The sequence below is a fragment of the Amyelois transitella genome, chromosome W, assembly GCF_032362555.1.
Source record: "Amyelois transitella isolate CPQ chromosome W, ilAmyTran1.1, whole genome shotgun sequence".
In the NCBI taxonomy this organism is placed as follows: Eukaryota; Metazoa; Arthropoda; class Insecta; order Lepidoptera; family Pyralidae; genus Amyelois; species Amyelois transitella.
Genome location: NC_083536.1, coordinates 4,006,480 through 4,150,658, shown reverse-complemented (window position 1 = coordinate 4,150,658; position 144,179 = coordinate 4,006,480). Strand labels below are relative to the sequence as shown.

General features: G+C 38.4%; 1 protein-coding gene and 1 pseudogene across 1 annotated transcript; both read right to left on the bottom strand.

Moving 5' to 3' along the window:
* Positions 1 to 26,721: 26,721 nt before the first annotated feature.
* LOC106138883 (uncharacterized) lies at positions 26,722 to 92,676 on the bottom strand (annotated as a pseudogene).
* A 10,387-nt stretch (positions 92,677 to 103,063) lies between these two features.
* LOC132904302 (uncharacterized) lies at positions 103,064 to 104,215 on the bottom strand. The gene has a single exon (XM_060954232.1). It carries the CDS (start codon positions 104,036 to 104,038, stop codon positions 103,094 to 103,096), a length of 945 nt encoding a protein of 314 aa, XP_060810215.1. The 5' UTR covers positions 104,039 to 104,215; the 3' UTR covers positions 103,064 to 103,093.
* Positions 104,216 to 144,179: the final 39,964 nt, after the last annotated feature.

Genomic DNA, 144,179 nt, shown 5'->3' with positions numbered 1-144,179 from the left:
TGGGAATGATTGTCCTAATATTTTGTCTTTGCTCCAGTAATAACTTAGCTTTGGGAGTCTTAGAAGACCCATATATAAAATAAGTCCAAAGAAACGTTTAATTTCATGTTTGTCAGTTGGTTTCCAAGCATGAGATCTTGATGAAGGTTTTATATTTCTGGATTCGCAAGATTGTAAGGCAAATAAGTTGGTCTGTTCTGCAATCAAGTCGTAAATTTCATCATGCACTAAAAGACTATAAAAAGCTCCCGGGTCTGCGTCTTTTAATTTATTAGACATTTCTTTAGTCATACCAGTAGTTTCCGTAAAAGGCATAATAGACGGTTGTTGACGCCTAGGACGTGACCATTTCTTTGACATACGGTCTGAGGTGGTAATATTGCTTGTCACGTAATTTCTAATCGAATCAGAATCACTCTCACTGTCGCTACGGATAATTAATCGTCTCCGTTTTTTTGGAATGTGCAACTGTTCTTCGTTTGAATCCGACGACTGTGGATCTAATTGACTATCTTGTATAGACGGCTGAACAATACTAGTCTCAAGTAATGTTAATGCCCGCAAATCTTCCTGTGTAAATTCAAAATCTTCCATGTCCACCTGTATTTCTTGAAAATTTGAGCTTTCAAACATTTCCATTTTAAGTAGGTACCTATTTATTGTAATGTTTATCCATACATATAATAAAACTGTAACTGAACATTGTCTGTACATTGAAGATATTTAAGAAAAAATATTGTAAGGGGTCTTTTTAGGGTCAATAGAAGGCAAAACATTTTTTTCTTTAATTTTTGTCTGTCTGTCTGTCCGTCTGTCTGTCTGTATGTTTGTACGCGCATCACGCAAAATCTACCGAACGGATCTGAACGAAATTCGGCACAGATATAGTTAGTAACCTGGATTAGAATATAGCCTACTTTTTATCCTGAAATTCTATCCCAAGGGGATGAAATAGGGGGTGCAAGTTTGTATGGAACTTCGTCATTTTTGAATCGATATAAAAAGCTATAAATAATTAATTATCATATTTATTATGATTGAAAAAATAGCATTTTATTGATTAAATTAATTATGCTTTGTTTATTTATTTAGTTCCCGTGGTTTAGATATTTATTTTTTGCCCAACCGATACGAGATGGCGCCTCATGAGAATTTAAGACATAACACAATTGTAGCCGCTGGCAAAATTTTTAATTAATTATATAATTAAAACTTCTTTTATTCATTGATTCAGTTTCGCCAGCACTTACCGTTTCACCACATCTTTGAGAAGAATTTTTTTTTATGTAGGTAGTTTGACGCGCCCCGCATCGGCGACGGTTGCCATGCTCCTCAAGATTAGCAGGAATAACACACATGTAGTAACGCCAGTACTTACCATTTCACCATTGATTTAGTTCCCGTGGTTTAGATATTTATTTTTTGACCATCCGATACGAGATGGCGCCACGAGAATTTAAGAAATAACGCGATTGTAGCCGCTGGCAAAATTAGATAGTACCGATGCTTGCAGCATCGGTACTTATTTGGTAGAGTTCCTTAATTCACTTTCGGCATCTGGACTGCCCGCGCATACAATTGCTCTAAAAGTAGACATTCCATTTTGTAATGGGACTGCCTTAAAGTGGTGTCGCTTCATAACTTTATAATAGAAGCTAAAATTCTTACTGGTTGTGCAGCTGGTGAAATTGTTTTTATACCGCGCATTCCCCTCATTCCTAACAACTTTCCATTTCAAATTAAGCGTGTACAGTTTCCAATGGCTATATGTTTCGCGATGACAATTAACAAATCGCAAGGTCAAACACTTAGAGCAGCCGGAGTCGACCTCAGGACGATTTGCTTCTCACACGGACAGCTCTACGTCGCTTGCTCGCCGGTCACCAGCTGTGACAGTTAATTTGTGATGTCTCCAATGGGCAAGACAGCAAATGTTGTAAACAAAGAGATAGGTACTTTAACTTTCCATTATTATAATTTCCTTTTTTTGTCTTTAGAATTTATTCGTTTTTTAACAGCTGCGCTTCCGAGCTTTGCTTTTGTAAGAAAAATAAACTATGTTCTATTCCAGGCATTATTCTTCCCGTGTACGTAAGTTTCATCAAAATCCATCCAATAGAATTTGCGTGATTGAATAGCATCCTCAAACAAGCACTCACGTAGGTACATCAATTTTTTTGCATAATCTATACTAACATTATAAAGCTGAAGAGTTTGTTTGTTTGAACGCGCTAATCTTAGGAACTACTGATTCGAAATGAAAAATTATTTTTGCGTTGAATATACCATTTATCGAGGAAGGCTTTAGGCTATATAACATCACGCTGCAACTTTAACGAGAAAACAAAAAATGGACTATATGAAAAAAAAAACGGGGAAAATTATTCATCCTTGAGGGCTTCAATGATGCTCAAAATAACAATTCCACGCGGACGAAGTCGCGGGCACAGCTAGTTTTATAATATTAATTTTCACTATTGCACACACAATATTACACTAATAATGTATTTGAAGTGAATAATTACACCAACGAACATGTACTGTGCACATGCAACCTCGCTTCATGAGCGCTACCGCAGTACTGAGGGGGCGGGTGGGCGACGCGGTGACCGGCGTGGCGCCTTCGTAACGAAAAGTGATTTTATTACTTTAAAGCGCCACGGGGGGCACCGGTGACCTCAAAAGGTTTTTTCATCTTATTTACTGAACCCAACGGCAGATTCTTATAATAAACAGTATACATACATAATTTGATGAAATACATCCATTTGAAGAAAATTTTTTTTTTACAAAAATCCACATTTCCTTTTTGGCGTTTAACGTGTTAATTATTTATAGCTTTTTATATCGATTCAAAAATGACGAAGTTCCATACAAACTTGCACCCCCTATTTCATCCCCTTGGGATAGAATTTCAGGATAAAAAGTAGCCTATATTCTAATCCAGGTTACTAACTAATAAATAATAATAATAATAATAAACACATACACACAGTGACACTTTCCCCGCCTCTGGCTTGCCTTGGCCGGCCGGCCAGAGTGGAGTCGCAAGAGCAGATCCTATGCTCCAGGATGGAAGTGTATTGCACGTAATGGCGTAATAGCGGGGAAACCAGCACGGGGTCATGCCTCGTGCTCGTGAAACCGGGGCCGCACCTCTCGGCATCCTATAGCTGCTTTTAACGTGTTGCGCCCTGGCCGCCGCATGGTGGCTTATTTAGGGTGCCCACAGGCTGCTGTATAGCCAATGAGCAGCGAGTCACCATCTGCCTAATCAAAATTATGTGAGAGATTTTCGAGGCAGATGTCCGTATCTCACTCCATAGCCCAGAAATCCAATCCATTAGCATCCCATCCGCATGACCCAAATTAAGTAAATCCCTTCCTGGCAATAGTTTGGCAGCTATGGAGGGCTGTCCGTTGGTGCATCCCAATGGTTCATCAAGGGACAGATCTCCACAGCTGCAGCCATCTCACTTTAGAACAAAAGGTACCAAAGGGCCTCTTCATGTTGGCTTCGGCCCCATGAACGCCTCCCAAATGACCGGGTCCCTATGGGCCCGTGCACATTTTACATGTACCAACATAATAATAATAATAATAAATTTATTGAAACAAAGAATATGTAACAAAAGCATCTTATAAACAAATACATCTTATAAATAGGTAAGTAGAACAGCTTTGACTAATATTAACATTGGCCCCACACTAGGCAAAGAAATGCCTGTCCTGTGGCAGCCTAAAGAAATCAACTAATACTAAACAAAGAATAAAGCTAAATATGACCTAACCGGTTTTAAAATAAATTTTGTAAATCTAAATACATAAGCATTAAGTGCACAATTAATTTTGTAAAAACTATATTATTATTCATGCAAGTACCCTAAGAAATTCCTCGCAAAAGTCATGCGTCCAAGGAAGTAGAAGTAACGTAATAACAGATTTGAATTCCCCAAGTGAAGAATCTCTGACGTCTCGCATTCTGCATATCTTGTTGTAGATAAAAGGAGCAGCAAAAGGTTTAAAGCGTTTAGAAAATACGGTATTTACAATAGGTATTTGAACTTTAAAAACACGACTGAGGCGCATCATGGGATACTCGACAGACCTCAAAAGCGCTCTATGCATATCAGTGGCAAGTTTTGCAACGTAAAGCTTTCGGACACTGAGAACCTGAGCTTCATCGTATAGGGAAACAGTTGGGTACAAAAGGGGTCTGCGTAGCATCACTTTGAGTATCAATCGTTGGGTTCTTTCTAATTTTATTATATTGCATGCAGCTGAACCGCCCCATACAGAGATACAGTAGGTAAGAATGGTCTGGCAAAGTGAGACATACACATTCATAAGCAAACCTCTGTTTGCAGAATCCCTGAGGATTTTAAATATATGAATGAGTTTACGAAGGGCAAATTATAAACGTGGGTCACTCACACACTTCTTAATAAATGAAGCTATCACTTCGTTATTTACAGTTTTTAAGTAAGATAATTGCCACAGAGGAAACTTGATTATTGTAATGGAGAAAAGATTAGCCAAAATAGATGTAACTTCGCGCACTTAAAGATATTTTAAAGAAGAGATAAACAGTTAAATACGACCGTACGGATTGCCGGTTAGGCGCACACTCAACTATATCTGTGCCGAATTTCGTTCAGATCCGTTCGGTAGATTTTGCGTGATGCGCGTACAAACATACAGACAGACAGACGGACAGACAGACAGACAGACAGAAAAAAAATCTAAAAAAAATTGTTTCGGCTTCTACTGACCCTAAAAAGACCCCTTATAATTTTTTTTCTTAAATATCTTCAATGTACAGACAAAGTTCAGTTACAGTTTTATTATATGTATGGATGTTTCATTATACATCTCGTTGTATATTATTTCATTCAAGTTTATTGCTTTGAAGTTGATTCACCTGTTATTAGTAAACGTACTGTACTTGTGCGGAATGCTTACTTGTGCCGTACTTTAGTGTGTATATTTTTATCGGGCTACCTCATATTTGAAAAAATAATGTTGGGTATGACTGTGCACAATTCTTGGTATTTTGTGTTTTGTGATGCAACGAAATTTGTTGATAACTATCGAGTGCACTTAGCAATTGTTATAATTAATAGTTCCCTCGGATTATTCAATCTTATGAGGACAAATGAATATAAATACGATCAAGTAAATAATAAAATAACTGATAGTATTCTACGTAGATTTCTTAAACAAAGTGATTGTTGAGTCATTAAATGTTTTTTATCAAAATGTTCGTGGGTTACGTACTAAAACGGTGGAATTAAAAAATAATATTTTGTGTCACGAGTACGACATTATTATCATAACTGAGTCCTGGTTACACGAGGGGATATTCGATGGCGAGTTTTGTGATGAAAGATATGACGTGTTTCGATTTGACCGCGACTCAACTATAACTGATAAGGAAAAAGGCGGTGGAGTATTTATTTTAATACGGCGAACACTAGGTGCTACGCGCGAGGCATTTTCGTCCCCTGCCGCTACGGAGCTTCTATGGGTGACGGTGCCGGCTCGCGCGTGCTCCGCGGTGGTAGACTTACATATATGTGCTGTATATATTCCTCCCGGTCCGTATCGTTTACCTTCCGATATTAAAGTATTCTCTGATAGTGTAAAGTATACCATGGAGACTCATCCTAACGATAACTTTTTTTTGGTTGGCGATTTTAATTTGCCTTTTATTACATGGAATGACAGTAAACCGATATTTTTGAGAAAGGGCTCTATTGAAGTACAGAACGCTGGTATCGAGTTAATCGAGATGCTTCAATTCTTAGGCCTGACTGTTAGCTTATGTAATACGCCATGACATTTAGTCATTCATTCACATTCTCGTACATACAATCTCGGTCAGTGTCGTTCATTCTTCAATTCAATCACTTCGTCTGAACGAATGTCGGGTGGCTCGGCAGTCCGGCACGACAGTCTTGTTTGAGACGTGATACAGAGCACACAAAGTGGAATTTGTCAATAAGCTGATATTTTGTGATCTTGAATACTTAAAATATATTCCTGAATAATAAAATAATAATAATAATGTAAGTATATAGTTTTGTCCCTTTTTTTATTGTATTAAGAAATTAAGGAATGTTAAGATAATTTAATTATTTATTAAAATAGTTCCAAATTGATATTTGATTAAAGTTTTCAATGAATTATAAGAAGTCTTTCTATTTTTTCATGTCCTGATTCTGAAATCTGTCTTGCTAACATTTCAGAAGTGGGATCGTAAGAATATTTTTTTTTTTTTTAATTTTCTTTTCACGCCCTCTATATTAGACTCACTTCACTCTTCTCTAGTCTTTGTTGTGATATTTACAATATTCTATATACAGTAATTGTACTCAATTCTTTAATTTTTTCGGTGGAAGGCCTCAACTAAATTAATTTCGACAAAATTGTTTAATCAAATTTCAAGGGTACTATTAAGGTTTTATTTTTAATAAATCGAAATCAGTTTTATGGCATGTATACCTTTGTAAACAAGATAGAGATTAAAGAAAGACCTTAATATTCTTATTAAGCTAATTAATTCTAAGTTTCAGTATCTCGAGAATGAATCAGGAACAGCAGAATCAAATTGAGAGTCGTGAGACACCCAGGTTAGAGGGGTCGGATGAGCCCAGGTTAGAGGGCCGGAATATGCTCAGGTTAGAGAGCACGGGAACGCCCAGGTTAGAGGGCGTAAACATGCTCAGGTCGGAGAGCATGGGAACGCCCAGGTTAGAGGGCCGGAATATGCTCAGGTTAGAGAGCACGGGAACGCCCAGGTTAGAGGGCGTAAACATGCTCAGGTCGGAGAGCATGGGACGGCCCAGGTTTGAGGGCCGAGATTCGCTAATGTTAGAGAGCTCGCAGGTACCCAGGTCAGAGGGTTTACCACGACACCATCATAGAAGGAATGAGGCATTGTCTCCTATATTGCAAACATTTACCTCGGTTAATCAAAGGAAACGTAAGATTACAAGGGAAGGAAGCATAACAGGTCAACGGCGTTCATCAAGGAGACGAGAAAGGCAGGTTTCTTCTGACACGGAGACTCCAGACGGCGAGATCTATACCGAGAAGCGTGTATACAGAGAGAAACAGCGGAAGGATCAGAAAAACGGAAGATCTAAGCGAAGGAAATATCGCAGAAGGAGCACAAGCAGTGATGACTCAACCGAATCGTTAAGAAGAAATAGAGGTAGGAGAAATTCCTATACAAATAATATTTTAGATAAGTTTTTATCTTTAATAGGTGAAGTTAAGAGTTCAGATAGGCCTAAATTACCGTTCGAAAAAAATGTAATTCCTGAATTTGATCCGATGAGCAAGGAACAGACCATGTCAGTATGGCTCACTAAAGTAGAAGAGTGCGCTGACATATACGGGTGGGAAGAAAGGGAGATTATTCATTACGCTCTTCCAAAGTTAACGGGAGTGGCAAAAATGTGGTATCAAGGGCTTCCCTCTTTATTGTTTACTTGGGCGGAATGGAAAAAGAAACTGCTTGAGTCTTTTCCTTGCAGAGAAGACTATGCTGAACTCTTAACGGAAATGTTAGCTAAACGTGCGAAATATGGGGAGTCATTGGAGCATTTTTATTACGCAAAAGTAAATTTGTTGAACAGATGCAAAATTTATGGTAAACAAGCAGTTGATTGTATTTTATATGGAGTTGAGGATCGTGCTATCAAAGTTGGGGCTCAAGCCGCTCAATTTACTGAACCTGAACAAGTCCTTAAGTACTTCAAAACCGTAAAGGTAGGGCAAATTAGAGAGGGCAGTAGTAATAATAAGAATGCAGTGGACCATAGAATATCCACGACTACAACGCAAAGATCTTCGTTTACTAAACCAAATACTTCAAATACTAATATAAGGTGTTTTAATTGCAATGAATTAGGTCACCCTAGTTTTAAATGTACCAAACCTATTCTTAAGTGTACAACATGTAATAGGTTTGGACATCAGTCATCAAACTGTTACAGAAATAGAACTACTAGTGACATTAAAATGGATGTAGTAAGGGTTCTTATGAAAAATAATTCAAATGACAAATATGTTATCAATATTTTAATTAATGGTACGGTTTCAAAATGTCACATAGATTTGGGAAGTCAATGTTCGCTAATTAAATTAAGTAAAGCTAAAGAAATCGGTTTAGAAATTAAAAATACTTCTAACTTGCCTACATTACGAGGAATAGGTGGCAATTTAGTCATCCCATTAGGTGTAGTAACATCAAACGTTGTACAGAATATAGATAAGACTATAGATCTTTATGTTGTTGAAGATTTTGTGTTAAGCTACCCGATTTTGTTAGGGCATTCGTTTACCGAATCATCGGACCTCGTGATTACTAAAACACCATCTAAATTAATTTTTGATAAGATCGTAGATGACAAAATTCATTTAATATCTATTAATGATGTAGTTATGGCTAAAGGAGGGTTTAGCGTTATAAAATTTAAAACAAATACTGATTATAATGGTAGTATTTACATACAGGGTTCTTTAAGGGGCCAGGAAGGAAAGGAATATTTTATACTTCCTGGTGATTACAACGTTGAACAAAGTAATGGTGCGTTGTTGGCTTTTAATGCATCACAGAGTGAAATAACTATTTCAAGCGATACGTTATTAACTCGATCCGTTGTTTCAAAGTATTTTCAGTTTCCACAGATTTTAGACTGTTGTCAATTTTCATTTGACTCTTCGAATTGCGATGATTTAATAAACTGTGGGGAGAAATTAACCAGTAGTGAGCGTGATAAACTAAAAGGTTTGTTAAATGAATACCAGCATTGCTTTTCAAAAGGGCTTAAAGATCTTGGGTTTACTAATGTTACAGAAATGACTATTGAACTCGATGATGCTCAACCTATTGTATATAGGCCCTATCGCTTATCTCATACTGAGAGAGTCTTGGTTAGAGATATGGTACAAGAAATGGTAGACTGTGGTATAGCACGTGAATCAACATCTCCATATGCTAGCCCTATCGTTTTGGTTCAAAAAAAGACTGGTGAAAAACGCCTTTGCGTAGATTACCGAGCTTTGAACCGTAAAACTAAGAAAATTCATTATCCACTTCCACGCGTGGAGGATCAGCTCGACCAATTGGCAGGGAACAAGTTATTTACATGTTTAGATTTGGCATCCGGCTATTACCAAATACCTATAGCTGAAGAATCTAAACATCGAACTTCATTTGTAACCCCTGATGGACAGTTTGAATATAACCGCATGCCTTTTGGTCTAGTTAATGCTCCATCTGTATTTCAGAAAACTATTAATAAGATTCTTCACGATGCCAAAATTAAATATGCTTTGGTGTATATGGATGACATTCTTATCCCGTCAAAAGATTTCGCAGAGGGACTACAGAGGTTAGAAGAGGTTCTAAAATTATTAAAAGTAGGCGGACTGACATTAAGGCTCAGCAAATGTAACTTTTTTATGACTCATATCGATTTCTTAGGGTTTGAAGTTAGCGCTTTAGGTATTCGGCCAGGAAGTAGGAAAACTGACGCAGTTTCTAAATTTAGAACCCCCAGCAACCAACACGAATTGAGACAGTTTCTGGGCCTTTCCGGATTTTTCCGAAGATTTATAAAAGATTATGCCATTATATCCGCCCCTTTAACAAATCTTTTAAAGAAAAACGTACCTTGGGTTTGGAGTAGTCGCCAAAATGAATCTTTCGATCAAATAAAAAAATTATTAACTGAACGTCCAATATTGGCATTATATGATCCAAATGCCGTAACTCAACTGCATACGGATGCTTGCAAAGATGGATTAGGAGCTATTCTGTTGCAAAATAACTCATTAGGAGAAATTCACCCAGTATCTTACTTTAGTCGCAAAACAACTAATGATGAAAGTAAACTTCACTCCTATGAACTTGAAACTCTTGCAGTCGTAGCATCGCTGAATCGTTTCAGGGTGTACCTCTTAGGTATTCCATTTACAATTTACACTGATTGTAATGCACTTAGGTCCACATTTGTTAAACGCGACCTCATACCGCGCGTTGCTCGGTGGTGGGTCCAATTTCAAGAATTTGACTGCACAATTGAATATCGACAAGGTGTCCGAATGGCACATGTAGATGCGCTGAGTCGTTGTCCTGTCTCAGCTTCGTTTGATAATAATTTTATAGATATTTATACCGTAGAAAAATCTGATGAAGATTGGATCACCACTGTGCAAAACACGGATGAGGAAGTGCAACTAATAAAAAGTACCCTCAGTGATAAAAACTGTGATAAAATAATGGATGTTCATAGGAATTACAAATTAAAGAATGGACGCGTTTATCGTGTGGTCGGAGATGACTTAAGGTGGGTAGTCCCAAAAGGAGTTCGCTGGCAGATACTGAAAAGAAATCATGATGACATTGGTCATTATGGTTTCGATAAGACTCTTCAGCGGATTCGTCAGCATTATTGGTTCCCAAAAATGCGTCGGTTTGTAAAAAAATATGTTCAATCATGTTTAGAATGCGCACATCACAAAATACCTGGTGGAAAATGTGAATTCTTCTATATACAGTAATTGTACTCAATTCTTTAATTTTTTCGGTGGAAGGCCTCAACTAAATTAATTTCGACAAAATTGTTTAATCAAATTTCAAGGGTACAAAATTGTTTAATCAAATTTTAAGGTTTTATTTTTAATAAATCGAAATCAGTTTTATGGCATGTATACCTTTGTAAACAAGATAGAGATTAAAGAAAGACCTTAATATTCTTATTAAGCTAATTAATTCTAAGTTTCAGTATCTCGAGAATGAATCAGGAACAGCAGAATCAAATTGAGAGTCGTGAGACACCCAGGTTAGAGGGGTCGGATGAGCCCAGGTTAGAGGGCCGGAATATGCTCAGGTTAGAGAGCACGGGAACGCCCAGGTTAGAGGGCGTAAACATGCTCAGGTCGGAGAGCATGGGAACGCCCAGGTTAGAGGGCCGGAATATGCTCAGGTTAGAGAGCACGGGAACGCCCAGGTTAGAGGGCGTAAACATGCTCAGGTCGGAGAGCATGGGACGGCCCAGGTTTGAGGGCCGAGATTCGCTAATGTTAGAGAGCTCGCAGGTACCCAGGTCAGAGGGTTTACCACGACACCATCATAGAAGGAATGAGGCATTGTCTCCTATATTGCAAACATTTACCTCGGTTAATCAAAGGAAACGTAAGATTACAAGGGAAGGAAGCATAACAGGTCAACGGCGTTCATCAAGGAGACGAGAAAGGCAGGTTTCTTCTGACACGGAGACTCCAGACGGCGAGATCTATACCGAGAAGCGTGTATACAGAGAGAAACAGCGGAAGGATCAGAAAAACGGAAGATCTAAGCGAAGGAAATATCGCAGAAGGAGCACAAGCAGTGATGACTCAACCGAATCGTTAAGAAGAAATAGAGGTAGGAGAAATTCCTATACAAATAATATTTTAGATAAGTTTTTATCTTTAATAGGTGAAGTTAAGAGTTCAGATAGGCCTAAATTACCGTTCGAAAAAAATGTAATTCCTGAATTTGATCCGATGAGCAAGGAACAGACCATGTCAGTATGGCTCACTAAAGTAGAAGAGTGCGCTGACATATACGGGTGGGAAGAAAGGGAGATTATTCATTACGCTCTTCCAAAGTTAACGGGAGTGGCAAAAATGTGGTATCAAGGGCTTCCCTCTTTATTGTTTACTTGGGCGGAATGGAAAAAGAAACTGCTTGAGTCTTTTCCTTGCAGAGAAGACTATGCTGAACTCTTAACGGAAATGTTAGCTAAACGTGCGAAATATGGGGAGTCATTGGAGCATTTTTATTACGCAAAAGTAAATTTGTTGAACAGATGCAAAATTTATGGTAAACAAGCAGTTGATTGTATTTTATATGGAGTTGAGGATCGTGCTATCAAAGTTGGGGCTCAAGCCGCTCAATTTACTGAACCTGAACAAGTCCTTAAGTACTTCAAAACCGTAAAGGTAGGGCAAATTAGAGAGGGCAGTAGTAATAATAAGAATGCAGTGGACCATAGAATATCCACGACTACAACGCAAAGATCTTCGTTTACTAAACCAAATACTTCAAATACTAATATAAGGTGTTTTAATTGCAATGAATTAGGTCACCCTAGTTTTAAATGTACCAAACCTATTCTTAAGTGTACAACATGTAATAGGTTTGGACATCAGTCATCAAACTGTTACAGAAATAGAACTACTAGTGACATTAAAATGGATGTAGTAAGGGTTCTTATGAAAAATAATTCAAATGACAAATATGTTATCAATATTTTAATTAATGGTACGGTTTCAAAATGTCACATAGATTTGGGAAGTCAATGTTCGCTAATTAAATTAAGTAAAGCTAAAGAAATCGGTTTAGAAATTAAAAATACTTCTAACTTGCCTACATTACGAGGAATAGGTGGCAATTTAGTCATCCCATTAGGTGTAGTAACATCAAACGTTGTACAGAATATAGATAAGACTATAGATCTTTATGTTGTTGAAGATTTTGTGTTAAGCTACCCGATTTTGTTAGGGCATTCGTTTATTTGCTGAGCCTTAATGTCAGTCCGCCTACTTTTAATAATTTTAGAACCTCTTCTAACCTCTGTAGTCCCTCTGCGAAATCTTTTGACGGGATAAGAATGTCATCCATATACACCAAAGCATATTTAATTTTGGCATCGTGAAGAATCTTATTAATAGTTTTCTGAAATACAGATGGAGCATTAACTAGACCAAAAGGCATGCGGTTATATTCAAACTGTCCATCAGGGGTTACAAATGAAGTTCGATGTTTAGATTCTTCAGCTATAGGTATTTGGTAATAGCCGGATGCCAAATCTAAACATGTAAATAACTTGTTCCCTGCCAATTGGTCGAGCTGATCCTCCACGCGTGGAAGTGGATAATGAATTTTCTTAGTTTTACGGTTCAAAGCTCGGTAATCTACGCAAAGGCGTTTTTCACCAGTCTTTTTTTGAACCAAAACGATAGGGCTAGCATATGGAGATGTTGATTCACGTGCTATACCACAGTCTACCATTTCTTGTACCATATCTCTAACCAAGACTCTCTCAGTATGAGATAAGCGATAGGGCCTATATACAATAGGTTGAGCATCATCGAGTTCAATAGTCATTTCTGTAACATTAGTAAACCCAAGATCTTTAAGCCCTTTTGAAAAGCAATGCTGGTATTCATTTAACAAACCTTTTAGTTTATCACGCTCACTACTGGTTAATTTCTCCCCACAGTTTATTATATAGATAATATTATATAGATAATAGATCTTGAATTTTATCTACTCGAAGTTATAATTCCTTTACTTGACTAATAGATAATTTTCCAGGCCCAACTTGATTTAAAACATTTACATAGTCTTTAAACTTCGTCAATCTACCTTTAATTATGCTACGTTTCGTGTTTAATTCCTTTAAAACATCCTTTCCTTCCCCGGTCATAATTGTAATCAACAAAGTATGTAGTTAAAATATGCAATGAATAAAGTAGATAAAGAGATACCTTAGTTGAGAATTTAGTGTGTGCCGTGTAGTGCCGTGTGGTTCCCGGCACCAATACAAAAAAGAATAGGACCACTCCATCTCTTTCCCATGGATGTCGTAAAAGGCGACTATGGGATAGGCTTACAAACTTGGGATTCTTTTTTGGGCGATGGGCTAGCAACCTGTCACTATTTGAATCTCAATTCTATCATTAAGCCAAATAGCTGAACGTGGCCATTCAGTCTTTTCAAGACTGTTGGCTCTGTCTACCCCGCATGGGATATAGACGTGACCATATGTATGTATGTAGTTGAGAATCAAACCAGACAGTATGACGAAGCACAATCGAATGCACTTTGACCCAGCCGCTGCCGCTGCCTTTTATCCTCACTCGGTGCTGCACGCCCGCCGTGAGCGCAGTTACCAACACCAGGAATCGGACAACTCACACTTAGTGCAAGTGAATATGACCTGGAATAGTCAGCAGTAAAGTGTGAATACAAAATATTTATCACTCGTGGCGGGTAGGCAAATAAAAAAAATTAAAAAATTGCACAAAATCTAAACGTTAATTACTTTTATATACAGTAAAATCTCTTTATTCGCGGGGTATATGTTCCATAAATATGCCGCGAATACAGAAACCGTGAATACAGAATGGTAATTTATATGGGTTTATGGGGATACGTTCCTAGATACTCTCCAAGGCGTAAATGATCAAGCATTTCTATTTTCACTTTAAGCGGTAACACAGATTTTTTTCGTGTAGAAACGCGTTTCTTAATTTTTTTAGTTGACATTATTAATATTAATTACGAAGAACGAAGAGAGCAGTAGAGACGTGTTACTCGAGCACAATTTTTGTAACGAATGTGAAAGATAAAACAATAAATAGGCAAAGCGTCTTTTACCAAAGAACGGAATAGCAACATTTAAAAATATACTTTATTTTTTCAGAAATAAGGTTGCTTTCTTCTATTTGTTTACATTTTCAAAACTGGACAGTAAAAGCTCCCTATTCGCGCTTCCGTCATTCGCGTTTTCACTATTCGCGGTTTAAAAAAATGCAACCCAATTTCTTTATTCGCGGCTAAAAATTTCTTTATTCGCGGATTTGAAATTTCATACAAAATTCCAATAGGTTTTTAAGGCAATATCTTTTGCAAGTGCCGTCAAATGGTACCGCCGAGCACTTTGACCTAAGCCGCCTTTGTCGCATTTGCCGCAAACACCGCGGTTGGCGTTTTGAAAATGTAAACAAATAGAAGAAAGCAACCTTATTTCTGAAAAAAATAAAGTATATTTTTAAATGTTGCTATTCCGTTCTTTGGTAAAAGACGATTTGCCTATTTATTGTTTTATCTTTCACATTCGTTACAAAAATTGTGCTCGAGTAACACGTCTCTAATGCTCTCTTCGTTCTTCGTAATTAATAATGTCAACTAAAAAAATCAAGAAACGCGTTTCTACACGAAAAAAATCTGTGTTACCGCTTAAAGTGAAAATAGAAATGCTTGATCATTTACGCCTTGGAGAGTATCTAGGAACGTATCCCCATAAACCCATATAAATTACCATTCTGTATTCACGGTTTCTGTATTCGCGGCATATTTATGGAACACTAGCTTTTGCCCGCGGCTTCGCCTGCGTTAATTTCGCTTCCATAAAAAGATTGCTTAGATAAAGAGCCTTGCATTGACATAAACTAATATTATGCAAAAAAAAATAGATTTACCTACGTGAGTGCGTGTTTGAGGATGCTATTCAATCACGAAAATTCTACTGGATGGATTTTGATGAAACTTACGTACCCGGGAAGAATAATGCCTGGAATAGAACATAGTTTATTTTTCCTACAAAAGCAAAGTCCCAGGGCGGAGGTGTTAAAAAACTAATAAATTCTAAAGACAAAAAAAGGAAATTATAATAATAGAGAGTTACAGTATCTCTTTGTATACAAAATTTGCTGTCTTGCCCATTGGAGACATCACAAATAAACTGTCACAGCTAGTGACCCGCGAGCAAGCGACGTAGAACTGTCCGTGTGAGAAGCAATTCGTCCTGAGGTCGACTCCGGCTGCTCCAAGCGTTTGACCTTGCGATTTGTTAATTGTCATCGCGAAACATATAGCCACTGGAAACTGTACACGCTTAAATTGAAATGGAAAGTTGTTGGGAATGAGGGGAATGCGCAGTATAAAAACAATTTTACCAGCTGCACAACCAGTAAGTATTTCAGCTTCTATAATATTGTTCTGAAGCGACATCACTTTAAGACGAATCCCATTACAAAGTTTCGGCGGGGTTAAGTTGCGTAGCAACATAATTGGAATGCCTACTTTTAGTGCAATTGTATGCGCGGGCAGTCCAGATTCCGAAAGTGAATTAAGGAACTCTACCGGATAAGTTGTAGCATCGGTACTATATAAAACTGTATTTATGGATTGATATACCACCTCGCTCCCATCAATTTTTTCCAAAATACTTAAATTAATAGCAGCTGCTTGCTCATTTTTGGGTGTTAGGATTGCTCGCTCGCATATCCAAGAATCCTCGTGATGAATTATTTGAGATAGGTTTGAGATATAAACGAAATGAATAAGTTCCTCCACCGAAGTAACTACTTGACAGAGGTTCTCTGGCAGAGTCACCAATCCGTTCGATTCAGGCAACGTACCATAACCGATTTTTAATAACACATCTGAGAATTCTTGCGCTCGAGGATTACCACCCATATTCTCCCATATTACGTGTTAGACTTAATTTCCTAACCTGAGGCCAGAGTATGGAACGTTTGAGACATGCGCTTACTTCATCAGCTCTAGTACCTCGGCTTATGACGGGTAGAGTCTGGTGGAAATCACCACAAAATAATACAGTGGTACCTCCCATAATGTGATTGTTTCGCCGGATATTTTTAAGCGTACGGTCGACTGCTTCCACTGCTTTTTTATGAGCCATGGTGCATTCGTCCCAAACGATTAGGCTACATTCTGCTAGTATTTTTGCTTTGTCGCTGTTCCGCGACACTGTACTGCACAAACTGGAGTCTCATTTATATCCAGGTCCAAAGGGATCTTGAACATAGTGTGCGCTGTTTTCCCTCTAGGTAATAAGGTAGCAGCTATCCCCGAAGACGCAACAGCTAACGCTATCTTTCCTTGCCTTCTGACCTCAGCCAGTAATAAGCGAGTCAAAAAGGTTTTGCCTGTACCACCAGGCGCGTCAAGGAAAAATGTTTCACCCTGCTCTTCGTTAACACTTCTCAATACGTTGTCAAACACAGACTTTTGCTCATCGGAAACCATCCCAATACCATTATTTACGATCTCAGCCATTGCAACAGCGTCATAACTTGTATCTGCTGAATATTTGCGACTCACTTGTGGATCGTCAGAGGTTTCCTGTGGTTCCGAAAGACCATAGTGACTCAAAGAATGGCCATCAATTGATAAGACAACATCTTGAAGCGAACAAAGGCAATGATTGATAACTCTTTCATCAGATACAGTTACATTATCATTTGCTGTCTTGCCCATTGGAGACATCACAAATTAACTGTCACAGCTGGTAGCAGCAAGCGACGTAGAGCTGTCCGTGTGAGATCGTCCTGAGGTCGACTCCGGCTGCTCCAAGTGTTTGACCTTGCGATTTTTGTCCAGAATTGTCATCGCGAAACATATCGCCATTGGAAACTGTACACGCTTAATTTGAAATGGAAAGTTGTTGGGAATGAGGGGAATGCGCGGTATAAAAACAATTTCACCAGCTGCACAACCAGTAAGAATTTTAGCTTCTATTATAATGTTATGAAGCGACACCACTTTAAGGCAGTCCCATTACAAAATGGAATGTCTACTTTTAGAGCAATTGTATGCGCGGGCAGTCCAGATGCCGAAAGTGAATTAAGGAACTCTACCGAATAAGTACCGATGCCGCAAGTATCGGTACTATTTAATTTTGCCAGCGGCTACAATCGCGTTATTTCTTAAATTCTCGTGGCGCCATCTCGTATCGGATGGTCAAAAAATAAATATCTAAACCACGGGAACTAAATCAATGGTGAAATGGTAAGTACTGGCGTTACTATCAGTGTTGGGCATTAATCAATTAATTTGTTAATTGTCTTGTTAATTGATTAAAAAAGTAATTGCAATTAAATTAATTACAATTAAGTTAATCGCAATTGAACTTTTAATTGCACCTTGCAATTAAATTAATTTGATTAACGTATGTCAATTGCAACTCACAATTAAAATAATTGCAATTAACTTTTTTAATTGTTTTATGAAACAATTAAAATTAACAATTAACTTATATACCACACGCACGCATACACACACATACACACACACAAACATACACACGCACGCGCGCTAACACACACATTCTCATGTGCACTGAGGCACGTACACCACAAAAAAAATGTTGTCATGTAAACCTATTTAATTTAGTTCTCTACTCTTTGTTTTTGTTAAAGTCATACTTATTAGATATTGTAATAAAATCCTTATATAAACCTGTGGATGAAGGGATTCCCGGTGACTCAAAGGGGAGCCCCGTCAACAAATCTGTATAAGAAAAAATCTAAATCTTTCTTTCTACATGAAAAAATAACTGATGGTAGATAAAGGAAATATTCATGCGTGCGTGTGTATGTTTGTGTGTGTGTATGTGTGTGTATGCGTGCGTGTGGTATATAAGTTAATTGTTAATTTTAATTGTTTCATAAAACAATTAAAAAAGTTAATTGCAATTATTTTAATTGTGAGTTGCAATTGACATACGTTAATCAAATTAATTTAATTGCAAGGTGCAATTAAAAGTTCAATTGCGATTAACTTAATTGTAATTAATTTAATTGCAATTACTTTTTTAATCAATTAACAAGACAATTAACAAATTAATTGATTAATGCCCAACACTGATAGTAACGCCAGTACTTACCATTTCACCATTGATTTAGTTCCCGTGGTTTAGATATTTATTTTTTGACCATCCGATACGAGATGGCGCCACGAGAATTTAAGAAATAACGCGATTGTAGCCGCTGGCAAAATTAAATAGTACCGATACTTGCGGCATCGGTACTTATTCGGTAGAGTTCCTTAATTCACTTTCGGCATCTGGACTGCCCGCGCATACAATTGCTCTAAAAGTAGACATTCCATTTTGTAATGGGACTGCCTTAAAGTGGTGTCGCTTCATAACATTATAATAGAAGCTAAAATTCTTACTGGTTGTGCAGCTGGTGAAATTGTTTTTATACCGCGCATTCCCCTCATTCCCAACAACTTTCCATTTCAAATTAAGCGTGTACAGTTTCCAATGGCGATATGTTTCGCGATGACAATTCTGGACAAAAATCGCAAGGTCAAACACTTGGAGCAGCCGGAGTCGACCTCAGGACGATCTCACACGGACAGCTCTACGTCGCTTGCTGCTACCAGCTGTGACAGTTAATTTGTGATGTCTCCAATGGGCAAGACAGCAAATGATAATGTAACTGTATCTGATGAAAGAGTTATCAATCATTGCCTTTGTTCGCTTCAAGATGTTGTCTTATCAATTGATGGCCATTCTTTGAGTCACTATGGTCTTTCGGAACCACAGGAAACCTCTGACGATCCACAAGTGAGTCGCAAATATTCAGCAGATACAAGTTATGACGCTGTTGCAATGGCTGAGATCGTAAATAATGGTATTGGGATGGTTTCCGATGAGCAAAAGTCTGTGTTTGACAACGTATTGAGAAGTGTTAACGAAGAGCAGGGTGAAACATTTTTCCTTGACGCGCCTGGTGGTACAGGCAAAACCTTTTTGACTCGCTTATTACTGGCTGAGGTCAGAAGGCAAGGAAAGATAGCGTTAGCTGTTGCGTCTTCGGGGATAGCTGCTACCTTATTACCTAGAGGGAAAACAGCGCACACTATGTTCAAGATCCCTTTGGACCTGGATATAAATGAGACTCCAGTTTGTGCAGTACAGTGTCGCGGAACAGCGACAAAGCAAAAATACTAGCAGAATGTAGCCTAATCGTTTGGGACGAATGCACCATGGCTCATAAAAAAGCAGTGGAAGCAGTCGACCGTACGCTTAAAAATATCCGGCGAAACAATCACATTATGGGAGGTACCACTGTATTATTTTGTGGTGATTTCCACCAGACTCTACCCGTCATAAGCCGAGGTACTAGAGCTGATGAAGTAAGCGCATGTCTCAAACGTTCCATACTCTGGCCTCAGGTTAGGAAATTAAGTCTAACACGTAATATGGGAGAATATGGGTGGTAATCCTCGAGCGCAAGAATTCTCAGATGTGTTATTAAAAATCGGTTATGGTACGTTGCCTGAATCGAACGGATTGGTGACTCTGCCAGAGAACCTCTGTCAAGTAGTTACTTCGGTGGAGGAACTTATTCATTTCGTTTATATCTCAAACCTATCTCAAATAATTCATCACGAGGATTCTTGGATATGCGAGCGAGCAATCCTAACACCCAAAAATGAGCAAGCAGCTGCTATTAATTTAAGTATTTTGGAAAAAATTGATGGGAGCGAGGTGGTATATCAATCCATAAATACAGTTTTATATAGTACCGATGCTACAACTTATCCGGTAGAGTTCCTTAATTCACTTTCGGAATCTGGACTGCCCGCGCATACAATTGCACTAAAAGTAGGCATTCCAATTATGTTGCTACGCAACTTAACCCCGCCGAAACTTTGTAATGGGATTCGTCTTAAAGTGATGTCGCTTCAGAACAATATTATAGAAGCTGAAATACTTACTGGTTGTGCAGCTGGTAAAATTGTTTTTATACTGCGCATTCCCCTCATTCCCAACAACTTTCCATTTCAATTTAAGCGTGTACAGTTTCCAGTGGCTATATGTTTCGCGATGACAATTAACAAATCGCAAGGTCAAACGCTTGGAGCAGCCGGAGTCGACCTCAGGACGAATTGCTTCTCACACGGACAGTTCTACGTCGCTTGCTCGCGGGTCACTAGCTGTGACAGTTTATTTGTGATGTCTCCAATGGGCAAGACAGCAAATTTTGTATACAAAGAGATACTGTAACTCTCTATTATTATAATTTCCTTTTTTTGTCTTTAGAATTTATTAGTTTTTTAACACCTCCGCCCTGGGACTTTGCTTTTGTAGGAAAAATAAACTATGTTCTATTCCAGGCATTATTCTTCCCGGGTACGTAAGTTTCATCAAAATCCATCCAGTAGAATTTTCGTGATTGAATAGCATCCTCAAACACGCACTCACGTAGGTAAATCTATTTTTTTTTGCATAATATTAGTTTATGTCAATGCAAGGCTCTTTATCTAAGCAATCTTTTTATGGAAGCGAAATTAACGCAGGCGAAGCCGCGGGCAAAAGCTAGTGTTCCATAAATATGCCGCGAATACAGAAACCGTGAATACAGAATGGTAATTTATATGGGTTTATGGGGATACGTTCCTAGATACTCTCCAAGGCGTAAATGATCAAGCATTTCTATTTTCACTTTAAGCGGTAACACAGATTTTTTTCGTGTAGAAACGCGTTTCTTGATTTTTTTAGTTGACATTATTAATTACGAAGAACGAAGAGAGCATTAGAGACGTGTTACTCGAGCACAATTTTTGTAACGAATGTGAAAGATAAAACAATAAATAGGCAAATCGTCTTTTACCAAAGAACGGAATAGCAACATTTAAAAATATACTTTATTTTTTTCAGAAATAAGGTTGCTTTCTTCTATTTGTTTACATTTTCAAAACGCCAACCGCGGTGTTTGCGGCAAATGCGACAAAGGCGGCTTAGGTCAAAGTGCTCGGCGGTACCATTTGACGGCACTTGCAAAAGATATTGCCTTAAAAACCTATTGGAATTTTGTATGAAATTTCAAATCCGCGAATAAAGAAATTTTTAGCCGCGAATAAAGAAATTGGGTTGCATTTTTTTAAACCGCGAATAGTGAAAACGCGAATGACGGAAGCGCGAATAGGGAGCTTTTACTGTCCAGTTTTGAAAATGTAAACAAATAGAAGAAAGCAACCTTATTTCTGAAAAAATAAAGTATATTTTTAAATGTTGCTATTCCGTTCTTTGGTAAAAGACGCTTTGCCTATTTATTGTTTTATCTTTCACATTCGTTACAAAAATTGTGCTCGAGTAACACGTCTCTACTGCTCTCTTCGTTCTTCGTAATTAATATTAATAATGTCAACTAAAAAAATTAAGAAACGCGTTTCTACACGAAAAAAATCTGTGTTACCGCTTAAAGTGAAAATAGAAATGCTTGATCATTTACGCCTTGGAGAGTATCTAGGAACGTATCCCCATAAACCCATATAAATTACCATTCTGTATTCACGGTTTCTGTATTCGCGGCATATTTATGGAACATATACCCCGCGAATAAAGAGATTTTACTGTATATAAAAGTAATTAACGTTTAGATTTTGTGCAATTTTTTAATTTTTTTTATTTGCCTACCCGCCACGAGTGATAAATATTTTGTATTCACACTTTACTGCTGACTATTCCAGGTCATATTCACTTGCACTAAGTGTGAGTTGTCCGATTCCTGGTGTTGGTAACTGCGCTCACGGCGGGCGTGCAGCACCGAGTGAGGATAAAAGGCAGCGGCAGCGGCTGGGTCAAAGTGCATTCGATTGTGCTTCGTCATACTGTCTGGTTTGATTCTCAACTACATACATACATATGGTCACGTCTATATCCCATGCGGGGTAGACAGAGCCAACAGTCTTGAAAAGACTGAATGGCCACGTTCAGCTATTTGGCTTAATGATAGAATTGAGATTCAAATAGTGACAGGTTGCTAGCCCATCGCCCAAAAAAGAATCCCAAGTTTGTAAGCCTATCCCATAGTCGCCTTTTACGACATCCATGGGAAAGAGATGGAGTGGTCCTATTCTTTTTTGTATTGGTGCCGGGAACCACACGGCACTACACGGCACACACTAAATTCTCAACTAAGGTATCTCTTTATCTACTTTATTCATTGCATATTTTAACTACATACTTTGTTGATTACAATTATGACCGGGGAAGGAAAGGATGTTTTAAAGGAATTAAACACGAAACGTAGCATAATTAAAGGTAGATTGACGAAGTTTAAAGACTATGTAAATGTTTTAAATCAAGTTGGGCCTGGAAAATTATCTATTAGTCAAGTAAAGGAATTATAACTTCGAGTAGATAAAATTCAAGATCTATTATCTGGCCGACAACAAGAGAATGCGGGAGGAGTTGGCGCTGCTCAGGCAGGAGACCAAAGCCCTCCGTACCGCATTCTCGGAGAGGAAGGACTCCAATGCAGAGACCCTAGACCCGACGGCCGATATTATGGCCCAAGTTGACCGCTCCATGCGGTCGTTCGGAGAGCTCTCACCAGGGACCTATTCCTCTCTCTGGGGGGAATGATGATCGACCGCATAAAGGAACTGGAAAAGAGGGCTATTGTTGCCCCTCAGGAGGTGCTGCGTCCACCGCTTGCAGCTGACCGCCGCAACAAGGAGGCTGAAAAGGCCAAAAATGCGGAAAAAGCTGAGGCCTCTAAACAAGCTGAAAAAGTGGGGGCAGTTGCAGGTTCCACCCTGATGCCCCCGGCAAGACCTGGCCCGGCGCCTAAAGCGCCAAAAGCCACGACGGCAAAGGCTCCGCATGCTCCCTCACAGGGTGCTTCTGGCGCCCCTCCTCAGGAGGAACCCACCCCCTCCTTCTCTTGGACGGAAGTTGTTAAAAAAGGAAAAAATAAGGGAAGGGGAAAAAATCCTCCCCTCCTGAGGTGGATAATGCGGCTGCTCGCCCTACGGCCCCTGCGCCGGTCAAACGTCAGTATGCCCTTCCCAAGTCGACGGCTGTGGTGGTGACTCTCAAGTCGGGTGCCACAGTCGATTACAAAACAGTGATGGGAAGGGTTACTACGATTAAACTGGCAACCGTGGGTGTGGATCACGTGGCGGTGAGGAGTACGGCGACGGGCGCCAGAATTATTGAGATTCTCGGAAATGACAGCGGCGTTGTTGCTGACAACCTCGCTGACAAAATCCGGGAATTGATGGGGGATGTGGCCGAAGTCACGAGGCCGCACAAAACGGCCCAAATCAAAATCTCCGGGTTTGATGAATCCATCACACCGGAGACCTTGCGGAATGAGGTGTCCCTGGCCGGCAAATGTCCACCGGAACACGTAAAGGTGGGGCAGATCCGAATGACACCGGCCTTCACCGGGGCTGTCATCGTGACCTGCCCAGTAGCCGTGGCCAACGCCCTCGTGGCAGACGGCCGTATATTGATTGGTTGGTCGTCTGCCAATATCACTGGCCTGGAACCCCTGCCCATGCGCTGTTTCAGGTGCATGGGTTTGGGCCATACGAGGGCGCTGTGCCCATCACCGGTGGACAGATCGGAACTCTGCCACAGATGCGGGAAAACGGGGCACCTCACACAACAATGTGTAGAGAAGGAGCCCTGGTGTGCGGTGTGCCATCATGCCAAGCTCCCGGCAAAGCACACAATGGGAGGGAAAGCGTGTAACCCCCCGCGCACCAGGGGACGGCTGGAGCCCATTGGGCCGAAAAGAGTGGGCAACACGATGGAGCACTAATGCCAAGACACCAGCACCAAGCACTCGAGTTATTGCAGTGCAATATTAACCACTCCGCCCGCGCGCAGGACTTCTTGGTGCAGCACCTGGCGGAGTGGGGCATTAGTGCTGCCATTGTGTGCGAGCCGTATTTTGTTCCCCCACTCGCTACGTGGGTAGGGGACACGGAGGGAGAGGTCGCTATGACCATCCCCCGGATGGGAGACCGGCCTCCTCTGGTCAAGCAGAGTGCAGGCCGGGGCTACGTCACGGCTAGATGGGGTGACATGGTTCTTGTCGCCGTGTACTTCGCCCCATCTAGACCGCGTCGAGAATTTGAGCGTCTCCTTCTAGAGGTGGGGCGGATTGTTGCGGGAGCAGCGCCCACGCCTGTGGTGGTGGCGGGGGACTTTAATGCCAAGTCTCCGATATAGGGTTCCCCCGTCACTGACCTGCGCGGCTGGATCCTCTCCGACTGGGTGGTGGCATCGGGGCTGTGTGTCTTAAACCAGGGCACTGCCAACACTTGTGTACGGTGGAATGGGGGCTCTATAGTGGACGTTTCGTTCGCTACCCCTTCCGCCGCTGCACGTGTCACAGGTTGGCGTGTCCTGGAGGATGTGGAAACCCTCTCCGACCATTTATATGTGCTGATTTCGGTCTCCAGACCGGTTTCTGTGCGGCCGCCCAGTCAAGGTCGCAATCTCCTGAGGGACCAGTTCCGCAAGTGGAGCCTGGCCAGTCTCGACGCTGACTCAGCTGAAGAGGCGGCCATGATTGAGCGTTGGCGGACACCATCGCCAGACCGGTCCCTCGACGTGGAGGAGAGGGCCTGCCGCTTTCGGGCGTCGCTTGTCGCCGTCTGTGACGCCTCTATGAGAAGATCGGGTCCGCCGCCTAATAAAAAACGGGTGCACTGGTGATCGGAGGAGTTCGCCGTACTCCGACGCACCAGCAATAGTGCCCGCCGGGCATACACCCGGTGTAGGCGGCGACGGACGATTGTGGAGGGTGAGGAGGAGCTCCTGCGCGCGGCACTTAGAGAGGCTAAGGAGGCCCTGTCCAAGGCGATCGCCAAGGCCAAGGACGAATCCTACAAAGAGTTCTTGGCCGCCTTGGACCGGGACCCTTGGGGGCGGCCGTACAAACTTGTACGGAACAAATTGCAGTACGCCGCCCCGATGGCCTCTCTTGAACCGGAGCTCCTCCGCAATGTGGTGGAGGGACTCTTCCCAGAAGTTCCAGAGTTTGCCCCTCCGAGAATGGCTGCGGAGCGGGAGTCCTTCGAAATGATGGAAGTGCGACCGGTCACTGACGCAGAGATGGAGCGGGTCACAGACCGACTCCATCGAAGTAAAAAGGCACCGGGTCCTGATGGGGTCCCGGGCCGAGTCATACCGGTGGCGCTAGTACACCTTGGGGACCGCCTGAGGGATCTGTTTGAAGATTGTCTCCAGACAGGGCGGTTCCCAGGGGTATGGAAGGAAGGCCGGCTCTGCCTACTGAGGAAAGAGGGTCGGCCAGAGGACTCCCCCAGCGGATGGAGGCCCCTTGTAATGCTGGATGAATCCGGGAAGATGCTTGAACGAGTAATAGCGTCCCGGATCGTCCGGCACCTTGAAGACAGGGGGCCTGACATCTCGGACCGCCAGTTCGGTTTCCGGACTGGGCGGTCTACCATTGATGCGATCGGGGCACTGAGGAATTTCTCGGAGAGGGCAACTGAGAGGGGGGGTGGGGCCGTGGCTGTATCCCTTGACATCGCCAACGCCTTCGGCTCCATCCCCTTTGAGGTGATAAAGGAGGCACTTCAGTTCCACGGGGTGCCCCTTTATCTACGGAGAATCGTGGAGCACTACCTCACGGCGAGGGTAGTGCTCTACGAAAATAAAGACGGTGGTATAACGTCGAGGGCAATGGTCTGCGGTGTTCCCCAGGGGTCGGTGCTGGGACCCTTGCTGTGGAACATCGGCTATGACTGGGCCATCCGCGGGGTCCTCTTGCCCCGGATGGCGGTCATCTGTTATGCGGATGACACGTTGGTCGCTGTCTGGGGCGAAGAATTTGAAGGGACCCTACGCAGAGCGGCAGTCGCGGCAGACCTGATGGTTTACCGCATCAGGCTGCTGGGACTGAGGGTGGCCCTGAACAAAACTGAGGCCATTGCCTTCGGCGGAAGAGGTTGGAGGCCTCCGGCTGGCGCGTCCATTCTGGTAGATGGAGAAAGAGTCCGGATAATGCCGAATATCAAATATCTCGGCATCATACTGGACTCACGGTGGGACTTCGGGGAGCACTTTAGGCGAATGGCTCCCCGAATCTTTGGTGCAGCATCAGCACTCAGCCGACTGCTGCCCAACGTAGGAGGGCCGGGTGCCCCGTGCCGTCGCCTGTACGCGAATGTCACTCACAGCATGGCACTATACGGGGCACCGATATGGGCGGACAGGCTCTCCGCTGCCAACAAGGCCCTGCTTCGGCGGCCACAAAGAGTGGTTTCTTCTTCTTCTTAGTCGTGTCACTCTTGACAGAGTGGTCGTGGTCATCATGTAGTATTGGAGGCGGGCGCCAATGTGCGCCTTACGTTGTCCCGCCATTTCTCCCTTCCACTTTACCTTGGACAACAAGCCGTTCTATGGATCGGTTGCCTCTCCTTGTAACGTGTCCAAAGAATGACAAAATGCGAGATTGTACTAAGGGAAATAGTCGCTGCTTAATACCGAGCTCTTGGAGTATCGAGACGTTAGTGCGGAACTCTGTCCAAGACACACCAAGCATTCTCCTCCAGCACCACATCTCTAGGGCGTCTATCTTTTTTCTTTCCACTTCTCGCAATGTCCACGTTTCAGCAGCGTACAAAAATATGGGGAAAATAAGCGTGCGCACCAGTCTGGTCTTTGTGGTCTTAATGATGCTACGATTCCTCCATACTTTTCTCATTCTGTCCATTGCCGATCTTGTGATTGCCATTCGTCGCTTTATCTTGTCGATACATCCACCGTTATTCGAAATCAGAGCGCCAAGGTAAGTGTACGATTGGACCACGTCACAGTTCGCGATTCTAGTTACTTCTGGCGAATTACTGTTAGCGCGATCCACAACCATCATCTTCGTCTTGCTGCGATTTATTTTCAGACCGAACTCGAGGCCAACACGTTCCATTTTCTGAAGTAGATCTTCCATGTGTTGGGTACTAGTTGCAAAGAGAGTGGTGTCATCAGCATAACGTAGATTGGCAATTTTGTATCCACCAATTTTCACACCGTCTGTCCAATCCTCTAGAGTGATGCGCATTATTAACTCAGTGTATACATTGAACAAGAGCGGTGATATTATGCATCCCTGGCGTACTCCGGCACTAGGGCGAAAGTTTCCTGACAAGACGTCTCCTGTGCGCACAGAGGCTGTTCCATCCTCGTATAGCCGTCTTAAAAGGTGGACTAGATGTAAAGGCGTGCCCATTTGCAATAATGTGTCCCATAAAACAGGCCATTTCACCGAGTCAAATGCTTTTGAGAAGTCCACAAAGCAAATATACACCGATTTGTTGAATTCTCGCGCTTTTTCGATGATCTGGCGAACAATCATAATCTGTTCCCGGGTGCCCTTCCCTTTCACAAAGCCGGCTTGTTCTGGAGCTATCTCCTTAGATATGGTATGTTTTGAGACGCTCGTTAAGGATATGTAACAAAATTTTGCTGGCGTGTGGTATCAAAGCAATAAGGCGGCAGTTGTTACATTTCTTTGTGGAACCTTTCTTGTGTAAGGGGGTAAATATGGTGTGAGTCCATTCATCGGGCCAATTTCCCGTCCGCCATACTTCATTACAGATGGCGTGAAAAATTTCATCACCATACTCTCCTAGAGCTTTTATGGTTTCTATGGGAATGGCATCTCTTCCAGTGGCTTTCCCGTTTTTGAGATGTTTTATTGCAGCTTTAACCTCAGACAGGAGAATGTCCGGTTCCAGATCCTCAGTATTAATGACAGTACTCGGGAAATCGCGGCAGTGCGGGTCCTGGAATAACGACTGACAGTAGCCTTTCCATGTCAATTTTCGGGATTGCAATCAGAAATTGAATTGCTTTCTAAGTCTTTTGATGAACAGTTATTAGAAAGAGAAGCTGTTGAGTCACAGTTTTATTCTGTTCTTTCCACGGCTCAACTATTATTAGAAACAAGTAATACCATATGTCATAAGGGTACTGAAAGTATTTCGGGCGAAAGTCAGTGCTCGCATTCGGCAAATTCAACTTCTATTAAGCTTCCGACTATTTCCTTGCCATCTTTCGATGGAAATTATTTTAAATGGCTTGAGTTCCGAGACACGTTTGATGCCCTCATAAATACAAATGATTCCGTGCCGCTGATCAACAAATTTCATTACTTAAGATCGAGTTTGGAAGGTAGTGCCGCTGTCGTGATTAGATCATTTGAGTTTGCCGCCGATAATTATAAAAATGCATGGAAAACTTTATGTGAACGCTATAATAATAAACCTACTGTCTCTGGGCCTCCCAACCCAGCAGTGGGATGTATTGATAATATTTATAGTCTCGGCGAAGTTAGATTCCATAACAAGTAGAAAATGGGAAGAGCATAAAAATGATATGTCAGAATTACCAACGCTAGACGACTTTTATTCATTTTTACGTAACCGCGCAGATGTATTAGAAACAACTTATTATAACAGATCCGATAGGACTGATTACAAACAGAATGTTCAGCCTAACAAATCCGTACGATCCTTTTTTACTGCCGCTGACCGAACTTATGTAAAAATTTTATGTGTTATTTGTAACCAAAGTCAATATGTGTGCGGTCTTAACAATATTAAGACAAATATTTCTGGCATCCATTCATATAATAAAACTGTAACTGAACATTGTCTGTACATTGAAGATATTTAAGAAAAAATATTGTAAGGGGTCTTTTTAGGGTCAATAGAAGGCAAAACAATTTGTTTCTGTCTGTCTGTATGTTTGTACGCGCATCACGCAAAATCTACCGAACGGATCTGAACGAAATTCGGCACAGATATAGTTAGTAACCTGGATTAGAATATAGGCTACTTTTTATCCTGAAATTCTATCCCAAGGGGATGAAATAGGGGGTGCAAGTTTGTATGGAACTTCGTCATTTTTGAATCGATATAAAAAGCTATAAATAATTAATTATCATATTTATTATGATTGAAAAATGGCATTTTATTGATTAAATTAATTATGCTTTGTTTATTTATTTAGTTCCCGTGGTTAAGATATTTATTTTTTGCCCACCCGATACGAGATGGCGCCTCATGAGAATTTAAGAAATAACACAAATGTAGCCGCTGGCAAAATTTTTAATCCATACATCCATACATATAATAATCCATACATATAATAAAACTGTAACTGAACATTGTCTGTACATTGAAGATATTTAAGAAAAAATATTGTAAGGGGTCTTTTTAGGGTCAATAGAAGCCAAAACAATCCATACATATAATAAAACTGTAACTGAACATTGTCTGTACATTGAAGATATTTAAGAAAAAATATTGTAAGGGGTCTTTTTAGGGTCAATAGAAGCCAAAACAATTTTTTTTTTAATTTTTGTCTGTCTGTCTGTCTGTCTATCCGTCCGTCTGTCTGTCTGTATGTTTGTACGCGCATCACGCAAAATCTACCGAACGGATCTGAACAAAATTCGGCACAGATATAGTTAGTAACCTGGATTAGAATATAGGCTACTTTTTATCCTGAAATTCTATCCCAAGGGGATGAAATAGGGGGTGCAAGTTTGTTTGGAACTTCGTCATTTTTGAATCGATATAAAAAGCTATAAATAATTAATTATCATATTTATTATGGTTGAAAAAATAGCATTTTATTGATAAAATTAATTATGCTTTGTTTATTTATTTAGATCCCGTGGTTTAGATATTTATTTTTTGCCCACCCGATACGAGATGGCGCCTCATGAGAATTTAAGAAATAACACAATTGTAGCCGCTGGCAAAATTTTTAATTAATTATATAATTAAAACTTCTTTTATTCATTGATTTAGTTTCGCCAGCACTTACCGTTTCACCACATCTTTGAGAAGAATTTTTTTTTATGTAGGTAGGGTTTGACGCGCCCCGCATCGGCGACGGTTGCCATGCTCCTCAAGATTAGCAGGAATAACACACATGTAGTAACGCCAGTACTTACCATTTCACCATTGATTTAGTTCCCGTGGTTTAGATATTTATTTTTTGACCATCCGATACGAGATGGCGCCACGAGAATTTAAGAAATAACGTGATTGTAGCCGCTGGCAAAATTAGATAGTACCGATGCTTGCAGCATCGGTACTTATTCGGTATAGTTCCTTAATTCACTTTCGGCATCTGGACTGCCCGCGCATACAATTGCTCTAAAAGTAGACATTCCATTTTGTAATGGGACTGCCTTAAAGTGGTGTCGCTTCATAACATTATAATAGAAGCTAAAATTCTTACTGGTTGTGCAGCGGGTGAAATTGTTTTTATACCGCGCATTCCCCTCATTCCCAACAATTTTCCATTTCAAATTAAGCGTGTACAGTTTCCAATGGCTATATGTTTCGCGATGACAATTAACAAATCGCAAGGTCAAACACTTGGAGCAGCCGGAGTCGACCTCAGGACGATTTGCTTCTCACACGGACAGCTCTACGTCGCTTGCTCGCGGGTCACCAGCTGTGACAGTTAATTTGTGATGTCTCCAATGGGCAAGACAGCAAATGTTGTAAACAAAGAGATAGGTTCTTTAACTTTCCATTATTATAATTTCCTTTTTTTGTCTTTAGAATTTATTCGTTTTTTAACAGCTGCGCTTCCGAGCTTTGCTTTTGTAAGAAAAATAAACTATGTTCTATTCCAGGCATTATTCTTCCCGTGTACGTAAGTTTCATCAAAATCCATCCAATAGAATTTGCGTGATTGAATAGCATCCTCAAACAAGCACTCACGTAGGTACATCAATTTTTTTGCATAATCTATACTAACATTATAAAGCTGAAGAGTTTGTTTGTTTGAACGCGCTAATCTTAGGAACTACTGATTCGAAATGAAAAATTATTTTTGCGTTGAATATACCATTTATCGAGGAAGGCTTTAGGCTATATAACATCACGCTGCAACTTTAACGAGAAAACAAAAAATGGACTATATGAAAAAAAACGGGGAAAATTATTCATCCTTGAGGGCTTCAATGATGCTCAAAATAACAATTCCACGCGGACGAAGTCGCGGGCACAGCTAGTTTGTAATATAAAATTAAAGTCGTGTTTTACTTCATACACGGTACAAGTATCGTGTTTATTGGTGCCAACTTTTACAGGTATTTTACCAAGCACTGAAATATATGTTCATGAATTAGGCATTCCTGATAATATTCAATTGACGGATCCCAGATTTTTTCAGCCTTCTAGTGTAGATATTTTGTTAGGGGCTGACGTGTTTTGGTCAATTATTGGGACCAGTTAAATTAAATTAGGCGTTAATATGCCTACATTGCAAAATTCCCAGCTAGGGTGGCTGATCGCAGGCCCGGTGGGTGTTAGTAGGTCAAAGTCTAAGGTCCAGTGTTTTTTCAATCAAATAGATGAAAATGATTTAAATAATTCCCTTAGGAAATTTTGGGAGATTGAAGAACTGCCTACAGACACAAGAACCATTATCTTTAGAAGAACAATTCTGTGAAAATCATTTTTTAACGACTACGACTCGTTTAGAAGATGGTAGGTTCTGTGTTATGTTGCCATTGAAGGAACTCGAAAGTAATCTTGGCGCATCATTCAATTTAGCGTTTAGACGATTTATAAATATAGAAAATAAATTAAATAAGAATGTAGAATTAAAAGAACCTTATTGTAAATTCATAGAGGAATATCATACAATGGGTCACTTAAGTGAAGTAGAACAACCAGACTTTGGGTACTACCTCCCACATCATTGTGTCATACAAGAAAAGAGCGAAACGACCCGATTGCGTGTTGTTTTTGATGGCTCAGCTAAAACATCGTCAGGAAAGTCAGTGAACGATCTTCAAGTCGGCGCAGTCGTTCAAAGCGATTTATTTTTTATTTTACTGCGTTTTCGCTGCCACCGTTACGTTCTTCTTGGAGACCTGGAAAAGATGTATAGGCAAATTGTCTTGCATTCTTCTCAGCGTCACCTTCAATTAATTCTTTGGCAAGATTTAGTTTCCTCGAAAACACAACTTAAGTCGGATTTAGATATGGGTTTTACTGATAATTTACAAGTTTTGCAGTTAAACACTGTCACGTACGGCATGGCCTCTGCTCCATTTTTAAGTACTAGGTGCTTATTACAATTAGCAAATGAATGTACGGATCAAGTTATAGCCCAAGTATTTAAACATGATTTTAATATAGATGATTTGAATACGGGAGCAGAGACCGAACTAGATTTGAAATATTTATGAAAATGTTAAAAAAGTTTTAGATTCAGCTTTTCTACCTTTAAGAAAAATTAGAACTAATTGTTCGCAAGCGTTCGATAGTTGTGACTCGATCTCCGACATAGTCGAATTAACTAAGGAATCGAGCGTTTTGGGTTTAAATTATTGTCCTAAAACTGATAAAATTCATTTTTTAGCAAATATTGAATTATCTCAAGTGCCTACAAAAAGATCTGTCATATCGACTACATGTAAAATATTTGATCCGCTCGGTTTGATAAGTGCATGTATTATCAAAGCTAATATATTTTTTACAGAAATTGTGGGTCGCAAAGTTGAGTTGGGAGGAACCTATCCCACAGAAACTTGTAGGTTTTTGGTACAATTTTATATTTAATATCAAACATTGAAATTAAAAAATGTTCTCTGTGATAGCCCAGTCTCGATAGATTTGCATTGTTTCGTTGATGCATCGAATGATGCTTACGCAGCGTGGGAGGGTCCTTCTTTCCTTAACAAGGAACAGTCTGAATGGCCGCAGCATTCACAGTCAATAGGAAATTTACCTGATATAAAAATTAACTCGCTATTAGTGTCACCTGAACATTCAAATTCCACTGAGTCACTGATTGATTTTAATAAATTCTCCACTTATTCAAAATTGATAAGAAGTTTTGCATTTGTATTGCGCTTCGCAAATAATATACAAATTAACAAACAAAAATTGGCAGGTCTACTAAGTGTTACTGTGTTAGATGAGTCATTAATGTTTTTAGTGAGATTAAGTCAGACTCAATCGTTTCCTAATGAAATTAAATTACTCGAACAAGGAAAACCTTTGCACTCGAAGAATAAATTGTTACAGTTAACACCATTTATAGATTCAGATAAAATTGTTCGAGTGGGTGGCCGATTAAATAATTCGAAATTTAATTTTGATAAAAAACACCCAATTTAATAGATTCCAAGCATCATTTTACTAAGCTCATTATGATTAATGAGCACATACGGCTATTTCACGCGGGTCAGCAATTATTGCTAGCATCCGTTCGCGACCGATACTGGCCAATCCGGGGTAGGTGCTTGGCGCGGCAAGTAGCGCGACGATGCGTCATCTGTACCAGGTTGCGCGCTGTCACTATGCAGCCCATAATGGGCCATTTACCTGAGGCGCGAACAAATGCTACCTTCCCGTTTTGCTCGTGTGGGGTTGATTTCGCGGGACCGTATATGATATGCAGTCGTAAAGGACGAGGTAACCGAATAACTAAATGTTATTTATGCTTATTTGTATGCCTTAGTACGAAAGACGTTCACTTAGAGTTAGTGAGTGATTTAAGTACTCAAGCTTTTATTTTATGTCTCCGCAGATTTATATCGCGAAGAGGCAAACCAAATGAAATATATTGCGACAACGGCAGGAACTTTGTTGGTGCTTGCCTAATTCATTATTAGGTAGACTACTGGGATCCAGCCGTCGCTCTGTCTATGAATATGCTAGTCACGAAGGAATTAAATTCATGTTTTCACCAGCATACTCCCCACATTTTGGAGGAATTTTCGAAGCCGGTATACGCTTAGCCAAATTTCACTTGAAACGCGTAGCTGGAAATGCTGCTTTGACGTTTGAGGAGTTAGCGACGTTGTTTACACAAATTGAGGCTATCCTAAATTCACGTCCGCTGTCTTCTCTCCCGTCCAATTGTACTGATCCATCTCCTTTGACCCCAGGCCACTTTCTGATCGGAAGACCGCTAACGTCTATTCCTACGTCTCCTGTAAATATGAGCAAACCAAATCGATACGAGCTGATTGAGAGAATTCGTCAGCACTTTTGGGAGCGATGGCGCCGGGAGTACATCTGTGAGCTGCAGCAGCGCACGAAGTGGCGGTTCCCACAGCGCGAGCTCGCATGCGGTGACGTGGTTCTACTGAAGGAAGACAACCTGCCACCCCTCCAATGGTGAATGGGTCGAGTGAGCCGTCTGTTTCCTGGTACGGACGGAGTCAACAGGGTTGCTGAAGTAACCACATCGGGCACTATACGAAGAGCCATCAATAAGATGTGCCTTCTACCCACTGATGGGTTTGAAGAAGATGACCAGGAGGAGAGTGGACCGTCACCAGGCCCACAAGATTCTTGAAAGCTATGGCTTTCAACGCCCCGGAGGATGTTTACGCATTTAAATGCCTAAGCCGCCGAGTGAAGGAGAGACGCGAGGGAAGGGGCAGTCAGCTGGTCTGGTCATCGACCGCGCCTTCCCGCCACTTGCCAGACAGACGCACCCGCGAGCACGCACATAGTGTATTTTCCCAAATCTGTCTATGTAACCCCTTTTGGATTCAATAATATTCATTGGAAAGCAAGTCATCTTTTATTTAAAGTTCATTATTGAACAGAACCTAAATAAAAATTCAGTACACTCTGTACATAAATCTATTTAAAATTGCCTTTATATATATTTATGTATACAACGTGTAACGGAAAGGGGGTTATCATATCGAGTACACCATACGAGTCACCTGTAACAAACAGCCTGGTGCCACGCGAAACCCTGAAAGTTAATTTTTAATTTTTAAAATTTTATTTTATTCAGCCCATTTTATTTTATTTTATTAAAACTTGCCCAACACTACGGCAGTAAACAGCTGTGAGGTCAATGCCACCTTAACGATTACACCCATTGGCCCACTGGCCTAATGTCCGCGCCTCCCGTCTGTACTCCTGGTACTTTAAAATAGTATTTTACAGCCAGGGTTCCGGATATTTTTTTTTTGTTTTTCTTAACTAAGTGTTCCTGCTTTTTTCTTTGCTTTTTACTATTTAGCTGACGATTCCCACCTGCGAAACTTGATTTTTTACTTTATCTCATTAAATTTACACTGAAGGCTGTTTGAATATCAGTGTTTCATATGTCTCTTCAATCTCATGGCAAAAAAGAAAATTGACTAACAGTTTCTCATCAATTATCTTAGCAGATTAATTGTAGCAACTAAAATACCGGACTGGCGTTTTTACAGTAATAAAGTAAAAGTAAAACAACGAACTAAGCGTACTGCATAATATCAATGTAGTAGTTACCAGAGAACGTGTTCGTAACATTATGAAAAACTTAAATATGAAAGAAATAATTTTTAAAGAAATAGTAATTAAAAAGAGAAATAATCAAACTATTATTGTATCACAAAATCCGAGCAAACTATTGTTGTTGGTTTTAACTACAATTTTCCAAATGAACCCTGAAATAGGCGTGACTTTTCTTTGCAAGGAGCAAAGAGCAAGGTCGATTAATAATGTATTAAAATGGGTTCCGGATATTTTAAGAAATTTTTTGTTACGAACGAAATTCTTTTTCATATTTTAAGAAGCCGATAAACGAATATCGAGTACTTAAATGATGTTTACATAGGTTGTTAAAAGTCCGGATAGAAAGAAATGTTCGTGAAGGGAAACATGTTGGTTCTTGTCTCTGATCTTTGCAGACGTCAGACTCTTTTTTGCATCGTGGGTAAAAACATCTCCGAATAAAATAAAGGAATTTATCATTCAGCTACCAGGATTTCATGGATACGCAAGAGGTTTAATTTATCTACTTAAAAATAAATTAAAACGGGGCCCCTAATTTACCAAAACGAGAAGGCAAGACTAGATAGAGTACTTGTCTCTCGTTCTTAAATTCGTCTAATTCAAGGTCAATATTCAAATTTGAGAGTGTGTGTGTGCGCAGTCAATGGGTTTAATTGGTTCTAGTACACTAAGCGCCGCCAAATGGCGCTACGCCGCGAGACAGGTGATGTACACGTATCCTTTCTTCCGCTTTAGGGTAAGTTAGGGTAAAATGATTGTAGGGACACAATAGTGTACTGTTCATAAAATGCAAGCTGGCATATTTGACCGCATGGCGAGCGTCGCCTGTGGAACTTTCTTCAGTCGACCGCGCCTCCCGTACAGAGCGATTCTCTGGAAATGTTACGTGAATATATAATAACTATCGCCTTTTGACTGTATCTATTGTGTGTGTGAATAAACTTAGTGTGATTGAACTTACCGATTTTTAGTGGACACACTCTAGTAACTTACATTCACTTCATACATAAACAATACCCTATATATTGTGACCCCAAAAAGTGTGAACCGCGTGTACTTAATAGTGCGTGTTTTCGGTAATAGTGGACTTTTATTTTTCTTGAAAATTGCGGGACATTTACGTGTTATCGGTTGTGTAAAAATAATTCCAATTGTGTGACAATGCAAGCAGGACAGTCCGCGGTACCAGTGAAACCCGACGGGTCGAAAAAACCCGACCCCACCTCTTCTGCAAGTGCTATTATGGGAGAGATGGCGCAAGTTTCTATTAATAGTAGAATTCCAGAGTTCTGGAAAGACCATCCAAGAGTGTGGTTTATCAGACTTGAGGCGATTTTGGCTTCCCAGAAATTATCAGATGCGGCCAGGTACGATATTGTGGTCGCGAAACTGGAGAAAGATGTTATTACTTAGGTTTCTGATTTCCTGGTCAAGCCTCCGGAAACAGACAAGTTTGCTGCTCTAAAGGAGAGACTTTTAGAAATTTATGAAGAGTCAGAAGAGCGCCAAATTAAAAAACTAATCAGTGATATAGAATTGGGGGACCAAAAACCGTCCCAATTACTGAGACGGATGAAGAACTTGGCAGGGCAAAAGATACCGGATGATACGTTGAGAATTTTTTGGCAAGGACATTTACCAGCATCGGTGCGTGGCATTCTAGCAGTCACTGAATCCAAAGATCTAAATATTTTAGCTTCAGTGGCGGATAAAATTATGGAGAGCCACGGTAGTGAAAATTGCGTGTCGGAAGTAAGAGCCTCAACGAGTTCGAGCAGCACGGACGTTATTTTGGGCGAAATTGCCAAGTTAAATCTGAAAATCCAGAATATGGAGAGATCCCGGAACAGGCAGCCTGGAAATAATGGGAGAGGACGTCGTCGATTCAGTCGCTCGCAGTCGCGAGGTAGGACAACTCAGAGCAAAAGGTCAAACCCAAATTGGCTATGTTTTTACCATTTTCGATACCAGGATAAGGCTACCAGGTGTATCGAACCTTGCAACTGGAAGAAGGAGTCTGCTGCGGAAAACTAGAGGGAGTGCAGTCAACGGCGGATGATTGTACCACGAGCGAGCTCAACCGCCTCATCGTAAGAGACCGGAAATCGGGTATGCGTTTTTTAATAGATTCTGGTGCTAATATTAGTGTTCTCCCTGTGAAAATTGTTGTGCGTGCCAAAAAGTGTGCGGATATCAAATATAGGTTATATGCAGCTAACGGGACGGAAATTAAATGTTATGGAAGTAAAACTTTGGTGTTAGATTTAAATTTAAGGAGGAAATATACATACACATTCGTAGTAGCTGATGAACGGCAACGGAAACGAACCATCGTTAAACACCATAGACAATAATCATCCCTACTATGATATCATCTCACAATTTTCCGATATAACGCGACCGATGTCGTTCAAGGAAACTCCTCCGCACCCAGTTTACCATCATATTGAGACGACAGGACCTCCTGTTTTTGCCCGTCCGCGACCTTTACCACCCGACCGCTATATGAAGGTTAAAGAAGAGTTTAGGTTAATGCAGGAAATGGGAATCTGTAGGCCATCCAAGGGCGCATGGGCTAGTCCTTTGCATGTTGTGCCAAAAAAGGACGGCCAATTGCGACCTTGTGGAAATTATAGGGCGTTAAATGCCATTACAGTACCTGATAGATATCCCATTCCCAGCATTCAAGATTTTACCTATTTATTAACTAATAAGAAAGTTTTTTCTAGGTTAGATTTGAATAGAGCGTACCACAATATTTTAATCGCACCAGAGGACGTAGATAAGAGTGTCATCTGTACTCCTTTCGGGAACTTTAGTTTTTTAAGACTCAACTTCGGATTACGTAACGCGGCGCAGTCTTTTCAGCGATTCATGAACCATTCGGTTTTACAAAACCTAAATGTTACCGAACCTGATGGTAGAGTTATGAATAGTGCTGAATGTGCTTTTTGTTATATAGACGATATTTTATTAGTAGTAGTAGTGATAACGAGGATCAACACAAGCGAAATCTTAAAGCTTCGTGCGAAAAACTGAACGAATTTGGCATAACGATAAATTTATCTAAATGTTCTTTTGGTAAGGATAACGTAGAGTTCTTAGGTTTGCTAGTTTCAGCGCAAGGTATTTGCCCGCTACCCGAAAAAGTTAAATGTATTGTAGATTTTCCCAAACCTTGCTATTGAACAGTTAAGGCGTTTCCTGGGAATGCTGAATTTTTATAGAGCTCATTTACCAAGGGCAGCTGAGTATCAATGCGAATTAAATAAATTTTTATCAAATGCAAAAAAGAAAGACAAAACAATCATTCAGTGGACGGAGGAAGCGGATGCAGCGTTTGCTAAGTGTAAGTTGAGTCTAGAGAACGCCGCAGTGTTAAGTTACCCGGTGCCCGGCGCGCCATTAGCGATATGTGCTGACGCGTCGAATGATTGTGTGGGAAGTGTTTTGCAAATGCACGTTGACGGAGCGTGGAAACCACTTGCTTATTTTTCAAATAAATTGAATGAAGCTCAAAGTAAATATTCAGCATATGATCGCGAATTGCTCGATATTTATTTAGCGGTACAGCATTTTCGATACATGGTTGAAGGAAGGCAATTTATAATTTTAACAGATCATAAGCCGTTGATTTATGCTTTTAGTAAAAAACCTAGTGAAAAAGAAACTCCTCGACGCATTAGGCAATTGATGTTTATTTCAGAGTATTGAACAGACATAAGACATATAAGTGGCAGCGATAATGTCGTAGCTGACGCGCTGTCGCGAGTTGAGTCGATATCGTGTCCAACGGTTATACAATTCGAGGAAGTAGCCCACGCTCAGTCAACTGATAGCGAATTAGCGGATTTGTTGAACATGACGCATGATAATTTAGAATTTAAGAAAGTTAAATGTATGGAGAGTGAGTGTGATATTGTGTGTGAGATTTCAACGAATAGAGTTAGGCCATATCTTCCGAAAGATTTAAGATATAAGGCATTTTTAGCGTTACATAGTATTTCACATCCAGGCATTCGTACGACTGTTAAAATGATGCACACCAGATATTTTTGGCTGAATATGAACGCAGACGTAAGTCGGTGGACTAAAACCTGCGTTTCATGTCAAAAATCCAAGGTTACTAGGCATATAATAACGGCATGGTTGAGAAGGTTAATCGTACTCTCAAAGCAGCTCTTATGGCCAGGTTGGATAATAATAGTAATTGGCTCGCTGAACTACCTATGGTACTTTTAGGCCTACGCGCTGTGCCGCGCAGTGATACAGGCGTTAGCGCAGCCAAGTTAACGTATGGAACAACATTACGTTTGCCAGGAGATTTTTTTGAAAATGTACCTAAATCGGACTCTGATACGTATGATTACGTCACTAATCTACGAGATACAATAAGTAACTTGAAGCCAAAACCATCGCTACATACGAATTCGAAAAATATTTTTGTGCATCGTGATTTAAAATTATGCTCTCATGTATTTTTAAGAAATGATATGGTTAAGAAATCACTTCAACCTCCATATAGTGGTTTTGATAAAGTTTTTGAGATTCAGTTACCGAATCGAAAAGTAACAATATCAATCGATAGGTTAAAGCCGGCCTACTTGTTAAACGATGGCGACATTCCTTGTAGTAGCAATAAGTTTTATACAAATAACCGACAAACGGAAAATTGTACGTTGCTACCGAAAAATATTGTCGTAATTAACAATAAATATGACAATTTTAGTACACGCAGCGGTAGATGCGTTAGGCAACCTGTACGTTTTGCAGAATATTGTAAGTAGAGCAAATTACTGCTTAGATACTTAATTTTTAGTTGTAGGTGAATTTTAGTTTTAAGTAACTTTCCAATTTTTTTATTATACATCGTTAACTCACGAAAGAAACAGCTCGAGCATATTTTTTTGTATAACAATGGGAAATTAACAAACGAAAGTTACTGAAAACCAAGAATTTAAAATTGCTCAGGACAATGCAAATAACCAATATATTCAGAAGGTTGAGACTTATGGTATGATTGGTATCATATTAATTGTAATATTTACTGTTACTATTCTTTTTGTTTGGCTTAAATATTGTCGTGGACAAGCAAAACGATGGATGCGCGAGGAGATGATTACGATGAGCGGGAACTCGCTCGCGCCCTCGCCGGCTGCACGCCACGTCGAAACGTCGGCGTCAGGATATGTGTAGAGTAGTGTACTAGTACTTTATGTCATAAAAAGTAAAATGTATTGTGTGCTATTAAAAGAATGTTTGAGTGTGTAAATCTTTACTTGATATATATGTTTTATTGTGAAAATTATTTTCTACAATTTTATTCAATACTAGCTTTTGCCCGCGGCTTCGCCTGCGTTAATTTCGCTTCCATAAAAAGATTGCTTAGATAAAGAGCCTTGCATTGACATAAACTGTGCGTGTTTGAGGATGCTATTCAATCACGCAAATTCTACTGGATGGATTTTGATGAAACTTACGTACCCGGGAAGAATAATGCCTGGAATAGAACATAGTTTATTTTTCCTACAAAAGCAAAGTCCCGGGGCGGAGGTGTTAAAAAACTAATAAATTCTAAAGACAAAAAAAGGAAATTATAATAATAGAGAGTTACAGTATCTCTTTGTATACAACATTTGCTCTCTTGCCCATTGGAGACATCACAAATAAACTGTCACAGCTAGTGACCCGCGAGCAAGCGACGTAGAACTGTCCGTGTGAGAAGCAATTCGTCCTGAGGTCGACTCCGGCTGCTCCAAGCGTTTGACCTTGCGATTTGTTAATTGTCATCGCGAAACATATAGCCACTGGAAACTGTACACGCTTAAATTGAAATGGAAAGTTGTTGGGAATGAGGGGAATGCGCAGTATAAAAACAATTTTACCAGCTGCACAACCAGTAAGTATTTCAGCTTCTATAATATTGTTCTGAAGCGACATCACTTTAAGACGAATCCCATTACAAAGTTTCGGCGGGGTTAAGTTGCGTAGCAACATAATTGGAATGCCTACTTTTAGTGCAATTGTATGCGCGGGCAGTCCAGATTCCGAAAGTGAATTAAGGAACTCTACCGGATAAGTTGTAGCATCGGTACTATCTAAAACTGTATTTATGGATTGATATACCACCTCGCTCCCATAAATGTTTTCCAAAATACTTAAATTAATAGCAGCTGCTTGCTCATTTTTGGGTGTTAGGATTGCTCGCTCGCATATCCAAGAATCCTCGTGATGAATTATTTGAGATAGGTTTGAGATATAAACGAAATGAATAAGTTCCTCCACCGAAGTAACTACTTGACAGAGGTTCTCTGGCAGAGTCACCAATCCGTTCGATTCAGGCAACGTACCATAACCGATTTTTAATAACACATCTGAGAATTCTTGCGCTCGAGGATTACCACCCATATTCTCCCATATTACGTGTTAGACTTAATTTCCTAACCTGAGGCCAGAGTATGGAACGTTTGAGACATGCGCTTACTTCATCAGCTCTAGTACCTCGGCTTATGACGGGTAGAGTCTGGTGGAAATCACCACAAAATAATACAGTGGTACCTCCCATAATGTGATTGTTTCGCCGGATATTTTTAAGCGTACGGTCGACTGCTTCCACTGCTTTTTTATGAGCCATGGTGCATTCGTCCCAAACGATTAGGCTACATTCTGCTAGTATTTTTGCTTTGTCGCTGTTCCGCGACACTGCACTGCACAAACTGGAGTCTCATTTATATCCAGGTCCAAAGGGATCTTGAACATAGTGTGCGCTGTTTTCCCTCTAGGTAATAAGGTGGCAGCTATCCCCGAAGACGCAACAGCTAACGCTATCTTTCCTTGCCTTCTGACCTCAGCCAGTAATAAGCGAGTCAAAAAGGTTTTGCCTGTACCACCAGGCGCGTCAAGGAAAATTGTTTCACTCTGCTCTTCGTTAACACTTCTCAATACGTTGTCAAACACAGACTTTTGCTCATCGGAAATCATCCCAATATCATTATTTACGATCTCAGCCATTGCAACAGCGTCATAACTTGTATCTGCTGAATATTTGCGACTCACTTGTGGATCGTCAGAGGTTTCCTGTGGTTCCGGAAGACCGTAGTGACTCAAAGAATGGCCATCAATTGATAAGACAACATCTTGAAGCGAACAAAGGCAATGATTGATAACTCTTTCATCAGATACAGTTACATTATCTCCATAAGAATTTTTAATTAATTAAAAAATTTGCCAGCGGCTACAATCGTGTTATTTCTTAAATTCTCATTCTCATGAGGCGCCATCTCGTATCGGGTGGTCAAAAAATAAATATCTAAACCACGGGAACTAAATAAACAAAGCAAATTGAATTAAATAAATAAAATGATATTTTTTTATAATTTTTTTTAATCATTATCCATACATATAATAAAACTGTAACTGAACATTGTCTGTACATTGAAGATATTTAAGAAAAAATATTGTTAGGGGTCTTTTTAGGGTCAATAGAAGCAAAAACATTTTTTTTTAATTTTTGTCTGTCTGTCTGTCTGTCTGTCCGTCTGTCTGTCTGTATGTTTGTACGCGCATCACGCAAAATCTACCGAACGGATCTGAACGAAATTCGGCACAGATATAGTTAGTAACCTGGATTAGAATATAGGCTACTTTTTATCCTGAAATTCTATACCAAGGGGATGAAATAGGGGGTGCAAGTTTGTTTGGAACTTCGTCATTTTTGAATCGATATAAAAATCTATAAATAATTAATTATCATATTTATTATGATTGAAAAAATTGCATTTTATTGATTAAATTAATTATGCTTTGTTTATTTATTTAGTTCCCGTGGTTTAGATATTTATTTTTTGCCCACCCGATACGAGATGGCGCCTCATGAGAATTTAAGAAATAACACAATTGTAGCCGCTGGCAAAATTTTTAATTAATTATATAATTAAAACTTCTTTTATTCATTGATTTAGTTTCGCCAGCACTTACCGTTTCACCACATCTTTGAGAAGAATTTTTTTTTATGTAGGTAGTTTGATGCGCCCCGCATCGGCGACGGTTGCCATGCTCCTCAAGATTAGCAGGAATAACACACATGTAGTAACGCCAGTACTTACCATTTCACCATTGATTTAGTTCCCGTGGTTTAGATATTTATTTTTTGACCATCCGATACGAGATGGCGCCACGAGAATTTAAGAAATAACGTGATTGTAGCCGCTGGCAAAATTAGATAGTACCGATGCTTGCAGCATCGGTACTTATTCTGTATAGTTCCTTAATTCACTTTCGACATCTGGACTGCCCGCGCATACAATTGCTCTAAAAGTAGACATTCCATTTTGTAATGGGACTGCCTTAAAGTAGTGTCGCTTCATAACATTATAATAGAAGCTAAAATTCTTACTGGTTGTGCAGCGGGTGAAATTGTTTTTATACCGCGCATTCCGCTCATTCCCAACAATTTTCCATTTCAAATTAAGCGTGTACAGTTTCCAATGGCTATATGTTTCGCGATGACAATTAACAAATCGCAAGGTCAAACACTTGGAGCAGCCGGAGTCGACCTCAGGACGATTTGCTTCTCACACGGACAGCTCTACGTCGCTTGCTCGCGGGTCACCAGCTGTGACAGTTAATTTGTGATGTCTCCAATGGGCAAGACAGCAAATGTTGTAAACAAAGAGATGAGAGGTACTTTAACTTTCCATTATTATAATTTCCTTTTTTTGTCATTAGAATTTATTCGTTTTTTAACAGCTGCGCTTCCGAGCTTTGCTTTTGTAAGAAAAATAAACTATGTTCTATTCCAGGCATTATTCTTCCCGTGTACGTAAGTTTCATCAAAATCCATCCAATAGAATTTGCGTGATTGAGTAGCATTCTCAAACAAGCACTCACGTAGGTTCATCAATTTTTTTGCATAATCTATACTAACATTATAAAGCTGAAGAGTTTGTTTGTTTGAACGCGCTAATCTTAGGAACTACTGATTCGAAATGAAAAATTATTTTTGCGTTGAATATACCATTTATCGAGGAAGGCTTTAGGCGATATAACATCACGCTGCAACTTTAACGAGAAAACAAAAAATGGACTATGTGAAAAAAAACGGGGAAAATTATTCATCCTTGTGGGCTTCAATGATGCTCAAAATAACAATTCCACGCGGACGAAGTCGCGGGCACAGCTAGTTAGAGAATAACATGAATCCCTATTGAAACTTGTAGATGTAATTGGACAACCGCTACCTACTTAAGGATTTCATAGGTATGTATGTAACACAGAGTATCAATACCATACTTTGAGTTTGTAAGTAAATTAAGTGTGTAGTCGTCCTAATAACAATATGCAGACATGCAAATGCAATATAATAAAAATTATGTTTAAGCATTAGCGGATGTGCTTTGTAGAATGACGATGATCGAATATCAAAGTAAGTTTTGTAACAAAATACATAATTTGTTTATACCGATCTCTCATCCGCCGTGTGGTTCCTGGCACCAATGAAAAATAGGACCTCTCCATCTCTTTCCCATGGATGTCACAAGAGGCGAGAAAGAAATAGGCTTCAGCGTGATCAGCCTTTCAAGGTTGTTGTCTCTGTCTACCCCGTCAGGAATGTAGACGTGATTATATGGATGGATGGACTATTTCTCATTAGAGCGTGTTCCTGGTTGCATCCTCAAGGGTATGGCTTGGGAGCCCGGGGTCCGCTAAATTTTGTTTATACCAATATTAAATGTTTCTCAAAGCTTTTAAAGCATACATTTTACATTAAAACCTTATTCATGAATTTCTTCATTTTAATCTAATTAATATTGATTTTGAATGGGGTATGGTAATCATTATAAATCCTATGTCTCCATCGTTCTCATAAATTATATTATAATCTATATTTTGAAAAAAATGTGGGCTCTGTCTACCCTAAAAGAGATATGGGTGTGATTATACATATTATTATGTATGTATTATTCCTATATAAATCAGTTGAATAGTTTATGCGATAAAAATATTTTCTATTCATAACAAACAATATTATCTATGACTAGCTGTGCCCGCGACTTCGTCCGCGTGGAATTGATATTTTGAGCATCATTGAAGCCCACAAGGATGAATAATTTTCCCCGTTTTTTTTCACATAGTCCATTTTTTGTTTTCTCGTTAAAGTTGCAGCGTGATGTTATATAGCCTAAAGCCTTCCTCGATAAATGGTATATTCAACGCAAAAATAATTTTTCATTTCGAATCAGTAGTTCCTAAGATTAGCGCGTTCAAACAAACAAACTCTTCAGCTTTATAATGTTAGTATAGATTATGCAAAAAAATTGATGAACCTACGTGAGTGCTTGTTTGAGGATGCTATTCAATCACGCAAATTCTATTGGATGGATTTTGATGAAACTTACGTACACGGGAAGAATAATGCCTGGAATAGAACATAGTTTATTTTTCTTACAAAAGCAAAGCTCGGAAGCGCAGCTGTTAAAAAACGAATAAATTCTAAAGACAAAAAAAGGAAATTATAATAATGGAAAGTTAAAGTACCTATCTCTTTGTTTACAACATTTGCTGTCTTGCCCATTGGAGACATCACAAATTAACTGTCACAGCTGGTGACCCGCGAGCAAGCGACGTAGAGCTGTCCGTGTGAGAAGCAAATCGTCCTGAGGTCGACTCCGGCTGCTCCAAGTGTTTGACCTTGCGATTTGTTAATTGTCATCGCGAAACATATAGCCATTGGAAACTGTACACGCTTAATTTGAAATGGAAAATTGTTGGGAATGAGCGGAATGCGCGGTATAAAAACAATTTCACCCGCTGCACAACCAGTAAGAATTTTAGCTTCTTCTATAATGTTATGAAGCGACACCACTTTAAGGCAGTCCCATTACAAAATGGAATGTCTACTTTTAGAGCAATTGTATGCGCGGGCAGTCCAGATGCCGAAAGTGAATTAAGGAACTATACCGAATAAGTACCGATGCTGCAAGCATCGGTACTATCTAATTTTGCCAGCGGCTACAATCACGTTATTTCTTAAATTCTCGTGGCGCCATCTCGTATCGGATGGTCAAAAAATAAATATCTAAACCACGGGAACTAAATCAATGGTGAAATGGTAAGTACTGGCGTTACTACATGTGTGTTATTCCTGCTAATCTTGAGGAGCATGGCAACCGTCGCCGATGCGGGGCGCGTCAAACCCTACCTACATAAAAAAAAATTCTTCTCAAAGATGTGGTGAAACAGTAAGTGCTGGCGAAACTAAATCAATGAATAAAAGAAGTTTTAATTATATAATTAACTAGCTGTGCCCGCGACTTCGTCCGCGTGGAATTGTTATTTTGAGCATCATTGAAGCCCACAAGGATGAATAATTATCCCGTTTTTTTTCACATAGTCCATTTTTTGTTTTCTCGTTAAAGTTGCAGCGTGATGTTATATCGCCTAAAGCCTTCCTCGATAAATGGTATTTTCAACGCAAAAATAATTTTTCATTTCGAATCAGTAGTTCCTAAGATTAGAGCGTTCAAACAAACAAACTCTTCAGCTTTATAATGTTAGTATAGATTATGCAAAAAAATTGATGAACCTACGTGAGTGCTTGTTTGAGGATGCTATTCAATCACGCAAATTCTATTGGATGGATTTTGATGAAACTTACGTACACGGGAAGAATAATGCCTGGAATAGAACATAGTTTATTTTTCTTACAAAAGCAAAGCTCGGAAGCGCAGCTGTTAAAAAACGAATAAATTCTAAAGACAAAAAAAGGAAATTATAATAATGGAAAGTTAAAGTACCTATCTCTTTGTTTACAACATTTGCTGTCTTGCCCATTGGAGACATCACAAATTAACTGTCACAGTTGGTGACCCGCGAGCAAGCGACGTAGAGCTGTCCGTGTGAGAAGCAAATCGTCCTGAGGTCGACTCCGGCTGCTCCAAGTGTTTGACCTTGCGATTTGTTAATTGTCATCGCGAAACATATAGCCATTGGAAACTGTACACGCTTAATTTGAAATGGAAAATTGTTGGGAATGAGCGGAATGCGCGGTATAAAAACAATTTCACCCGCTGCACAACCAGTAAGAATTTTAGCTTCTACTATAATGTTATGAAGCGACACCACTTTAAGGCAGTCCCATTACAAAATGGAATGTCTACTTTTAGAGCAATTGTATGCGCGGGCAGTCCAGATGCCGAAAGTGAATTAAGGAACTATACCGAATAAGTACCGATGCTGCAAGCATCGGTACTATCTAATTTTGCCAGCGGCTACAATCACGTTATTTCTTAAATTCTCGTGGCGCCATCTCGTATCGGATGGTCAAAAAATAAATATCTAAACCACGGGAACTAAATCAATGGTGAAATGGTAAGTACTGGCGTTACTACATGTGTGTTATTCCTGCTAATCTTGAGGAGCATGGCAACCGTCGCCGATGCGGGGCGCGTCAAACCCTACCTACATAAAAAAAAATTCTTCTCAAAGATGTGGTGAAACAGTAAGTGCTGGCGAAACTAAATCAATGAATAAAAGAAGTTTTAATTATATAATTAATTAAAAATTTTGCCAGGGACTACAATTGTGTTATTTCTTAAATTCTCATGAGGCGCCATCTCGTATCGGGTGGGCAAAAAATAAATATCTAAACCACGGGAACTAAATAAATAAACAAAGCATAATTAATTTAATCAATAAAATGCTATTTTTTCAATCATAATAAATAAGATAATTAATTATTTATAGATTTTTATATCGATTCAAAAATGACGAAGTTCCAAACAAACTTGCACCCCCTATTTCATCCCCTTGGTATAGAATTTCAGGATAAAAAGTAGCCTATATTCTAATCCAGGTTACTAACTATATCTGTGCCGAATTTCGTTCAGATCCGTTCGGTAGATTTTGCGTGATGCGCGTACAAACATACAGACAGACAGACGGACAGACAGACAGACAGACAGACAGACAGACAAAAATTAAAAAAAAAATGTTTTGGCTTCTATTGACCCTAAAAAGACCCCTAACAATATTTTTTCTTAAATATCTTCAATGTACAGACAATGTTCAGTTACAGTTTTATTATATGTATGGATGGATATATGGATTAAAAATTTTGCCAGCGGCTACAATTGTGTTATGTCTTAAATTCTCATGAGGCGCCATCTCGTATCGGGTGGGCAAAAAATAAATATCTAAACCACGGGAACTAAATAAATAAACAAAGCATAATTAATTTAATCAATAAAATGTTATTTTTTCAATCATAATAAATATGATAATTAATTATTTATAGATTTTTATATCGATTCAAAAATGACGAAGTTCCAAACAAACTTGCACCCCCTATTTCATCCCCTTGGTATAGAATTTCAGGATAAAAAGTAGCCTATATTCTAATCCAGGTTACTAACTATATCTGTGCCGAATTTCGTTCAGATCCGTTCGGTAGATTTTGCTTGATGCACGTACAAACATACAGACAGACAGACGGACAGACAGACAGACAATTTAAGAAATAAGTATTAAGAGACAGACACGAGAATTTAAGAAATAAGTTCCTTAATTCACTTTCGGCATCTGGACTGCCCGCGCATACAATTGCTCTAAAAGTAGACATTCCATTTTGTAATGGGACTGCCTTAAAGTGGTGTCGCTTCATAACATTATAGTAGAAGCTAAAATTCTTACTGGTTGTGCAGCGGGTGAAATTGTTTTTATACCGCGCATTCCGCTCATTCCCAACAATTTTCCATTTCAAATTAAGCGTGTACAGTTTCCAATGGCTATATGTTTCGCGATGACATCGCAAGGTCAAACACTTGGAGCAGCCGAAGTCGACCTCAGGACGATTTGCTTCTCACACGGACAGCTCTACGTCGCTTGCTCGCGGGTCACCAGCTGTGACAGTTAATTTGTGATGTCTCCAATGGGCAAGACAGCAAATGTTGTAAACAAAGAGATAGGTACTTTAACTTTCCATTATTATAATTTCCTTTTTTTGTCTTTAGAATTTATTCGTTTTTTAACAGCTGCGCTTCCGAGCTTTGCTTTTGTAAGAAAAATAAACTATGTTCTATTCCAGGCATTATTCTTCCCGTGTACGTAAGTTTCATCAAAATCCATCCAATAGAATTTGCGTGATTGAATAGCATCCTCAAACAAGCACTCACGTAGGTTCATCAATTTTTTTGCATAATCTATACTAACATTATAAAGCTGAAGAGTTTGTTTGTTTGAACGCGCTAATCTTAGGAACTACTGATTCGAAATGAAAAATTATTTTTGCGTTGAATATACCATTTATCGAGGAAGGCTTTAGGCGATATAACATCACGCTGCAACTTTAACGAGAAAACAAAAAATGGACTATGTGAAAAAAAACGGGATAATTATTCATCCTTGTGGGCTTCAATGATGCTCAAAATAACAATTCCACGCGGACGAAGTCGCGGGCACAGCTAGTTAATTATATAATTAAAACTTCTTTTATTCATTGATTTAGTTTCGCCAGCACTTACTGTTTCACCACATCTTTGAGAAGAATTTTTTTTTATGTAGGTAGGGTTTGACGCGCCCCGCATCGGCGACGGTTGCCATGCTCCTCAAGATTAGCAGGAATAACACACATGTAGTAACGCCAGTACTTACCATTTCACCATTAATTTAGTTCCCGTGGTTTAGATATTTATTTTTTGACCATCCGATACGAGATGGCGCCACGAGAATTTAAGAAATAACGTGATTGTAGCCGCTGGCAAAATTAGATAGTACCGATGCTTGCAGCATCGGTACTTATTCGGTATAGTTCCTTAATTCACTTTCGGCATCTGGACTGCCCGCGCATACAATTGCTCTAAAAGTAGACATTCCATTTTGTAATGGGACTGCCTTAAAGTGGTGTCGCTTCATAACATTATAGAAGAAGCTAAAATTCTTACTGGTTGTGCAGCGGGTGAAATTGTTTTTATACCGCGCATTCCGCTCATTCCCAACAATTTTCCATTTCAAATTAAGCGTGTACAGTTTCCAATGGCTATATGTTTCGCGATGACAATTAACAAATCGCAAGGTCAAACACTTGGAGCAGCCGAAGTCGACCTCAGGACGATTTGCTTCTCACACGGACAGCTCTACGTCGCTTGCTCGCGGGTCACCAGCTGTGACAGTTAATTTGTGATGTCTCCAATGGGCAAGACAGCAAATGTTGTAAACAAAGAGATAGGTACTTTAACTTTCCATTATTATAATTTCCTTTTTTTGTCTTTAGAATTTATTCGTTTTTTAACAGCTGCGCTTCCGAGCTTTGCTTTTGTAAGAAAAATAAACTATGTTCTATTCCAGGCATTATTCTTCCCGTGTACGTAAGTTTCATCAAAATCCATCCAATAGAATTTGCGTGATTGAATAGCATCCTCAAACAAGCACTCACGTAGGTTCATCAATTTTTTTGCATAATCTATACTAACATTATAAAGCTGAAGAGTTTGTTTGTTTGAACGCGCTAATCTTAGGAACTACTGATTCGAAATGAAAAATTATTTTTGCGTTGAATATACCATTTATCGAGGAAGGCTTTAGGCTATATAACATCACGCTGCAACTTTAACGAGAAAACAAAAAATGGACTATGTGAAAAAAAACGGGGAAAATTATTCATCCTTGTGGGCTTCAATGATGCTCAAAATATCAATTCCACGCGGACGAAGTCGCGGGCACAGCTAGTCATAGATAATATTGTTTGTTATGAATAGAAAATATCTTTATCGCATAAACTATTCAACTGATTTATATAGGAATAATACATACATAATAATATGTATAATCACACCCATATCTCTTTTAGGGTAGACAGAGCCCACATTTTTTTCAAAATATAGATTATAATATAATTTATGAGAACGATGGAGACATAGGATTTATAATGATTACCATACCCCATTCAAAATCAATATTAATTAGATTAAAATGAAGAAATTCATGAATAAGGTTTTAATGTAAAATGTATGCTTTAAAAGCTTTGAGAAACATTTAATATTGGTATAAACAAAATTTAGCGGACCCCGGGCTCCCAAGCCATACCCTTGAGGATGCAACCAGGAACACGCTCTAATGAGAAATAGTCCATCCATCCATATAATCACGTCTACATTCCTGACGGGGTAGACAGAGACAACAACCTTGAAAGGCTGATCACGCTGAAGCCTATTTCTTTCTCGCCTCTTGTGACATCCATGGGAAAGAGATGGAGAGGTCCTATTTTTCATTGGTGCCAGGAACCACACGGCGGATGAGAGATCGGTATAAACAAATTATGTATTTTGTTACAAAACTTACTTTGATATTCGATCATCGTCATTCTACAAAGCACATCCGCTAATGCTTAAACATAATTTTTATTATATTGCATTTGCATGTCTGCATATTGTTATTAGGACGACATACATACATACATACATACAATCACGCCTCTTTCCCGGAGGGGTAGGCAGAGACTACCTCTTTCCACTTGCCACGATCTCTGCATACTTCTTTCGCTTCGTCCACATTCATAACTCTCTTCATACAAGCTCGGCGGTTTCGGGTACTTTTGACCTGACCCTTTACCAGGACGTCCTTAATTTGATCAAGATACGTTCGTCTAGGTCTTCCCACTCCGACCTTTCCCTCCACACTCTCCTTGTATATCTGCTTAGTCAACCTGCTTTCATTCATCCTCTCCACATGACCGAACCATCTTAACATACCCTTTTCTATTCCTGTAACTACATCTTCTTTCACATCACAACATTCCCTTATCACGCTGTTCCTTATCCTGTCACTCAATTTCACACCCATCATACTCCTTAACGCTCTCATTTCCACTGCATTTATTCTGCTTTCATGCTTCTTTTGCCATACCCAACTTTCACTCCCATACATTAATGTCGGGACCAACACGCCCCTGTGCACAGCCAGTCGAGCCTTTTTGGATAGTTTCTGACTGCTCATAAAGGCATGCAAAGCTCCATTCACCATGTTCCCCGCGTTCACTCTCCTTTCAATATCACTATCATACTTGCCATCTGATGTAAACTTTGATCCTAAATATACAAACTCTTTCACTTGCTCCACTTTTTCTCCTCCAATCAAAATATTACATGCTGTCATTTCTTTCTCCATTTCAAAAACCAGTGTTTTAGTTTTACTTACGTTCACTTTCATTCCTTTCTCTTTTAAAGCTTCATGCATACAGTTTACCATCTCCTGTAACTCCTCCGCTGATGACGCCAGTATAACCTGATCGTCGGCATAGAGCAGACATTTGACGAGTAACTCATTCATCCTTAATCCACTTTTAGACTCTTTCAAATCTGTCAAACAGCTATCCATAAATAGGTTGAACAGCCACGGTGACGCAACACATCCTTGCCTAACGCCTTTCTCAATCTTAAACCACTCAGTGTGCGCTCCGTTTATCCTGACACAAGCACTCGAATCCTCATATAAGGATTTCAGTGCTCGTATTAAGAGACTGCTCACCCCATGCATAGAAAGTGCTGACCACAATTCATTCCTCTCAACTCTGTCATAGGCCTTTTCCAGATCTACGAATGTGCAATAGACTTTTTGACTCTTGGCCAAAAACTTTTCGGCTATGCACCGCAAGGAAAAGACCTGATCAGTACATCCCATTCCCTTTCGAAATCCCGCTTGAGCATCCCATATTTTGTCATCAGTTTCATTCCTGACTCTATTAATCAATACCTTAGCATACAATTTGCCGACGACGCTAAGCAGGCTTATACCACGATAATTTTTGCAGTCCAGCTGTGACCCTTTTCCTTTGTAAAGTGGCACGATAACAGCCTTACACCAATCTTTTGGTACTCGGCCGCTTCTCCAACACAAATTGAAAAGGCAGTACAACTGACTAGCTACTACGCCTTTTCCTGCTTTAAGCATCTCGACCGACACTCTATCACACCCAGCAGCCTTTCCCGCTTTCATACTCTTAAGTGCTTCCACAATTTCGAACACTTCAATTTCGCCTTCCATCTCATTCTCTTTTTCTTCGCTATAGCAGAAATCTTTCTTATTTCCTTCCTTTTTTTCAAATAAACTTTCAAAATAGTCCTTCCATATCTTTAGTACACATTCTTCTCCTTTCACAACGCTACCATCCTGGCATCTGATCCTAGTCAGCTCTCTGGTTATAGTATTTCCTCGGGCTGACCTTACGGATTTCCAGAATACTTTCAGATTTGACTGAAAGTCTTCTGATAGCCTTTTATCAAAATCCTCTTTATACTCTTCTTTCTTTCTAATCACAGCTTTCTTAACCAAATCTTTCATTTTCTTATATTCCTTACGTGCTTCATTCACATCTTCATCTATAACCTCTTGCATTCTTAAGTTAGCTTTTGCTGCTAACAAATCCAGCCATGCTTTCTTCTTTAATCGCACAAGTTCTTGCACATCTTTACTCATCCACGCATTTTTGTGATTTTTTCCTTTCCTTCTTCTACTTACACCACACACTTCAACAGCTACTTTCACAATTCTTTCTTTAAATTCCTTCCATCCATCTTCAATATCGCTCATTTCCTCTAAATCTTCAAATTCATCCTTCAGTCTATTAATATACTTCTTACCTACATCCATATCTTGCAAATTTTCTACTTTTACTCTTTCCAAAGCGCTGGTTTGCTCCCTTACCCTGTGCCGCCAGCGATTGAAGATACCCCTTATCCGGGATATCACCAGTAAATGGTCCGAGTCAATGCCAGCACCGCGATATGCACGGGTATCCAGCACTTTGTTCTTCAATCTTTCATCTACAATCACAAAGTCTATCATACTTTTTAAAATACCTTCCACTCTTGTGTAGGTGTGGATCTCTTTATGTTGAAACATTGAGTTCGACACAAAAAGATCCCACTCTAGACAAATTTCTAATACACTTCTTCCATTATCATTCACCTTTTCGTCACCAAACGCACCAAGCACCTTTTCATATCCATCACGCTTTACACCCACCCATCCATTAAAATCACCTAACATAATAATCTTCTCATTTGGCTTGGTAACTTTCAATACTTCTCTTACACTATTCCAGAACTCCTCGTTTTCGCTTTTTGCTGATGTTGTACCCCTCGAACCCACATCCCAAGGTGCATAAACACCTAGAACGAAGATCCGAGTGATTCCAACTTTCAGCCTAATCCATAGAAGACGAGGGCTGACACACTCATACTCATTCACGCACTCAGCCATTCGTGCAGAAAGAATTAGACCGACCCCTTGACAGCCTCGGCTGGTACTGGAAATTCCAGACCAATACGCCGTGTAAGGGCCGTGCTGCGTCGCGTCGCATCCTTTCCGCTTCGTTTCATTCACGCACAACACATCCAAACGTCTTTCATCCATCATCTGGCATACTTCCTCAATCTTATCCTTCATTCCTCCTCTTACATTCATCGTCGCAAAGCGGCTTTCAGCAGACCGCATACCGCTCCCGCCGGGAACGAGACGTGATGGGGTGCGGACACCATCGCCGCCATCTAGGTGCTCTTTCAAAAAATTTGCATCCATGCGATTCCCACGAGACGCTAGGGAAAAATTTTGTCCGCCCCAGCAGATTATTATTAGGACGACTACACACTTAATTTACTTACAAACTCAAAGTATGGTATTGATATTCTGTGTTACATACATACCTATGAAATCCTTAAGTAGGTAGCGGTTGTCCAATTACATCTACAAGTTTCAATAGGGATTCATGTTATTCTCTAACTAGCTGTGCCCGCGACTTCGTCCGCGTGGAATTGTTATTTTGAGCATCATTGAAGCCCACAAGGATGAATAATTTTCCCCGTTTTTTTTCACATAGTCCATTTTTTGTTTTCTCGTTAAAGTTGCAGCGTGATGTTATATCGCCTAAAGCCTTCCTCGATAAATGGTATATTCAACGCAAAAATAATTTTTCATTTCGAATCAGTAGTTCCTAAGATTAGCGCGTTCAAACAAACAAACTCTTCAGCTTTATAATGTTAGTATAGATTATGCAAAAAAATTGATGAACCTACGTGAGTGCTTGTTTGAGGATGCTATTCAATCACGCAAATTCTATTGGATGGATTTTGATGAAACTTACGTACACGGGAAGAATAATGCCTGGAATAGAACATAGTTTATTTTTCTTACAAAAGCAAAGCTCGGAAGCGCAGCTGTTAAAAAACGAATAAATTCTAAAGACAAAAAAAGGAAATTATAATAATGGAAAGTTAAAGTACCTATCTCTTTGTTTACAACATTTGCTGTCTTGCCCATTGGAGACATCACAAATTAACTGTCACAGCTGGTGACCCGCGAGCAAGCGACGTAGAGCTGTCCGTGTGAGAAGCAAATCGTCCTGAGGTCGACTCCGGCTGCTCCAAGTGTTTGACCTTGCGATTTGTTAATTGTCATCGCGAAACATATAGCCATTGGAAACTGTACACGCTTAATTTGAAATGGAAAATTGTTGGGAATGAGCGGAATGCGCGGTATAAAAACAATTTCACCCGCTGCACAACCAGTAAGAATTTTAGCTTCTTCTATAATGTTATGAAGCGACACCACTTTAAGGCAGTCCCATTACAAAATGGAATGTCTACTTTTAGAGCAATTGTATGCGCGGGCAGTCCAGATGCCGAAAGTGAATTAAGGAACTATACCGAATAAGTACCGATGCTGCAAGCATCGGTACTATCTAATTTTGCCAGCGGCTACAATCACGTTATTTCTTAAATTCTCGTGGCGCCATCTCGTATCGGATGGTCAAAAAATAAATATCTAAACCACGGGAACTAAATCAATGGTGAAATGGTAAGTACTGGCGTTACTACATGTGTGTTATTCCTGCTAATCTTGAGGAGCATGGCAACCGTCGCCGATGCGGGGCGCATCAAACTACCTACATAAAAAAAAATTCTTCTCAAAGATGTGGTGAAACGGTAAGTGCTGGCGAAACTAAATCAATGAATAAAAGAAGTTTTAATTATATAATTAATTAAAAATTTTGCCAGCGGCTACAATTGTGTTATTTCTTAAATTCTCATGAGGCGCCATCTCGTATCGGGTGGGCAAAAAATAAATATCTAAACCACGGGAACTAAATAAATAAACAAAGCATAATTAATTCAATCAATAAAATGCTATTTTTTCAATCATAATAAATATGATAATTAATTATTTATAGATTTTTATATCGATTCAAAAATGACGAAGTTCCAAACAAACTTGCACCCCCTATTTCATCCCCATGGTATAGAATTTCAGGAGAAAAAGTAGCCTATATTCTAATCCAGGTTACTAACTATATCTGTGCCGAATTTCGTTCAGATCCGTTCGGTAGATTTTGCGTGATGCGCGTACAAACATACAGACAGACATACGGACAGACAGACAGACAGACAGACAGACAGACAAAAATTAAAAAAAAAAATGTTTTGGCTTCTATTGACCCTAAAAAGACCCCTTACAATATTTTTTCTTAAATATCTTCAATGTACAGACAATGTTCAGTTACAGTTTTATTATATGTATGGATATAAAAATCTATAAATAATTAATTATCATATTTATTATGATTGAAAAAATAGCATTTTATTGATTAAACTAGCTGTGCCCGCGACTTCGTCCGCGTGGAATTGTTATTTTGAGCATCATTGAAGCCCACAAGGATGAATAATTTTCCCCGTTTTTTTTCACATAGTCCATTTTTTGTTTTCTCGTTAAAGTTGCAGCGTGATGTTATATAGCCTAAAGCCTTCCTCGATAAATGGTATTTTCAACGCAAAAATAATTTTTCATTTCGAATCAGTAGTTCCTAAGATTAGCGCGTTCAAACAAACAAACTCTTCAGCTTTATAATGTTAGTATAGATTATGCAAAAAAATTGATGAACCTACGTGAGTGCTTGTTTGAGAATGCTATTCAATCACGCAAATTCTATTGGATGGATTTTGATGAAACTTACGTACACGGGAAGAATAATGCCTGGAATAGAACATAGTTTATTTTTCTTACAAAAGCAAAGCTCGGAAGCGCAGCTGTTAAAAAACGAATAAATTCTAAAGACAAAAAAAGGTAATTATAATAATGGAAAGTTAAAGTACCTATCTCTTTGTTTACAACATTTGCTGTCTTGCCCATTGGAGACATCACAAATTAACTGTCACAGCTGGTGACCCGCGAGCAAGCGACGTAGAGCTGTCCGTGTGAGAAGCAAATCGTCCTGAGGTCGACTCCGGCTGCTCCAAGTGTTTGACCTTGCGATTTGTTAATTGTCATCGCGAAACATATAGCCATTGGAAACTGTACACGCTTAATTTGAAATGGAAAATTGTTGGGAATGAGCGGAATGCGCGGTATAAAAACAATTTCACCCGCTGCACAACCAGTAAGAATTTTAGCTTCTATTATAATGTTATGAAGCGACACCACTTTAAGGCAGTCCCATTACAAAATGGAATGTCTACTTTTAGAGCAATTGTATGCGCGGGCAGTCCAGATGTCGAAAGTGAATTAAGGAACTATACCGAATAAGTACCGATGCTGCAAGCATCGGTACTATCTAATTTTGCCAGCGGCTACAATCACGTTATTTCTTAAATTCTCGTGGCGCCATCTCGTATCGGATGGTCAAAAAATAAATATCTAAACCACGGGAACTAAATCAATGGTGAAATGGTAAGTACTGGCGTTACTACATGTGTGTTATTCCTGCTAATCTTGAGGAGCATGGCAACCGTCGCCGATGCGGGGCGCATCAAACTACCTACATAAAAAAAAATTCTTCTCAAAGATGTGGTGAAACGGTAAGTGCTGGCGAAACTAAATCAATGAATAAAAGAAGTTTTAATTATATAATTAATTAAAAATTTTGCCAGCGGCTACAATTGTGTTATTTCTTAAATTCTCATGAGGCGCCATCTCGTATCGGGTGGGCAAAAAATAAATATCTAAACCACGGGAACTAAATAAATAAACAAAGCATAATTAATTTAATCAATAAAATGCAATTTTTTCAATCATAATAAATATGATAATTAATTATTTATAGATTTTTATATCGATTCAAAAATGACGAAGTTCCAAACAAACTTGCACCCCCTATTTCATCCCCTTGGTATAGAATTTCAGGATAAAAAGTAGCCTATATTCTAATCCAGGTTACTAACTATATCTGTGCCGAATTTCGTTCAGATCCGTTCGGTAGATTTTGCGTGATGCGCGTACAAACATACAGCCTCTGTGGCGCAGCGGTAGCGCGCTTGTCTGTGACACCAGGGGTCCCGGGTTCGAATCCCGGCCAGGGCATGATGAGAAACGAACTTTCTCCGATTGGCCTGGGTCTTGGATGTTTATCTATATAAGTATTTATTATAAAATATAGTATCGTTGAGTTAGTATCTCGTAACACAAGTCTCGAACTTACTTCGAGGCTAACTCAATCAGTGTAATTTGTCCCGTATATATTTAATATATTTAAATATGATAAGGTATTCCCAAAGTAATCCATATTGAAGAGAATATCCATGTTAAAAGACAGACAGACGGACAGACAGACAGACAGACAGACAAAAATTAAAAAAAAAATGTTTTTGCTTCTATTGACCCTAAAAAGACCCCTAACAATATTTTTTCTTAAATATCTTCAATGTACAGACAATGTTCAGTTACAGTTTTATTATATGTATGGATAATGATTAAAAAAAATTATAAAAAAATATCATTTTATTTATTTAATTCAATTTGCTTTGTTTATTTAGTTCCCGTGGTTTAGATATTTATTTTTTGACCACCCGATACGAGATGGCGCCTCATGAGAATGAGAATTTAAGAAATAACACGATTGTAGCCGCTGGCAAATTTTTTAATTAATTAAAAATTCTTATGGAGATAATGTAACTGTATCTGATGAAAGAGTTATCAATCATTGCCTTTGTTCGCTTCAAGATGTTGTCTTATCAATTGATGGCCATTCTTTGAGTCACTACGGTCTTCCGGAACCACAGGAAACCTCTGACGATCCACAAGTGAGTCGCAAATATTCAGCAGATACAAGTTATGACGCTGTTGCAATGGCTGAGATCGTAAATAATGGTATTGGGATGATTTCCGATGAGCAAAAGTCTGTGTTTGACAACGTATTGAGAAGTGTTAACGAAGAGCAGGGTGAAACAATTTTCCTTGACGCGCCCGATGGTACAGGCAAAACCCTTTTTGACTCGCTTATTACTGGCTGAGGTCAGAAGGCAAGGAAAGATAGCGTTAGCTGTTGCGTCTTCGGGGATAGCTGCCACCTTATTACCTAGAGGGAAAACAGCGCACACTATGTTCAAGATCCCTTTGGACCTGGATATAAATGAGACTCCAGTTTGTGCAGTGCAGTGTCGCGGAACAGCGACAAAGCAAAAATACTAGCAGAATGTAGCCTAATCGTTTGGGACGAATGCACCATGGCTCATAAAAAAGAAGTGGAAGCAGTCGACCGTACGCTTAAAAATATCCGGCGAAACAATCACATTATGGGAGGTACCACTGTATTATTTTGTGGTGATTTCCACCAGACTCTACCCGTCATAAGCCGAGGTACTAGAGCTGATGAAGTAAGCGCATGTCTCAAACGTTCCATACTCTGGCCTCAGGTTAGGAAATTAAGTCTAACACGTAATATGGGAGAATATGGGTGGTAATCCTCGAGCGCAAGAATTCTCAGATGTGTTATTAAAAATCGGTTATGGTACGTTGCCTGAATCGAACGGATTGGTGATTCTGCCAGAGAACCTCTGTCAAGTAGTTACTTCGGTGGAGGAACTTATTCATTTCGTTTATATCTCAAACCTATCTCAAATAATTCATCACGAGGATTCTTGGATATGCGAGCGAGCAATCCTAACACCCAAAAATGAGCAAGCAGCTGCTATTAATTTAAGTATTTTGGAAAACATTTATGGGAGCGAGGTGGTATATCAATCCATAAATACAGTTTTAGATAGTACCGATGCTACAACTTATCCGGTAGAGTTCCTTAATTCACTTTCGTAATCTGGACTGCCCGCGCATACAATTGCACTAAAAGTAGGCATTCCAATTATGTTGCTACGCAACTTAACCCCGCCGAAACTTTGTAATGGGATTCGTCTTAAAGTGATGTCGCTTCAGAACAATATTATAGAAGCTGAAATACTTACTGGTTGTGCAGCTGGTAAAATTGTTTTTATACTGCGCATTCCCCTCATTCCCAACAACTTTCCATTTCAATTTAAGCGTGTACAGTTTCCAGTGGCTATATGTTTCGCGATGACAATTAACAAATCGCAAGGTCAAACGCTTGGAGCAGCCGGAGTCGACCTCAGGACGAATTGCTTCTCACACGGACAGTTCTACGTCGCTTGCTCGCGGGTCACTAGCTGTGACAGTTTATTTGTGATGTCTCCAATGGGCAAGACAGCAAATGTTGTATACAAAGAGAAACTGTAACTCTCTATTATTATAATTTCCTTTTTTTGTCTTTAGAATTTATTAGTTTTTTAACACCTCCGCCCCGGGACTTTGCTTTTGTAGGAAAAATAAACTATGTTCTATTCCAGGCATTATTCTTCCCGGGTACGTAAGTTTCATCAAAATCCATCCAGTAGAATTTGCGTGATTGAATAGCATCCTCAAACACGCACAGTTTATGTCAATGCAAGGCTCTTTATCTAAGCAATCTTTTTATGGAAGCGAAATTAACGCAGGCGAAGCCGCGGGCAAAAGCTAGTTTCATAATAAGTCTCAAAAATTAAATATCTAACAGACATAGTAAATAAACAAAAATAAATAAACAAACTCTCAATATCGTTGTTTTTTTGTTTCGTCACATAAAGCAGAAAATAAATAATCAACTTCCCCATCAGATGAGTCCGTGTTACTCTCTCTGTAACACAAATGACACAAAAAGGAATCGTCATCCTCTTCTGGCACATGAATTCTATGAGCAGTTGGAATGCAATTCAAGTGATATTTGTTTTGGCATTGATTACATTCAATAATTCTTTTTCTGATGGGACACAAACATAAATCACAGCAAATAATTCGGTCGCATTTTGGTATTTTTGATATACTTTCCTTTTCACAAATAGCCTTGTTCTTCTGAAGTTTCCCTTTATTCCTTGGTACAGCATTTTCTTTCTGCGTTTTCTTTTCTTCTCTTTGTCTTTTTCTTTGTTCTTTGGCTTTTTCTTCTTTTTCTTTTTTTAACTGTTTCGTCTTCATCTTTTCTACATACTCATCGGATGTTAATGCAAAGGGCAATCTTTCTATTTGACGCTTGCCCTGCCTCTTAGGTGAATTTGGTTTCTTCTTCTTTAAATAATCTAACAATGACTTATCCATACATATAATAAAACTGTAACTGAACTTTGTCTGTACATTGAAGATATTTAAGAAAAAAATTTATAAGGGGTCTTTTTAGGGTCAGTAGAAGCCAAAACAATTTTTTTTAGAATTTTTGTCTGTCTGTCTGTCTGTCTGTCCGTCTGTCTGTCTGTATGTTTGTACGCGCATCACGCAAAATCTACCGAACGGATCTGAACGAAATTCGGCACAGATATAGTTAGTAACCTGGATTAGAATATAGGCTACTTTTTATCCTGAAATTCTATCCCAAGGGGATGAAATAGGGGGTGCAAGTTTGTATGGAACTTCGTCATTTTTGAATCGATATAAAAAGCTATAAATAATTAATTATTATATGTATGGATAATGATTAAAAAAAATTATAAAAAAATAGCATTTTATTTATTTAATTCAATTTGCTTTGTTTATTTAGTTCCCGTGGTTTAGATATTTATTTTTTGACCACCCGATACAAGATGGCGCCTCATGAGAATTTAAGAAATAACACGATTGTAGCCGCTGGCAAATTTTTTAATTAATTAAAAATTCTTATGGAGATAATGTAACTGTATCTGATGAAAGAGTTATCAATCATTGCCTTTGTTCGCTTCAAGATGTTATCTTATCAATTGATGGCCATTCTTTGAGTCACTACGGTCTTCCGGAGCCACAGGAAACCTCAGACGATCCACAAGTGAGTCGCAAATATTCAGCAGATACAAGTTATGACGCTGTTGCAATGGCTGAGATCGTAAATAATGGTATTGGGATGATTTCCGATGAGGAAAAGTCTGTGTTTGACAACGTATTGAGAAGTGTTAACGAAAAGCAGGGTGAAACATTTTTCCTTGACGCGCCTGGTGGTACAGGCAAAACCTTTTTGACTCGCTTATTACTGGCTGAGGTCAGAAGGCAAGGAAAGATAGCGTTAGCTGTTGCGTCTTCGGGGATAGCTGCCACCTTATTACCTAGAGGGAAAACAGCGCACACTATGTTCAAGATCCCTTTGGACCTGGATATAAATGAGACTCCAGTTTGTGCAGTGCAGTGTCGCGGAACAGCGACAAAGCAAAAATACTAGCAGAATGTAGCCTAATCGTTTGGGACGAATGCACCATGGCTCATAAAAAAGCAGTGGAAGCAGTCGACCGTACGCTTAAAAATATCCGGCGAAACAATCACATTATGGGAGGTACCACTGTATTATTTTGTGGTGATTTCCACCAGACTCTACCCGTCAAACGTTCCATACTCTGGCCTCAGGTTAGGAAATTAAGTCTAACACGTAATATGGGAGAATATGGGTGGTAATCCTCGACCGCAAGAATTCTCAGATGTGTTATTAAAAATCGGTTATGGTACGTTGCCTGAATCGAACGGATTGGTGACTCTGCCAGAGAACCTCTGTCAAGTAGTTACTTCGGTGGAGGAACTTATTCAATTCGTTTATATCTCAAACCTATCTCACATAATTCATCACGAGGATTCTTGGATATGCGAGCGAGCAATCCTAACACCCAAAAATGAGCAAGCAGCTGCTATTAATTTAAGTATTTTGGAAAAAAATGATGGGAGCGAGGTGGTATATCAATCCATAAATACAGTTTTAGATAGTACCGATGCTACAACTTATCCAGTAGAGTTCCTTAATTCACTTTCGGCATCTGGACTGCCCGCGCATACAATTGCACTAAAAGTAGGCATTCCAATTATATTGCTACGATACTTAACCCGCCAGTACTCGCGCTTCATTTTGGGACACCAACAGTCGCGTCCGGGTCGATAAGACCCATATATTATTTAGATGATTTAAAGTACAAGACATATATTTTTAATGAAGTAATGTATTTGTTACAAATTTAACAATAAAACAAGTAATGTAATTTGAAATTTTAATTTCTTTTACTGGAACAATCAACTTTATCTATAATAATAAAAATGTGCTAGAAAAAAGTTACTTTTAACATTTCACTTCAAAAAACTTAGATAATTATTTATTTTTATTAATAATCAACAACTATAATTATGTTTTTATTATAGTATCTGAGTATCTTCGTATAAAAAAAACTTATAAACAATTAGACAATCTTAGTTTTATAACAATCAGCCTCAAAATCTATCACAAAAAAAGTCCTGTGCCGTGTGGTTCCCGGCACTATTACAAAAAAGAATAGGACCACTCCATCTCTTTCCCATGGATGTCGTAAAAGGCGACTAAGGGATAGGCTTATTAACTTAGGATTCCTCTTTTAGGCGATGGGCTAGCAACCTGTCACTATTTGAATCTCGGTTCTATCATTAAGCCAAATAGCTGAACGTGGCCATTCAGTCTTTTCAAGACTGTTGGCTCTGTCTACCCCGCAAGGGATATGGACGTGATCATATGTATGTATGTATGTAAAAAAGTCCTATAAAATTATCAATCTTAGAATGAAACAAATTTTTTGGTATGTTTTTTAGACTCTAATTAATCTTTTTGTTTGCAATTTTCACACACAAACATTGTATGATCTCGGCAAATAAATGCCTGACAGTAATGGCACTGAGTCTTGGTCTTCCTATCCTTTTTAGGGGAACAGAGCGAACATCGACCACGAACATTACTTTACCCCTGATGGTAGAGATCTTTCTGTGATATGCATAGGTAAAGTAGTGATAGAAGACCTTTTTTGAATTTGTGGCATCACCAAACTTAAAGCTAAATCTTTGAGAAAGGTGTTTGGGCATTTTTAGCCTCATTGATCGAACCAGGTTGCTCTCTGATAATGTTGTGGCTTCGCGTCCGTACTGATCTGGGAGGTTCTTCAATATTTCATTTAACAACTCCATTTTTAGAGAGGTAGTGTCTTGACGAATGTAGCTCAATGGTACATCATTTAGATCAGTTCTTCTTTGAAATAAATTATCTGATGTAGGTACTGGATTTGAAGATACAAACTCGGTAGATTCCTCTTCCGAACTTTGACAAGAATTAGAATCATGTTCGTCCATTTCTAGGTAATCTTCGATTTCCGAACATTCTTCCCCTTCGAATTCATCTTCATATAATATTTTTTCAATAGTCGCGGCATCTAATCGCATACGAGACATTCTGTAAACAATAATAATAATGATTTATATTTTTAATAGTAATAAAAAACACTTACATGAACCGTCGCGTAAGGGTCTAAACGACCCATACTCACTTGACACGTCCGTCCTGTTTAAACGCCGCAGGCGAAATGGCCGAGGTGAGGGGTACGAGTTCACTATGAAGTCACTTGAAGGTACCTAGCGCGGCAAACTAAAACTAATAATATTATAGAAATTACGGATCAAATTCTGTAGCTCTGGGTCTTTTCGACCCATGCGCGACTACTGGCGGGTTAACCCCGCCGAAACTTTGTAATGGGATTCGTCTTAAAGTGATGTCGCTTCAGAACAATATTATAGAAGCTGAAATACTTACTGGTTGTGCAGCTGGTGAAATTGTTTTTATACTGCGCATTCCCCTCATTCCCAACAACTTTCCATTTCAATTTAAGCGTGTACAGTTTCCAGTGGCTATATGTTTCGCGATGACAATTAACAAATCGCAAGGTCAAACGCTTGGAGCAGCCGGAGTCGACCTCAGGACGAATTGCTTCTCACACGGACAGTTCTACGTCGCTTGCTCGCGGGTCACTAGCTGTGACAGTTTATTTGTGATGTCTCGAATGGGCAAGACAGCAAATGTTGTATACAAAGAGATACTTTAACTCTCTATTTTATAATTTCCTTTTTTTGTCTGTAGAATTTATTAGTTTTTTAACACCTCCGCCCCGGGACTTTGCTTTTGTAGGAAAAATAAACTATGTTCTATTCCAGGCATTATTCTTCCCGGGTACGTAAGTTTCATCAAAATCCATCCAGTAGAATTTGCGTGATTGAATAGCATCCTCAAACACGCACTCACGTAGGTACGGTCGCGTTCATAATTGCAGTCATAGTTCGCAAAACTTTATAGCTTGCACCGCTGCTATCACTCACACATTCAAACAAATAAGACAATAAACAACAAGCGGTGAAGCGTTGGGTAATGCGCCATTAAGAAGAGGGTAGTAGGTAAAAAGTCGACCGCGTCGTCCGCTAATCAACACAGCGACACGCCACACAGCGGAGATCCATGGTGGAACAGTACGAAAATAATGGCTTCATACCGACCTGAACATTTGCGGAACAGTTCGACACATCAGTGGTTACTGTTCGTCGAGTTTGCATCGTGAGGGACTACACCACAGACAGCCAGCAAGAAAGCCGTATTTTTACGAAATAAATAAGCAAAGACGTTTAGAATTTGCTCGGCAGTATTTGGATTTTGACTGAAAAAAAAGCGATATTTACGGACGAAAAGTTCGTTTATGTCAGCACAACACGGTAGGCTCATTTATGGCGAAGAAATGCAACTCGGTATGAAGAAAAAAATATTGTGCCAAATATGGAGTCTGGACACATATCTGTAAATATGTGGGGCTGGATGAGTGCTGCTGGACCTGGGGAATAGGTGTGGGTAGCAGGACGCGCTACAGCTGCTCATTATGTGCAAGTGCTGGAAGAAACCATGTTCCCAACTGTGCGGTGTATTTATCCGATTGATGATATGCCAACAATATCATTTGTGCAAGACAACTGCCCTGTGCATCGAGTCCATATAGTGCGTGAAAGGTTCTGCCAATTGATATTTTATTTATTTTATATATTAAAAGTACTAATTACTTGGATAGTATTTTAAGGACAGCTTCAATATCTTTTCTTTATGAAAACGAATAATTAAGCTGTAACCTTAATAACAGGAGATAAGTGGATAATACAATTAGTGTAATATACTATATATGTATAGCTTTTTATAATCATCAATATGTAAATAAAACTATAGGTAAACTGTTTTAATAAAATTTACTAATTTTAATTATTGAATGTTTTATTTTGCTCCCTCTTCTTTAATATTTCTTGTAGATTTCCGTGTTTGAAGACACGGTATTGTAATTCTTAGATATCAGTTAGTTAGTTAGTCAGTTACTTAGTTCAAATGGCACCTTGAAACATTAAACATTGTCAGTAACACTAAAATAGACAAAAAAAATCCTTGAATAACTTCGGAATCCAAGTAACGCTAGTTACTAGAACAAGCGAGTGTGAGCAAGCGAGATTATCTAATATATCTTAGATCTCACTTGCTCACACGAAGTAATAAAATTGCTACCCAATAACTTTCAAAGGAACCACTACCTATGTTAGGGTCGTGTGCAGACAAACTTTCAACCTTATTGAAATGACATAAGTCTGGCAGTCGCAGGCTTCCCTATATAGCCAAATCTAATGCAAATAATGAGAGACGACGATATCTCGATCGACAATTATCGGGCCCAGTTCGGCCATCGTTGATTACCGTCTCTTTCTGTTTTGTTATGTTATATGTCATAGAATAATAAACTGTTTTACTTAGTAATCATTGATATTAAAGACCGTATTCATTTGAAGGAATATTATTCATTTTAAATATGCATGTGTGTGTGAATCTAGAGGAACCACAGTGCACGCTATTTTAACCCCTAAGAATTTTAAAACTATGACTGCAGATATGAACGCGATCGTACATCTATTTTTTTTTGCATAATATTAGTTTATGTCAATGCAAGGCTCTTTATCTAAGCAATCTTTTTATGGAAGCGAAATTAACGCAGGCGAAGCCGCGGGCAAAAGCTAGTTAGATATAACATTAATAATCTTATCAGGGTGAAACTCTCGCGATGGACCAGGTTGCACTTCAACCGTTTGTTGATCATAGCTATTATCTACTGGTACTTTTATGATAGCGGCATTTTCTGCCATCACTAACAACTTTTCTTGAGTTATATCTTTGGCTTGTTTCAATTCACCAGTGTGTTCATCAAGAATAACATCTCTTTCTTCGGTCGTGTAGATATTTTCATCGTAATTACGAGTATTATCCATAAAACGTTCATCAACTTCCATGGCAACAGCATCGTCAGGGTATTTGGGGTAAGCAAGTACATTAAATTTATGCCATAGTTTATAAATGATTAGGAAATCATCTGATACATATTGTATATCTAAATGTTCTTCAAATATTCTTTTACATTTACTTATATTCGCATTTCCAACTATATTGCAGAATTCTTCATATGATAACTGAAGATGAGATGCTGTCAGTGAGGCTGAAGTTGAAGGTTCAGGTTTCGACGATCTTGCGTTGGGAATGCATTTGGAGTAATCGACATTATTTGGCTCAAAAGGATGCAAGCCACATACCCGAAAACCATTTATTAATGTTTCTGGTTTGGTACATGTTGCAACGACCTTTTTTAATAATGGCGCAAACTTTTCTTTAGTCATACATATCTGATGATTATTCTCTGCATACCACTCATGAAGTGCCTTTTTCCAACCAACCTTGATGGGTCTAAACGCTGCTACGTCTGCTGGTTGGAGTATTCGCGTGGCGTTTGGGTAAAGTGCTATCAAATGAATTTGTAGGCTTCTGCATAGTTCTGATACCTCCATGGTTATATGAGTTTTATGCCCATCGACAAACAAAATCACTGGCCTTTGGATATTTTTGTCCAATAGTTCAGTGTAAAAGCAATTCGCAATATAGTCATGGAAAACTGCAGCGGTCATCCAGCCCGTGTCACTTCTGCCGATTCCCCACCCAGATGGTACGCTTAATGTGATTTTGTCCGGTATCCTTTTATATGGATATATAATCATGGGAAAACAAACCTGGCCTGATGCGGAGAAAGTAAACATTACAGTAATATTTTCTTTAGCTGGCGCCTTTTCTATATGGTACACGTTTTTACTTCCTTTCTCAGCCAAAACTTTTCCTGATTTTGGACAAATATTAAATCCTGTTTCGTCAGCATTAAAAATGCGGGTCGGATCTTTGAGCACGTCTACAAGATCATGATCAACAAAATATTGATGAATTTCGGAAAACCATTTTCGGATATCTTGTTCAGAAAAGCAAGAACTGGCATTGGTCACGCCTTCAGATGTACGATAAGTAATATTGGGGTTACGTTTCATGAAAGCTTTGAACCAGTTCTATTCCAGGCATTATTCTTCCCGGGTACGTAAGTTTCATCAAAATCCATCCAGTAGAATTTGCGTGATTGAATAGCATCCTCAAACACGCACTCACGTAGGTACGGTCGCGTTCATAATTGCAGTCATAGTTCGCAAAACTTTATAGCTTGCACCGCTGCTATCACTCACACATTCAAACAAATAAGACAATAAACAACAAGCGGTGAAGCGTTGGGTAATGCGCCATTAAGAAGAGGGTAGTAGGTAAAAAGTCGACCGCGTCGTCCGCTAATCAACACAGCGACACGCCACACAGCGGAGATCCATGGTGGAACAGTACGAAAATAATGGCTTCATACCGACCTGAACATTTGCGGAACAGTTCGACACATCAGTGGTTACTGTTCGTCGAGTTTGCATCGTGAGGGACTACACCACAGACAGCCAGCAAGAAAGCCGTATTTTTACGAAATAAATAAGCAAAGACGTTTAGAATTTGCTCGGCAGTATTTGGATTTTGACTGAAAAAAAAGCGATATTTACGGACGAAAAGTTCGTTTATGTCAGCACAACACGGTAGGCTCATTTATGGCGAAGAAATGCAACTCGGTATGAAGAAAAAAATATTGTGCCAAATATGGAGTCTGGACACATATCTGTAAATATGTGGGGCTGGATGAGTGCTGCTGGACCTGGGGAATAGGTGTGGGTAGCAGGACGCGCTACAGCTGCTCATTATGTGCAAGTGCTGGAAGAAACCATGTTCCCAACTGTGCGGTGTATTTATCCGATTGATGATATGCCAACAATATCATTTGTGCAAGACAACTGCCCTGTGCATCGAGTCCATATAGTGCGTGAAAGGTTCTGCCAATTGATATTTTATTTATTTTATATATTAAAAGTACTAATTACTTGGATAGTATTTTAAGGACAGCTTCAATATCTTTTCTTTATGAAAACGAATAATTAAGCTGTAACCTTAATAACAGGAGATAAGTGGATAATACAATTAGTGTAATATACTATATATGTATAGCTTTTTATAATCATCAATATGTAAATAAAACTATAGGTAAACTGTTTTAATAAAATTTACTAATTTTAATTATTGAATGTTTTATTTTGCTCCCTCTTCTTTAATATTTCTTGTAGATTTCCGTGTTTGAAGACACGGTATTGTAATTCTTAGATATCAGTTAGTTAGTTAGTCAGTTACTTAGTTCAAATGGCACCTTGAAACATTAAACATTGTCAGTAACACTAAAATAGACAAAAAAAATCCTTGAATAACTTCGGAATCCAAGTAACGCTAGTTACTAGAACAAGCGAGTGTGAGCAAGCGAGATTATCTAATATATCTTAGATCTCACTTGCTCACACGAAGTAATAAAATTGCTACCCAATAACTTTCAAAGGAACCACTACCTATGTTAGGGTCGTGTGCAGACAAACTTTCAACCTTATTGAAATGACATAAGTCTGGCAGTCGCAGGCTTCCCTATATAGCCAAATCTAATGCAAATAATGAGAGACGACGATATCTCGATCGACAATTATCGGGCCCAGTTCGGCCATCGTTGATTACCGTCTCTTTCTGTTTTGTTATGTTATATGTCATAGAATAATAAACTGTTTTACTTAGTAATCATTGATATTAAAGACCGTATTCATTTGAAGGAATATTATTCATTTTAAATATGCATGTGTGTGTGAATCTAGAGGAACCACAGTGCACGCTATTTTAACCCCTAAGAATTTTAAAACTATGACTGCAGATATGAACGCGATCGTACATCTATTTTTTTTTGCATAATATTAGTTTATGTCAATGCAAGGCTCTTTATCTAAGCAATCTTTTTATGGAAGCGAAATTAACGCAGGCGAAGCCGCGGGCAAAAGCTAGTTAGATATAACATTAATAATCTTATCAGGGTGAAACTCTCGCGATGGACCAGGTTGCACTTCAACCGTTTGTTGATCATAGCTATTATCTACTGGTACTTTTATGATAGCGGCATTTTCTGCCATCACTAACAACTTTTCTTGAGTTATATCTTTGGCTTGTTTCAATTCACCAGTGTGTTCATCAAGAATAACATCTCTTTCTTCGGTCGTGTAGATATTTTCATCGTAATTACGAGTATTATCCATAAAACGTTCATCAACTTCCATGGCAACAGCATCGTCAGGGTATTTGGGGTAAGCAAGTACATTAAATTTATGCCATAGTTTATAAATGATTAGGAAATCATCTGATACATATTGTATATCTAAATGTTCTTCAAATATTCTTTTACATTTACTTATATTCGCATTTCCAACTATATTGCAGAATTCTTCATATGATAACTGAAGATGAGATGCTGTCAGTGAGGCTGAAGTTGAAGGTTCAGGTTTCGACGATCTTGCGTTGGGAATGCATTTGGAGTAATCGACATTATTTGGCTCAAAAGGATGCAAGCCACATACCCGAAAACCATTTATTAATGTTTCTGGTTTGGTACATGTTGCAACGACCTTTTTTAATAATGGCGCAAACTTTTCTTTAGTCATACATATCTGATGATTATTCTCTGCATACCACTCATGAAGTGCCTTTTTCCAACCAACCTTGATGGGTCTAAACGCTGCTACGTCTGCTGGTTGGAGTATTCGCGTGGCGTTTGGGTAAAGTGCTATCAAATGAATTTGTAGGCTTCTGCATAGTTCTGATACCTCCATGGTTATATGAGTTTTATGCCCATCGACAAACAAAATCACTGGCCTTTGGATATTTTTGTCCAATAGTTCAGTGTAAAAGCAATTCGCAATATAGTCATGGAAAACTGCAGCGGTCATCCAGCCCGTGTCACTTCTGCCGATTCCCCACCCAGATGGTACGCTTAATGTGATTTTGTCCGGTATCCTTTTATATGGATATATAATCATGGGAAAACAAACCTGGCCTGATGCGGAGAAAGTAAACATTACAGTAATATTTTCTTTAGCTGGCGCCTTTTCTATATGGTACACGTTTTTACTTCCTTTCTCAGCCAAAACTTTTCCTGATTTTGGACAAATATTAAATCCTGTTTCGTCAGCATTAAAAATGCGGGTCGGATCTTTGAGCACGTCTACAAGATCATGATCAACAAAATATTGATGAATTTCGGAAAACCATTTTCGGATATCTTGTTCAGAAAAGCAAGAACTGGCATTGGTCACGCCTTCAGATGTACGATAAGTAATATTGGGGTTACGTTTCATGAAAGCTTTGAACCAGTTCTATTCCAGGCATTATTCTTCCCGGGTACGTAAGTTTCATCAAAATCCATCCAGTAGAATTTGCGTGATTGAATAGCATCCTCAAACACGCACTCACGTAGGTACGGTCGCGTTCATAATTGCAGTCATAGTTCGCAAAACTTTATAGCTTGCACCGCTGCTATCACTCACACATTCAAACAAATAAGACAATAAACAACAAGCGGTGAAGCGTTGGGTAATGCGCCATTAAGAAGAGGGTAGTAGGTAAAAAGTCGACCGCGTCGTCCGCTAATCAACACAGCGACACGCCACACAGCGGAGATCCATGGTGGAACAGTACGAAAATAATGGCTTCATACCGACCTGAACATTTGCGGAACAGTTCGACACATCAGTGGTTACTGTTCGTCGAGTTTGCATCGTGAGGGACTACACCACAGACAGCCAGCAAGAAAGCCGTATTTTTACGAAATAAATAAGCAAAGACGTTTAGAATTTGCTCGGCAGTATTTGGATTTTGACTGAAAAAAAAGCGATATTTACGGACGAAAAGTTCGTTTATGTCAGCACAACACGGTAGGCTCATTTATGGCGAAGAAATGCAACTCGGTATGAAGAAAAAAATATTGTGCCAAATATGGAGTCTGGACACATATCTGTAAATATGTGGGGCTGGATGAGTGCTGCTGGACCTGGGGAATAGGTGTGGGTAGCAGGACGCGCTACAGCTGCTCATTATGTGCAAGTGCTGGAAGAAACCATGTTCCCAACTGTGCGGTGTATTTATCCGATTGATGATATGCCAACAATATCATTTGTGCAAGACAACTGCCCTGTGCATCGAGTCCATATAGTGCGTGAAAGGTTCTGCCAATTGATATTTTATTTATTTTATATATTAAAAGTACTAATTACTTGGATAGTATTTTAAGGACAGCTTCAATATCTTTTCTTTATGAAAACGAATAATTAAGCTGTAACCTTAATAACAGGAGATAAGTGGATAATACAATTAGTGTAATATACTATATATGTATAGCTTTTTATAATCATCAATATGTAAATAAAACTATAGGTAAACTGTTTTAATAAAATTTACTAATTTTAATTATTGAATGTTTTATTTTGCTCCCTCTTCTTTAATATTTCTTGTAGATTTCCGTGTTTGAAGACACGGTATTGTAATTCTTAGATATCAGTTAGTTAGTTAGTCAGTTACTTAGTTCAAATGGCACCTTGAAACATTAAACATTGTCAGTAACACTAAAATAGACAAAAAAAATCCTTGAATAACTTCGGAATCCAAGTAACGCTAGTTACTAGAACAAGCGAGTGTGAGCAAGCGAGATTATCTAATATATCTTAGATCTCACTTGCTCACACGAAGTAATAAAATTGCTACCCAATAACTTTCAAAGGAACCACTACCTATGTTAGGGTCGTGTGCAGACAAACTTTCAACCTTATTGAAATGACATAAGTCTGGCAGTCGCAGGCTTCCCTATATAGCCAAATCTAATGCAAATAATGAGAGACGACGATATCTCGATCGACAATTATCGGGCCCAGTTCGGCCATCGTTGATTACCGTCTCTTTCTGTTTTGTTATGTTATATGTCATAGAATAATAAACTGTTTTACTTAGTAATCATTGATATTAAAGACCGTATTCATTTGAAGGAATATTATTCATTTTAAATATGCATGTGTGTGTGAATCTAGAGGAACCACAGTGCACGCTATTTTAACCCCTAAGAATTTTAAAACTATGACTGCAGATATGAACGCGATCGTACATCTATTTTTTTTTGCATAATATTAGTTTATGTCAATGCAAGGCTCTTTATCTAAGCAATCTTTTTATGGAAGCGAAATTAACGCAGGCGAAGCCGCGGGCAAAAGCTAGTTAGATATAACATTAATAATCTTATCAGGGTGAAACTCTCGCGATGGACCAGGTTGCACTTCAACCGTTTGTTGATCATAGCTATTATCTACTGGTACTTTTATGATAGCGGCATTTTCTGCCATCACTAACAACTTTTCTTGAGTTATATCTTTGGCTTGTTTCAATTCACCAGTGTGTTCATCAAGAATAACATCTCTTTCTTCGGTCGTGTAGATATTTTCATCGTAATTACGAGTATTATCCATAAAACGTTCATCAACTTCCATGGCAACAGCATCGTCAGGGTATTTGGGGTAAGCAAGTACATTAAATTTATGCCATAGTTTATAAATGATTAGGAAATCATCTGATACATATTGTATATCTAAATGTTCTTCAAATATTCTTTTACATTTACTTATATTCGCATTTCCAACTATATTGCAGAATTCTTCATATGATAACTGAAGATGAGATGCTGTCAGTGAGGCTGAAGTTGAAGGTTCAGGTTTCGACGATCTTGCGTTGGGAATGCATTTGGAGTAATCGACATTATTTGGCTCAAAAGGATGCAAGCCACATACCCGAAAACCATTTATTAATGTTTCTGGTTTGGTACATGTTGCAACGACCTTTTTTAATAATGGCGCAAACTTTTCTTTAGTCATACATATCTGATGATTATTCTCTGCATACCACTCATGAAGTGCCTTTTTCCAACCAACCTTGATGGGTCTAAACGCTGCTACGTCTGCTGGTTGGAGTATTCGCGTGGCGTTTGGGTAAAGTGCTATCAAATGAATTTGTAGGCTTCTGCATAGTTCTGATACCTCCATGGTTATATGAGTTTTATGCCCATCGACAAACAAAATCACTGGCCTTTGGATATTTTTGTCCAATAGTTCAGTGTAAAAGCAATTCGCAATATAGTCATGGAAAACTGCAGCGGTCATCCAGCCCGTGTCACTTCTGCCGATTCCCCACCCAGATGGTACGCTTAATGTGATTTTGTCCGGTATCCTTTTATATGGATATATAATCATGGGAAAACAAACCTGGCCTGATGCGGAGAAAGTAAACATTACAGTAATATTTTCTTTAGCTGGCGCCTTTTCTATATGGTACACGTTTTTACTTCCTTTCTCAGCCAAAACTTTTCCTGATTTTGGACAAATATTAAATCCTGTTTCGTCAGCATTAAAAATGCGGGTCGGATCTTTGAGCACGTCTACAAGATCATGATCAACAAAATATTGATGAATTTCGGAAAACCATTTTCGGATATCTTGTTCAGAAAAGCAAGAACTGGCATTGGTCACGCCTTCAGATGTACGATAAGTAATATTGGGGTTACGTTTCATGAAAGCTTTGAACCAGTTCTATTCCAGGCATTATTCTTCCCGGGTACGTAAGTTTCATCAAAATCCATCCAGTAGAATTTGCGTGATTGAATAGCATCCTCAAACACGCACTCACGTAGGTACGGTCGCGTTCATAATTGCAGTCATAGTTCGCAAAACTTTATAGCTTGCACCGCTGCTATCACTCACACATTCAAACAAATAAGACAATAAACAACAAGCGGTGAAGCGTTGGGTAATGCGCCATTAAGAAGAGGGTAGTAGGTAAAAAGTCGACCGCGTCGTCCGCTAATCAACACAGCGACACGCCACACAGCGGAGATCCATGGTGGAACAGTACGAAAATAATGGCTTCATACCGACCTGAACATTTGCGGAACAGTTCGACACATCAGTGGTTACTGTTCGTCGAGTTTGCATCGTGAGGGACTACACCACAGACAGCCAGCAAGAAAGCCGTATTTTTACGAAATAAATAAGCAAAGACGTTTAGAATTTGCTCGGCAGTATTTGGATTTTGACTGAAAAAAAAGCGATATTTACGGACGAAAAGTTCGTTTATGTCAGCACAACACGGTAGGCTCATTTATGGCGAAGAAATGCAACTCGGTATGAAGAAAAAAATATTGTGCCAAATATGGAGTCTGGACACATATCTGTAAATATGTGGGGCTGGATGAGTGCTGCTGGACCTGGGGAATAGGTGTGGGTAGCAGGACGCGCTACAGCTGCTCATTATGTGCAAGTGCTGGAAGAAACCATGTTCCCAACTGTGCGGTGTATTTATCCGATTGATGATATGCCAACAATATCATTTGTGCAAGACAACTGCCCTGTGCATCGAGTCCATATAGTGCGTGAAAGGTTCTGCCAATTGATATTTTATTTATTTTATATATTAAAAGTACTAATTACTTGGATAGTATTTTAAGGACAGCTTCAATATCTTTTCTTTATGAAAACGAATAATTAAGCTGTAACCTTAATAACAGGAGATAAGTGGATAATACAATTAGTGTAATATACTATATATGTATAGCTTTTTATAATCATCAATATGTAAATAAAACTATAGGTAAACTGTTTTAATAAAATTTACTAATTTTAATTATTGAATGTTTTATTTTGCTCCCTCTTCTTTAATATTTCTTGTAGATTTCCGTGTTTGAAGACACGGTATTGTAATTCTTAGATATCAGTTAGTTAGTTAGTCAGTTACTTAGTTCAAATGGCACCTTGAAACATTAAACATTGTCAGTAACACTAAAATAGACAAAAAAAATCCTTGAATAACTTCGGAATCCAAGTAACGCTAGTTACTAGAACAAGCGAGTGTGAGCAAGCGAGATTATCTAATATATCTTAGATCTCACTTGCTCACACGAAGTAATAAAATTGCTACCCAATAACTTTCAAAGGAACCACTACCTATGTTAGGGTCGTGTGCAGACAAACTTTCAACCTTATTGAAATGACATAAGTCTGGCAGTCGCAGGCTTCCCTATATAGCCAAATCTAATGCAAATAATGAGAGACGACGATATCTCGATCGACAATTATCGGGCCCAGTTCGGCCATCGTTGATTACCGTCTCTTTCTGTTTTGTTATGTTATATGTCATAGAATAATAAACTGTTTTACTTAGTAATCATTGATATTAAAGACCGTATTCATTTGAAGGAATATTATTCATTTTAAATATGCATGTGTGTGTGAATCTAGAGGAACCACAGTGCACGCTATTTTAACCCCTAAGAATTTTAAAACTATGACTGCAGATATGAACGCGATCGTACATCTATTTTTTTTTGCATAATATTAGTTTATGTCAATGCAAGGCTCTTTATCTAAGCAATCTTTTTATGGAAGCGAAATTAACGCAGGCGAAGCCGCGGGCAAAAGCTAGTTAGATATAACATTAATAATCTTATCAGGGTGAAACTCTCGCGATGGACCAGGTTGCACTTCAACCGTTTGTTGATCATAGCTATTATCTACTGGTACTTTTATGATAGCGGCATTTTCTGCCATCACTAACAACTTTTCTTGAGTTATATCTTTGGCTTGTTTCAATTCACCAGTGTGTTCATCAAGAATAACATCTCTTTCTTCGGTCGTGTAGATATTTTCATCGTAATTACGAGTATTATCCATAAAACGTTCATCAACTTCCATGGCAACAGCATCGTCAGGGTATTTGGGGTAAGCAAGTACATTAAATTTATGCCATAGTTTATAAATGATTAGGAAATCATCTGATACATATTGTATATCTAAATGTTCTTCAAATATTCTTTTACATTTACTTATATTCGCATTTCCAACTATATTGCAGAATTCTTCATATGATAACTGAAGATGAGATGCTGTCAGTGAGGCTGAAGTTGAAGGTTCAGGTTTCGACGATCTTGCGTTGGGAATGCATTTGGAGTAATCGACATTATTTGGCTCAAAAGGATGCAAGCCACATACCCGAAAACCATTTATTAATGTTTCTGGTTTGGTACATGTTGCAACGACCTTTTTTAATAATGGCGCAAACTTTTCTTTAGTCATACATATCTGATGATTATTCTCTGCATACCACTCATGAAGTGCCTTTTTCCAACCAACCTTGATGGGTCTAAACGCTGCTACGTCTGCTGGTTGGAGTATTCGCGTGGCGTTTGGGTAAAGTGCTATCAAATGAATTTGTAGGCTTCTGCATAGTTCTGATACCTCCATGGTTATATGAGTTTTATGCCCATCGACAAACAAAATCACTGGCCTTTGGATATTTTTGTCCAATAGTTCAGTGTAAAAGCAATTCGCAATATAGTCATGGAAAACTGCAGCGGTCATCCAGCCCGTGTCACTTCTGCCGATTCCCCACCCAGATGGTACGCTTAATGTGATTTTGTCCGGTATCCTTTTATATGGATATATAATCATGGGAAAACAAACCTGGCCTGATGCGGAGAAAGTAAACATTACAGTAATATTTTCTTTAGCTGGCGCCTTTTCTATATGGTACACGTTTTTACTTCCTTTCTCAGCCAAAACTTTTCCTGATTTTGGACAAATATTAAATCCTGTTTCGTCAGCATTAAAAATGCGGGTCGGATCTTTGAGCACGTCTACAAGATCATGATCAACAAAATATTGATGAATTTCGGAAAACCATTTTCGGATATCTTGTTCAGAAAAGCAAGAACTGGCATTGGTCACGCCTTCAGATGTACGATAAGTAATATTGGGGTTACGTTTCATGAAAGCTTTGAACCAGTTCTATTCCAGGCATTATTCTTCCCGGGTACGTAAGTTTCATCAAAATCCATCCAGTAGAATTTGCGTGATTGAATAGCATCCTCAAACACGCACTCACGTAGGTACGGTCGCGTTCATAATTGCAGTCATAGTTCGCAAAACTTTATAGCTTGCACCGCTGCTATCACTCACACATTCAAACAAATAAGACAATAAACAACAAGCGGTGAAGCGTTGGGTAATGCGCCATTAAGAAGAGGGTAGTAGGTAAAAAGTCGACCGCGTCGTCCGCTAATCAACACAGCGACACGCCACACAGCGGAGATCCATGGTGGAACAGTACGAAAATAATGGCTTCATACCGACCTGAACATTTGCGGAACAGTTCGACACATCAGTGGTTACTGTTCGTCGAGTTTGCATCGTGAGGGACTACACCACAGACAGCCAGCAAGAAAGCCGTATTTTTACGAAATAAATAAGCAAAGACGTTTAGAATTTGCTCGGCAGTATTTGGATTTTGACTGAAAAAAAAGCGATATTTACGGACGAAAAGTTCGTTTATGTCAGCACAACACGGTAGGCTCATTTATGGCGAAGAAATGCAACTCGGTATGAAGAAAAAAATATTGTGCCAAATATGGAGTCTGGACACATATCTGTAAATATGTGGGGCTGGATGAGTGCTGCTGGACCTGGGGAATAGGTGTGGGTAGCAGGACGCGCTACAGCTGCTCATTATGTGCAAGTGCTGGAAGAAACCATGTTCCCAACTGTGCGGTGTATTTATCCGATTGATGATATGCCAACAATATCATTTGTGCAAGACAACTGCCCTGTGCATCGAGTCCATATAGTGCGTGAAAGGTTCTGCCAATTGATATTTTATTTATTTTATATATTAAAAGTACTAATTACTTGGATAGTATTTTAAGGACAGCTTCAATATCTTTTCTTTATGAAAACGAATAATTAAGCTGTAACCTTAATAACAGGAGATAAGTGGATAATACAATTAGTGTAATATACTATATATGTATAGCTTTTTATAATCATCAATATGTAAATAAAACTATAGGTAAACTGTTTTAATAAAATTTACTAATTTTAATTATTGAATGTTTTATTTTGCTCCCTCTTCTTTAATATTTCTTGTAGATTTCCGTGTTTGAAGACACGGTATTGTAATTCTTAGATATCAGTTAGTTAGTTAGTCAGTTACTTAGTTCAAATGGCACCTTGAAACATTAAACATTGTCAGTAACACTAAAATAGACAAAAAAAATCCTTGAATAACTTCGGAATCCAAGTAACGCTAGTTACTAGAACAAGCGAGTGTGAGCAAGCGAGATTATCTAATATATCTTAGATCTCACTTGCTCACACGAAGTAATAAAATTGCTACCCAATAACTTTCAAAGGAACCACTACCTATGTTAGGGTCGTGTGCAGACAAACTTTCAACCTTATTGAAATGACATAAGTCTGGCAGTCGCAGGCTTCCCTATATAGCCAAATCTAATGCAAATAATGAGAGACGACGATATCTCGATCGACAATTATCGGGCCCAGTTCGGCCATCGTTGATTACCGTCTCTTTCTGTTTTGTTATGTTATATGTCATAGAATAATAAACTGTTTTACTTAGTAATCATTGATATTAAAGACCGTATTCATTTGAAGGAATATTATTCATTTTAAATATGCATGTGTGTGTGAATCTAGAGGAACCACAGTGCACGCTATTTTAACCCCTAAGAATTTTAAAACTATGACTGCAGATATGAACGCGATCGTACATCTATTTTTTTTTGCATAATATTAGTTTATGTCAATGCAAGGCTCTTTATCTAAGCAATCTTTTTATGGAAGCGAAATTAACGCAGGCGAAGCCGCGGGCAAAAGCTAGTTAGATATAACATTAATAATCTTATCAGGGTGAAACTCTCGCGATGGACCAGGTTGCACTTCAACCGTTTGTTGATCATAGCTATTATCTACTGGTACTTTTATGATAGCGGCATTTTCTGCCATCACTAACAACTTTTCTTGAGTTATATCTTTGGCTTGTTTCAATTCACCAGTGTGTTCATCAAGAATAACATCTCTTTCTTCGGTCGTGTAGATATTTTCATCGTAATTACGAGTATTATCCATAAAACGTTCATCAACTTCCATGGCAACAGCATCGTCAGGGTATTTGGGGTAAGCAAGTACATTAAATTTATGCCATAGTTTATAAATGATTAGGAAATCATCTGATACATATTGTATATCTAAATGTTCTTCAAATATTCTTTTACATTTACTTATATTCGCATTTCCAACTATATTGCAGAATTCTTCATATGATAACTGAAGATGAGATGCTGTCAGTGAGGCTGAAGTTGAAGGTTCAGGTTTCGACGATCTTGCGTTGGGAATGCATTTGGAGTAATCGACATTATTTGGCTCAAAAGGATGCAAGCCACATACCCGAAAACCATTTATTAATGTTTCTGGTTTGGTACATGTTGCAACGACCTTTTTTAATAATGGCGCAAACTTTTCTTTAGTCATACATATCTGATGATTATTCTCTGCATACCACTCATGAAGTGCCTTTTTCCAACCAACCTTGATGGGTCTAAACGCTGCTACGTCTGCTGGTTGGAGTATTCGCGTGGCGTTTGGGTAAAGTGCTATCAAATGAATTTGTAGGCTTCTGCATAGTTCTGATACCTCCATGGTTATATGAGTTTTATGCCCATCGACAAACAAAATCACTGGCCTTTGGATATTTTTGTCCAATAGTTCAGTGTAAAAGCAATTCGCAATATAGTCATGGAAAACTGCAGCGGTCATCCAGCCCGTGTCACTTCTGCCGATTCCCCACCCAGATGGTACGCTTAATGTGATTTTGTCCGGTATCCTTTTATATGGATATATAATCATGGGAAAACAAACCTGGCCTGATGCGGAGAAAGTAAACATTACAGTAATATTTTCTTTAGCTGGCGCCTTTTCTATATGGTACACGTTTTTACTTCCTTTCTCAGCCAAAACTTTTCCTGATTTTGGACAAATATTAAATCCTGTTTCGTCAGCATTAAAAATGCGGGTCGGATCTTTGAGCACGTCTACAAGATCATGATCAACAAAATATTGATGAATTTCGGAAAACCATTTTCGGATATCTTGTTCAGAAAAGCAAGAACTGGCATTGGTCACGCCTTCAGATGTACGATAAGTAATATTGGGGTTACGTTTCATGAAAGCTTTGAACCAAGTGTCCCCTGGCTTGTTGTTTTTGAAAGGATTTGGTCTAGGATTTTTTTTTAAATAATCTTGTACACAATGGAGTAAATCGTCCTTTTTCAAAGGAAACCCCTGTTTAGCTAAGTCTGTAATAAATTTACATAACTCTTTCTCTTCACTTTCCATTAAAACTGGATCAGGACCTGATTTTGGCTTAACGTGAGGATTGTCAGTCTTGAATTGCAAGGTACTTCTTGGGATATTAAATTTCTTTGCTGCTTCGCGAATGGACCCTTCTTTGTTTTCTATAAATTTCAAGGCGTTGTTGAGATCATCTTGGGAGTACTGTCGTCGCTTAGATGCCATCTTGTGTGTATTTATGATGCCTGAAAAAGAAAATTTGGTTACTTTGGTTATTGGCCACTTTGCTTTTAGTTACTAGCCACCTATGCCAGTAACTGAAATTTATGGATAGAAATAAATGGTTTCTTGCCAGTGAATACTAAACTGTATAAACATTCAAAATACGGTCTTATTTTATTAAAATTCAATGATCATAGATTTATTTAGTTATTGGCCGCTGTGGCCAATAACTAAATAATGTATAAAATATTAATTCAGTTACTGGCCTCCCCTTAAATCAAAGCTTCTATTAGAATATAACAAAGTACGATATTAAAATATTGAAACTTACCATTTAAATAACACAAATAACACAAAACAATCTCGTAAAATAAACAAAATCACATTAAATTCGATTTTTGAAAAAAATGTCTTCCGTTAACAAAAACTTTGCGATGAAACGTACAGGTCAGCGTAGGTGCACCAACTGTCAAAAAAAATCCCTAAAATTGGCAGTTACGTCAAAAGTGGAAAAAAATGGAACTAAAATGAGAGCTAAATAGTAAAGTAGTTCTTTATACAAACAACAGAGTGCAGGACCTGTCCTGTTTCTTATTTTAGGCATATATAGTGTAGGTTGGCCAATGACTGACGGTGGCCAATAACTAACTGGTTTACCCTATATAATTAAAACTTCTTTTATTCATTGATTTAGTTTCGCCAGCACTTACCGTTTCACCACATCTTTGAGAAGAATTTTTTTTTTATGTAGGTAGGGTTTGACGCGCCCCGCATCGGCGACGGTTGCCATGCTCCTTAAGATTAGCAGGAATAACACACATGTAGTAACGCCAGTACTTACCATTTCACCATTGATTTAGTTCCCGTGGTTTAGATATTTATTTTTTGACCATCCGATACGAGATGGCGCCACGAGAATTTAAGAAATAACGCGATTGTAGCCGCTGGCAAAATTAGATAGTACCGATGCTTGCAGCATCGGTACTTATTCGGTAGAGTTCCCTAATTCACTTTCGGCATCTGGACTGCCCGCGCATACAATTGCTCTAAAAGTAGACATTCCATTTTGTAATGGGACTGCCTTAAAGTGGTGTCGCTTCATAACATTATAATAGAAGCTAAAATTCTTACTGGTTGTGCAGCTGGTGAAATTGTTTTTATACCGCGCATTCCCCTCATTCCCAACAACTTTCCAATGGCTATATGTTTCGCGATGACAATTAACGAATCGCAAGGTCAAACACTTGGAGCAGCCGGAGTCGACCTCAGGACGATTTGCTTCTCACACGGACAGCTCTACGTCGCTTGCTCGCGGGTCACCAGCTGTGACAGTTAATTTGTGATGTCTCCAATGGGCAAGACAGCAAATGTTGTAAACAAAGAGATAGGTACTTTAACTTTCCATTATTATAATTTCCTTTTTTTGTCTTTAGAATTTATTCGTTTTTTAACAGCTGCGCTTCCGAGCTTTGCTTTTGTAAGAAAAATAAACTATGTTCTATTCCAGGCATTATTCTTCCCGTGTACGTAAGTTTCATCAAAATCCATCCAATAGAATTTGCGTGATTGAATAGCATCCTCAAACAAGCACTCACATAGGTACATCAATTTTTTTGCATAATCTATACTAACATTATAAAGCTGAAGAGTTTGTTTGTTTGAACGCGCTAATCTTAGGAACTACTGATTCGAAATGAAAAATTATTTTTGCGTTGAATATACCATTTATCGAGGAAGGCTTTAGGCTATATAACATCACGCTGCAACTTTAACGAGAAAACAAAAAATGGACTATGTGAAAAAAAACGGGGAAAATTATTCATCCTTGAGGGCTTCAATGATGCTCAAAATAACAATTCCACGCGGACGAAGTCGCGGGCACAGCTAGTAAATAAATATTATCGGGCAGCATCTGTCTAATTGATTTCTTTAGCAATGTCACATCCAAACAACACTCCATAATTAAAGGATAGTGATCCGACCAAAAAATGTCATATTTAACATAAGCTCTCTGCACAGAGCGAGCCGCTGATTCTGTAGTAATACAATGATCGAGCCACCTTTTGGTCAAATGGCCTGGCTTTGGCCCATGCGCTTCACTAATAAATGTATGTGTCCGCGAAGGTAACCCTAATATTTCTATATCTACACAACGCCATTTCCGATCAAGACAAAAGTTTGTTAACTCATCATATAATAACTCCGCCGGATGCGCATTAATGTCTCCTAGGATATAAGCACAGTCTACACTACAAGAATCTATAATTGCACTTACCACGCTTAGTACATCCGTAAACTCCGTAAGGTTAATCATTGCATCCGTGGGCATGTAAACACTGAACACTAACAATGCTTTATCTTTTAACGCAATTTTGATGGCACACACTCGAGGGTTGCCGCACTTGATAACACTGACGTCATGAAACACACTACGTCTCCACAATAGTACTACTCCTCCATGAGGCCTGCCCCTCAAAAGGCCCGATGGTGTGTCTATCGCTGACTCACCTATGTAGCTAAAATCTTCACTCACGGTGCTTAGCAACGGTAGCTCATCTGGTAGCAACCAAGTTTCCTGTAGGGCTATCACATCAGCTGACTTACAAAGGCCACGCATATCATTTAAAGACCTTTTGATGTTCTTACAGTTAAGAGTGACAAACGAGCATAGGTTTTCTGCCATTATTGTTTACTAGCTGTGCCCGCGACTTCGTCCGCGTGGAATTGTTATTTTGAGCATCATTGAAGCCCTCAAGGATGAATAATTTTCCCCGTTTTTTTTCACATAGTCCATTTTTTGTTTTCTCGTTAAAGTTGCAGCGTGATGTTATATAGCCTAAAGCCTTCCTCGATAAATGGTATATTCAACGCAAAAATAATTTTTCATTTCGAATCAGTAGTTCCTAAGATTAGCGCGTTCAAACAAACAAACTCTTCAGCTTTATAATGTTAGTATAGATTATGCAAAAAAATTGATGTACCTATGTGAGTGCTTGTTTGAGGATGCTATTCAATCACGCAAATTCTATTGGATGGATTTTGATGAAACTTACGTACACGGGAAGAATAATGCCTGGAATAGAACATAGTTTATTTTTGTTACAAAAGCAAAGCTCGGAAGCGCAGCTGTTAAAAAACGAATAAATTCTAAAGACAAAAAAAGGAAATTATAATAATGGAAAGTTAAAGTACCTATCTCTTTGTTTACAACATTTGCTGTCTTGCCCATTGGAGACATCACAAATTAACTGTCACAGCTGGTGACCCGCGAGCAAGCGACGTAGAGCTGTCCGTGTGAGAAGCAAATCGTCCTGAGGTCGACTCCGGCTGCTCCAAGTGTTTGACCTTGCGATTTGTTAATTGTCATCGCGAAACATATAGCCATTGGAAACTGTACACGCTTAATTTGAAATGGAAAATTGTTGGGAATGAGCGGAATGCGCGGTATAAAAACAATTTCACCCGCTGCACAACCAGTAAGAATTTTAGCTTCTACTATAATGTTATGAAGCGACACCACTTTAAGGCAGTCCCATTACAAAATGGAATGTCTACTTTTAGAGCAATTGTATGCGCGGGCAGTCCAGATGCCGAAAGTGAATTAAGGAACTATACCGAACAAGTACCGATGCTGCAAGCATCGGTACTATCTAATTTTGCCAGCGGCTACAATCACGTTATTTCTTAAATTCTCGTGGCGCCATCTCGTATCGGATGGTCAAAAAATAAATATCTAAACCACGGGAACTAAATCAATGGTGAATGGTAAGTACTGGCGTTACTACATGTGTGTTATTCCTGCTAATCTTGAGAAGCATGGCAACCGTCGCCGATGCGGGGCGCGTCAAACCCTACCTACATAAAAAAAAATTCTTCTCAAAGATGTGGTGAAACAGTAAGTGCTGGCGAAACTAAATACATACATATAATAAAACTGTAACTGAACATTGTCTGTACATTGAAGATATTTAAGAAAAAATATTGTAAGGGGTCTTTTTAGGGTCAATAGAAGCCAAAACATTTTTTTTTTAATTTTTGTCTGTCTGTCTGTCTGTCTGTCTGTCTGTCCGTCTGTCTGTCTGTATGTTTGTACGCGCATCACGCAAAATCTACCGAACGGATCTGAACGAAATTCGGCACAGATGTAGATAGTAACCTGGATTAGAATATAGGCTACTTTTTATCCTGAAATTCTATACCAAGGGGATGAAATAGGGGGTGCAAGTTTGTTTGGAACTTTGTCATTTTTGAATCGATATAAAAATCTATTTATAATTAATTATCATATTTATTATGATTGAAAAAATAGCATTTTATTGATTAAATTAATTATGCTTTGTTTATTTATTTAGTTCCCGTGGTTTAGATATTTATTTTTTGCCCACCCAATACGAGATGGCGCCTCATGAGAATTTAAGAAATAACACAATTGTAGCCGCTGGCAAAATTTTTAATTAATTATATAATTAAAACTTCTTTTATTCATTGATTTAGTTTCGCCAGCACTTACTGTTTCACCACATCTTTGAGAAGAATTTTTTTTTATGTAGGTTGGGTTTGACGCGCCCCGCATCGGCGACGGTTGCCATGCTCCTCAAGATTAGCAGGAATAACACACATGTAGTAACGCCAGTACTTACCATTTCACCATTGATTTAGTTCCCGTGGTTTAGATATTTATTTTTTGACCATCCGATACGAGATGGCGCCACGAGAATTTAAGAAATAACGTGATTGTAGCCGCTGGCAAAATTAGATAGTACCGATGCTTGCAGCATCGGTACTTATTCGGTATAGTTCCTTAATTCACTTTCGGCATCTGGACTGCCCGCGCATACAATTGCTCTAAAAGTAGACATTCCATTTTGTAATGGGACTGCCTTAAAGTGGTGTCGCTTCATAACATTATAATAGAAGCTAAAATTCTTACTGGTTGTGCAGCGGGTGAAATTGTTTTTATACCGCGCATTCCGCTCATTCCCAACAATTTTCCATTTCAAATTAAGCGTGTACAGTTTCCAATGGCTATATGTTTCGCGATGACAATTAACAAATCGCAAGGTCAAACACTTGGAGCAGCCGGAGTCGACCTCAGGACGATTTGCTTCTCACACGGACAGCTCTACGTCGCTTGCTCGCGGGTCACCAGCTGTGACAGTTAATTTGTGATGTCTCCAATGGGCAAGACAGCAAATGTTGTAAATAAAGAGATAGGTACTTTAACTTTCCATTATTATAATTTCCTTTTTTTGTCTTTAGAATTTATTCGTTTTTTAACAGCTGCGCTTCCGAGCTTTGCTTTTGTAAGAAAAATAAACTATGTTCTATTCCAGGCATTATTCTTCCCGTGTACGTAAGTTTCATCAAAATCCATCCAATAGAATTTGCGTGATTGAATAGCATCCTCAAACAAGCACTCACGTAGGTTCATCAATTTTTTTGCATAATCTATACTAACATTATAAAGCTGAAGAGTTTGTTTGTTTGAACGCGCTAATCTTAGGAACTACTGATTCGAAATGAAAAATTATTTTTGCGTTGAATATACCATTTATCGAGGAAGGCTTTAGGCTATATAACATCACGCTGCAACTTTAACGAGAAAACAAAAAATGGACTATGTGAAAAAAAACGGGGAAAATTATTCATCTTTGTGGGCTTCAATGATGCTCAAAATAACAATTCCACGCGGACGAAGTCGCGGGCACAGCTAGTCAATGAATAAAGAAGTTTTAATTATATAATTAATTAAAAATTTTGCCAGCGGCTACAATTGTGTTATTACTTAAATTCTCATGAGGCGCCATCTCGTATCGGGTGGGCAAAAAATAAATATCTAAACCACGGGAACTAAATAAATAAACAAAGCATAATTAATTTAATCAATAAAATGCTATTTTTTCAATCATAATAAATATGATAATTAATTATTTATAGATTTTTATATCGATTCAAAAATGACGAAGTTCCAAACAAACTTGCACCCCCTATTTCATCCCCTTGGTATAGAATTTCAGGATAAAAAGTAGCCTATATTCTAATCCAGGTTACTAACTTTATCTGTGCCGAATTTCGTTCAGATCCGTTCGGTAGATTTTGCGTGATGCGCGTACAAACATACAGACAGACAGACGGACAGACAGACAGACAGACAGACAGACAAAAATTTAAAAAAAAAATGTTTTGGCTTCTATTGACCCTAAAAAGACCCCTTACAATATTTTTTCTTAAATATCTTCAATGTACAGACAATGTTCAGTTACAGTTTTATTATATGTATGGATTAAAAATTTTGCCAGCGGCTACAATTGTGTTATTTCTTAAATTCTCATGAGGCGCCATCTCGTATCGGGTGCGCAAAAAATAAATATCTAAACCACGGGAACTAAAGAAATAAACAAAGCATAATTAATTTAATCAATAAAATGCTATTTTTTCAATCATAATAAATATGATAATTAATTATTTATAGATTTTTATATCGATTCAAAAATGACGAAGTTCCAAACAAACTTGCACCCCCTATTTCATCCCCTTGGTATAGAATTTCAGGATAAAAAGTAGCCTATATTCTAATCCAGGTTACTAACTATATCTGTGCCGAATTTCGTTCAGATCCGTTCGGTAGATTTTGCGTGATGCGCGTACAAACATACAGACAGACAGACGGACAGACAGACAGACAGACAGACAATAATTAAAAAAAAAATGTTTTGGCTTCTATTGACCCTAAAAAGACCCCTTACAATATTTTTTCTTAAATGTCTTCAATGTACAGACAATGTTCAGTTACAGTTTTATTATATGTTTGGATGTATGGATTAAAAATTTTGCCAGCGGCTACAATTGTGTTATGTCTTAAATTCTCATGAGGCGCCATCTCGTATCGGGTGGGCAAAAAATAAATATCTAAACCACGGGAACTAAATAAATAAACAAAGCATAATTAATTTAATCAATAAAATGCTATTTTTTCAATCATAATAAATATGATAATTAATTATTTATAGATTTTTATATCGATTCAAAAATGACGAAGTTCCAAACAAACTTGCACCCCCTATTTCATCCCCTTGGTATAGAATTTCAGGATAAAAAGTAGCCTATATTCTAATCCAGGTTACTAACTATATCTGTGCCGAATTTCGTTCAGATCCGTTCGGTAGATTTTGCGTGATGCGCGTACAAACATACAGACAGACAGACGGACAGACAGACAGACAGACAGACAAAAATTCTAAAAAAATTGTTTTGGCTTCTATTGACCCTAAAAAGACCCCTTATAAATTTTTTTCTTAAATATCTTCAATGTACGGACAAAGTTCAGTTACAGTTTTATTATATGTATGGATATGGATGACAAAAAGTGAACTTGAGCAAATCACACAAATTGAGCTAGCCCCAAAGTAAGTTCGAGATTTGTGTTATGGCATTAGTATCGATACTATATCTTTTAACAACATACATATGAATCTTATGAGGATGAGTCAAATACTTACGTTTTCTGCCACAAATTTTTGCGCGCGGTTCCACGTGTACACAACCAACACAGGCGCCGAGCGGCGCGACACTGACTTGATGTCTCAAAGAATGTTCTAGGCGAACTAAACGGCTTTTGCCGTAGTGTCACTATATCAGCTACTTTTTTGTGGTTCTACACGATGTAGATATGTATGTATTTTAGTTCTTAGATTTGACAGTAACAATGTTTGAATAACTTGTAGATAGACAGTAAATCTTGTTCTTTACAGCGATAGTATGAACGTAGCATGGTGCCCACCGTAGCGCTCTTTACGCTATCTTTTAAAATAATAATAATAAATTTATTTATTCCAATTCAAATTCAATTCACAGCAAGACAATAATAGACAAAAAATTTTGTATGCATAGGAATTTTAATTCTCTGCTCCCTAAGCTAGGAACGAACCTGTATTTTAGGGAGTAGTGAGTCTGGTGTGATTAATTTGCATACGCGTAATTATACAAACCAAAAAGAATAACAAAGGTATTAACAGTAGGCCTAACTGATATTTATTACTTAAAATAAAAATGGTTAGGAACTTAAATTAATGAAAAGGTGAGTGAGTGTGGTGTGTATCTGTGTGTAAGTGTGTGTGTGGAAGATGTGAGGCTGTGTGTGCGCCATATATAATGAAACTTTAGAAAGATAAATAGGAAAATGACATATGTACCTATATTTAACAACTTTTATTTAAGTATTTAGCAGTTTTTCGCTCTTATTATAATTTTGGCTAAGGAGCCATTGTTCGACTTTATTCTTAAGCATATATTTGTTTAACGAGAAGATGTTCGTAATATTTTTGTTAACATTATTATAAATTGTGGAGCTAATAACCCAGTAATGTCTTGAGGCGAAAGATGTATTATGTATGACTGTGGGACAAATGTATTTAGTGGACCTTTTATTCGGATTAAGTGAGGCGGGAATTTCTGGATGTTTACGTAAAACAGTGCGAAGAATGAATAATTGCCTGACAGTCAACACTTTGGTCAATTTGTATAGCTCTGCGGTGGGAAATCTGAACCGTTTAAAAAACATGACCTTTAGGACAGCGCGTTGCGCACGCTCGAGAGAGATCATGAGCGTCGAGGCTGCACCGCCCCATGTGGGGATGCAGTAGCTTAAAATGGACTGGCAGAGGGAAAGATAGACCAAACGAAGAGTTTGTGTGTCAGCTGAGTGACGCAGTAATTTAAAAACGTATATGAGACGTCTACATCTGGAAGAGAGAGCGGCAATATGTTCTTTCCAGTTTAATCCTACTAACTATATCTGTGCCGAATTTAGTTCAGATCCGTTCGGTAGATTTTGCGTGATGCGCGTACAAACATACAGACAGACAGATGGACAGACAGACAGACAGACAGACAAAAATTCTAAAAAAAAATGTTTTGGCTTCTATTGACCCTAAAAAGACCCCTTACAATATTTTTTCTTAAATATCTTCAATGTACAGACAATGTTCAGTTACAGTTTTATTATATGTATGGATGGATTGTCTGAATACGATGCCCTTGGGCCATATTTTTTCATTCATAAAAAGCGGAATTTTGTTCTGTGACACGAAAAATTTATATGCGTTATAATCACATTCCCGCTTTATTGATATCTTTTCAAGATGTACTGTTTCTAACGTTTTTCTCCGTATGTAGGCAACAATGTCCTCCTCTACTGTACTTTTATCGACATTCGTAATGAACATAGGCAATTTTCTTTCAACCGCTCTAAATTTTTCATGTTTATCCACTGCAACTGTGCCTGTTTTTCCCTCAAACACATTTCTCGTTCTACGTCCTTTCTTTTTAACAACAGTCCATTCCTTTGTAGTCTGTAACACCTGTGAATAAGACTCATTATTCATTGCGTGGTGACCGCTTCCAAGTTCGCTCGGCTCGTTGTTTGCGATAACGGTCTTCAATCGTGACTCATCGCGCTCAGCTGGTCGTTTGTCATCGCCGCCGCTGATTGGTTCCTGGCCGCCTTCGCTGGCCGTTTGAATAGCGAGTCCACTGGCTGTTAAGTCACCCTCACAATTGTAATTATTAATGATACTTCTGTAGCGTATGTATTCAGGTGTTTTTTCCATGATCGACTTGTCTCCCTGATCACTAATCAGAGGCTCCTCCATATGAGACAGTCCTATCGGCCCACTCTCCCGATACGCGCCTCTTTTCATATTCATTTTTGCGGCAGAAAAAGGCGGCGAAAATGATACTGTCGTCTGTTTGGGCTTTAAATATTCTTCTTCGAATTTATGTAATTCTTTAGCCGTCACGTATGATGCTTTGATGACATTTACATCATTTTGTAATACCAACAGATCCTTTAACAACTTCGAGACATCAAGGTGATCGAACGTTATAAGGGGTAACTTGTGTAAATCTCGAGCTACGAATATCGGCAGTACATCAGGGTCTGCCGCCTTGAAAAAGCCGATGATGTCGAGCAAGGAACGATGCTCTTTTCCCTTCCCTTTACGTATCGTTCTCCGTAACTCTGAAGACACTGAATCAAACAGTAATTTGTTCGATTTTTCTATTTGTTCGTTCGTGAAAGACGACACACAAATTCTCACTATACTGTCTTCGTCAGCAATCGATATCTTATTTTGAATATAAGATAACTGTTCGTCAATCTCAATATTACAGCTATTACATTTCACTGTACACGACATTTTGCAAAACAGATTTGGAATCGCAACCGATAGCAATGCACGCCCGCCGGTTAAGGATGCGCGCGCGCGACTGGCTGGGTTAACTATAGCAGTGTTCTAAAAACTTACAAGGTTGACAGCCCGGGCACCGCAGTCGTTTCAGTTTGGTGTTAATCGCTACAGTGAACGGTTGTCGCCACGCGTTTAGAGCTCAGTAACCAGTGTGATTGACCCCCGTCTTACGGCCGAAACCCCAGAGGACCGCGTCTCGTGTCACTGGTTGCCTTGGAATATCATCGACCAACAAGGAAGACCTCTCTCTTATGGAACTAACTACGGATTATCGGTGTTTCGCACGATTGGGCACGGTGATATCCAGTACTTTTTTCTAACCTACTGTAGTTGGCTCCTTGTTGCTCCTGCACTACAAGACCGTAAGGTTTTGAGACGGAAAGATTTCACCGGACTGTGCCGCGCCAAAAGTTATTTCTACCTGTTTAATAATTATTATATTGGAACTATTTAATTTCACTTCAATAAGTCTGTTTTATAATCGAGCTATTCCCTAGAAAACTACTCGACAACATGTCTCGGTTAGCTAAAACGCCCCCGTCGGACACAATAAATAAAACTTCACCTGAACCAAGCTTATTTGACGCCTCGAATGACAGTGAAGCCACATTCGTCAACACAAACTGCTACAAACGGGCAAGGACTTCATCGCCAAAGGATGAGCTGCAGGAGTTTAAGAGTGAAATAAAAGATCTATTGCGCTAATGGAAAGAGGATCAGGAAAATAGTATCTCTAAAATGCTCAGTGAACAGACTGCCCTGATGAAAGGCCTCGTGTGTGACGTCACAAAATTAAAGACACAAAGTGATGAAATAAAAAAAACTAATAACGAAATTATCAGTTCTATAGGCTTAATAAATGAAAAATATGAAGATATAAAGGGAGAAGTGGAGCTCCTGAAGAAAGAAAATAAGCAACAAAACAGCTACATTGAACGTTTAGAAAAAAAAATGATCTTCAGTACAGATCACGCTCATCGTGTGTTGAGATAAGAAATGTCCCTTGTGGCGATAAGGAAACAACATCAGATCTGCACCAACTTGTCTGTAACATAGGTAAAATAGTTAATATATCTTTAATCAATCAGATGTTCGAGATATTTATAGAACTGGAGGTAAGAATTCAAATCAGCGCCCTATTGTGGTGGAGTTAACCACAGTTCAAAAGAAAAATACACTTCTCAATAATCTTAGAGATTATAACAAGACAAAGAAAAACAATGCCGATAAAATTAATACTGCAGCATTAGGCAATTCCGGAAATCAACAACCAGTGTATATCGCCGAGCACCTACCCATGTCGACTAAAAAATTGTTTCATTCGGCCAGGATGTTTGCAAAGGAACACAATTACCAATTTTGCTGGGTAGCTAACAGTAATATATACCTACGCAAAAATGAAGGAGATAAGCAGATCTTAGTGACAACAGAATCGTCGTTGAACGATTTAAAATCTAGTGCTAAATGACTACATGGTGAACTAAAGTTTTCGGTCTTCTCTCTATTAATACATAATCTGTTATATGTGCTATTTCTAATTTACCTATCAAATAGTCATAATATCTCAAAACTAATTATTTTAAGCTACAATTCACACTACACACTTACACATACACATCATCTATCAATCTATAAGCATAAAAATATATCCACGACTTTTTACCCAATATATATATCTGTTTTTATTGGTCATACCGGTATCATAATCCTTACCTGCGCCTTTATAACTTTAACAGTGTTTGATATTACCAACATCAACACAGAGTTAGAGAATATTCAGGTAGCCACTGCACTTAAATGCAGCCCAGACAGTTGTACTCAATTTATTACACCTACATCTCCATCCTTCAGAATTTTCCATTTAAGCATTCACAGTGCAAACAAGAATTTCGATCAACTCTGTGTCTTTTTGCAACAAATACAATTTGAGTTTGATATAATTATCTTATCAGAATGCTGGCTTAAGAATTCATCACAAATTCCTAGACTCGAAGGTTAAACATCCTATGGGACAGATAAAAATCCTATACAGAATGATGGAGTCATTATTTACGTCAAGTCAAACATTTCATGTGTTATCAAAGAGCCCGAATTTGAAAAATCAAACTGTCTCACTTGTGTAGTAGATAATAATATAGCTATAGTGGCCATCTATCGTTCACCATTTTATTCACAAAAATCCTGCATTGACAAATTTAATCATAGCTTAGATAGAGTATTGAGCTCTTTCAATAATATCCTTAATATTGCTGTCATAGGTGATATCAATATAAATATTACACCAAATAATGACACAAGTCGCTCGGATGATTACCTAACTTTAGCAGCTTCTCATGGTCTCCTTCCTACGCACCGCTTTTGTACTAGATTTAACACTTGTATTGACCACATACTTCTTAAAACTAAATTACCCGCTAGCGCTTGCGTTTTAGAAACTAATATTACTGATCACCTACCATCTTTCCTTAATCTAAATCTAAGCAATACACCATTTAGGTCTCCATGTACAAAAACCCGCATTGACCATGATTCTATAAAATTTGATATTGACTCCACAGACTTTTCAGAAATTCTACAATCCGAAGATCCTAATGCTGCAGCAAACCTTCTTGTCACACAGTTATCTTCTATTGTAGCCAAGCATACAAGTGTCATCAAAACCTCGAGGAAATATAGAAATATCAAACCCTGGATCACCCCGGGATTAATCAGATGCACAATTCACCGCGACAATTTACATAAAAGAGCAAAACTTTTCCCGGGGGACCCAGTCATAAACCTAACTTTCACTAGATACTGTAACTTTTGCAATAAAATTTTACGAAAACTTAAAACAAATTATGAAAAAAACAAATTGCTACTTGCTAAAAACAATCCTAAAGCTACGTGGAAAGCTATTAAACAAATCACAAATACTACTAAAGATATTATCCCTCCAAGCGATTTACTAAAAATCACAGACAATCTACATCTTCTACATCTCTTGATCAGGTCAACAAGTTTTTCTCTGAAATTGGTAACAACTTAGCATCTAACATCACTATTAATGGTGACAGCACCTTCATACCTTTTCTACATCCTAAATCAACTAGCAGCTCCATGCTTTTATTAGAGATTGACAGTGCAGAGATCGAAGCGATAATTCTATCGTTGAAAATTGACTGCGCTTCAGGCATTGATGGAATTTCTGCCAAAACAATCAGAAACTCTAAAGACGTGCTTATCCCAATTATAACGCATATCTGTAATATTTCTATAAGAAGGGGCGTCTTTCCGGAATGCTTTAAGGTCGCTGTTGTGCATCCTATATTTAAGGCTGGGGACGTGACCAGTGTCATTAACTATAGACCAATATCAGTTCTCTCCGTACTATCCAAGATCCTTGAAAAAATTCTCAATAGTAGACTCGTAAGCTTCTTAAACAAAAATGAAATCCTTGCTGAAAACCAATTTGGTTTTCGTTCCAAAATTTGTACGGAAGATGCGGTCACACAACTGGTTGAAACCGTAGTCAAGGATCTTGATAATAGAATTAGATGTCTTGGAATTTTCCTAGATTTGTCTAAAGCATTTGACACTGTTCATGTCCCGACCCTGCTCTCTAAACTTGAAAAATGCGGAATTCGAGGTGTAACCCATAACATCTTCAGTAGCTATCTTTCAAATCGAACCCAACATGTAAAAATTTCCGGTCAAGTTAGTCAATCAGTTCCTATCGCATAAGGAGTCCCCCAAGGTTCAATTCTTGGCCCCACCTTATTTCTCCTTTATATCAATGAGCTTTGTCAACTCTCCATACCAAATTGCAAAATCATCACTTATGCTGATGACACAGTTTTATTGATATCTGGCAAGACATGGAACGATGTTGTTTCAAATGGCGAAAGGGCCATCAATATTGTACACAACTGGTTGTCATTTAACCGCCTATCCTTAAATGTTTCCAAAACAATGTACATCCTGTTCTTCATACGATCTACAACTAAACCTCCCCCAACACTCAGCATTAAAATCCATAGCTGCTGCAATCAAGACTCTGTCTGCTCCTGCCTAGCCCTAAATCGAGTTTCCAAAGTCAAGTATTTGGGCACTATTATCGATGAAGGATTAAACTGGAAAGAACATATTGCCGCTCTCTCTTCCAGATGTAGACGTCTCATATACGTTTTTAAATTACTGCGTCACTCAGCTGACACACAAACTCTTCGTTTGGTCTATCTTTCCCTCTGCCAGTCCATTTTAAGCTACTGCATCCCCACATGGGGCGGTGCAGCCTCGACGCTCATGATCTCTCTCGAGCGTGCGCAACGCGCTGTCCTAAAGGTCATGTTTTTTAAACGGTTCAGATTTCCCACCGCAGAGCTATACAAATTGACCAAAGTGTTGACTGTCAGGCAATTATTCATTCTTCGCACTGTTTTACGTAAACATCCAGAAATTCCCGCCTCACTTAATCCGAATAAAAGGTCCACTAAATACATTTGTCCCACAGTCATACATAATACATCTTTCGCCTCAAGACATTACTGGGTTATTAGCTCCACAATTTATAATAATGTTAACAAAAATATTACGAACATCTTCTCGTTAAACAAATATATGCTTAAGAATAAAGTCGAACAATGGCTCCTTAGCCAAAATTATAATAAGAGCGAAAAACTGCTAAATACTTAAATAAAAGTTGTTAAATATAGGTACATATGTCATTTTCCTATTTATCTTTCTAAAGTTTCATTATATATGGCGCACACACAGCCTCACATCTTCCACACACACACTTACACACAGATACACACCACACTCACTCACCTTTTCATTAATTTAAGTTCCTAACCATTTTTATTTTAAGTAATAAATATCAGTTAGGCCTACTGTTAATACCTTTGTTATTCTTTTTGGTTTGTATAATTACGCGTATGCAAATTAATCACACCAGACTCACTACTCCCTAAAATACAGGTTCGTTCCTAGCTTAGGGAGCAGAGAATTAAAATTCCTATGCATACAAAATTTTTTGTCTATTATTGTCTTGCTGTGAATTGAATTTGAATTGGAATAAATAAATTTATTATTATTATTTTAAAAGATAGCGTAAAGAGCGCTACGGTGGGCACCATGCTACGTTCATACTATCGCTGTAAAGAACAAGATTTACTGTCTATCTACAAGTTATTCAAACATTGTTACTGTCAAATCTAAGAACTAAAATACATACATATCTACATCGTGTAGAACCACAAAAAAGTAGCTGATATAGTGACACTACGGCAAAAGCCGTTTAGTTCGCCTAGAACATTCTTTGAGACATCAAGTCAGTGTCGCGCCGCTCGGCGCCTGTGTTGGTTGTGTACACGTGGAACCGCGCGCAAAAATTTGTGGCAGAAAACGTAAGTATTTGACTCATCCTCATAAGATTCATATGTATGTTGTTAAAAGATATAGTATCGATACTAATGCCATAACACAAATCTCGAACTTACTTTGGGGCTAGCTCAATTTGTGTGATTTGCTCAAGTTCACTTTTTGTCATCCATATCCATACATATAATAAAACTGTAACTGAACTTTGTCCGTACATTGAAGATATTTAAGAAAAAAATTTATAAGGGGTCTTTTTAGGGTCAATAGAAGCCAAAACAATTTTTTTTAGAATTTTTGTCTGTCTGTCTGTCTGTCTGTCCATCTGTCTGTCTGTATGTTTGTACGCGCATCACGCAAAATCTACCGAACGGATCTGAACTAAATTCGGCACAGATATAGTTAGTAACCTGGATTAGAATTTAGGCTACTTTTTATCCTGAAATTCTATCCCAAGGGAATGAAATAGAGGGTGCAAGTTTGTATGGAACTTCGTCATTTTTGAATCGATATAAAAAGCTATAAATAATTAATTATCATATTTATTATGATACGATTGAAAAAATAGCATTTTATTGATTAAATTAATTATGCTTTGTTTATTTATTTAGTTCCCGTGGTTTAGATATTTATTTTTTGCCCACCCGATACGAGATGGCGCCTCATGAGAATTTAAGAAATAACACAATTGTAGCCGCTGGCAAAATTTTTAATCCATACATATAATAAAACTGTAACTGAACATTGTCTCTACATTGAAGATATTTAAGAAAAAATATTGTAAGGGGTCTTTTTAGGGTCAATAGAAGCCAAAACAATTTTTTTTTGAATTTTTGTCTGTCTGTCTGTCTGTCCGTCTGTCTGTCTGTATGTTTGTACGCGCATCACGCAAAATCTACCGAACGGATCTGAACGAAATTCGGCACAGATATAGTTAGTAACCTGGATTAGAATATAGGCTACTTTTTATCCTGAAATTCTATACCAAGGGGATGAAATAGGGGGTGCAAGTTTGTTTGGAACTTCGTCATTTTTGAATCGATATAAAAAGCTATAAATAATTAATTATCATATTTATTATGATATGATTGAAAAAATAGCATTTTATTGATTAAATTAATTATGCTTTGTTTATTTATTTAGTTCCCGTGGTTTAGATATTTATTTTTTGCCCACCCGATATGAGATGGCGCCTCATGAGAATTTAAGAAATAACACAATTGTAGCCGCTGGCAAAATTTTTAATTAATTATATAATTAAAACTTCTTTTATTCATTGATTTAGTTTCGCCAGCACTTACCGTTTCACTACATCTTTGAGAAGAATTTTTTTTTATGTAGGTAGTTTGACGCGCCCCGCATCGGCGACGGTTGCCATGCTCCTCAAGATTAGCAGGAATAACACACATGTAGTAACGCCAGTATTTATTTATTTATTTATTCTTTATTGTAACAATTACAATTTGTAAAGTACAATAGGCGGACTTAATGCTAATAGCATTATCTAACAGTCTACCATTGGGTTAAGCAGAGAACCTTTGTGTGGGTGATAATAAAAATTTATAATAAACATACTTACTATACCATTTATACTATAAACCTATACTTAATATATACATATATATACCCATAAACTACACTACACATACATACATATATAAATATATATATACATATATATATTTGCAGCAGATTACATACAGAGATTATTTACTCTCTCATGACTGAGTCAGAAACAACTGGACCACGTGCGACTTAAAACTGGCGCGGCTCAGAGAAGCTTGAACGGAATCGGGAAGTGCATTCCAAAGTCTGACAGCTGTAGCAGCGAAAGAATTTGAATAGAAACCTGTACGGTGAAAAGGTGTTGCAAGGGTCAACCTGTTAGAGGAACGTAGGATTCTTTCATGGGTGGAACTTAAAAGTTGTGGTTTAAGAACTTTATTTCTCATAAAGAATTACATTCACTTACAATGAGAACATTTAAAAAATAACAAACATTTATGTACAATGTTTAAGTGCGCTTACTTAAATAAAATCGAACACTTAGTGGGTAGAAAATAAAATAATTGTGGTTCAAACAGCAAAACATGAATATTAACATACTAGATGTGGCAAGTAGTCAGTACCTATCTTAACATAGCGGAATTACTTTGAATGTGAGATTTTAGTGTTTTTTTAAATAACGAAAGTGTTTTGATTTCTCTAATATCTAACGGTAATTTATTATACAATTTTGTTCCTTCATATAATAAAGATTTTTTTCCGTAATGTGTTCTGGGAGAGATAAGATACAAATTATTTGCTCGACGTGTAATCTTTTTCTGTATTTGTGAGTTTTTTTTAAAAGTGATATTACAGTGTAAGTCTTTAGTCAGAATTTTTCGTATTAGTAAACAGGTATTATAAACGTATGTTTGTTTGACACTCATTAATTTAGTCTTAGCATATACTTGCGAAGTAGGCGTTGAAAAGTCGAGGTGAAAGAGTAGTTTGACTAATTTATTTTGTGCTATTTGGATCTTGTTCAAGTTTGTCATTGCGGCAGTTCCCCATAATTCTATTAGGTAATCTATGTGAGGTTTGATCAAAGAGTTATAAATTACATATTTAATTTTTCGTGGTAAACAGCGCGCAATGCCCTTTATTAAACCCATTAGAGAATATATTTTTTTACGTAGAATTTCAAGATGTGGTACCCATGTGAGATAATTATCCAAAGTCAGACCAAGATACTTTTCACTTTTAATTTTGTTTATAATTTGGCCATTAATTTTTAGAGGTTCGTGTTTATCAATGTTCTTTTTGTTTTTTGCTGCAAAAATAATGTAATTAGTTTTTTTCGTATTTATTGATAACAAATTTTGTTGAAACCATACGTTAAGTTTATGTAGGTCAGTTTGTGCCTTCTCCACAATATCACACAAATTATTCCCGAAATAAAATAAACAAGTATCATCCGCGTATAAACTTATATCTCCCTGCAACTCAGTATTTTGAATGTCATTTATATAAATGAGGAACAAGAGGGGTCCTAAAATTGAACCTTGAGGAACGCCACAAGTTACTAGGGCCGGATCGCTTTTATGTTCATTAATTTTTACTACTTGATATCGGTTTGTTAGATATGATTTAAACATATTTAGAGCAGTCCCATTTATGCCAATACTGCGAAGCTTCTGAAGTAGGATTTCGTGACTTACGGTGTCAAAGGCTTTTTTGAGATCAATAAATATACCAAGACATATATTTTTTTGGTCAATATTGATTTTAATTTTGGATATGAGGTCAATAGTAGCAGAAAGAGTACTGGATTTCGAACGAAAGCCATACTGTTTGCTGTACAGGAAAGATATTGAGTTAAGATATGCTTCCAAACGATTATAGATAACCCTTTCGAAAATTTTGGATAGTACTGGCAAAACAGATATAGGACGATAGTTACCAGCATCGTCTTTACTTCCTGATTTGAAAATGGGACTCACTTTAGCCATTTTTAAACTATCTGGGAATACACCAACACTTAAACAATCATTTATAAATTTAGTGAGGTCTTCAATAATAACTTTTTTTAAGCATTTGATGGCTTTTGTGGTGACTTCATCAAGGCCAGCGGCAGTGTTAGAATTTAGATTGTCAATTACTTTATCTAACTCTTCTACAGTAACTGGTTTAAATTCACTAAGGTAATTAGATTGTGATTGAAGTTTTGTGTTAAGTTTGAGGTCATTGGCTTGTTTAGGGATGCTTTGTGCTAAAACCGTGCCTATAGTCGAAAAATATTCATTGAAGTAATCGCAAATCTTTTTAGGGTCACTAATTATGCCATAAGGAGTAGTTATTTTTGAGGGAACACTAATGCCTTTATTCCTATTTTTGTTATTAGATAGACTATTTATTAGATTCCACATTTTTAAAGGCTTTTTGAAGCAGTTGTTAAAAGCTTTTCGATAGTACTGACTCTTTGCCGTTTGGATATTTTCTGAAACTTTGTTACGAAATGATTTAAAATGTTCTTCTATCGTTGCGTTGTTTGGATGTTGTTTGTATTTTATCCATAAAGCATTTCTTTTATTTATATCTTCAAGTATTTTCTTAGTTATCCAATCACTTTTTGGCAGGTTCAGTATCTTTTTCTTCTCCACTTTACTACTTTTTATACTTTTTGTAATTATATCTGACAACTCCTGTAAATTTTTTATACCCTTCTCTTTCTCTTCTTCAACTGTTTTGCTCAAAATTCCGTAATCCAATGCGTTGTAAGTTACCTTTTCTGGTGGATCTGGTTGGTATTTGCCAATTTCTAAATAGAGATTTTTGTGATCGGCCATGGGTAAATTTATAATGGCTAGATGAAAAGTGTGGGCGTTTAAGTTTGTGCAAGCATGGTCCAGAATGCTTTTCTTTACACTTGTCTCACGTGTAGCGTAGGATGGGTCCACTTTATTGAGAGCCACATATCCACTTTCCTGAAGCATATTGATGTAGTCTTGACTTGGTCTGTCAGGTGCAAGCAAATCGAAGTTAAAATCACCAACGACGATACATCTTTTCTTGCTTTGAAGCTGCGATGAGTAAGTTTCTAGAAAATCAGCCACGTTTTTCCTGTTTGGTTTGTAAATAGCACCTAGATCAATATTGAACTTTTCTATATGTAGCCACACATAATGATTGCCGTTTTCGAATTGATTTTCAATAGGATTGTGTTTTAGATAGTCACGAATAAATATTGAGACGCCCCCACCTTTCGAGTTGCTTCGGTAGCTGTAGTAGTGCAAAAAACCTGGAAAAACAAGGAGACTTGCGTCTTCTTCAGATTTAACCCAAGTTTCAGTTATAATTACTATATGTATTACGTGATTAAATGATTCGATAATGCATTTAAGTTCATCAAATCTTCCCTTTTTCATAATGCTTTTTGCATTTGCATAGAATATTTTTAAAGATCTTTTTGTCGTAATAATATCGGCGTAACTGTTAACAAGCTGATGCGAAATTTTGTTGTTTTTTATAATTTCATAGCCCCTTGTTTGCCTGATCGATTGCTGTTTTTTTGAACAGTCGTGATTATTTTAGGTACTCCTTTTGTATATTTTATTGTGAGATCCTGCTCGCCATTTTGGGAACGGAGTTTAAGTTCTTCTTTTATCTTTTCCATTAGCAAACGTTGGGCAGGTGTTTGATCAGAATATATATTTATGCCATCCGTAGGAGCATTTTTCTTATTTCGAAGAATTTGTATTGCTACATCCTTACTTGCGAAGCATACTTTAACAGGTCTAGATTTGGCTGAATCGTATTTTCCTAGACGAAACAGTTTAACTGGTTCAGGTGATTCATTATATATATTTCGTATGATTTTCATTACTTCAGCTTTTTCCGAAATAAGTCTTTCTTTCACTTCAGTAGCACTAGACTCTGGTAGCCCTCGTATGATGATATTATTTTCTCGTACATTGCGTTCCCTGAGTTCTGTTATTATTGCTTCACTGTGATAGGTGATGTCAGCAGGTGAATTTAAAGACCCCACTACCTTTTCTTTGACTTCTTGTAGCTCCAGTTCAAAAGTTTCTATCTTCGTGTTGGAGATTTGTAATGAATTTTGTACTTCTTTCAATTCACATTTTACGGAATTTTGTTCTTCAATTACATTAGCAACAGAAATTTTAATTTCGCTCATCTGCTCTTTAATTAATGTCACATCTTCAGATATTTTTTGCGTATTCGCTGTCGACTCCATTAAAAAGTTCATAATTTTGTCCATTTTTCCATGGATGTCAGACAATTCTTTTTTAATTTCTGAATATTCATCCGGTTCTTTCCTTTTCCTCAGAGTGACTTTTGGTGTTGAATCATCACTATCCAAGAAAAATTTCGTATTTGACAAATTAGTAAGGGAACCGCTGCGTTGACATGACGAGGCACTTCCAGTCGGCGAACGTATTTCACTCATATTGATCTGTGGCACGCGCTGTCGCTACTTTGTTCCGTGCTCTGATAGATCACTCTGCAGATGAGATGCACTGAGATTTTATGCTTACGTCCTTTTCACTCGCGGTAGGGTGGGGACAACAGGGCAACGCTACGCAAGAGAAGGTTGTCTTAACAACCACACTACGTTTATGGAGAAATGTACTTTGAGTATTAGTTTACTAAGATTGTAATTTATTTGTTATTAAACAATTATTTTATTTAAATAAATTGTAACACGTCTGCCTCGTAAGCGCACGAGTCGCGGATCCGGAAAGTTGAAATTCGGATCTAAGATAATCTGGAGCTAGGGGATTATTAAGAATATTATAAAGTTGACAAAGAATATGAAGATTCCTACGTTGTCGGATGGGCAGCCACTTAAGCTGAGAACGGAATTCAGAGACATGGTCATACTTACGAAGACAGAAAATAAATCTGATGCAGTTATTGAGAAGACGTTCAAGCTTATTAAGTTGTTCTTCAGTTAGATCCAAACAACACACATCAGCATAATCAATAATGGGTATAACAAGTGTTTGCGCCAGCATTACCTTAGTTTTGACGGGAAGAAAATGTTTAAGACGTTGCAGGTAATGTAGGGACCCGTAGACCTTTCGACTGAGCTCAACGACATATGGGTTCCAGCAAAGGTATGAATCAATAAGAAGACCGAGGTCTTTGACAGTCGGACTAAAAGGTATCGGAGTGCTGTCGAACATCAGAGGCGGCGTACTATTGAGGTCTAAATTATTTATTTGATAGGCACTTCCCACTACAACCGCCTGACACTTTTTTACATTAACGTGAATCCCAAAGTTTTTAGACCACCCTAGTATAGTGTTTAAATTGTGATTTAATATGGAAATTGAACTATCTATGTCGTCTATATTAGTATGTGTATAAAGCTGCAAGTCATCTGCATAAAAATGATAAGAGCATGTTATATGAGACGAGAGAAGATTAATAAAAATAGAAAAAAGGATAGGAGATAAAATGCCGCCTTGCGGTACGCCGGCTTTCAGATCACACCAGTCGGATGTCTCCGCACCGTTGCGAACCCGCTGCCGACGACCGCGAAGATAACTCGAGAACCAATCAATCACTGAAGGGGATACGTTGCAACGGGTTAGAATAGTTAATAAAATATCAATATCGACAGTATTAAACGCGTTACTAAAATCAATTAACATCAATATGGTAACTTTTTGGTTTTCCATCCCCTTTCTTATGTCATCAGTAACACGAAGCAGTGCAGTAGTTGTACTGTGTCCGGGCCTAAAACCAGACTGATATCGATTGAGAAGATTGTTGTCAATCAAGTGTTTTAAAAACTGATTAAAGACAGATGCTTCGAGGATTTTAGACAGAAAGGGAAGGATGGAAATGGGACGCACATCATTTAAACGGATAGGATCAGGAATCTTAGGGAGAGGACGAACAAAAGCATTAAGCCATGAGGTAGGAAAACGATGTTCTATGAAGCTGGTATTTATAATGTGCGTGATGACAGGGAGAATAAAGCTGAGAATTGGGATCAACATCACGCGACTAATTTCATCTGGCCCAACAGCATTAGAAGTTATGGATCGGATGGTTTTTGAGACATCGTCCTCGGTGACTGTGGAAAATTCGAATAAACTACCATCAGGAACAGGCAAATCTAAAATATAAGAAATAGTACAGTTTTTAACTGTGCGATCCAAGAGTGGGACAGTTGTAAAATGATTGTTGAGAGCATTCAAGGAAAAAGGTATTTTTGAAGATTCATTTTTTATTTTGCCTATGCCCTGAGAATTGAGAAATTTCCAGAGATTAGCAGAAGAAACATTTTCGATGTGTTCAGTGAAATAGCGGCGTTTAGCGTTTCTACAAAATTGGTTGCATCGATTCCTTGCAGCTTTATACAATAACCAATTTTCACTACTGCGTTCCCGTTTAAATCTACGAAAAGCATTGTTCCGTCGTCTCATGGCTATACGAACTGCATTAGTTATCCACGGTGCGGGAGGACGCTTTATTTTGACTGCTCTCACTGGAGCATGCGCATCATACAGAGCCAAGATTTTATTATTAAACAGAGAAATTTTCTCATCCACTGTATTCGCTGCAGTCACCGGAGACCAGTCAATTTTAGAGGCGTCAGTTATTAAGGCCCTGTGGTCTATTTTTGAGAAGCAACGCAGTTGGAGGATTTTAGGCTTTATTTTGGGAACTCTAAGCTTGTAAGAGACATAAATTAAGTCATGATGAGAAAATCCCGGGGCCGGTATTTGACCATGACTGGCGACAAGCTTTTCTGAGGAAGTTATTATCAAGTCAAGCAAGGTAGGTCCATGTTCTGTGAAGTGTGTTGGCCCAGATGGGAGAATAGAAAAATTAACCGGCTTGACAATATTTAGTAATTTAGAAGTTCTAGAATTTCCCTTCAAAAGGCACGTGTTAAAATCCCCAAGGATCAGATGATGTGCATAGTCTGAACAAACCGATTCCAGAAGCGACTCAAAGGTAGAAAAATAATCTATCTTTAAAGAAGGGGAATAAAAGATGCCAAGAATAGATTTACAACCCTTAACTGTGACCTCTAACAAGATATACTCCATTGAAGCTGAATATTCAGAAGGTGACATGGAGATTACGCGGTAAGGAATGTCACTACGCAAATATATAGCAACACCTCCCGACCCCTTATCAACACGATCATTTCGTATCAGTACGAATCCAGGCAGCGAGTAGCTAGTAGAAGGTAGACTAGGCTTAAACCAGGTTTCTGAGACAAGTACTGCACTCAGTTCATTAAAAGAAAAAGCTTCAACGAGGTCAGAGTAATGAGCGGGAATGCTCTGTGCATTTATGTGGCACACATTGAAATTTTGAGAAAAGCGGTGGAAGGCGTCCCTGACAAATTCTCCCAGTGTCCCTGAAGAGCCATGAGAGGCAAAACTGGAGGAACCAGAGTCCTCTGCAGTGCATAAGGAGTCATTATTGTTAATTGAATGTTGCTGTTGCTGCATAATAAATAAACACAATATATATATATGGTTCTTACAAACTAACTATTAATATAAGGGTGTATTTAGTTTGACGAACTAAAGCAAAAGTTCTCGCCAAACCCGCCAGCCGGACTTAACAAACAAAGGAAATAAAAAAAATAAAAACATAAATTATCACAAACCGAAGCAAGAACACCATGGCTGTATGTAAGAAACAACCAAGCATACAATTAAATGAAGTTGACAGTTACAAAAACAAAAAAAAAAAAAAAAAGTTGACATTGACATTCACGAAATGAACGGCGAACGGCAATAGAAAAGAAGGATAAAAACAAAGCAAAATATTTAAATAACGCCTGTGAAGTGCCATTTACGAAACAAATAACTATAAATTTTAAAACTGTCTACCCGTTTTTGAATAATATAAAACTATGTATTAAAAGGTTCTGAGTTTGTAAGCTAGCTACCTACTTTTTACAATTGAAATAGCCTACAGGCAAAAGTACACAAACCAAACAGTACAATAAGGAGACGTTACACCCTTTACTTGGACTTGCCTGCCTGCATCTGACGACGAGTCATGTTTTTAGCAACAATGGTGGCAGGTTTTTTGGAAGGCTGCGTCTGCAACAAGGAGCTCCGCGGTTGATCGGTTCGCTGCTTGTTTTCCACTGGCGACACTCGCTTGTTATCAGCATCTACAGCAGGAAACCTCTTCGTCAAAACGGCCAACTCAGCAGCTGTGGTGAACTTCACGCGGTCACCCGCCGGAGTCCTGACACAAATTACGCCATCCATAGTCCAACACCGCCTCATACCAAAGTGCAATCGAGTAGCCATGAACACCTCCTGCCTGGCACGAGTGAGGAACTCTGAGACACTTATTGGAGATCCTTTTAAAACAGTTTTTTTGTTCCACACAGTTGTTCTGGCTTCTGTCGAATTGAATCGGACAAGAACAGGTCTTGCACGATCCGGTTTAGTAGCTCCTAAGCGGTGACATACTTTGATGTGACTACTACCATCAGTGAAACCAAATTGGTCAGCAAGAATGCTGCATATTGTATGAGAGATATTTTCATCGGAGTCCTCCTGTATGCCATTAAACAGCAAGACTTTCCTACGTGTCCTCATCTCAATGGAGTCAATTTTGCTGCTCAAATTATGGATTTGTTGTTTCAACAGAAGGAAGATTGAGTGCACAATATTCTTAAAATCTGAGTACTCTTCCCGCAACTGACTAACCTCTGCAGCAGGAGTGATGGTGAGCCGCTTCTCAAAATTGGCCATGCGATCAGCCAGTGACTTCTCCAGTTGCCTCTGTGTCATCTGTACTTGCTCTAATTCAGAATGGTTTGATGTCTCCATTGTGATAAACTGTGTTGTGATGTGGGAGTCCAGAAAGGCAGGCTAGCGCAGAATTTATTATATGCACATAAACCTAAAGTTATTGTTTATATATATATGTCAAAATTATAGGTTATTACTATTGTATATTATTTTTTTTTTTAATAAAAGGATCAGCTGATTTTAGGTCTATTATTTGCAACTACCCACAAAAAAAAAAAAAAAAAACTTACCATTTCACCATTGATTTAGTTCCCGTGGTTTAGATATTTATTTTTTGACCATCCGATACGAGATGGCGCCACGAGAATTTAAGAAATAACGCGATTGTAGCCGCTGGCAAAATTAGATGCTGCAAGCATCGGTACTTATTCGGTAGAGTTTCTTAATTCACTTTCGGCATCTGGACTGCCCGCGCATACAATTGCTCTAAAAGTAGACATTCCATTTTGTAATGGGACTGCCTTAAAGTGGTGTCGCTTCATAACATTATAATAGAAGCTAAAATTCTTACTGGTTGTGCAGCTGGTGAAATTGTTTTTATACCGCGCATTCCCAACAACTTTCCATTTCAAATTAAGCGTGTACAGTTTCCAATGGCTATATGTTTCGCGATGACAATTAACAAATCGCAAGGTCAAACACTTTGAGCAGCCGGAGTCGACCTCAGGACGATTTGCTTCTCACACGGACAGCTCTACGTCGCTTGCTCGCGGGTCACCAGCTGTGACAGTTAATTTGTGATGTCTCCAATGAGCAAGACAGCAAATGTTGTATACAAAGAGATACTTTAACTTTCCATTATTATAATTTCCTTTTTTGTCTTTAGAATTTATTCGTTTTTTAACAGCTGCGTTTTTTGACTTTTTTTTCTTCCCGTGTACGTAAGTTTCATCAAAATCCATCCAGTAGAATTTGCGTGATTGAATAGCATCCTCAAACAAGCACTCACGTCGGTACATCTATTTTTTTTGCATAATATTAGTTTATGTCAATGTAAGGCTCTTTATCTAAGCAATCTTTTTATGAAAGCGAAATTAACGCAGGCGAAGCCGCGGGCAAAAGCTAGTAGATGAATAAAGACGAAGAGCGCATCAAAAAGCTGTTGGAGGATGTGTCGACCCCGGAAGATACCGACGATGAAAGTTTATTTGAAACATCAGAAAAAACTGAAACAGACCCTTTTGAGGATAACGACGGAGAATTTGACACGGACGCAGACTATGTACCAAATAGTGATTCGCATGACTCAGAATCCGTGGATGAGGCTAAATCAAAAAAATATCCCATTGATTCTAATATTCAGCCCAAACATGTAAGTGCCAGCGATAAGAACCTTCCAAATATTGTGCCATCTACTTCTAGACGCAGAGCTACCTTTTTTGTTCCACCCTCTCCTACGATTTCTGATCAAAATATTCAGTCCAGTCATGTAAGTGACAGCAATAATAAGCTTACAAATATTGGACCATCTACTTCTGGTCACAGATCCACATTATTTGTTCCACCCTCTCCTACGATTTCTGATCAAAACAGTCCTATAATACCTACGAGCACATTCATATCAGCAGAAAGTACATCTGGAAGTCCTATCATACCTCTTGGTGGTCCCATTACATTCCGTAAACCTCAAGAATTTGTCGAACCATCAGAAACAATGAGTGTTAGAACGGACTATTTGCCGTTGTCTATGGAATATCCGAGCCCATTCGAATTAACATTCCCATCAAATTCAGCACAAAGTTCTAAAGCAGCATCACCCGAAATTCCTCTTCACGAAATATCAGGCCTTGCAATCCCTGAAGACCTTGTCGATCAAAATATAGAAGAACAAGAATCTGAAGGAAACCTTAATGTTCAGTTTCCTCAAAATTAAGAAGCACAGGAGTCTGAAGGAGAATGGACTTGTACTACAGAACTAATCCCAGAGTTTGGATTTGATAATAGCACTCAAGGATTAAGAGTATATATAAATGAAAATGCTACCCCATTAGATATATTTAGACAGGTATTTTCTCGAGAGTTACTCGAATATTTGGTGATAAGAACAAACGCATATGGTGAGCTTTTATCTAATTCTAATAAACCCCATACCAGGAATAGCCGACACCAATCTTTTAGAGCAGTAACAGTAAATGAGATGGAGATGTTCTTGGCTTTGTGTATGTTGCAAGGTCAAGGGCCTAGTAGAAGATCATTGTTCTCATTTTCCGATCCCTTATATTTTCATCCATTTTTTACATATATAATGTCAGGACGTCGGTTCGAACAAATTTTACGATGTCTAAGCATATCTGAAGCTAATGCTAAAGGGGAAAAAAAAGTTTCTGATTTCATGAAGGCTTTGTGTGAGAATTTTCGTCAAATCTACAGCCCCGATGTGAATTTATCAATCGACGAATCGTTAATTTTGTTTCGTGGCAGATTACATTTTCGGCAATATATTAAATCAAAAAAAGCTCGTTACGGAATCAAATTTTTCGTACTGACTACTTCAGATGGATATGTTTTAAATGTTTTAATGTACAAAGGTAAAAATGATGAAGAATCAGACCACGCCATCAAAAAGATAGAAAAAATTGTAATGGAATTAATATAGCCATATCTTATGAAAGGTCATCACGTATTTATGGATGTTAGGTAACCGACTAAAATCCTTTTCCTTACCTACAACGCCATCTAGTATCTTCCTGTGACATCTACACGTCAAGATTGCAACCCCCTCCCGGGCGGTCGCGCCAACAAGTAGTCGAAAAAAGATCGAAGTCACGCAAGCTCGCGCGCATAACAAAATTAAAAATACTCAAAAATACCCAAAAGTGATTACTGCTGTGTGATAATTATTCAATTCATTCACCTCTAAGACAAGGAACAGTGCCCCGGGGACAGAAGATTAACAGCAAGCCAAATTCACAAAAAATTACCTGTAAGTACCTACCCCTTCCTTTTAGTCGGCATTGTTTCTATTTTGGGTGTTAATTTATATCAACAAGCATTAGTTTACGCAACATAATTTGGTTCTTCGAACCGGATATGTAATTGGCGTTTCAACAGGGTATCAAAATAGATAAATACACATTATTTCACTTGTTAGCCTACGCCTTGTAGGTACCTACTTACGTTTTATTCAACTCATATTTTGCACAAATATTCATTCAATAGTTCTATTTGTTGCAATATTATAGTTATATACGTAGTAATACATCTATACTTATCTATTTCTATCATATTTAATATCTTTACGACTCAATTTAGTGTATTTTTGTGTTGCGGCACGCGTTATACCTACCTACCATTTTCGTTCGTAATTCAAAATGGCTCCGTTGTCGGAACTTGAAATAAAAATTAATACACTTATTAGTCGAAAAGAACGATATTTTAGGCGTGTTCAACAATATTATGATGTAGCTAAAAGTGTAGAGAACAATAGTTTCGAACTTAGCAAATTGTCCGTGCGGGTCCCTGACCTCGAGTCCACGCGTGGGATATTTGAAAAAATTGTCGATGAAATTACCGCGTTGCAATTGAAACGTGACCCGAATTATATTACTTCTGATCAAGAAGTACATGCTTTCGATGATCTTTATTTCGAGATAAAACGAATACTTCAAAAGTTTGATGAATCGTGCTCAAAATCGTCGAAACATAGTGAAATAAAAAACGGATCGGAACGCGGCGCCCAGCCTCGTTTACCTAAAATCGAGTTAGTGCATTTTGATGGAAAATTAGAGAATTGGGTTACATTTCGTGATACATTTTCGAGTTTGATCCATACAAATACTGCGATAGGCGATATCGAAAAATTTTATTATCTATTGTCAGTAGTCAGCGGACCTGCGCTTCAAATCGTTAAAAGTTTGCCTGTATCGAATGATAATTATACCATCGTGTGGACAAGTCTATGTGACAGGTACGAAAACAAACGTGCTATAGCCACGCGTTATTTGGATAAGTTGTTTGCGTTTAAGCCGTTGCCTAATGAGTCTGTAAACGGATTAAATTCATTTTTAGAAACATTTCAGGAGTGTGTTCAGGCCCTTGAATTGTTGAAAATAAATGATTTAGCGGGATTTATTCTATGTTATATCGGACTTCGTAATTTAGACCCGGTTTCTAGACGTGAATTCGAACAAAAAATTGATTCTAAGGAAATACCTATTATTAGAACATTAATCGATTTTGTCAACAATCAAACCCGTATGTTAGAAATGTCAACAAGTACAAGTACCTTTAAGCCCGGTGTTAGTAAGTTGTCTATGTCTTCGTTTTCAAATAAATCTAGTGGTAAACCTAACACGAAAAATATCAATACAAAAACGTGTTTGGCTAGTAATGCGGCCACTGTTAAGGCTGAGCCTACAAACAAAGGCTGTTTGTATTGCAATAAACCTTTTCATTCAATTTATAAATGTTACGAATACATTGCGTTGACACCGGTGCAACGAGTAAACAAAATAAAGGAACTCCGCTTGTGCGAGAACTGTCTCCGTCAAGGTCACGCGCTTAGCGAGTGTCCGTCAAAGATAACGTGTACGGTATGCAAAAGTAAACATCATCACACGTTACATGTTGATTCTAAAATGAATTTAGTGAGTACGGATAGTGATCGTTCTTGTTATGATAATGTTAACAATAATCATGGGACTCAAGTTTCATTGACGTGTTCTACTGGGTCCACAGTAATTTTAGGTACTGCGGTTGTTCATGTATCTGATGTTTTAGGCAAATATCAGCCCGTACGTGTAGTGATCGACAGTGGTTCTCAAACCAGTTTTATGACAAATGATTGTGCACAACGTTTAGGACTTTCGCGTCAAAAGTGCAACACTCAGTTGTTGGGTTTAGGAGGAACAGCTGTTCGTGATCAAGGTGTGGTTTTATGTCAAATCAAACCAACCATATCCAACAACCCCATTTTCAATATTAAAACGGTAGTAATTCCAAAAATTTCTGGTGATATGCCATCGGTCGATTTGTCGGAAGAATTAAAATTCGAATATAAACATTTGGTGTTAGCTGACCCTACCTTTTATTACCCGAGCCGCATCGATATGCTGCTCGGCAGTGACGTGTTTCCATTAATTTATGACGGTGGTAAATATCATCCGTCACGACAGGGATTACCTTTGGCGTTAAGTAGTGTGTTTGGTTACGTGATTACCGGTCAAATGACATTAAATAATAATACTCAAAATGTGTCGACTTGCATGTTTACTAGTTCAGCAGAGGTTCATGACTTAATTCAATCTTTTTGGGAGACTGAAACTTTAGCTTGTGACTTACCTAAAAACCCGGAAGACGTCATATCCGAACATATGTTTGTTAAGGAACATAAACGGGATAGTACCGGTCGATACGTGGTGAGTTACCCGTTTAAACCAAACGCTGATTTAGGTGATTCGAAACAAATTGCATTGAAAAGATATCAAAATTTAGAACGAAAATTATCGCGTTTGCCTCTTTTGCGAGGAGAGTATAAAAGGTTCATGGATGAGTACGTTTCACTCGGTCACATGGTTTGTGTCGGTGACGTCTCACAAGTGGAGTCAGGGTACGTAATCCCTCACCACTGTGTTCACAAGCCTGACAGTAGTAGTACAAAACTTCGTGTAGTTTTTGACGCCTCCTGTCCAACTACAAACGATAAATCTTTAAATTCTGTTTTATACACAGGTCCAAAACTGCAAGCTGACCTTGTGGAATTATTAATTCGTTTTCGATTACGTGAAATTTCATTGTGCGGTGACATTTCAAAGATGTACCGTTGTATATTAATTGATACATCTCAACGTAAATTTCAGCATATACTGTGGCGTGATTCGCCCAGCGAACCTATAAAGGTGTACGAACTGTGCACAGTGACGTACGGGGTAGTGAGTAGCCCGTTTTTGGCGATCCGTACGTTGCAACAGTTAGCTGCGGACGAAGGCAGTCGCTTTCCCGACGCTGCCCGCGCTCTGCGCGAAGGGTTTTATGTCGACGATTTCCTTTGGTCAGTAGATAATGAAGAAGAAGCATTGAAACTTCAGCAAGAGCTTGTTGGATTACTCAAATTGGGCGGATTTGAATTGCGTAAATGGTCGAGTAATAGCGTTCAGGTACTCAATAAACTGCCTAACGATCAACTCGAGCCCCCGGTTCAATTTGATGATGGTAAAACCTTGTCGATTAAAATCCTTGGTTTACATTGGTTACCGGAAGAAGACGCATTTTCTTTCCGTACTACACAGATGACAACGAATGTCACGAAACGTTCGGTGCTTTCTGAAATAGCTAAGCTATTTGATCCCTTGGGATTCGCTGCGCCATGCACATTCCTTGCTAAGCATTTTATGCAAAAACTATGGTGCGCGCAACTAGGATGGGATGATTCTCTCCCTAAGACTTTACTTGATGAATGGTTAACCTTTTCATCTCAAATACCGTTGTTATCGAAATTGAGACATAATCGGCATCTTTTTATCAAACACCATACGGTAGCTCAAGTAGTAGGTTTTTGTGATGCTTCAGTGGCTGGATTCGCAGCCACCGTGTATATTCGCAGTCAGGATGCACATGGGAATGTGAACGTGAGTTTACTGTTATCTAAATCTAAGGTAGTAAGGTAGTAAGGTGGTAAGGAATGTAAGAGGAGGAATGAAGGATAAGATTGAGGAAGTATGCCAGATGATGGATGAAAGACGTTTGGATGTGTTGTGCGTGAATGAAACGAAGCGGAAAGGATGCGACGCGACGCAGCACGGCCCTTACACGGCGTATTGGTCTGGAATTTCCAGTACCAGCCGAGGCTGTCAAGGGGTCGGTCTAATTCTTTCTGCACGAATGGCTGAGTGCGTGAATGAGTATGAGTGTGTCAGCCCTCGTCTTCTATGGATTAGGCTGAAAGTTGGAATCACTCGGATCTTCGTTCTAGGTGTTTATGCACCTTGGGATGTGGGTTCGAGGGGTACAACATCAGCAAAAAGCGAAAACGAGGAGTTCTGGAATAGTGTAAGAGAAGTATTGAAATGTGTCGACTTGCATGTTTACTAGTTCAGCAGAGGTTCATGACTTAATTCAATCTTTTTGGGAGACTGAAACTTTAGCTTGTGACTTACCTAAAAACCCGGAAGACGTCATATCCGAACATATGTTTGTTAAGGAACATAAACGGGATAGTACCGGTCGATACGTGGTGAGTTACCCGTTTAAACCAAACGCTGATTTAGGTGATTCGAAACAAATTGCATTGAAAAGATATCAAAATTTAGAACGAAAATTATCGCGTTTGCCTCTTTTGCGAGGAGAGTATAAAAGGTTCATGGATGAGTACGTTTCACTCGGTCACATGGTTTGTGTCGGTGACGTCTCACAAGTGGAGTCAGGGTACGTAATCCCTCACCACTGTGTTCACAAGCCTGACAGTAGTAGTACAAAACTTCGTGTAGTTTTTGACGCCTCCTGTCCAACTACAAACGATAAATCTTTAAATTCTGTTTTATACACAGGTCCAAAACTGCAAGCTGACCTTGTGGAATTATTAATTCGTTTTCGATTACGTGAAATTTCATTGTGCGGTGACATTTCAAAGATGTACCGTTGTATATTAATTGATACATCTCAACGTAAATTTCAGCATATACTGTGGCGTGATTCGCCCAGCGAACCTATAAAGGTGTACGAACTGTGCACAGTGACGTACGGGGTAGTGAGTAGCCCGTTTTTGGCGATCCGTACGTTGCAACAGTTAGCTGCGGACGAAGGCAGTCGCTTTCCCGACGCTGCCCGCGCTCTGCGCGAAGGGTTTTATGTCGACGATTTCCTTTGGTCAGTAGATAATGAAGAAGAAGCATTGAAACTTCAGCAAGAGCTTGTTGGATTACTCAAATTGGGCGGATTTGAATTGCGTAAATGGTCGAGTAATAGCGTTCAGGTACTCAATAAACTGCCTAACGATCAACTCGAGCCCCCGGTTCAATTTGATGATGGTAAAACCTTGTCGATTAAAATCCTTGGTTTACATTGGTTACCGGAAGAAGACGCATTTTCTTTCCGTACTACACAGATGACAACGAATGTCACGAAACGTTCGGTGCTTTCTGAAATAGCTAAGCTATTTGATCCCTTGGGATTCGCTGCGCCATGCACATTCCTTGCTAAGCATTTTATGCAAAAACTATGGTGCGCGCAACTAGGATGGGATGATTCTCTCCCTAAGACTTTACTTGATGAATGGTTAACCTTTTCATCTCAAATACCGTTGTTATCGAAATTGAGACATAATCGGCATCTTTTTATCAAACACCATACGGTAGCTCAAGTAGTAGGTTTTTGTGATGCTTCAGTGGCTGGATTCGCAGCCACCGTGTATATTCGCAGTCAGGATGCACATGGGAATGTGAACGTGAGTTTACTGTTATCTAAATCTAAGGTAGTAAGGTAGTAAGGTGGTAAGGAATGTAAGAGGAGGAATGAAGGATAAGATTGAGGAAGTATGCCAGATGATGGATGAAAGACGTTTGGATGTGTTGTGCGTGAATGAAACGAAGCGGAAAGGATGCGACGCGACGCAGCACGGCCCTTACACGGCGTATTGGTCTGGAATTTCCAGTACCAGCCGAGGCTGTCAAGGGGTCGGTCTAATTCTTTCTGCACGAATGGCTGAGTGCGTGAATGAGTATAAGTGTGTCAGCCCTCGTCTTCTATGGATTAGGCTGAAAGTTGGAATCACTCGGATCTTCGTTCTAGGTGTTTATGCACCTTGGGATGTGGGTTCGAGGGGTACAACATCAGCAAAAAGCGAAAACGAGGAGTTCTGGAATAGTGTAAGAGAAGTATTGAAAGTTACCAAGCCAAATGAGAAGATTATTATGTTAGGTGATTTTAATGGATGGGTGGGTGTAAAGCGTGATGGATATGAAAAGGTGCTTGGTGCGTTTGGTGACGAAAAGGTGAATGATAATGGAAGAAGTGTATTAGAAATTTGTCTAGAGTGGGATCTTTTTGTGTCGAACTCAATGTTTCAACATAAAGAGATCCACACCTACACAAGAGTGGAAGGTATTTTAAAAAGTATGATAGACTTTGTGATTGTAGATGAAAGATTGAAGAACAAAGTGCTGGATACCCGTGCATATCGCGGTGCTGGCATTGACTCGGACCATTTACTGGTGATATCCCGGATAAGGGGTATCTTCAATCGCTGGCGGCACAGGGTAAGGGAGCAAACCAGCGCTTTGGAAAGAGTGAAAGTAGAAAATTTGCAAGATATGGATGTAGGTAAGAAGTATATTAATAGACTGAAGGATGAAATTGAAGATTTAGATGAAATGAGCGATATTGAAGATGGATGGAAGGAATTTAAAGAAAGAATTGTGAAAGTAGCTGTTGAAGTGTGTGGTGTAAGTAGAAGAAGGAAAGGAAAAAATCACAAAAATGCGTGGATGAGTAAAGATGTGCAAGAACTTGTGCGATTAAAGAAGAAAGCATGGCTGGATTTGTTAGCAGCAAAAGCTAACTTAAGAATGCAAGAGGTTATAGATGAAGATGTGAATGAAGCACGTAAGGAATATAAGAAATTGAAAGATTTGGTTAAGAAAGCTGTGATTAGAAAGAAAGAAGAGTATAAAGAGGATTTTGATAAAAGGCTATCAGAAGACTTTCAGTCAAATCTGAAAGTATTCTGGAAATCCGTAAGGTCAGCCCGAGGAAATACTATAACCAGAGAGCTGACTAGGATCAGATGCCAGGATGGTAGCGTTGTGAAAGGAGAAGAATGTGTACTAAAGATATGGAAGGACTATTTTGAAAGTTTATTTGAAAAAAAGGAAGGAAATAAGAAAGATTTCTGCTATAGCGAAGAAAAAGAGAATGAGATGGAAGGCGAAATTGAAATGTTCGAAATTGTGGAAGCACTTAAGAGTATGAAAGCGGGAAAGGCTGCTGGGTGTGATAGAGTGTCGGTCGAGATGCTTAAAGCAGGAAAAGGCGTAGTAGCTAGTCAGTTGTACTGCCTTTTCAATTTGTGTTGGAGAAGCGGCCGAGTACCAAAAGATTGGTGTAAGGCTGTTATCGTGCCACTTTACAAAGGAAAAGGGTCACAGCTGGACTGCAAAAATTATCGTGGTATAAGCCTGCTTAGCGTCGTCGGCAAATTGTATGCTAAGGTATTGATTAATAGAGTCAGGAATGAAACTGATGACAAAATATGGGATGCTCAAGCGGGATTTCGAAAGGGAATGGGATGTACTGATCAGGTCTTTTCCTTGCGGTGCATAGCCGAAAAGTTTTTGGCCAAGAGTCAAAAAGTCTATTGCACATTCGTAGATCTGGAAAAGGCCTATGACAGAGTTGAGAGGAATGAATTGTGGTCAGCACTTTCTATGCATGGGGTGAGCAGTCTCTTAATACGAGCACTGAAATCCTTATATGAGGATTCGAGTGCTTGTGTCAGGATAAACGGAGCGCACACTGAGTGGTTTAAGATTGAGAAAGGCGTTAGGCAAGGATGTGTTGCGTCACCGTGGCTGTTCAACCTATTTATGGATAGCTGTTTGACAGATTTGAAAGAGTCTAAAAGTGGATTAAGGATGAATGAGTTACTCGTCAAATGTCTGCTCTATGCCGACGATCAGGTTATACTGGCGTCATCAGCGGAGGAGTTACAGGAGATGGTAAACTGTATGCATGAAGCTTTAAAAGAGAAAGGAATGAAAGTGAACGTAAGTAAAACTAAAACACTGGTTTTTGAAATGGAGAAAGAAATGACAGCATGTAATATTTTGATTGGAGGAGAAAAAGTGGAGCAAGTGAAAGAGTTTGTATATCTAGGATCAAAGTTTACATCAGATGGCAAGTATGATAGTGATATTGAAAGGAGAGTGAACGCGGGGAACATGGTGAATGGAGCTTTGCATGCCTTTATGAGCAGTCAGAAACTATCCAAAAAGGCTCGACTGGCTGTGCACAGGGGCGTGTTGGTCCCGACATTAATGTATGGGAGTGAAAGTTGGGTATGGCAAAAGAAGCATGAAAGCAGAATAAATGCAGTGGAAATGAGAGCGTTAAGGAGTATGATGGGTGTGAAATTGAGTGACAGGATAAGGAACAGCGTGATAAGGGAATGTTGTGATGTGAAAGAAGATGTAGTTACAGGAATAGAAAAGGGTATGTTAAGATGGTTCGGTCATGTGGAGAGGATGAATGAAAGCAGGTTGACTAAGCAGATATACAAGGAGAGTGTGGAGGGAAAGGTCGGAGTGGGAAGACCTAGACGAACGTATCTTGATCAAATTAAGGACGTCCTGGTAAAGGGTCAGGTCAAAAGTACCCGAAACCGCCGAGCTTGTATGAAGAGAGTTATGAATGTGGACGAAGCGAAAGAAGTATGCAGAGATCGTGGCAGGTGGAAAGAGGTAGTCTCTGCCTACCCCTCCGGGAAAGAGGCGTGATTTTATGTATGTATGTATGTATGTAAATCTAAGGTCTCGCCCTTAAAAACAGTATCAATCCCTCGTCTTGAATTGATAGCTGCTCATTTATTGTCAAAGGTTCTATGCTATGTGGTGGCTATGTTGTCTAAAGACGTGCAGATCGATGAGGTGTTAGCGTTCACCGACAGTTCGGTGGCACTGACGTGGATAAATACGCCTGCATTCAAGTTAAAAACCTTTATTGCTAACAGGGTTACTAAAATTAATGAAAATCCATATGAGCTGCAGTGGTATCACGTCAATGGTACTGATAATCCCGCCGATGTGTGCTCTCGCGGTGCCACCCCGGCGCAATTACTTGAGATCGCGGATCAGTGGCTCCGTGGCCCACACTGGTTGTATGAACCACGACAAACATGGCCGGTGCGGACAATTGATGAGTTTAGAGGTGAACCATTAGAACTCAAACCTGTCAAACATAATTATACATTGCTGAGTGAAGGTTCCAACGTAAAAACGGATTTTTACTCAATAATTCTTAAATTTTCAAATTTTAATCGATTATTGCGTGTATTTGCTTGGTGTCTGAGATTCATAAATAATTCTAGAGTTTCTTCCCTTAATAGATCAAAAGGTGCCTTGCTTACCGCTGAATTAAATCAATCTCATGATAAAGTTATTCAAATAGTTCAACTTAATCATTTTCAACATGACATTGAATCTTTAAAGAAAGGCAATCAATGCTCTCAAAGTCTACGTAAAACTCGACCCGTTCATAGATAGCCGTGGTCTCCTCATGGTGGGGGGTAGACTTTCACAAGCAGACTTGCCATTTACTCAACGTCACCCATTGATTTTGCCTAAAAATTCGCACTTTACTAATATTTTGATAGACTATTATCACACTGTCTATTTACATACTGGGCCTAGGTCACTTCAAAATATACTAGCTCAAAGATATTGGATTGTAGCTGCCAGGTGTATAATACGGTCTCGTCTGTCAAGATGTATTAGATGCTTTAAAAATAGGCCCTCTATTAATCAACCTAAGATGGGTTCTTTACCTAAATGCCGTTTACAAGATGTATACCCATTTCACACAGTCGGTGTCGATATGGGAGGTCCATTTTACATTAAAGAGTCAACTCGACGTAACGCAAAAATATCAAAGGCGTATTTATGTCTTTTTGTTTGTTACTCAACGCGAGCAGTACATCTCGAAGTAGTCTCTGCGTTAACTACTGAATGCTTCTTGGCTGCATTCGACCGATTTACGGGTCGACGTGGCCTTCCGCATACGGTCTATTCCGATAACGGTAAAAATTTTGTGGCTGCCGGCAAGCATTTCAATGAATTATTTGACTTCTACAATAAAAATCAACATCAACTAACTGATAAGTTTACAGTCAGGAAGGTAACGTGGAAATATAATCCTCCGGCAGGAAGTCATTTTGGCGGAATGTTTGAAGCCGGAATTAAATCGGCTAAATATCATTTAAAACGCGTACTTGGTACACGTGCTTTGTCGTTCGAAGAACTGTGCACTTTATTTTCTAATATAGAAGCGATTTTAAACTCGCGGCCTCTGTGCAGTTTGTCAAACGATCCCAACGAATTCGACGTCTTGACCCCAGGACATTTTTTAGTTGGTCGTCAATTAGTGTCGACTCCTACTTACGACTCCTCGAATACGTCTCTTAATCGCTTAACGCGATGGCAATGTATTCAGCAGGCCACGCTGCATTTTTGGCGTCGGTGGAAAGGTGAATACCTACATACATTGCAGCAAAGACAAAAATGGCTAGTTGACACACCTAACTTATCCGTAGATGACTTAGTTTTGATCCATAACGACAACATTCCATGCCAACAATGGAGCCTAGGACGTGTCGAAAAAATTCATCCCGGACTTGATGGAAGGGTTCGCGTTGTTACCGTTCGAACGCAAAATTCGCGACTGCAGCGCCCTGTCACTAAATTGAGTCCTCTCCCAAAAGAGCAGGATGAATAGATACATTATCATTTTCAAATTCATTCAATATAACATACATATATATATAGTTAAGTAATAAAGTTAAATAATATTTATAGTTATATATAGTATATTTATATTTATATCCACATTTATACAGTCCACTTAAAATATTCTATATCTAGATAATACCTATTTTATCTCGAACAGGTACACTGATCTCGTAAGCTCTCGTATTGTACTCAAAACATTATTTATTCTGTGTTTATCCATTTTGAAATCAATGTTGATTTCGGTGGGGGGAAATGTTAGGTAACCGACTAAAATCCTTTTCCTTACCTACAACGCCATCTAGTATCTTCCTGTGACATCTACACGTCAAGATTGCAACCCCCTCCCGGGCGGTCGCGCCAACAAGTAGTCGAAAAAAGATCGAAGTCACGCAAGCTCGCGCGCATAACAAAATTAAAAATACTCAAAAATACCCAAAAGTGATTACTGCTGTGTGATAATTATTCAATTCATTCACCTCTAAGACAAGGAACAGTGCCCCGGGGACAGAAGATTAACAGCAAGCCAAATTCACAAAAAATTACCTGTAAGTACCTACCCCTTCCTTTTAGTCGGCATTGTTTCTATTTTGGGTGTTAATTTATATCAACAAGCATTAGTTTACGCAACAATGGATAACTTCTACAATGACGTGGACTTAAGCCAGAAGTTATTAGAGCTTCGTACACACACTAATGGAACTTTACATAAAAACAGAAAGAGTAATACAACAATGTTGATGAAGAAAAATTTGAAAAAAGGTGACTTCTTCTGGCTACGCAAAAAACAAGTTTATGTTTCAGTTTGGGAGGATAAACGACAGGTTAACATGATTACGACAAGAAATCATCCAAAATTGAAGCTTACTATGAATAGATTTGGAAAAGTCGTGCAAAAACCAGAAGAAGTCATCAATTACAATGACCACATGGGCGGCATCGATCGCAAAGACCAGATGGTCTCTTATTATTCATCTCCTAAGAAGACCATTCGTTGGTACTAGAAAGTTTTTTTTCATATGTTAGACTAGCTGTGCCCGCGACTTCGTCCGCGTGGAATTGTTATTTTGAGCATCATTGAAGCCCACAAGGATGAATAATTTTCCCCGTTTTTTTTCACATAGTCCATTTTTTGTTTTCTCGTTAAAGTTGCAGTGTGATGTTATATAGCCTAAAGCCTTCCTCGATAAATGGTATATTCAACGCAAAAATAATTTTTCATTTCGAATCAGTAGTTCCTAAGATTAGCGTGTTCAAACAAACAAACTCTTCAGCTTTATAATGTTAGTATAGATTATGCAAAAAAATTTATGAACCTACGTGAGTGCTTGTTTGAGGATGCTATTCAATCACGCAAATTCTATTGGATGGATTTTGATGAAACTTACGTACACGGGAAGAATAATGCCTGGAATAGAACATAGTTTATTTTTCTTACAAAAGCAAAGCTCGGAAGCGCAGCTGTTAAAAAACGAATAAATTCTAAAGACAAAAAAAGGAAATTATAATAATGGAAAGTTAAAGTACCTATCTCTTTGTTTACAACATTTGCTGTCTTGCCCATTGGAGACATCACAAATTAACTGTCACAGCTGGTGACCCGCGAGCAAGCGACGTAGAGCTGTCCGTGTGAGAAGCAAATCGTCCTGAGGTCGACTCCGGCTGCTCCAAGTGTTTGACCTTGCGATTTGTTAATTGTCATCGCGAAACATATAGCCATTGGAAACTGTACACGCTTAATTTGAAATGGAAAATTGTTGGGAATGAGCGGAATGCGCGGTATAAAAACAATTTCACCCGCTGCACAACCAGTAAGAATTTTAGCTTCTACTATAATGTTATGAAGCGACACCACTTTAAGGCAGTCCCATTACAAAATGGAATGTCTACTTTTAGAGCAATTGTATGCGCGGGCAGTCCAGATGCCGAAAGTGAATTAAGGAACTATACCGAATAAGTACCGATGCTGTAAGCATCGGTACTATCTAATTTTGCCAGCGGCTACAATCACGTTATTTCTTAAATTCTCGTGGCGCCATCTCGTATCGGATGGTCAAAAAATAAATATCTAAACCACGGGAACTAAATCAATGGTGAAATGGTAAGTACTGGCGTTACTACATGTGTGTTATTCCTGCTAATCTTGAGGAGCATGGCAACCGTCGCCGATGCGGGGCGCATCAAACTACCTACATAAAAAAAAATTCTTCTCAAAGATGTGGTGAAACGGTAAGTGCTGGCGAAACTAAATCAATGAATAAAAGAAGTTTTAATTATATAATTAATTAAAAATTTTGCCAGCGGCTACAATTGTGTTATTTCTTAAATTCTCATGAGGCGCCATCTCGTATCGGGTGGGCAAAAAATAAATATCTAAACCACGGGAAATAAATAAATAAACAAAGCATAATTAATTTAATCAATAAAATGCTATTTTTTCAATCATAATAAATATGATAATTAATTATTTATAGATTTTTATATCGATTCAAAAATGACGAAGTTCCAAATAAACTTGCACCCCCTATTTCATCCCCTTGGTATAGAATTTCAGGATAAAAAGTAGCCTATATTCTAATCCAGGTTACTAACTATATCTGTGCCGAATTTCGTTCAGATCCGTTCGGTAGATTTTGCGTGATGCGCGTACAAACATACAGACAGACAGACGGACAGACAGACAGACAGACAGACAAAAATTAAAAAAAAAAATGTTTTGGCTTCTATTGACCCTAAAAAGACCCCTTACAATATTTTTTCTTAAATATCTTCAATGTACAGACAATGTTCAGTTACAGTTTTCAGTTACAGTTTTATCACATACTCGTGTTGAATTGGTTTAACCCTTTTTGTAAAACTTAAAGTTACACACTTTGATATATTAAAATCAAGTCGATTTTTTTAATACCCATTCCGCCACACTGCTAATATCCTCCCGCAGACGGTCACAGTCCGTCGCGTCGCCTATCGCGAGCGATAACTTTAGGTCGTCTGCGAACAACAAACAACGCGAATGACTGACGACTTTAGTCAAATTATTAACCATAATGACGAATTCAAGGGGGCCAAAATTACTACCTTGACTTACCCCTGATCGAACAAAATAACACAAAGAGCGATGTCCAGCATACTCAACAAATTGCTGCCTATCCGACATGTAGCTAGCCGGAAATTGAAGCAAATGTGGAGTGCATCCGACCTCCGCTAGCTTCTCCAATAGTATGGCATTATCGACAACATAAAAGCTTTGCGGAAGTCAAAATATGCAACATCTACTTGTCCCCCGCCGTCAACGACCGACACAATGTGACCCATGTGGCTTAATAGGTTAGTCGTGGTGCTACGACCCGGCCAAAACCCGTGCTGCGCTTCGCAAAGTTGAGGACTAACTTGATCAAAAATACTTCTTTGTATCGCTGAGTCAAATACTTTAGCTGGTGCAGATAATACTGCTGTGTAATTCGGAGGGACAAGTTCGGCATCGTGAATCGAGTTATGACAACCAGTCTCAGTTATCGCTAAAATATCAGCATTTGAAGATTCTACTCCTGCAAAGAATGTTTCCAGCTTAGTTCTGAGTCCTCGCACATTTTGATAATAAATCTCAATGGTCATACGATAGCTGTTTTGAATTATAGGTTGGTCTACGAAAAAAAATCCATTCGCAGAACTCAACATTCACTGGCCAGATGTCTGGCTGACACAGCTGTTCGTATACTTTTTCCGGTACCCCAATCATGAATGAAGCATAGTCTCTTTCCGTTTTTGGTACAACTTTTTCAACTTTAATATCTTCTAGGCCACAAATTTTTTTCACATAAGTTGCCATATCTTCTTTTGTTGTTTCTTTTTGTAAACGCCATACGTGCAGGTATTTCTTTTTTTCTGTTGCTTTAATTTCAACCTCCCTTACACATCCACCTTTTCTGACCTCATTTTTGGAATATCTGCTTTTTTTCTTTGTTACTTGTATCCAGTTCTCTTCATTTTTGGATTCTAAACTAACTTCAGTCGGTTTTTCTGAGACTGGGTTCCTTAATTCTATTATCTCGGGTTCTTTTTTCTTAGGTTTTGTTTCTTGCTTATCCTTCGCTGGTTTCGTGGCCACACTCTTAGCTTCTTCTACCCTCGGCTGGCTTTGTGACAAAACTCCTGCGACTGATAATGGCACTTCTTTCTCCTTTAAAGATGAGTTCTTTCCTTTTATTTTATCAGCTAGGCATCCTTCCAAATATTCATTTCTGTTCTGCAATGATTTTACGACACCTTCCAGATGTTCGATTTTGCTACATTTTTCTAATGCTACCGTCATTTGCTTTCGCACTTCTTGTAGTTCTATTTCTGATTTAATAAACTGATCATATAGTTTTATATAGGCTTTCTTCTGCATGTTAAATCCAGAGGTCATCTCAGATCTAAGGCTTCGTAACTCCTCCAGGACTTTATTCTCATTGCATCATATCGAAATGTCGTCGGCCGGCATCCTTCTGCTCCCACGTTCGTTGTTTACATAATTTGGAGTAAACGTTTTATTCATAACAGAAGTACTTCCTCACACCGGTGTGTCCGGGTTACCGCGCTTCGGGTTGCTGCAGACGCATTCTGGACATATCCAATTGTCTTTGTCCTCTTGAGTTAGTTTCTCGAATGAGTCCTTCGACATTCCCAAACAGTTCAGATGGTAAAGTTTTTCACAAATCTTCTTTGAGCATTCCATGTAGGAAATACCAAAAATAATGGCATTACACCCGTTACACTTTGTTTCCATAATTTAAAGTATTATAAAACTTACGGCGCAAGATTCGCACGTCAAGCGCTCACGACAGCGAGCGAGCGAAAAAAAAGTTATAGCAAACAAATAAAACATAACCTAAAAATTCTGCGAAATTTTTGCGTGAAATGGTATAAAGATTTCTAAATAAATAATTTCTTTAAAATACTTACACTGATGTTTTTACATTCTTAAGTTCTGCACCATAGTAATCCGCGTTGTTTTTGAAGAAAAGTGCAACCATAAATGCATCAATCTCAGGTAGGTTTGTGTTGTCGGCACGCACAAAATTTTTGTCCATTTTGAATACAAACACCAGGAATTAATTTCACTAAAGTAATAAAATGAAATAGTTCACTGTCACGAAATAGCTCAATATCTGGGATAAAACATTAATAACACACAAACTACACAGGAGGAGTTGACGTTTACTTGCGTGTGACGTCACCGGAGTTGTAACCAATCACAGAGCGTTTCGGTCGTTCAAAAGTTTTTAAAAATTATTGTATTTTTTAAACGATAAATCGCCAAAAATATGCCTATTATTAGTACAAATGAAAGTAAAACACGTTCTGTTATATTATTATCTAATAGGATTACCACAATTCGTAGCATATTTTCAATAGTGTCAAATAGCCTATACTTGGGACCCAAACTTAGTATTACATTCCTTATCGAATTATTATCCTAATGATTCCATTACACTAAAAGAGCTTTCTGTAAAATGCATTAGTCTTCTTGCCCTCGCATCCGCACAACGTATGCAAACACTAAGTTTAATTCTTTTAAAAAATATCTCATTTTATCCTGATAAAATACATATTAAAATAGAAGATCTTATTAAGACCTCCAGGCCTGGTTCGTGCCAACCGTTAATCGTCTTACTGTTTATCAATGAAAACCTTAAAATATGCCCAGCATTAACTTTTAAATCTTACATTGACAGAACTAGTGAGTTTCGCAAAGAAGAATATCTCTTTATAAGCTATCAAAAGCCCCATAAAAAAGTAACTAGTCAAACATTATCTCATTGGGTTAAATATGTCTTAGAGAAAAGTGGCATAGATATAAGTGTATCTGTACATAGATATAAATCATATCAATGCACAAAGCATTCCTGCGCATTACACAGACTTCATTGAAACGTTTTCTTCTGTGCACCTTGGCGCAATTCTTGTGTCTGAAACCTGGTTGAAACAAAATTTACCTTCGACTAGCTATTCGCTACCTGGCTTTATCATAATACGAAACGATCGTGTCGGATCCCGGGGAGGCGGCGTTGCCATTTATTTAAGAAGTGATATACATTACCGTGTGCTCGCTATGTCACCTTCTGAATACACCGCCAGCAGCGAATATATTTTTCTTGAGGTCTCGTTTAAGGGAGTCGGAGCCGCTTTGAGAGTATACTATTGCCCCTCTTCAAATATTAATTATTTCAGTGCCTTTGAATCTCTCCTTGAGTCGGTTTCTCCAAATTACACACACTATCTGATCCTAGGAGATTTCAATACGTGTCTGATGAAGGATGACTCCTCTTCGTCCGATAGTCTATTCGTGAGCGGTCGTGTCGCGCGCTGTTTATAAAATAACTAGCTGTGCCCGCGACTTCGTCCGCGTGGAATAGTTATTTTGGGCATCATATTTATTTTTGCAAACATCCTCCTCGGCTTTATCAATTATAGCTGCTAATTGTTATGCGACTTGGCGACGACTTGGCCCACATCATTACCCGCGACGGAACGGAGACCGTATAGTGAGATGAGAGGCCTTTGCCCAGTAGTGGGATCTTACAGGCTGATACTTTACTTTAAAATAGTAATATCTTCTAAGATGTCAGGCGGTCACGCGTATTAGAAAGAACGCTGGTTCGCCGTATTAAATGTTTCGCTGCAAATTGCTTATAACGACTATATCTCAAAACCTATTCGCCTGATTTATATACTGTAAATGGCAATTTTAGTCTACATGAAAAGCCGAAAGTAATAAATATATTTATTTGGATAAGGATTAATACTGAATTAAAGAAAATTGGTTTCAAAATAACTTATGTTTATAATGAAAAAATAATCTTAAAAAATGAACATAAAAGTGGTTATTGTAAGTAAACCTTAAGAGATAGATATATGCTCTCGCGGACTTTTTTGTGGCAAAAAATGAGTACTTCACATCTTTAGTACATTGTTTTACTATATCTTTGTTGGTTTGCGCAGCGTTCGCGTGGAAAGCTCGCAGATGGCCGACTCATTCAACTTTCACCTGCATTGTTGACGTTTCCCGTAGGAAATCCGGGATAAAATGTAGCCTATAGCCTTCCTCGATAAATAGACTATCTAACAGTGAAAGAATTATTCAAATCGGTTTAGTAGTTTCTGAGATTAGCGCGTTTAAACAAACAAACAAACAAACAAACAAAACAAACTCTTCAGCTTTATAATATTAGTATAGATATTTGATTAGTGTACGCAACTTTGGCCCGTTTGCGGTAGTTCTGTGCGGTGGATTTCGCGTCAATCAAAACAATAAATATTCCACTCGACGGGGATCTACCTGCGATCGCCGGTGCTACTGCGTCCCGCGCAAACCCCATTCCCCTCACGTGTAAGCAAGACAGCCTATGTTTTCTACTAGTTGTCGCTGCTGTATGCGCTACGAGGTCTACGACGGAATAGTGGGGGTGTGTGCTCAGCCATTGTGAATCACTATCTGCTACGACAAATTAATGCCGTTCTTATGCTACGAGGCCTACGAGCTACAAGGAGACAGTACAAGATACTTGCCCATATTCTACACCTTGCAGTGAAGTGTCTACGGGTGATAATTGTATCAACTCAATTGCTAATTTTTTACTGCGCGTGGACTGCGAGCGCTGCCGCCGTGGATTACGTAACGGAGCGGCCTACATGGCTGGATCTTGCATTGTTTACATCTCAATCTAAGTGTACTGTTTGGGATTTTTATTCATAATGGATTCGCAAAATAATTGCAATGCCCACAATCCCTCTCAAGGAGAAGCTACACCGACTAACTATGTCGGCACACGTACTAAACGGAAGAAAAATAGCCCACACAAAAACTCTCGGATCAAGAAGACTTTCAAGAAGAAATGAGGTCAATGTTTAGATCTCTTACAGAAAAAATGGACAAAAGCCACGGGTCGCTTAATACCCATATTACTGAGATGCGTCAATCTATACAAAATATCGAATCAAGCGTCTCTTTTGTAACTACTCAAAATGAAAACCTACAGAGAAAGCTCGAAAGTATGGAGATCCAAATAAAAAAGGATAAAGAATATATATCGCTCCTGGAAAATCAGGTAGAAGATTTACAGAGATTGAGTCGAAAGACCTCTATCGAAATTAGAAATGTGCAATGTACACATAATGAAACTAAAGAAGACCTTATCACCATGGTGTCCACATTGTCCCAGACTGTAAGTTGTCCTGCAATCACTAAAAATGACATAAAAGATATTTATCGTATAAAGAAATCTAAAGACAAAGAAAACAAAACAGTCGTTGTGGAGCTTAACTCGGCCTTGATAAAAACTGATCTTCTAAAATCGTGCAAAATCTACAACTATAAGAACAAATCTTCGAAACTGAATCTTAAACATCTTGGTTTTAAAAATAATGGGGACACCCCAATATTTATCTCGGAGCAGCTAACTGCTAAGGCAGCGCGATTGTATTTTCTTGCCAGAAACCTTACTAGAAGAAAGTTATTCAAATATTGCTGGACGGCCTTTGGCAAGGTCTATCTGAGGAGGGATGACGCCTCTCCCATCATCACGGTCTCTAGTGAAGCTTAACTGCAGTCTCTGTCCAGTGCTCCTGCATGACTGGCGAGCTATGGAATCGTCTGGCTGTTATCCCATCTATTACTAGTAATTATGACTATAATTATAATGATACCTATTGTCCTAATGTATAACTATAAGAAAGATCTTGTAAGTATGTGCTTCATTTACCTTACATATACTATGTTTTTAGTTATTTTTTACACATGTGCTAAAAATTCACATTTCATTCTGTTAACCATTTTAAAAATAGTGCTTAATTATCTCACCTATTTAATTAACTCAAATATAAACTTAATCAAGCTCATAAATTGTTACTCATCTGATACTGAGTCCTATGTACATTTATTATATGAATATGGATAATGCGTGTCTCTTATCGAATGAATTAGATAATATTGATGTAGCCGTTGCCATGGCTTGTACCACTGAAGAATTAAATATACATAACAAAGATAAACAGATTGATTATTCTATAGTGTCACAAAATATTTGCTCTGTATACTCTAATTTCAACGACTTACAAACAGTTATATCAACAATACACAACACTATTGACATATTGGTGCTGACTGAGTGCAGTCTTGATCGTGACAAGCCTATACCGCAACTTTTTGGATATAACTCTTACCACTCAACAAAGTACATAAATCAAAATGATGGAGTTGTGATTTATATGAATAGTACAATAAATGCAAGAGTAAAGGAAATTTGTTTGTCAAATGCATCCTGCCTTCAGGTAGACTTCGGTGATATTATTTTGCTAGGAATCTACCGGTCACCATCATTCAACAATGCAGAACCATTTGTTAACTCTCTTAGCACTCATCTTGATACACTCCATAGACACAAAAATGTATTTCTCACTGGGGACTTAAATATCAACCTGATAAGTAGAATAACTGATCGTTCTGAAACTATATCAAATAGATCGGCGTATCTTAATATGCTTGCAACGCATGGATTCTTACCAGGTCATTATCTCCCTACAAGATATAACAATTGTCTAGATCATGTGATTATCAAGGCTGATACTAGTCAAATTAATACTAATGTGATAGTACTTGATGAGACAATTACAGACCATCATATGTTGTACTTTAGCTTAACTAAACTTAAGAAAAACGCAATTCAAATTAAAAATTTTAAAACAATCACCAATTTACCTGGTGCAGTTGAGTCATTGGAAAACGGAGATCTATACTCACTTTTACTACTAAGCGATCCCACTGATATAACAGAGCAACTCATTACAAAAATTACGGAAGCTATTTCTGAAAATACTGTGACTGTTACTGTCTCTAAAAGAAAAGGAAATATTAAGCCATGGATCACGCAGGGTTTAGTTAGATGTATTAAAAATAGAAATAAACTTCAAAAGAAAGCTAAAATGAATCCTGAAAACGATATTTTACAAATTACCTATAGACGATACCGAAATTACTTAAATAATCTCATAAAGAAAGTTAAACGAATATATGATCGAAATCAACTAAACTATGCATTAAGTAAAAAGAATCCTAAAACTTTGTGGGACACAATAAAATCTATTAATAATCTAAAGAAAAATAAATCTAGTAATTTGCAACTTCTTAACTTATCAGATACACCACTGGTGTCAGTTGACTCCATTAATAAATTCTTTTCAACCGTTGGCAGCAGTCTTGCGGATAAAATAGATCAGAATAACTTGAATAACAGTTCCACTCGTACTTGTTCTGCACCTCAGCTTCAGTCGTTTGTTCTTCTTGATACCGACGGTCAAGAGGTTTATGATGTGATTATGGGTTTAAAATCTGAGAGTGCCCCTGGTTGGGATAATATCAATACTAGATTTCTAAAACTATCATACAAAATTTTAACTCCCATATTAACACACTTATTTAATCAATGTTTTAAGACTGGTGTATTTCCCTCTGCTCTGAAATGCTCTATTATTCACCCTGTGTATAAAAGTGGGGACAGAGACAGTGTTAGCAACTATAGACCTATCTCGGTGCTTTCTGCGATCTCTAAAATATTGGAAAAATTGCTTAATTACAGACTAATAAATTATATCAACAAATTTAGACTTCTTTCTTCTCGACAATATGGGTTTAGATCTGGTAGAAGCGCCGAGGACGCTGTAGCTGCTTTCACAAAATTAGTCGTATCCCAAATTGATGCAGGTAAAAAATGTATCTCTGTTTTTCTTGATCTTAAAAACGCATTTGACACTGTCTCGGTTCCCGCACTTATTCAATAGCTCGAGCACATAGGCATTCGGGGTACGCCCCTAAAATTATTCTCAGACTACCTCGATGACCGTAGACATAGAGTTAAGTTGGGAGAATTCGTGAGTGGCCTATTACCCACGGAGTACCGCAAGGTAGTGTGCTTGGTCCGACACTGTTCCTGATATATATAAACAGTCTCTGCGAGTTAAACATAGAAGGAGGTCAAGTGTTTTCCTATGCGGATGACACGGCGCTTACTTTTTATGGTGACACTTGGAAAGAAGTATACCATATTGCTGAACAGGGACTTAAAAGTGCACAAGATTGGTTGAGATCGAATTTGCTTACACTAAATAAAAATAAAACTAATTTCATCAGTTTCTCTATTCGAAACTCAACTCAACCTCCTCCGGAACTTTCTCTAAAATTACATACGTGTCAAAGGGATCGGGAACAGTGTGACTGTTACACTATTAATAAAGTTAGTTCTGTAAAATACCTTGGTGTAAATATTGATCAAAATTTTAACTGGTATTCTCATATTGAACTTATAATATCTAGAATAAGAAAGCTCACATGGATTTTCAAAAATCTTAGGTATGTTGCGAACGTTAAACTACTCCGTAATATATATATAGCACTGGTTCAATCTGTCATTGTCTATTGTATCCCTATCTGGGGTTGTGCTGCAAAATCCAAATTAATCGAATTAGAGCGTGCTCAGCGATCCTTACTTAAAATTATGCATTTCAAACCTTACCGATATCCAACTGACATGCTCTATGCAGACACTAATCTACTTACAATTAGACAGCTATATATACTACACTCAGTATTAAGACAACATAAGACATTAGACTATGATAATACCATACTGAACAAAAGAAGAATAAATATTATATTTCATCATGAACCAGCAAAGACTGCATTTGCATCTAATCAAAATTTCAGATTGTCCTCTTACTTATATAAACAGCTAAATAATAAGCAGGATATATATAATAAAACTTACTATGATTGTAAACGCACATTGATATCTTGGTTGCAGAAACTTACTTATGAGGAAACTGAGGCACTTTTAACACGAATAACTTAATACTGTATTGAAATAAATTGCATATTGTAGAATTGTTTAAGCACAGTTTAATACATAAATAATATCCATATCCATACATATAATAAAACTGTAACTGAACATTGTCTGTACATTGAAGATATTTAAGAAAAAATATTGTAAGGGGTCTTTTTAGGGTCAATAGAAGCCAAAACATTTTTTTTTTAATTTTTGTCTGTCTGTCTGTCTGTCTGTCTGTCTGTCCGTCTGTCTGTCTGTATGTTTGTACGCGCATCACGCAAAATCTACCGAACGGATCTGAACGAAATTCGGCACAGATATAGTTAGTAACCTGGATTAGAATATAGGCTACTTTTTATCCTGAAATTCTATACCAAGGGGATGAAATAGGGGGTGCAAGTTTGTTTGGAACTTCGTCATTTTTGAATCGATATAAAAATCTATAAATAATTAATTATCATATTTATTATGATTGAAAAAATAGCATTTTATTGATAAAATTAATTATGCTTTGTTTATTTATTTAGTTCCCGTGGTTTAGATTTTTATTTTTTGCCCACCCGATACGAGATGGCGCCTCATGAGAATTTAAGACATAACACAATTGTAGCCGCTGGCAAAATTTTTAATCCATATATCCATCCATACATATAATAAAACTGTAACTGAACATTGTCTGTACATCCATACATATAATAAAACTGTAACTGAACATTGTCTGTACATTGAAGATATTAAAGAAAAAATATTGTAAGGGGTCTTTTTAGGGTCAATAGAAGCCAAAACATTTTTTTTTTTAATTTTTGTCTGTCTGTCTGTCTGTCTGTCTGTCCGTCTGTCTGTCTGTATGTTTGTACGCGCATCACGCAAAATCTACCGAACGGATCTGAACGAAATTCGGCACAGATATAGTTAGTATCCATACATATAATAAAACTGTAACTGAACATTGTCTGTACATTGAAGATATTAAAGAAAAAATATTGTAAGGGGTCTTTTTAGGGTCAATAGAAGCCAAAACATTTTTTTTTTTAATTTTTGTCTGTCTGTCTGTCTGTCTGTCTGTCCGTCTGTCTGTCTGTATGTTTGTACGCGCATCACGCAAAATCTACCGAACGGATCTGAACGAAATTCGGCACAGATATAGTTAGTAACCTGGATTAGAATATAGGCTACTTTTTATCCTGAAATTCTATACCAAGGGGATGAAATAGGGGGTGCAAGTTTGTTTGGAACTTCGTCATTTTTGAATCGATATAAAAATCTATAAATAATTAATTATCATATTTATTATGATTGAAAAAATAGCATTTTATTGATTAAATTAATTATGCTTTGTTTATTTATTTAGTTCCCGTGGTTTAGATATTTATTTTTTGCCCACCCGATACGAGATGGCGCCTCATGAGAATTTAAGAAATAACACAATTGTAGCCGCTGGCAAAATTTTTAATTAATTATATAATTAAAACTTCTTTTATTCATTGATTTAGTTTCGTCAGCACTTACTGTTTCACCACATCTTTGAGAAGAATTTTTTTTTTATGTAGGTAGGGTTTGACGCGCCCCGCATCGGCGACGGTTGCCATGCTCCTCAAGATTAGCAGGAATAACACACATGTAGTAACGCCAGTACTTACCATTTCACCATTGATTTAGTTCCCGTGGTTTAGATATTTATTTTTTGACCATCCGATACGAGATGGCGCCACGAGAATTTAAGAAATAACGTGATTGTAGCCGCTGGCAAAATTAGATCGTACCGATGCTTGCAGCATCGGTACTTATTCGGTATAGTTCCTTAATTCACTTTCGGCATCTGGACTGCCCGCGCATACAATTGCTCTAAAAGTAGACATTCCATTTTGTAATGGGACTGCCTTAAAGTGGTGTCGCTTCATAACATTATAGTAGAAGCTAAAATTCTTACTGGTTGTGCAGCGGGTGAAATTGTTTTTATACCGCGCATTCCGCTCATTCCCAACAATTTTCCATTTCAAATTAAGCGTGTACAGTTTCCAATAGCTATATGTTTCGCGATGACAATTAACAAATCGCAAGGTCAAACACTTGGAGCAGCCGGAGTCGACCTCAGGACGATTTGCTTCTTACACGGACAGCTCTACGTCGCTTGCTCGCGGGTCACCAGCTGTGACAGTTAATTTGTGATGTCTGCAATGGGCAAGACAGCAAATGTTGTAAACAAAGAGATAGGTACTTTAACTTTCCATTATTATAATTTCCTTTTTTTGTCTTTAGAATTTATTCGTTTTTTAACAGCTGCGCTTCCGAGCTTTGCTTTTGTAAGAAAAATAAACTATGTTCTATTCCAGGCATTATTCTTCCCGTGTACGTAAGTTTCATCAAAATCCATCCAATAGAATTTGCGTGATTGAATAGCATCCTCAAACAAGCACTCACGTAGGTTCATCAATTTTTTTGCATAATCTATACTAACATTATGAAGCTGAAGAGTTTGTTTGTTTGAACGCGCTAATCTTAGGAACTACTGATTCGAAATGAAAAATTATTTTTGCGTTGAATATACCATTTATCGAGGAAGGCTTTAGGCTATATAACATCACGCTGCAACTTTAACGAGAAAACAAAAAATGGACTATGTGAAAAAAAACGGGGAAAATTATTCATCCTTGTGGGCTTCAATGATGCTCAAAATAACAATTCCACGCGGACGAAGTCGCGGGCACAGCTAGTTTAAGAAATAACACGATTGTAGCCGCTGGCAAATTTTTTAATTAATTAAAAATTCTTATGGAGATAATGTAACTGTATCTGATGAAAGAGTTATCAATCATTGCCTTTGTTCGCTTCAAGATGTTGTCTTATCAATTGATGGCCATTCTTTGAGTCACTACGGTCTTCCGGAACCACAGGAAACCTCTGACGATCCACAAGTGCATACATACATACATATGATCACGTCTATATCCCTTGCGGGGTAGACAGAGCCAACAGTCTTGAAAAGACTGAATGGCCACGTTCAGCTATTTGGCTTAATGATAGAACCGAGATTCAAATAGTGACAGGTTGCTAGCCCATCGCCTAAAAGAGGAATCCTAAGTTAATAAGCCTATCCCTTAGTCGCCTTTTACGACATCCATGGGAAAGAGATGGAGTGGTCCTATTCTTTTTTGTAATAGTGCCGGGAACCACACGGCACAAGTGAGTCGCAAATATTCAGCAGATACAAGTTATGACGCTGTTACAATGGCTGAGATCCATACATATAATAAAACTGTAACTGAACTTTGTCTGTACATTGAAGATATTTAAGAAAAAAATTTATAAGGGGTCTTTTTAGGGTCAGTAGAAGCCAAAACAATTTTTTTTAGAATTTTTGTCTGTCTGTCTGTCTGTCTGTCCGTCTGTCTGTCTGTATGTTTGTACGCGCGTCACGCAAAATCTACCGAACGGATCTGAACGAAATTCGGCACAGATATAGTTAGTAACCTGGATTAGAATATAGGCTACTTTTTATCCTGAAATTCTATCCCAAGGGGATGAAATAGGGGGTGCAAGTTTGTATGGAACTTCGTCATTTTTGAATCGATATAAAAAGCTATAAATAATTAATTATTACTAGCTTCTGCCCGCGGCTTCGCCTGCGTTAATTTCACTTTCATAAAAAGATTGCTTAGATAAAGAGCCTTACATAATAAAACTGTAACTGAACTTTGTCTGTACATTGAAGATATTTAAGAAAAAAATTTATAAGGGGTCTTTTTAGGGTCAGTAGAAGCCAAAACAATTTTTTTTAGAATTTTTGTCTGTCTGTCTGTCTGTCTGTCCGTCTGTCTGTCTGTATGTTTGTACGCGCGTCACGCAAAATCTACCGAACGGATCTGAACGAAATTCGGCACAGATATAGTTAGTAACCTGGATTAGAATATAGGCTACTTTTTATCCTGAAATTCTATCCCAAGGGGATGAAATAGGGGGTGCAAGTTTGTATGGAACTTCGTCATTTTTGAATCGATATAAAAAGATATAAATAATTAATTATTACTAGCTTTTGCCCGCGGCTTCGCCTGCGTTAATTTCACTTTCATAAAAAGATTGCTTAGATAAAGAGCCTTACATTGACATAAACAAATATTATGCAAAAAAAATAGATGTACCAACGTGAGTGCGTGTTTGAGGATGCTATTCAATCACGCAAATTCTACTGGATGGATTTTGATGAAACTTACGTACCCGGGAAGAATAATGCCTGGAATAGAACATAGTTTATTTTTCCTACAAAAGCAAAGTCCCGGGGCGGAGGTGTTAAAAAACTAATAAATTCTAAAGACAAAAAAAGGAAATTATAAAAATAGAGAGTTAAAGTATCTCTTTGTATACAACATTTGCTGTCTCGCCCATTGGAGACATCACAAATAAACTGTCACAGCTAGTGACCCGCGAGCAAGCGACGTAGAACTGTCCGTGTCAGAAGCGATTCGTCCTGAGGTCGACTCCGGCTGCTCCAAGCGTTTGACCTTGCGATTTGTTAATTGTCATCGCGAAACATATAGCCACTGGAAACTGTACACGTTTACATTGAAATGGAAAGTTGTTGGGAATGAGGGGAATGCGCAGTATAAAAACAATCTCACCGGCTGCACAACCAGTAAGTATTTCAGCTTCTATAATATTGTTCTGAAGCGACATCACTTTAAGACGAATCCCATTACAAAGTTTCGGCGGGGTTAAGTTGCGTAGCAACATAATTGGAATGCCTACTTTTAGTGCAATTGTATGCGCGGGCAGTCCAGGTTCCGAAAGTGAATTAAGGAACTCTACCGGATAAGTTGTAGCATCGGTACTATCTATAACTGTATTTATGCATTGATATACCACCTCGCTCCCATATTTTTTTTTCAAAATACTTAAATTAATAGCAGCTGCTTGCTCATTTTTGGGTGTTAGGATTGCTCGCTCGCATATCCAAGAATCCTCGTGATGAATTATTTGAGATAGGTTTGAGATATAAACGAAATGAATAAGTTCCTCCACCGAAGTAACTACTTGACAGAGGTTCTCTGGCAGAGTCACCAATCCGTTCGATTCAGGCAACGTACCATAACCGATTTTTAATAACACATCTGAGAATTCTTGCGCTCGAGGATTACCACCCATATTCTCCCATATTACGTGTTAGACTTAATTTCCTAACCTGAGGCCAGAGTATGGAACGTTTGAGACATGCGCTTACTTCATCAGCTCTAGTACCTCGGCTTATGACGGGTAGTCTGGTGGAAATCACCACAAAATAATACAGTGGTACCTCCCATAATGTGATTGTTTCGCCGGATATTTTTAAGCGTACGGTCGACTGCTTCCACTGCTTTCTTATGAGCCATGGTGCATTCATCCCAAACGATTAGGCTACATTCTGCTAGTATTTTTGCTTTGTCGCTGTTCCGCGACACTGCACTGCACAAACTGGAGTCTCATTTATATCCAGGTCCAAAGGGATCTTGAACATAGTGTGCGCTGTTTTCCCTCTAGGTAATAAGGGTGCAGCTATCCCCGAAGACGCAACAGCTAACGCTATCTTTCCTTGCCTTCTGACCTCAGCCAGTAATAAGCGAGTCAAAAAGGTTTTGCCTGTACCACCAGGCGCGTCAAGGCAAATTGTTTCACCCTGCTCTTCGTTAACACTTCTCAGTACGTTGTCAAACACAGACTTTTGCTCATCGGAAATCATCCCAATACAATTATTTACGATCTCAGCCATTGCAACAGCGTCATAACTTGTATCTGCTGAATATTTGCGACTCACTTGTGGATCGTCAGAGGTTTCCTGTGGTTCCGGAAGACCGTAGTGACTCAAAGAATGGCCATCAATTGATAAGACAACACCTTGAAGCGAACAAAGGCAATAATTGATAACTCTTTCATCAGATACAGTTACATTATCTCCATAAGAATTTTTAATTAATTAAAAAATTTGCCAGCGGCTACAATCGTATTATTTCTTAAATTCTCATGAGGCGCCATCTCGTATCGGGTGGTCAAAAAATAAATATCTAAACCACGGGAACTAAATAAACAAAGCAAATTGAATTAAATAAATAAAATGCTATTTTTTTTTTTTTTTTAATCATTATCCATACATATAATAATTAATTATTTATAGCTTTTTATATCGATTCAAAAATGACTAAGTTCCATACAAACTTGCACCCCCTATTTCATCCCCTTGGGATAGAATTTCAGGATAAAAAGTAGCCTATATTCTAATCCAGGTTACTAACTATATCTGTGCCGAATTTCGTTCAGATCCGTTCGGTAGATTTTGCGTGACGCGCGTACAAACATACAGACAGACAGACGGACAGACAGACAGACAGACAGACAAAAATTCTAAAAAAAATTGTTTTGGCTTCTACTGACCCTAAAAAGACCCCTTATAAATTTTTTTCTTAAATATCTTCAATGTACAGACAAAGTTCAGTTACAGTTTTATTATATGTATGGATATGTATGGATAATGATTAAAAAAAATAAAAAAAAGTAGCATTTTATGTATTTAATTCAATTTGCTTTGTTTATTTAGTTCCCGTGGTTTAGATATTTATTTTTTGACCACCCGATACGAGATGGCGCCTCATGAGAATTTAAGAAATAATACGATTGTAGCCGCTGGCAAATTTTTTAATTAATTAAAAATTCTTATGGAGATAATGTAACTGTATCTGATGAAAGAGTTATCAATTATTGCCTTTGTTCGCTTCAAGGTGTTGTCTTATCAATTGATGGCCATTCTTTGAGTCACTACGGTCTTCCGGAACCACAGGAAACCTCTGACGATCCACAAGTGAGTCGCAAATATTCAACAGATACAAGTTATGACGCTGTTGCAATGGCTGAGATCGTAAATAATTGTATTGGGATGATTTCCGATGAGCAAAAGTCTGTGTTTGACAACGTATTGAGAAGTGTTAACGAAGAGCAGGGTGAAACAATTTGCCTTGACGCGCCTGGTGGTACAGGCAAAACCTTTTTGACTCGCTTATTACTGGCTGAGGTCAGAAGGCAAGGAAAGATAGCGTTAGCTGTTGCGTCTTCGGGGATAGCTGCCACCTTATTACCTAGAGGGAAAACAGCGCACACTATGTTCAAGATCCCTTTGGACCTGGATATAAATGAGACTCCAGTTTGTGCAGTGCAGTGTCGCGGAACAGCGACAAAGCAAAAATACTTACTAGCAGAATGTAGCCTAATCGTTTGGGACGAATGCACCATGGCTCATAAAAAAGCAGTGGAAGCAGTCGACCGTACGCTTAAAAATATCCGGCGAAACAATCACATTATGGGAGGTACCACTGTATTATTTTGTGGTGATTTCCACCAGACTCTACCTGTCATAAGCCGAGGTACTAGAGCTGATGAAGTAAGCGCATGTCTCAAACGTTCCATACTCTGGCCTCAGGTTAGGAAATTAAGTCTAACACGTAATATGGGAGAATATGGGTGGTAATCCTCGAGCGCAAGAATTCTCAGATGTGTTATTAAAAATCGGTTATGGTACGTTGCCTGAATCGAACGGATTGGTGACTCTGCCAGAGAACCTCTGTCAAGTAGTTACTTCGGTGGAGGAACTTATTCATTTCGTTTATATCTCAAACCTATCTCAAATAATTCATCACGAGGATTCTTGGATATGCGAGCGAGCAATCCTAACACCCAAAAATGAGCAAGCAGCTGCTATTAATTTAAGTATTTTGAAAAAATAATATGGGAGCGAGGTGGTATATCAATCCATAAATACAGTTTTAGATAGTACCGATGCTACAACTTATCCGGTAGAGTTCCTTAATTCACTTTCGGAATCTGGACTGCCCGCGCATACAATTGCACTAAAAGTAGGCATTCCAATTATGTTGCTACGCAACTTAACCCCGCCGAAACTTTGTAATGGGATTCGTCTTAAAGTGATGTCGCTTCAGAACAATATTATAGAAGCTGAAATACTTACTGGTTGTGCAGCCGGTGAGATTGTTTTTATACTGCGCATTCCCCTCATTCCCAACAACTTTCCATTTCAATTTAAGCGTGTACAGTTTCCAGTGGCTATATGTTTCGCGATGACAATTAACAAATCGCAAGGTCAAACGCTTGGAGCAGCCGGAGTCGACCTCAGGACGAATCGCTTCTGACACGGACAGTTCTACGTCGCTTGCTCGCGGGTCACTAGCTGTGACAGTTTATTTGTGATGTCTCCAATGGGCAAGACAGCAAATGTTGTATACAAAGAGATACTTTAACTCTCTATTTTTATAATTTCCTTTTTTTGTCTTTAGAATTTATTAGTTTTTTAACACCTCCGCCCCGGGACTTTGCTTTTGTAGGAAAAATAAACTATGTTCTATTCCAGGCATTATTCTTCCCGGGTACGTAAGTTTCATCAAAATCCATCCAGTAGAATTTGCGTGATTGAATAGCATCCTCAAACACGCACTCACGTTGGTACATCTATTTTTTTGCATAATATTTGTTTATGTCAATGTAAGGCTCTTTATCTAAGCAATCTTTTTATGAAAGTGAAATTAACGCAGGCGAAGCCGCGGGCAAAAGCTAGTCGTAAATAATGGTATTGGGATGATTTCCGATGAGCAAAAGTCTGTGTTTGACAACGTATTGAGAAGTGTTAACGAAGAGCAGGGTGAAACATTTTTCCTTGACGCGCCTGGTGGTACAGGCAAAACCTTTTTGACTCGCTTATTACTGGCTGAGGTCAGAAGGCAAGGAAAGATAGCGTTAGCTGTTGCGTCTTCGGGGATAGCTGCTACCTTATTACCTAGAGGGAAAACAGCGCACACTATGTTCAAGATCCCTTTGGACCTGGATATAAATGAGACTCCAGTTTGTGCAGTGCAGTGTCGCGGAACAGCGACAAAGCAAAAATACTAGCAGAATGTAGCCTAATCGTTTGGGACGAATGCACCATCCATACATATAATAAAATAGGTTAACGTAAGTAACCTTCACTTTCATTCCTTTCTCTTTTAAAGCTTCATGCATACAGTATACCACTTCCCGTAACTCCTCCGCTGATGACGCCAGTATAACCTGATCGTCGGCATAGAGCAGACATTTGACGAGTATCTATATTATAATAAATCTTTTATTTTCTCCAACAATCGTACATGAAAATTACATAGGTTATAATAAATTGTTGTTACCAACACCGATTGCAAGAGACTGGAGACTGATGAAGGCTGTGTTACAGTATTCCAGTGCTCCCGCCTTTGGATGTGGTATTTACATAATAAAGAAGACTTATAAACTACTAGCTATAATACCCGGCTTCGCCCGGGAGTTGATATAAGATTACACGATTGGTGAAATCCATACATCCATACATATAATAAAACTGTAACTGAACTTTGTCTGTACATTGAAGATATACATATAATAAAACTGTGACTGAACTTTGTCTGTACATTGAAGATATCTAAGAAAAAAATTTGTAAGGGGTCTTTTTAGGGTCAGTAGAAGCCAAAACAATTTTTTTTAGAATTTTTGTCTGTCTGTCTGTCTGTCTGTCCGTCTGTCTGTCTGTATGTTTGTACGCGCATCACGCAAAATCTACCGAACGGATCTGAACGAAATTCGGCACAGATATAGTTAGTAACCTGGATTAGAATATAGGCTACTTTTTATCCTGAAATTCTATACCAAGGGGATGAAATAGGGGGTGCAAGTTTGTTTGGAACTTCGTCATTTTTGAATCGATATAAAAATCTATAAATAATTAATTATCATATTTATTATGATTGAAAAAATAGCATTTTATTGATTAAATTAATTATGCTTTGTTTATTTATTTAGTTCCCGTGGTTTAGATATTTATTTTTTGCCCACCCGATACGAGATGGCGCCTCATGAGAATTTAAGAAATAACACAATTGTAGCCGCTGGCAAAATTTTTAATTAATTATATAATTAAAACTTCTTTTATTCATTGATTTAGTTTCGTCAGCACTTACTGTTTCACCACATCTTTGAGAAGAATTTTTTTTTATGTAGGTAGGGTTTGACGCGCCCCGCATCGGCGACGGTTGCCATGCTCCTCAAGATTAGCAGGAATAACACACATGTAGTAACGCCAGTACTTACCATTTCACCATTGATTTAGTTCCCGTGGTTTAGATATTTATTTTTTGACCATCCGATACGAGATGGCGCCACGAGAATTTAAGAAATAACGTGATTGTAGCCGCTGGCAAAATTAGATCGTACCGATGCTTGCAGCATCGGTACTTATTCGGTATAGTTCCTTAATTCACTTTCGGCATCTGGACTGCCCGCGCATACAATTGCTCTAAAAGTAGACATTCCATTTTGTAATGGGACTGCCTTAAAGTGGTGTCGCTTCATAACATTATAGTAGAAGCTAAAATTCTTACTGGTTGTGCAGCGGGTGAAATTGTTTTTATACCGCGCATTCCGCTCATTCCCAACAATTTTCCATTTCA

What these genes read in the sequence shown, in the direction of transcription:
- LOC132904302 (XM_060954232.1), bottom strand. Translation starts at nt 104,038, where the DNA reads ATGAGTGAAATACGTTCGCCGACTGGAAGTGCCTCGTCATGTCAACGC.